This window comes from Mesoplodon mirus (assembly GCF_964341445.2).
Source record: "Mesoplodon mirus genome assembly, chromosome: 5".
In the NCBI taxonomy this organism is placed as follows: Eukaryota; Metazoa; Chordata; class Mammalia; order Artiodactyla; family Ziphiidae; genus Mesoplodon; species Mesoplodon mirus.
This window is the reverse complement of record NC_138980.1, coordinates 46128029-46262169: the sequence shown is the minus strand read 5'-3', so window position 1 is coordinate 46262169 and position 134141 is coordinate 46128029. Positions and strand designations below refer to the sequence as shown.

Genomic DNA, 134141 nt, shown 5'->3' with positions numbered 1-134141 from the left:
GCCTAGGAGGCAGCACAAAGGCTGGGATTCCCATGATGAGTCATTCCCCGCCCCTGCTTCCCTCCCACTTCATGAGGCCCACGGCCAGGATATGTCAAGGCCCCTCCAGGCTGCAGACAGAACAGGGGTCTCATGAGAGTACCCAGGGCCTGGGGCCATCTCTAATGGAGGTAGCATTGGCACAGAGAGACAGAACCCTGGGCTCTGGATCTGAAGTGAAGCTGGGATCGAGGCCAGAGGCCAGAGGAAAAGGAACTTGGGGCGGGGCAGGGCTGGGCTTGGGGCCAAGATCAGAGTTAATAATATTCATTTTGGTAACAGTAATGATAATAATAATGAAGACCCTGATAATAATAATAAAAACTTGTGTGCAGGTCTCTGAGATAAGATTTTATATGCCTACATTTTTTTGAATTTAATTTTTTAAATCGAAATATAGTTGATTTACAATGTCGTGCCAATCTCTGCTGTACAGCAAAGTGACTCAGTTATACACATAGAGACATTCTTTTTTTTTTTTTTGGCCACACCTTATGGCATGTGGGATCCTATTTCCCTGACCAGGGATTGAACCTGTGTCCCCTGCAGTGGAAGTGCAGAGTCTTAACCACTGGAACGCCAGGGAAGTCCTGAGACGTTCTTTTTTAAAATATTCTTTTCCATTATGATTTATCACAGGATACTGAATATAGTTCCCAGTGCTATACAGTAGGACCTTGTTTATTCATCCTATATATAACAGTTTATATTTGTTGATCCCAAACTTCCAGTCCTTCCCTCCCCCACCCCCATCCCCTTTGGCAACCACATGTCTGTTCTCTATGTCTGTGAGTCTGTTTCTGTTTTGTAGATGGGTTCATTTGTGCCATATTTTAGATTCCACATATAAGTGATATCATGGTATTTGTCTTTCTCTTTCTGACTTACTTCACTTAGTATGATAATCTCTAGTCATATCCATGTTGCTGCAAATGGATTATTTCATTCCTTTTTATGGCTGAGTAGTATTCCATTGTATATATGTACCACATCTTCTTTATCCATTCATCTGTTGATGGACATTTAGGTTGTTTCCATGTTTTGCATATACCTACATTTTAAAATTCAGCTCTGGGTTTTGTGAAGAGATGTTTTATTATTTTTTAATTTTTTCACATCTTTATTGGAGTATAAATGCTTTACAATGTTGTATTAGTTTCTGCTGTACAACAAAGTGAATCAGCTATATGTATACATATATCCCCATATTCCCTCCCTCTTGAGCCTCCCTCCCACCCTCCCTATCCCATCCCTCTAGGTTGTCACAAAGCACAGAGCTGATCTCCCTGTGCTATGCAGCAGCTTCCCACTAGCTAACTATTTTACGTTTGGTAGTGTATATATGTCAGTGCTACCCTCTCACTTCCTCCCAGCTTCCCCTTCCCGCCCTGTGTCCTCAAGTCCATTCTCTACGTCTACGTCTTTATTCCTGCCCTGCCACTAGGTTCACCAGTACCGCTTTTTTATTTTTATTTTTTTTTGCAGTACGCGGGCCCCTCACTGCTGTGGCCTCTCCCGTTGCGGAGCACAGGCTCTGGACGTGCAGGCTCAGCGGCCATGGCTCACGGGCCCAGCCGCTCCGCGGCACGTGGGATCCTCTCGGACCGGGGCATGAACCAGTGTCCCCTGCATCGGCAGGTGGACTCTCAACCACTGCACCACCAGGGAAGCCCAGTTTCATTCTTTTTTATGGCTGAGTAATATTCCATTGTATATATGTGCCACATTGAAGAGATGTTTTAAAGCAAGACTGGGCAAACCACAGCCTATGGATTGACTATCTGTTTTGTAAACATATTTTTTTGCTTTGTTTTGTTTTCAAGGTGAAATTCACCTAACATAAAGTGAACCATTTAAAAGTATGCAATTCTGTGGCATTTAGTACATTTACAATTTTGTACAACCATCACCTATATCTAATCTAGTTCCAAAATTTTCATCACCCCAAAATAAAACCCTGTACCCATTAAGCAGTTACTTTCTGTCATCTACCAGCCCCTAGCAATTGCCAGTCTGCTTTCTGTCTCTGTGGATTTACCTATTCTGGACATTTCATATAAATGGAATCAAACAATATGTGACTTTTTGTGTCTGGCTTTTTTTTTCATTGAGCATAATGTTTTCAAGTTTCATTCACATTGTAGCATGAATCAATGCATTTTATTATGAATCATTCCTTTATATGGCTGAATAATATTCCATTCTATGGATGTAGCACAATTTGTTTATGTAAAATGAAAGTTTATTGGAACACATCCTCTTCCATTTGTTTACATATTGTCTATGATTATTTTCATGCTCTAACAGCAGAGTTGAGTCATTGTGATGGAGACCATTTGTCCTGCAAAGTTGAAAATACTTACTATGTGCATCCCCCACCTCCAGCTTTACTGAGATATAATTGACATATAACATTGTATAAGTTTAAGGTGTGCAACGTGATGATTTGATATATGAATGTATTGCAAAATGATTACCACAATAAGGGTAGTTAACACATCCATCACCTTACTTCACATATTTATTTTTTGTGTGTCTGTGGTGAGAACTTTAAGATGTACTCTCTTAGCAACTTTGAAGTATACAAAATTGTTGACTATAGTCACCATGCTGTATGTTAGGTTCTCAGAACTTATTTATCTTATAACTAAAAGTCTGTACCCTTTGACCAACATCTCCCCATTTCCCCCATCCCCAGCCCTTGGCAACCACCATTCTACTCTGTTTCTATATGTTTATTTTTTTTTTCTTTTTTAAATTCCACATGTAAGCGAGACCATACAGTATTTGTCTTTCTCTGTCTGACTTATTTTACATAGCATAATGCCATCAACTTCCATTCAGGTTGTTGCGAATGGCAGGACTTCCTTATTTTTTAATGGCTGAATTGTATATTTATTTATATTTATATATATCTATCTATCCATCTACATCACCTTTTCTTTATCCATTGAGAGGCACTGAGATTGTTTCCCTGTCTTGGCTATTGTAAATAATGCATCAATGAACATGGGGGTGCAGATACCTTTCTGGGTAGTGGTTTCATTTCGTTTGGATTCATGTGGCCTTTAAATAAAGTTTGCTGACCCCTGCTGAGCCATCCCACCCAGATTCCTATTCTCACACTGTTTCTTACTAGCTAGAGAAAGAGCCTTAGTCTTGAGTCCTCATTTTGTCCATCTCTGAAATGGGAGAATAGTACCAAACTCATAGGGTTTTTGTGAGAGTTAAACAAGGAGATACATGCAAAGTGCTTAGGACCAGGCCAGCGTGTGGAAAGCATTCAATAAGTAGAGTCATTTCTGCTCATCCACCTGACTGCCCCAGCCTCCCCAGCAGAGGGTCAGCCTGCAGGATAATCTATTACGGCCAGACTCCATGTCCTGGATGAGTCCAGACTCACAGTCATTTATTATTTCTGCCTCTGGGGTACTTGTCCAAGTCAAGTCTTCCCTACTGGCCCCAGGCCCCCACAATATACACATATCATCTCAGAATAACATAACAACAGTACCTTAAACAATGTGATTGTTGAAAATCCATTTAAGACTTTTTTTCTGTTTTTTTTTTTTTTTGTCTTTTGGGTATATCCCATTGGGAATGTGCCATCAAATTATCGTCCCCATAATGTCTCTTGAAATAGTTTCATTTTGTAGTTTTGTCCCTAACCTGAAGCTTTTGATTTTTAGGAAATTTCTTTTTGAGGACAGAAAGTTTTTATTTTTTTAAAACCATAACAACAATAAAAACAACACCTCATGATAAGATTGTGCATTATAATTATGTGACTAGAAACAATGTGGGATTAGAAAACATCCCAAATAACAGTATTTATATTATTATAATAACTGTTATTATTATTGAAAAATTCACCTCACTATTCCACCACCCCCATTAAAAAATATCTCTGAATATTGTACTATAACAAATGCAACTTAGACTAACTGGGTCATTCAAATAAGGTAATGCCACTTTACCTTTTTTTATTGTGGTAAAATATACATAACATAGATTTTACAATTTTAACCACTTTTAAGTGTACAGTTCAGTGGCATTAAGTACATTCACATTGTTGTACAACCATCACCACCACATCCATCTCCAGAAATTTTTCATCTTCCCCAACTGAAATTCTGTCCCCATTAAACACTAACTCCCCATTCCAGTTTCCCCCAGCCCTTGGAACTCACCATTCTATTTTCTTTCCCTATGAATTTGACTGCTCTAGGCACCGCATATAAGTGGAATCATATAATATTTGTCTTTTGTGACAGGCTTATTTCACTTAGCAAAGTGTCTTTAAGGTTCATCACTGTTGTAGCATGTGTCACCATTTCCTTCCATTTTAAGGCTGAATAATAGTCCATTGTATGGATACACTACACTTGGTTTATCCATTCATCTGTTGATGGACATTTGGGTTGTTTCCACTTATGACTATTGTGAATAGTTTTGCTATGAACATGTGTGTACAAATATCTATTTAAGTTCCTGCTTTCACTTCTTTTGAGTATACACCTAGAAGTGGAATTGCTGGGTCATATGATAATTGTATGTTTACTTTTTTGAGGAACCCCCATACTGTTTTCCATAGTGGCTGCACCATTTTACATTCTACCAACAGTGTAGAGGGTTCTAAGTTCTCCACATCCTCACCAACATTTGTTATTTTCTTTTTGTATATTAGCTATCTTAATAGGTGTGAAGTGAGGAAATTATTTACTAAATCTAATATTATTTTAGAATTGTGTAAATACTTAAATGGTTCCAAAGTCAAATCTACAGAATAAGATATATAGAGAGACATCTAGCTTCTATTCCAGTACCCTCCATCATGTTCTTTCCCTTCCTCTCAGCTAACAATTTACAATTTTTTCATGGTTTACTCTCTCTCTCCCTCTCTCTCTCTCTCCATATATATATATACATATACATGTATATATATATGTATATATATAGATAGATAGATAGATTCCATTTTGCTGTTTTTCCATTTAACACTGTTTCCTGGAGATCTTTCCATACTGGTATACGGAGCTCTTCCTCATTCTTTTTTACAGCTACATAGTACTCCATCATGTGGCTGTGCCACAATTTGTTTATTCAACCATTCCCTACTGTTGGACATATGGACATTTCCAGTCTTTTGACAGTTTAAATGGTGCTGCTATGAATAACCTTGTTCATTCATCTTTTCTTATTTTTGCAAGAAAACCATTGGGATATATTCCTCTAAGTGGATAAATACCTATATAATTTTGCCAGATATTTACTAATTTCCCCTCTCCAAGGCTCACATCACTTTGCATTTTCTCTAGTAAAGTATGTGAGTGTGTAAAATACAAACTTTTTCATTCAACCCAGTGGACTCCTATACATACTTCAAAGCCCATCCCCAGTATCCAGGAAGCCTTCCCTTCTCCTCAGGCTTTCTCTTCTTGCCTTTCCCAGCTCCAGAGTCCTTTCTCTGGTTCAGCTCTGACACCACGAGTCTGCGAGTGTCTATGTCAAACTCCATACTCTCCAGACTAGGAGCTCCTTGAGTGCTGGCCCCAGGGATGAGTCTTCTTGGGGCATTCAGCCCAGGACTGGGAACAGAGAGGTGACAATAACAGAAGGTTTTCTGCCTGAACAAAGGACAACCCCTTATCTCTGGGTCTCCCTGGCTTGGTTCTCCTGGGCCAGAGGAAAAGAACCAGGTCAAGCTAGCCAATATCCTGGGTTCTTCTGTTTGCCTTCTTGCTGAGTTACCTGTGCTTCTAGGGTGATGATTTCACTGTGGGTATCTGTCACCTGAATGGCTCCCAGGCAGAGGAGTGGAAACTGCTTGAGGTCAGAGAGACCCCAGGTCCAATTCAGACTTCCCCACTCCCTGGGTGGAGCACCTCCTCTCTCTGTGCCTTGATTTTTTTATCTCTAAAATGGCAATAATAATGTATCTATCTTATGCTTGTAGCAAATGTATGGGTGATATGAAATCACATCAACCTGCTTCCCACCATTTATATCTAATTTATTTATTATTGAGGTGAAATTCATGTACCATAATATTAATCATTTCAAAGTGAACAATTCAATGGCATTTAGTACATTCACAATCTTGTACAACTATCTTCTCTATCTAGTTCCAAAACGTTTTCATCACCCCAGATGGAAACCTCATACTGATTAAGTAATCTCTCCCTGTTTCCTATTCCTCGCTCCTCCCCAGCCTCTGGCAACCACCAATATGCTTCCTGTCTCTAAGAATTACCTACTCTGGACATTTCATATAAATGGAATCATACATTATGTGACCTTTTGTGTCTGACTTCTTTCACTCAGCGTAATGCTTTTTGAGTTTCATCCACGTTGTAGCGTGTGTCAGGGCTTCATTCCTTTTTATGGCTGAATAATATTCTAATCTATAGGTATTTGATATTTTGTTTATCCAGTCATCATTTGATGGGCGTTTGGATTGTTTCCACTTTTGGCTACTGTGAATAGTGCTGTTATGAACATGCCTGTACATGCACTTGTTTGAGTACAGTTTTCAATTCTTTTGGGTCTATATCTAGGAGTGGAATTGCTGGGTCATGGAGTAACTCTACGTTTAACTTTTTGAGAAATCACCAAACCCCACCATTTATTTTTACACATTTGATATCTCTAATGCCTCCCAAAGCCAGTGAAGAGAGAATTCTAAGTCCCCATTTTGTAGCCAAGGAAACTGAGGCTGGGAGAGGTGGTGTCACACCATGCTGAGGCTAATAACCATAGAATAGTTCCCATCTGCTTAGTGGCCACTGGGTGCCAGACACTTCCTAAGGAGGGTCTTTGGATTGGACCCCCATAGCCTCACCATCCCTGGAATCTGACAGATCTAGTTTAACTCCTAACTTGGGCAAGTTATACTCTGAACCTCCATCTCTCTTTATAATGTGAGTCCCAACCTTAATGTGAAAAATGAGTGTGGTAATGTAGGCAGACAACGAAGCATGTACGAAGCCTTTGATTTACAGATGAGTCAAGCAAAAAAGTGGTCGACTCAGGCTCAAAGGGGTGAAGTAACTTGCCAAAAGACACATAGCAATTGGTGGCTAGATCCAGCCTGCAAGCATTTTTGAGGTTTCCTGAAGTTTAATCCCTTTGGAAGCTAGTGAGGTGAGGTCCATAAGGCAGGTCCTCTTGTGGGGAGGGGTTGGCTGCTGTGTTGCTTTGTTCTTTGGGGAGCTGACCTGTGACAACACAGAATCTTGCTGAATCAGCCTAGGGTGGCCTGTGGTCATGAACAACAACAGATTCCCTGGCAGAGGTCAACTTTGCCGCAAACTGTTCACTCCCTTCCTGCTCTACAGTTTATATCAGCACAGCTGAAGGCAGGGTGACTTCTGGTGCTCCAAACAGGCATGGACCAAGCACCTCCTTGCCTCTAGGCATTGGCTCCTGCTGGTCCCTCTGCCTTGAGTCACCCACCCTCCTTCCCTCTCATTTCTGCCTTGCATACACTAGAATCTTCACAATCGACTTCTTCCCCCCCCACCCCCGATCGCCTCCCCTAGTGCATTTCCTGCTCCAGCCCACTGGCCTCTTGCTCCGTGAGGATACCACCCTCATTCAGCCCCAGGGCATTTGCACTTGCTGTTCACTTTGCTTGGAATAGTCTTCTTCATATCTTCCTATAATTCAGGGATCACTCAAACATAACTTCCTCTTAGAGGCCTAGCCACCTTACCTAAACTAGGTTCCCAGTCTTTCTCTGAGAGAACATCCTATTTACTAAGATCCTTACCAGACATTATCTTATTCATTTGTTTAATTACTGCTGCCTTCCCCACTTGGATGGAAACTCCAGGAGGGCAGGGACCTGTCCTGCTCAGTGTTGCATCCTCAGGGCTGAGACCAGTGCCTGGCACACAGCATTCAGGTGTTCAATAAACGTCTGTCAACTGAGTGACCACTTGTCTCTTCATTATAAATATGAATTTTCTTTCCTCCTAAATTGGATGATGAGTGTGAAGGCTTTTTTCACACTGGGCATCCAAGTCCCAGAACTCTCAGATGGGTCACAGGAATTAAAATCCTGACTCTGTTTTCACCACCAGGCAGTGTCACCTTGGGCAAGTCACTGGCCCTCTGTGGGGCTCCAATTTGTAAAACAAAGTCCTTAATCCCCCTTTTTTCAAAATCTGGTGAAAGCTGTGGCTCTCAGTCTCCACTGAAAAAATGAATTCATGATTTGGTACTTGATATTAAGGAATTTAATGATTTCCCCCAAAGTCCAATTGTGGGTTTCCTCTCCAGATAATCAGTATTAAAATTGATTTGTTCATGGACTCAGTTGGTCAGCAGCTATTCAAATGGCAGCAATAGTCTGTGCCCAGCCTCATGCTGGGAGATTCTGGGGTCCCAAAAGACCTAGTCCCAGGCTAGCTGGGAGGGCCCACAGTGGGAGCTTGAGTACAGCATGGGAAAGGAGCACAGAAAGGCTCCTGGAGGAGCGGCTGCTGCAGCTGGGTTTTGAAGGATGAATAGGAGTTGGTCTGGCAGGAAAGGGTATTCTAGCAGAGGCAACAGCTTTAGGGGATTTGAGGGAGAGAGGAGAAATACTAACACACATGTATACAACATATAAGGGAGAATCCACTTTTCAGGTTGGAGTCTCAGGACCATACCAACAGGGAAGGAGATGACTGCCCTCGTTTTATAGTAGAGAAGAATGAGACACAGAGGTGCTAAGAAGAGCACTCCAGTCCACAGAGCTGGCAATTGGCAGAGCCAGGTCTACTGAGGGCTTCTCCTAAAGGGGCATTCTTATTGATTGAGGGACAAGAAGGTTGTTTCTGATAGACTGAGGTGGGGAGGGGGGAGGGCTGAGCCAGATCAGCTGAGGGACAGGAAGGTGGAAGTAATTGGTTAGGTGGACAGACAGGAAGAGTCTAATTGGCTGAGAAGTAGGATATGGGAGTAGGATATGGGAGTCTGACTGGCTGAGGATTAGGCGAGTAGTTTAATTAGCCAAGGAGCAGGAGGGTGGAGTCTGGTTGTCTGAGAAGCAGGAGAGTGTCTGATTGGCTGAAGAGAGGGAGGGCAGAGTCTGACTGGCTGAGGGCTAGGAGTGAGGGGGGAAGGGGGCGGAGTCTAATTGGATGAGAAACAGGAGATTGGAGTTTGTTCAGCTGAGGGATAGGAGAGCATTTAATTGGCTAAGGTGTGGGAGGAGAGAGTCTGATTGGCTTAAGGGAGGTAGAAGGAAGTATCCGCGGATTTTAGCAGTATCATTTACCCTCTATTTCACAAATCCTGTGTCCCTGGGCCCTGATGCAGGGAGGTGGAAATTAATTCTCCCGGAACTATGGGGAAATGGAGACAGGTGTTTGCAGAGGAACGATGGGGTCTGGGTCACACTAGACAAAGGCCAGAAAGGACACCTTGTTCTTTACTGCTCATTTCGCCTTCTCCACAGTAACTAGGTCACTAAGATTCTGCTCAGGTGGGAGACGAGTCACCCCTGAGAGGGAACAGAATTCTAGGCAGAAGGAACAGCAGTGCAAAAGCTTTGAGGTGGGAGAGATGGCCTTGGTTGGTTTGGCAAAAATGGTCTCAAGTGGCTGGCTACTGTGAATAATGCTGGTATAAGCATGTGTGTTCATGTATCTGTTTGAGTCCCTGTTTTCAGTTTACTTGGGCATATACTTAGGAGTGGAACTTAGAGAGTTCATATGGTAATTCTATTCCTCAAAAAAGGAACCACCACTGCGATTGACATATATACACTAATATGTAAAAAATGGATAACTAATGAGAATCTGCTGTATAAAAAAAAAAAAAAAAAAAAGGAACCACCACACTGTATTTCCATGGTGGCTCTACCATTTTACATCCCCATCAAGAGTATATGAAGGGGGCTTCCCTGGTGGCGCAGTGGCTGAGAGTATGCCTGCCGATGCAGGGGACATGTGTTCATGCCCCAGTCCGGGAAGATCCCACATGCCACGGAGCGGCTGGGCCCGTGAGCCATGGCCACTGAGCCTGCGCGTCTGGAGCCTGTGCTCTGCGGCGGGAGAAGCCACAGCAGTGAGAGGCCCGCGTACCGAAAAAAAAAAAAAAAAGAGTATATGAAGGGATTTCTCTTCTTTTCATCTCTGCCCCTTAAAGTCTGCTGTGAGGACCAGACGGCTTCACAGGCAAATTCTATCAAACATTTAGAGAAGAGCTAACACCCATCCTTCTCAAATTCTTCCAAAATATAGCAGAGGGAGGAACACTCCCAAACTCATTCTACGAGGCCACTATCACCCTGATACCAAAACCAAACAAAGATGTCACAAAAAAAGAAAACTACAGGCCAATATCACTGATGAACATAGATGTAAAATCCTCCACAAAATACTAGCAAACAGAATCCAACAGCACATTAAAAGGATCATACACCATGATCAAGTGGGTTTATTCCAGGAATACAAGGATTCTTCAATATACACAAATCAATCAACGTGATACACCATATTAACAAATTGAAGGAGAAAAACCATGTGATCATCTCAATAGATGCAGAGAAAGCTTTTGACAAAATTCAACACCCATTTATGATAAAGCCCCTGCAGAAAGTAGGCATAGAAGGAACTTTCCTCAACATAATAAAAGCCATATATGACAAACCCACAGCCAACATCGTCCTCAATGGTGAAAAACTGAAACCATTTCCACTAAGATCAGGAACAAGACAAGGTTGTCCACTCTCATCACTATTATTCAACATAGTTTTGGAAGTTTTAGCCACAGCAATCAGAGAAGAAAAAGAAATAAAAGGAATCCAAATTGGAAAAGAAGAAGTAAAGCTGTCACTGTTTGCAGATGACATGATACTATAATCCTAAAGATGCTACCAGAAAACTACTAGAGCTAATCAATGAATTTGGTAAAGTAGCAGGATACAAAATTAATGACAGAAATCTCTTGAATTCCTATACAGTAATGATGAAAAATCTGAAAGAGAAATTAAGGAAACACTCCCATTTACCAATGCAACAAAAAGAATAAAATACCTAGGAATAAACCTACCTAAGGAGACAAAAGACCTGTATGCAGAAAACTATGACACTGATGAAAGAAATTAAAGATGATACAAATAGATGGAGAGATACACCATGTTCTTGGATTGGAAGAACCAACATTGTGAAAATGACTATACTACCCAAAGCAATCTACAGATTCAATGCAATCCCTATCAAACTACCAATAGCATTTTTCACAGAACTAGAACAAAATATTTCACAATTTGTATGGAAACACAGAAGACCCTGAATAGCCAAAGCAATCTTGAGAAAGAAAAACGGAGCTGGAGGAATCAGGCTCCCAGACTTCCGACTATACTACAAAGCTACAGTAATCAAGACAGTATGGTACTGGCACAAAAACAGAAATATAGATCAATGGAACAGGTTAGAAAGCCGAGACATAAACCCACGCACATATGGTCACCTTATCTTTGATAAAGGAGGCAAAAATATACAATGGAGAAAAGACAGCCTCTTCAATAAGTGGTACCGGGAAAACTGGACAGCTACACGTAAAAGAATGAGATTAGAACACTCCCTAACACCATGCACAAAAGTAGACTCAGAATGGATTAAAGACCTAAATGTAAGGCCAGACACTATCAAACTCTTAGAGGAAAACATAGGCAGAACACTCTATGACATAAATCACAGCAAGATCCTTTTAGACCCACCTCCTAGAGAAATTGAAATAAAAACTAAAATAAACAAATGGGACCTAATGAAGCTTAAAAGCTTTTGCACAGCAAAGGAAACCATAAACAAGACCAAAAGACAACCCTCAGAATGGGAGAAAATATTTGCAAATGAAGCAACTGACAAAGGATTAATCTCCACAATATACAAGCAGCTCATGCAGTTCAATATCCAAAACACAAACAACCCAATCCAAAAATGTGCAGAAGACCTAAACAGACATTTCTCCAAAGAAGATATACAGATGGCCAAGAAACACATGAAAAGCTGCTCAACATCACTAATATTAGAGAAATGCAGATCAAAACTACAATGAGGTATCACCTCACACCAGTTAGAATGGCCATCATCAGAAAATCTACAAACAACAAATGCTAGAGAGGGTGTGGAGAAAAGGGAACCCTCTTGCACTGTTGGTTGGAAAGTAAATTGATACAACCACTATGGAGAACAGTATGGAGGTTCCTTAAAAAACTAAAAACAGAATTAATATATGACCCAGCAATCCCAGTACTGGGCATATACCCAGAGAAAACCATGATACAGCTACTATGGAGAACAGTATGGAGGTTCCTTAAAAAACTAAAAATAGGACTACCATACGACCCAGTACTCCCACTATATACCCTGAGAAAACCATAATTCAGAAAGAGTCATATACCACAATGTTCATTGCAGCTCTATTTACAATAAGCAGGACATGGAAACAACCTAAGTGTCAATCGACAGATGAGTGGATAAAGAAGATGTGGCACATATATACAATGGAATATTACTCAGCCACAAAAAGAAATGAAATTGAGTTATTTATAGTGAGGTGGATGGACATAGAGTCTGTCATACAGAGTGAAGTATGTCAGAAGGAGAAAAACAAATACCGTATGCTAACGCGTATATATGGAATCCCCCCCCCGCAAAAAAAAAAGGTTCTGAAGAACGTAGGGATAGGACAGGAATAAAGATGCAGATGTAGAGAATGGACTTGAGGACATGGGGAGGGGAAGGGTAAGCTGGGATGAAGTGAGAGAGTGGCATGGGCATATATACACTACCAAATGTAAAATAGCTAGCTAGTGGGAAGCAGCCACATAGCACAGGGAGATCAGCTCAGTGCTTTGTGACCACCTAGAGGGGTGGGATAGGGAGGGTGGGAGGGAGACGCAAGTGGGAGGAGATATAGGGATATATGTATATGTATAGCTGATTCACTTTGTTATGCAGCAGAAACTAACACGCCATTGTAAAGCAATTATATTCCAATAAAGATGTTAAAAAAAAAAGTCTTATGTGAGCTTCTGGAGCCCCAGGAAAAGCCCTTCCCAGCATCCATGCCATGCTCCACCTTTACCCACTTCCAGATGTCTTTTTGGTACCATCTCCCTGGTCTGGTCACTGCCTCCATTTTCTCCCCTCCCACTCTGACCTTAGTCTATTGAGCCAGGCTAAAGACTCTGGTGAATTGGTAAACACACAGTTCTGTCTCTTGCTAGGGCCTGAGCTCCGTGACCTCTGGCACAGCTGATGGAACTTATTACCATGCTTCCTCAACCTCCCAGATGTGACCCATCTCCACCTCCAGACCCATGCCACTGCCTGTCCTCTTTCAAAATGCAGCTGTGATCAACACTTCTGCTTTCCCATCCTCTTCTCAGTCCAACTCCTGGAATAACATCACTGACTCACTCTGCTGGTATCCACTGTCTTCCCAGTACAGGTGACTCACAGATGCACCTCTCCTGATGGGCCTAGCTGCCTCCTGGGTGTCTCCCTGAATGGCCCACAGGTCTTTTAGACTCAAGGTAACCCAGAGTTTCTCATCTGTCGCACTGCTGACATTTGTGGCTGGATCATTCTCTGTGGTGGAGGCTGTCCTGTGCATTGTAGGATGTTGAGCAACATCCCTGGCCTCCACCCAAAAGACCCCTGTAGCATCTCTCACTCCACAGGGTGACAATCAAAAGTATCTTGAGACATTGACAAATGTCCTCTGAGGGGACAATCTGCCCCAGCTGAGAACTGCTGGGATAGCCCAAATCAAACCACAAACTTGAAGTGCTGTCGTTTGTCCAGCCCATGCTCTGTGTCAAGCATGGGGCTGAGCACACTGCAAACAGCATCTCATCTTGTGGTCATCTCCTCCATTTTATCTGTCAGGAATGGAGGCCTACAGGGGTCACATGATTTGCCCAAGGTCGCGTGGCCAGGAAGTGATTCCCCATCCCCAGGCCCCTCAACTTGCTCCTCCTTCCTTTTCTCCATCTCTCTAAAGGCAGAGAAGCTGGGCTGACACCCTCTCCTCTCCTCCTCGGTTCTCTAGAAACCCACATCCAGCTAGTCACCCATGTGGACATCCTCCACATCCTTAAAAAAATAAATAAGCTCCAATGTGCTTTAAAACAACCAACCTGGAATTCCCTGGCGGTCCAGTGGTGAGGACTCCGCGCTCTCACTGCTGAGGGCCCGGGTTCAATCCCTGGTCAGGGAATTAAATCCCACAAGCCAAAAAACAAACCAACCAACAGGGGGCTTCTTCCCCGCTCAAGCTCTGTCCATGGCTCCCCATTGCTCCCCAGGTCAACCTTCAGCCACTGGAACTGGCCTTCAAGGTCCTGCACCCCTCCAGCCTCTTTGTCTCTCACACCCCGAGGCCAGAGAAAGCCACCCGCCCAGCCACACCCTCTGGTTTCTCTGTGCTCAAGCCCTACTCCCTTTCCTGCACCTGTTGAAATCCAACCTCTCCCTGCCGTCCCAGCTCAGATGTCACATCCCTCATGTTGCCTTTCTTGGCCTCCCTTCTGCCTCCTCCAAAGCAGCAAAGTTTCAATTATTTGTATCTCCTCTTCTCCACCTTGAAACACTGTCCCCTCCCACCCTCCACCACCTAGTGAGAACTTCATGAAAATGAAGGATGAAGAAATCATCCAAGTTTACCACCTGTTGGGGCAAAGCTGGGCATCTTACACTTGTTCTAGAATTCCCTCCTTCAAGTTTTGAGCCCTCTGTTTCTTGTTTTCTGGAATTTGTGTTTTTCCAAAACTCAAATTCAGAGATCTTCAGCCTCCTCCTCTGTCTTTATCTTAATCCAGACTGATCGTTTTTGATTCTGAAATTTCAGCCATTCACAATTACCTGTCACAATTTTTTGCCCTATGTACTTATTACCTTTCTATTACTTAATGAATAGTTTTCTCTCGGGGCTCTTCCTTTTAAGTCTTATTATTTTAAGCAAAATTTATTATGCTATTATTATATCCATGAGACTGTAGATTTGATGTTCAGGCCAAATATATATTTTTCTTCTACACATACAAACAAATCTCTCATTTAATATAACTACATAAACTAGAAATGAATAGAAAATGTTCCTACATGTGCCATATAAAATTACTGGGCTTGAGTTCGGGTTTCTTGAGCAGGAGCCACCGGTTTTCCTTGCTTGGCCCTGCAAAAAACCTTTCTCTGCTCTAAAATAAAATGAAATAAAATAAAATGAAATAAAATAAAATAAAATAACCAGGCTTAATAGCTAAGGTTACTTGTATCAGCCTCTGGGAACCAGCCAGAGCATTTTCTGTAAGGTTCAGACTTGTAAAAATTCATTCATTCATTCAAAATTTATTCTTTTCTGGCTTTATTTAGGTATAATTGACAAATAAAAATTGTGTATATTCAAGATGTACAGCATGATTCAACATTTATTCTTGTTATTCAGGTTTTAGCCAGGGACTTGATACCCAACCTCATATAGTAGAATGCCTTCTACCTCATGTCAAAACCCTTTGTTAGGGCTTCCCTGGTGGCGCAGTGGTTGAGAGTCTGCCTTCCGATGCAGGGGACACAGGTTCATGCCTGGGTCCCGGAAGATCCCACATGCTGCGGAGCAGCTGGGCCCGTGAGCCATGGCTGCTGAGCCTGCGCGTCCGGAGCCCGTGCTCCGCAACGGGAGAGGCCACAGCAGTGAGAGGCCTGCGTACCGCAAAAAACCCCCACAAAACCCAAAAACCCTTTGTTATATCCCTTCATTGATGGAAATATCTGTATTTATTTCCCCACTTGAATCTCAGTTCCATGAGGACAGGGATTTGGTCTGTTTTATTCTCTGCCATATTCCCAGCACTTAAAACAATGGTTGGAGCACAGTGGGTGCTCCTTTGTTGCACAGACTAATTCTGAGCCAATCACTGCCCAGCTCAGCACCCCCTCCTGGGAGGGGGCACTCTCAGGGAGACTGGCTGTGTTGGGTCTTCGTTGCTGCGCACGGGGCCTCTCTAGTTGCAGCGAGCAGGAGCTACTCTTTGTTGTGGTTCGTGGGCTTCTCACTGCGGTGGCTTCTCCTGTTGTGGAGAACAGGCTCTAGGTGTGCAGGCTTCAGTAGCTGTGGTGCGCGGGCTCAGTAGCTGTGGCTTGTGGGCTTAGTTGCTCTGCAGCATGTGAGATCTTCCTGGACCAGGGATCGACCCCATGTCCCCTGCATTGGCAGGCGGATTCTTAACCACTGTGCCACCAGGGAAGTCCCTCTTCAACTTCTTTATGGTTTACTGCAGTTTTAACTCTGGAACTCATTGAGAGGGGAGTATTATCTTCTCAGAGCTTCAGGCTTCTCTAATTAACCTGGCCCTTGCCTGAACCTGGACAGTCATATCTCTCCTCAAGCCTGCATCCTGTGCCTCAGTTTTCCTAGATGGACCTGCACTAAAAACTTGGGTCTCTGCTCTCCAGTGTTTTTCCTCCGCTTTGACGGATATTTTTGGGCATCTGGTATGTGCAAGGTCGTTTGCTTGGTCCTGGGGAGACGGTGGGGAGCTGGGCGCCAGCTGTGAGCCCTCCCACCTGTCTGCCCACTTGCCCAGATCAGCCACCCACTCACCAACCAGGGAGTGGTATCTGTCTCACGTTAGGGGGCAGGGCTGACTCTGGGCACATCTGGAGCAGATGGGCTGGCCAAGGAGAACCTCCTAGTTGGAGGGGTCAAGGTGGCTGGCAGGGGGTGGGTGGGGTGGGAGGAGCAGAAAAAGTGTCTGTGGTGCTTTTTTTTTTTTTTGCGGTACACTGGCCTCTCACTGTTGTGGCCTCTCCCGTTGCGGAGCACAGGCTCCGGATGCGCAGGCTCAGTGGCCATGGCTCACGGGCCCAGCCACTCTGCGGCATGTGGGATCTTCCCAGACCGGGGCACAAACCTGTGTTTCCTGCATTGGCAGGTGGACTCTCAACCACTGCACCACCAGGGAAGCCCTGCTTTTTTTTTTTTTTTTTTTTTTTAATTAATTAATTTATTTATTTAGGCTGCACTGGGTCTTAGCTGTAGTACACAGGATCTTAGTTGCTGCATGAGGGATCTTTAGTTGCGGCATGTGGACTTCTTAGTTGTGACATGCATGCGGGGAGCTAGTTCCCCGACCAGGGATCGAACCTAGGCGCCCTGCACTCTGAGCACAGAATCTTACCCACTGGACCACCAGGGAAGTCCCTGTGGTGCTTGTTGAAGCTGGTGGTCTTCCTGGAGGGAGAGGCTGGCTGCAGAGCTCCAGGCTGGTGCGTTGGACCCAAGATCCAGAGGGAGCAGAGGGCTGGCTCCCAAGGGCTGGTGGAGTCTGCAGATTTCTGGGGTCCCAGAGGAGGCTCTGGTGGCCCGTGGGGCACCAGGGATGCTGGCTTAGGGACCCCTGTCCCAGCTTGGGAGCAGGCCCTGAACTGGAGGCCCTGAGGGGTGCTGGTGTGGGAAGAAGGTACTAGAGAGTGGTCCAGAGGGGGATTTGGGCGCTAAAGGGAGTCAGGGTGGCAGGAACCCTGATGGTTGGGGCCTCTGGGTATCTTAAGTCTTTGTCTCTTTGCCTGTGTCTTTCTCTGTCTCTGTGTCTTTCTCTCCATCTCTCCACTTGTCACTCTCCAACTCATCCTCTGTTGTCTTTCCCTTTCTGTCCCTCTCCATGCCTCCATGTCTCTTGTATTTCGTTTTCTCCATCTCTGGAGGCCGCACCTCAGTCCCCGCCCAGAGGCTGTTGAGATGTGGGGCGTGACAGGGGCGGGCCTCTCCTTGTGGCCGGCTGGTCTGGGTTAAAGGGCTGGGCCGCCTGACGGCAAGTCAGAGCCGAGGTTTCGGTTCAGGCGGATCTGGTTCGAGGGAGGGAGGCCGAGACCGCAGGGTGAGCGCGCGTGGGGGCGGACTGTAACCTGAGGGCGGCCTCATCCCTGCGCAGTAACCCGAGGTGCACCAGCTCCGGGGCTGGTAGCGCGGGTACGAGGGTTCTGCGCGCGGCGGCGGGCGGGTGCACTGCCGGCCCCGGGAATCGCCAGGAACCAGGACGGGACTGCCTGTGAGGGACGCGCGCGCGTGCGTGTGTGTGTGTGTGTGTGTGTGTGTGTGTGTGTGTGTGTGTGTGTGTGTGTGTGTGTGTGTGTGTGTGTGTGTGTGTGTGTGTGTGTGTGTGTGTGTGTGTGCGCGCGCGCGCCTCGGAGTCCTGGGTGTATCCTTCTCTCTGGGTGTCCATGGTGGGAAGGGCCTCAAGAAGACACCCTTCCGAATCAGGGCATCTTAGACGGATCCAAGCCCAGACCTGTGACGCCTCCTTAAGGCTGGTTGGGGTCACTGGGATTTCACCACTCCACATTGTCTTAAAGGGGAGGCAGTGCGTCCCACTGATGAACCTTAGGCTTGTGGTGCCACCGCCTTCACAGTCTCACACACATCACAGGCGCAGAGCCTCCAACTGACCCTCTATGAAAAGAGGATGCCTGCCTGGGTCCCCACAGTTGGCTGTGAGGGTCACGTGAGGTCCTGCAGTTGGTCCCAGCTGATGTTTGTTGGATGTTTGTTTGAAATAATGCTCCCTGGTGTCCCAGGGGCCTGGCCCTTCCCCCTTGGACCAGAGCGGGGCTAGCCAGCAGGGACCATGCAAAGCAACTGAGGCCCACCAGCTGATAAGTCTCAGGCTGGAGGTGGGAGGGAGACAGTGGGGGAGCTGGGATTTGAACAAACCAGCCCCGGCTGACCCCAAAATCCTGGGCACTTTCCGATGGCCCTGGCCTCTCTGTATAGCCCAGCTTGGGTTTCTGAGCAGTAACATTAGCTCTGGGCTAGTGTGCAGCTGTGACCTTGGTTGGTATCCGCAGAGGGTTTTGGATGACTCTGGAGACATTCAAGTGTCATCCAGATGGTATGGGACCCCATCTCTCCTCCCTGGAAAGACTTGGCCCTGATTCTCAAAATCCTGGGTGGCTGAGTTACAATAATGAATGTGATGGTAGTACCAACAGCCGTGAGAGGTACCTTTGATCGAGGACTTACTGTCCTTGATGAAGCACTGAGCTGAGCACATTAAAAAACGCTTAGTTGTCACCTCAGCCCCATGAAGTTGGTAATATGGTTCCTGTCTTATGGATGAGGAAGTTTAGGCTCCGAGAGGTGCAGACACTCACCTGAGGTCACACAGCTAAGATGCAGAGCTCCAAGGAGTCCTTTCTGAGGTGCACATCCAAGCATGGCCACATTTGATGGAGATGATGGGCAGAGACAATTGCAGCCCTGGAATGATCTAGATTACTGGTAGTTTTTAAGCTTCTTTTTCTGCCAGGATCTCCTTTGGGCCAAAGAAGCTGCAGGCAAATGCCTAAAATATGCCCAAAGCTGTGGTGAGTCTCATCCCTCCACATCCTGTTCTGCCAAACTGGCCCTGCCGTCATATTTGCCACTGAAACTCTCAGAACCCCAGAAATTTGGGTGGGCCCCCTCCCGGCTCATAACGTCTGGGGCCTGACACTTTGGAAAAATATGAGTTTTAGGTGGGACAGCCCTTTGGCATAGAGGCGTTCGAAAAGGTACCATGAGCCAGCTTAGGGGGCAGGCTGTCTTGACTACAGGCTGCTGGAGGGAATGGAGAGCAGGGCTGGGATGTAGGGCAGTGGGGCCAGTGTTGGGTGCTTGGCTGTCAGGCCACCATGTGGGGAGTGGAGGTAGTATGTACAGCGCCTGTGGCTCAAGAAGAGGCAGATATATGGTTTCTGGTGGGCCAGGGTCCACGTTACTGCGTTCGTTCTCAGGAGTCCACACACCTTGTATGATGAGTCCCCGTTTGGTGTCTGGGCTAACTTGACAAACCAGTACTCCATGGGCGTGGGCCAGCCTCAGAGCCAGTCACTGGCACCTCCATCTTCAGATAATGCAGTAGGGTGGGCGGGGCCACCTCTGCCAGGGCAGGGCTGCTGGGGGCCTTGCCTGGCTTCTGGGATGAGATTGGGGGCTGGTGCTGAGAGGAACAGGCATGCCAGCCTCCCACAGCATCCTGAGAGTGTCAGCTTTGAATTTGTCTCACTTTTATAAAATATTGTAATAGAAATAGGAATAATGGCTGAAAATTTGCATGTTATGTGCCAAGCCTCATCTCACTGAAGTGTCCCAGACAACCTTAGGAAGTAGGTCCCTTTATTATTAACCCATTTCACAGACTGGAAATGGGGATGCTGAGGATGGGGACTGGACTCACTCCAGGCTACTTACTTGGGGAGGGGCAGAGCTGTGATTTGAATCCAAAAATGCATTTTTAAAGAATAATGCAATCCCCAAACACTTCTTCATTTTATTTTTATTTTTAAAGTTGAAGTGTAATATACATACAGGAAAGTGCACATTCTAGAACTGGGGTTTTTGCAAACTGAACCTGTCACCAGCACCCAGATCAAGAAAGAGAATAACTGCCTGCATCCCCAAACATGCCCCCCCATTGAAGCATCTTAATTCATTTTTCATTAATTTCAACTAATTAATTTTTTATTGAAGTATAGTCGATTTACAATGTTGTGTTAATTTCTCCTGTACAGCAAAGTGATTGTTATACATATATATTCCTTCTTTTTTTATATTCTTTTCCATTATCACAGGATATTGAATATAGTTCCCTGTGCTATCAGCTAATTAAATCTTAACAGACTTTACTTTTTTTTTTTTTTTTTTGCGGTACATGGGCCTCTCACTGTTGTGGCCTCTCCCGTTGCGGAGCACAGGCTCCGGATGCGCAGGCTCAGCGGCCATGGCTCACGGGCCCAGCCGCTCCGCGGCATGTGGGATCTTCCCAGACCGGGGCACGAACCCGTGTCCCCTGCATGGGCAGGCGGACTCTCAACCATTGCGCCACCAGGGAAGCCCCAGAGTTTACTTTTTAGAGCAGTTTTAGGTTTACAGAAAAGTTACCCAGAAAGTATAGGGTTCCAACACACCCCCTCAACTCCGCTGTTATTAACCTCTCTCATTAGTGTGGTTCATTTGTTACACTTGATGAACCAATATAGAACATTATTTTTTTTTTTTAACATGCTAGGTTTTTCCCCCATCTTTCATTTATTTATTTATTTATTTATTGGCTGCGTTGGGTCTTTGTTGCTGCGCATGGGCTTTTCTCTAGTTGTGGCGAGCGGGGACTGCTCTTCGTTGTGTTGCGCAGGCTTCTCACTGCGTTGGCTTCTCTTGTTGCGGAGCGCGGGCTCTAGGGCGCGCTAGGCTTCAGTAGTTCTGGCTTACGGGCTTAGTTGCTCCGTGGCATGTGGGATCTTCCTGGACCAGGGATCAAACCTGTGTCCCCTGCATTGTCAGGCAGATTCTTAACCACTGCGTCACCAGAGAAGTCCCTAGAACATTGTTATTAACTAAAGTCCATAGTTTACATTAGAGTTCATTCTTTGGCTTGTACAATTCACTAATTAATTTTAATAGTTAAAACACTTTTGAATGGTCAATATGTGCTCAGGGTGTAGAAAATCAAAAAGTCCCCAAAGATGGAGACAGAAAGGTAAGCCTCCCTTCCAATCCTGCCCCCAGTTTTTGCAGGCTCCTTTCAGAGGCAGCCACCATGATAAATACCTCACGGGTCCTCAAAACCTTTTTTTCTGCATTTAAAAAAATTGAGGCAAAATTCATCTAATATAAAATAACTATTTTAAAGTGAACAATTCTGTGGCATTTAGTACATTCACAATGTTGTGCAATCACCACATGTATATGTTTTCAAAACATTTCCATCACCCTGAAAGGAGACCTCCTCACTCCCCACTCCCGTTCCCCCCAGCCCCTGGCAACCACGGATCTGCTTTCTGTCTCCTACCTATTCTGGATATTTTATATAAACCGGATTATACAATACATGGCCTTTTGTGTCTGGCTTCTTTCACTCAGCTTGATGTTTTTGAGGTTCATCCATGTTGTAGCCTGTGTCAGTGCTTCATTCCTTTTAATGGCTGAATAATATTCCATTGTATAGATACACCATATGATATTTATCCATCAGTTGATGGATATTTGGGCTGCTTTCACCCTTTGGTGACTGTGAATAGTGCTGCTATTAATATTTGTACACAAGTATCTGAGTCCCTGTTTTCCATTCTTTTGGGTATACACCTAGGAGTGGAATTCTGGGTCATGGGATGATTCTATATTTAACTTTTTGTGGGACCAAATTGTTTCCCACTGCGGCCGCACCACCTCAACACTTTTTGTAGCACTTTCTTTGGGGGTTTGGACAGAACTGCTCTGTCTGAGGGGAGGAGGAACCCAGCTATGGAAAGTAGAGGACTTCCTCAATGCACCCATTTGTTGAGCTCCTCCCGTGAACATCAGATGGACCTCTTTCTATTATTCCCTTTTTGTGGATGAGAAGACTGTGGCTTCCAGGGTGAGAGCCAGTTGGGGACCCACAGCATGTGTTTTTTCTGCTCGGAGTAGAGCTGGTGTCTGTCCCAGGAAAGACTGCAGCCTGCACCTGTCATGAGGGATGGTGAGGTGGGCACAGGGTTTCTCTGGCCCTCCCATGCACCCACCCACCTGGAGCAGGGACCCCTTTTTCAGGGCTCACACTTTATCTTGTTCCAATTCCTTCCCATTTCAATCCTTCAGGAAGTCATCTCTTTGGTCAGGATATCAGCTGCGATTTTCCTGGGTGGAGGTGGGGGCTTTTGCTGTGACTCCAAGTCCCCCAACTTCCTCTGAGGGTTACTGGAAAGATGAAAGGCATGCATGACTGTGAAAGTCACTGCATACAGCAGGTGCTCAATAATTCTTTTGAGAGCAAAGGAAGGGAGGTGGATGATTTCCGTGCAAAATGGACTGTCAGGGCAGAGCTGGGCTTGCAGGACGAGGGGAAGCTGGTGTGGGCAGAGCTGGGGGAGGGGCATGCAGGGTGGAGGGAACAGCATGTGCAAAGGCTCTGAGGTAGGAATGAGCTTAGCCTGTGGCTGGAGTGGCCAGAGTTGAGTGAGTGAGGGGGAGAGCAGTGGGAGACAGAGTTGGAGGTGTCAGCAGGGGCAGGCCACACAGGGCAATGGGGTCCGTGGAAAGGAGTCTGAATTGCTTTCAGAGTGTAATGAGGGGGCCATAGGAGGATTTTAGGAAGAGCCCTCTGACTTCTGTGTGGAGAATGGACTGCTGGGGGCCAAGGATGGAACTCAGGGGACCGATGGGAGGAGGCTATCACAGTGTTGACTTGACATAGATTGGGATGATGGATGGAGAGAAATGAATGGATGTGAAAGATGTTTAGGCTGGATGACTGGCAGCAGCTGGCAACAGATCGAATGGAGGAAGAAGGAGGGAGGTAGGGGGTGAGGTGAATCTGATATCCCTGGGCGAATATCCAGGAGGTGGCTGGACCTATCAAGGGGGCCACCAAGACATGGGAGGCAACTCAGAGACGAGTCACGGAGGCCATGGGAGGGGGTGAGATCCTCAGGAGGTGTGCACAGAGGGAGAGGAGACCACCCAGGACCAAGCTCTAAGGAACACCAACATTTACAAATTGGGTGAAGAAAGGGGGGTCCAAAACAGACTGAGAAAGGGGATCTTTGTGGCTGAGGTGGAGGATGGGTAGGGTTCACCTCCCAAAGGGCTTTGGATACCAGGCTGTGGGGAGTGGGGAGCCATGGAGGGAGTTAGAGCAGAGGAATGACAGGCCTTTAGAAAGGTATCTGTAGTGGATGGGGTGGAAGCCAGACTACAGCCAGCTTGCCCAGGGGTTAGATGTCACCCATGTGACCTGTTGGCTGAATATGTTGACTCCAGCCCACCCCAAGAAGTCTTGGGCCTGCCAGGATGGTGATCTCCACCCCATCCTTCCACTCCAGACCACACACAGGAAAGGTCATACCATGGTGGACTCAGAGATCATCTCTTACAGCTACCCCCAGTTCCATATGGGGAACTGGGGGTGACAGTAAAAGCAGTCAGTGGAGGAGTTAGGATTAGAACCCAGCTGCTTATGGTGTGTGTGTGTATGTGTGTGTGTGTGTGCATATTTAGTAAGAAAGCCCCCTTCATATAGATTCCTCACTTCACTCAGGCCTCTGCCCAGATATCCCTCTCCAGAGAGGCCTCCCTGGGCCACTTCATCTAAAAGAATTGCTCCCCATCCTCTTACTCTGAGGATTAGTGTCCTGTGGCTGCTGTAACAGATTTCCATGAACTGGATGGCTTAAAACAACACAATTTTTTAGCTCTTGGATTTGGAGGCCAGAAGTCTGCAATCCAGGTGTTGGCAGGGCCACCCTCCTTCCGAAGGCTCTAGGGAAGGATCCTTCCTTGTCTCTTCCAGCTTCTGGGGGCTCCAGGTGTTCTTTGGCTTGTGGCTGCTTCACCCCAATCCCTGCTTCTGTCTTCACATGGCTTTCTCTTCTGTTTGCCGAATCTCCCTCTGCCTCTCTCTCTCTCTCTTTCTTTGGCTGCGCTACGTGGCTTACGGAATCTTAGTTCCCTGACCAGGGATTGAACACGGGTCCTCGGCTCCCTCTGCCTCTCTCTTAGAGGGACACTTGTGATTCCAGTTAGGACCCACCTGGACAATCCAGAATCATCTCCCCATCTCTAGATCCTTACCTTAATCCCACCTGCAAAGATTTTTCCATATAAGGTCACAGGTTCTAGGGATTAGAATGGGATATCAGTGGGGGGCGGCCAATATTCAGCCCCTCCCCTATCCCCACTTTACCTTCTTCAGAACGTGTAGCCTTTCTGAGGTGTCCTAGCATGTCTGTTGGTGGTCACCACCCCTAAGGGCCAGGGCCATGTCTGTCCTGCCATCATTACATCCCCATGCCTAGAACAGAGTCACACACATAGCAGGGGCTCAGAAATGATTTGCCAACTGAACGCTGAAGAGAAGCATGTAGAACCCTTAGTGGAAGTCCTGGCCTGTGGAAGCCGGAGGAAGGTCACAATTCTCCGTAGTAACCGCTAGCTGGCTTCCCCGATATTGCTGGAGAAAATCATTATCCATCGTTAGATTGGTAAAGAAATAAATACCCATGGCTACTTTCTGTGGAGTGTGTCACCTAGAGCTGCCCATGGGAGAGGCAGCCCAATTGCACATCAGTGGTCTTAGTTCAGAGCATATGCCTGGGACTCGTGACTTGGAGCTCTCTGTGTTTCATTTTGGAATGTTGCTTACTCCCCACCCCTCCCCCTCTCCCATCCAGCCCTCCAGAGGGCATATTGCCGACACCAGGCTTTCTGTATTTTAAAAAAGATCTTAACTGTGGTAAAATACACATAACATTTACCATTTTAACCATTTAAGTGTATAGTTCAGTGGTCTTAAGGGCATTCACATTGTTGTGTAACCATCACTACCATCCATCTCCAGAACTTTTCCATCTTCCCCAGCTAAAACTCTGTATCTGTTAACATTAACTCACCATTTCCCCCTTCCCCAGACCCTGGCAACCACCATCCTCCTTTCTGTGTCTATGAATTTGACCAGTCCAGGGACCTCATATAAGTGGAATCATACAGTATTTGTCCTTTTGTGTCTGGCTTATTTCATTTAGCATAATGTCATCAAGGTTCATCGGTGTTGTAGCATGTGTTACAATTTCCTTCCTTTTTAAGGCTGCAAAATATTCCGCTGTATGAATGGACCACATTTTGTTTATCCATTGATGGATGCTTGGGTTGCTTTCACTTTTTGGCTATTGCGAATAGGTCCACCATGAACGTGAGTGTACAAATATCTGTTTGAGTCCCTGCTTTCACTTCTTTTGGGGATCTACCCGGAAGTGGGATTGCTAGAACATACGGTAATTCTATGTTTAATTTTTTAAGGAACCACCATACTGTTCTCCGCAGCATGGCTGCACCATTTTACATTCACTCCTGCAATGCATAGGTTTCCAATTTCTCCACATCCTTGCCAACACTTGTTATTTTCTTACTTTCTTTCTTTGATAGTAGCCATCCTAATGAGTCGTCATGTCATCTGCCTTGTAAGTCAGACCATTCCAATGGGGTCCTCCACATTTGGTAATGACCCATCCACCTGCTTTCCCAGGACACAGCAACCAATAGAACCTTCCCCTCTGCCTGGATGATGTGGTTGGACTTTGGCTGGTGGAAGAGCCAGTGGGTTGGAGGCCCTGGGAGGGGGCACCCCTGGCAGAGGTGGGTGGATGTTGAGGACACAGGTGAGAACCTGCAGTGCAGGGTTTCCTTAGCTCTGTTGTCCAAGGAGGTGGGAGCACAGAGGGAACCCTTGGTTCATAGGACTGAGTGGAAAAGATTGATGAGAGCAGGACCTGAGCATTTTCAGCAGTCTCCTTGGTGTTGTCTGAGATCCATGGGCCCTCAAATTGATTGAGGTTGGCCTTGGTGGGGGTTCAGGGGACCCCTGCCAGCTCCCAACTCCCGTGAGTTGGAGGCACTGAGCTTGAATTGTCTTGAAAATAGAGAGAATGACGGGACCTGCCTTCAAGGATTGCTTTAAGATTCCATGAAATGAGGCACCACCCATGCACCCTGGTGGTGCATGGCAGGCCACTGTGTTATTAGTATTATTGGTACACACCCACTCTGTTTTGGTTCCTTCAGGAGCTGACGCTAGGGCAAGGATTTGAGTGCAAGTAGTTTATGTGGGAAGTGATCACAGAAAAGACCAATAAGGGAGAAGGCAGTGAACCTAAAAGAATTGAAAACAGGGACTCAAACAAATACATATACATGCATGGTCATAGCAGCGCATTTCATAGTAGCCAAAAGGTGGAAACAGCCCAAATGTCCAATAGATGAATGGATAAACAAAATGTGATAAATTCTTACAGTGGACTGTTACTCAGCAGTATAAGAAATGAAGCACTGATACATGCTACAAAGCGGATGAAACTTGAAAACATCATTCTGAGTGAAGGAAGCCACAAAAGACATGAAAAGTCACTGTGTATGATTCCCTTTATATGAAATGTCCAGAATAGGCAAATCCGTAGAGACAGAAAAAAGATTAGCGGTTTCCAGGGGTGGGGGGAGCGGGGAGTGGACTGCTAAATGGAGACGGGTTCTCCTTTTGGGGTGATGGAAATGTTTCGGAACTAGATAGAAGTGGTGATTGCACAGCATTGTGAATGTATTAATGCCACTGAATTGCTCACTTTAAAATGCTTCATTTTATATCATGTGAGTTTTACCTCAATTAAAAAAAGAAGAAGGCAGGCTTCCCTGGTGGCACAGTGGTTGAGAGTCCGCCTGCCGATGCAGGGGACACGGGTTCGTACCCCGGTCCGGGAGGATCCCACATGCCGCGGAGCAACTGGGCCCGTGAGCCATGGCCGCTGAGCCTGCGCGTCCGGAGCCTGTGCTCCGCAACGGGAGAGGCCACAACAGGGAGAGGCCCGCGTACTGCAAAAAAAAAAAAAAAAAAAAAAGAAAAATTAAAAATAAAGGAGAAGGAGAAGAAGAAGAAGAAGAAGAAGAGGGAAGTAAGACAGGGGAAAGGAGGCAGCTAACAGAGAAGGTTTCTCTTGTGGGCAGCTGAGTTTAATCCTGCTGGGGAACCCTAGCAGTGCATGCAGAACCCACACCTCAGGGTCATTGCACTGGAAAGAAGGAGCTGGATTATTTATCCAGCAACGCTCATCAGTCATCGATTGAGAGCTACTTTTGGCAAGGAGGAGGGGAGGGAGTTTGTTTCAATTTTCTAATACTCTGGCCACCTGCGCATGGGCAGAGAAGTTGGGAGGGATGCCCTGAGAAGTCAAGGCTGAGGGCATATGGGTGGGGCCAGCTGGCTGGAGGTCACTGCTCTGGGAAGAAGCATCCTTGGTGTCTGGGACTTACATGTATTGACTGCCTACTAAGTGCCAGGCACATCATGCTTGGCTCCACAGGTCATCGTGTGTATGGCACACATGTGGCCAGAGGGTGGTTCCCACCTGCACTGACCCTCACCCTATGTGTCCCCCCAGGATGCTGCCCATCACAGAGCACCTGCTGCACCTCCTGGGATTGGAGAAGACGGCGTTCCGTTTGTATGCCCTGTCCGGGCTCCTTCTCTCCCTGCTCTTCTTCCTCTTCCGTCTGCTGCTGCGGTTCCTGAGGCTCTGCTGGCACTTCTATATCACCTGCTGCCGACTGCGCTGCTTCCCCCAGCCGCCCCGGCGCAGCTGGCTGCTGGGCCACCTGGGCATGGTGTGTGTGGCTGGGCAGGTGGGCTGGGTAGGGCAGGGCAGGTACAGATGTTCAGTAAGGATGATGGACCTGCTGGCTTCCCTCATCCCCCCAAGAATCTAGTTGGAGCCATGAACAGACCCATTTTACAGGATCTGAGTGAGACTGAGGTTCAGAGAGGGCAAGCAGGGACCCAGGATCACACAGCATGGATGAGGCAGAGCCGACTCTAAAGTTCTCTCTACAATTCCAGGCTATTGCTGTAGCAACAGGTACCAGTGCTTGTGAAATCCCAGAGTGGGAGGCGGGGCACCCCACCTACCCCACAATGTGGTTTCACACACTCTCTCTTTCTCTTTAATGCTGTGGTCCCAGGTGAGGATTCCAACCCTTTTCTTTCATTTCATTTCTTATTTCACATATATATTCCAAGTATTATTTCAGGCACTTTATAAATATTAACTCATTTGGTCCTCTTGACAATCTTAGAAGGTAGGTCCTGTGACTATCTCCATTTTTCTCCGGAGAATACAATGGCACAGAGAGGTTAAGTAGCTGGCCTTAGGTCACAGAGCTCGTAAGTGGCAGCGTCTGGGTTTAAACCCAGGCTGTCTGGTCCAGCGTCCCTGATCTTAGCTGTCTACCCTTGCCCCTCTAGCTTCTGGATGAGAAAGGCTGGACTTTTCTAAAAGGGCTTCAGAGGTCAGAAGAGAGAAAGTCAGACTCCTGAGGGTGCTGAGGCTTTTGGGGCCAGAGTCCAGCCCCTATTTCCCTGCTGGACTCGGCTGATCCCCCTTCCAGGCCTAAATGAAACTGAGGGACAGTTGTGGAGACCTTCCTGGTTCAGGCCTCATGCTGAACTTGGAGGAAGGCTTTGGAGAGGCACTTTGGGGCAGTGGTCACCAGTGTGGGCTTGCCAGTCTCTACCATGTGCTGCCTGTGTGACCCTGACAAGATATTTCACCTCCCTGGGCCTCAGCTGACTCATCTGCAACGTGGAACTATAATCATTCCTAATAATCTCGTGGGATTGTTTCAACGATTCCTGAAGTCGTGTCTGTGGCATGCTGGGCACTGAGCCTGCTACACCGTGGTGGATGTATGTGCTCAATTCCTGGGTCCTGCGGAGACTGGAAGTAACAAGTGATTCTAGACACATTTTAGACACTGCTTGGAGTGAGTGTCTGAGAAGAAGGAAGCAGGAGACATATTTCCACTCAATAGTGCAAGAAACATGCATTTTATTGTCCTCCTGGAGCCAGCACTCACCAAGTTTTGGCTGTCTGTGCCTGAATCTCCTCCCTCCTTCCCATTCTCCAACCACTGCTCAGGCCTCCTCCTCTCCTGCTGTTCCATGGTCCAGCCTCCTCACTGGGCTCCTGCCTTTAGTCTTACCCCTCCAGTCCATCCCTCTTCCTGGTCCCAGAAGGATTCTTGAATCCAGCTATGTCCCTCCCCTGTTTACACACCCTCCATGGCTCCCCATTGCTGTCCTGAGAAAGTCCCAGCTTCTCAGCTGGAGTTCAAGTCCCTTTAGACTCCAACCCCCACCCTCCTCACCTATTCTACCATCTCCCTCTGGTCCCATAGAATGACTTTCTGCTCCTGGGACAAGGCTCTGACTTTCCACCTCCATGGCCTTTGCCAAAACTCTGCCCTCTGCCCAGAATATCCTTCTCTGTTAGATGAACTTCTACTCATTTTTCATGCCCCATATCCAATGCCCTTACTCCAGGAAGCCCTCTGGCATGGATGGTGGTCCTGGAAATAGTGGCCAGGCTCTGGTGCCATGGGCGGTTGGCCAGCGCCAGTTCTGAAGTCCAGCCTTGACCCCGTGGGCCCATCCTGCCTCCCAGGCCATGAGACCTGGATGATGCCATGATCTCCCTTGGGTGTGGAGAGGCTCAGGGCTGAACCTGATCAAGAAGGAGACACAGAAACCAGAGAGGAGTCATTTGTTCATTCATTCATTCATTCTACAATTGCTGGACCCTACCACTGGCCAGGCACTGGGTTAGGCTCCTTTATATCTGAGCTCTCCCAAGTCTCATAGCCTATGAAGTAGGGATGGACCTGCCCTATATTGTGGATTCGATCTTTGGGGCTCAGAGAGGTTAGGTGACTTGCCCAAGATCACACAGCTGCTGAGGGTGGATCTGAGCTCAGATCCATCTGACATTGAGCCTGAAGTGCTCTGCCTCATAGAACATGTTGGTTAAGAGCAGGCGTTTTGGAGCTTGGGGGCCTGTGTTCAAATCCTGGCTTTACCACTATGGCAGGTGATGCCAGTGTCTGCGCACATCCTCTCGGCCCATTTCTGGCTGCAGTGGGCTGACTTCTAGTTGCTAGCACCTGTGTTCTAGGGCTTTCTCTAGCAGCTGAAGCCCACTCTGCACGGGCGGACTGTGAACTTCAACCTCAGCCCATGATTATGGGACTAGGGGAGTTGGTATCAAAACACCCCAGCCCCCTCACCCTCAGGTGGGTTAACTCTGAGATGGATGTCCCCCAGAGGTCCCCGGTGGGACTGAGCCCCAGTTGTCCATGGGAGTAATTCCCTTGACAACTCTTTGCTGACTGCCTTCCCTCTCTATCTCACTTCCCCTCTCCCCACCCATGTTTCTGGGGATCACCACCCAAATAAACTGCTTGCCCTAGAACCCTTGTCTCAGGTCCTACTTCTAGGGGAGCCCAAACCAGGACAGTCCCTTTACTCACCTGTAACTTAAGACAAGTCATTTTACCCTTCTGAGTAAAGTAAAATGGGGAAAATAGTAGCAACTACATCATAGGGTTCTTGTGTGGGTTGAATGCATGAATATCTGAAAAATGCCCACAGCAGCACCCAACTGCAAGCATGTGTATGTGTTAAAGAGAACAATACTAGTAATATTTTATTACGAACATAGAGGAACTAGATTAATGCTAACCGTTATCATTACTGTGTTTACTCTTACTGCTTTTATTTCTTGAACACCAGCCGTGTGTCAGGCCCTGTGCTGGGGCTCTTCCACTTTGCTATTCCATGAATCCTCTCAACTACCCTCAGAAGGGGAGTTGACTTTCCCCCCAGTTTTCAGATGAGGGAATGGAGGCTCAGTGTGGTGCAGCCAACTGGCCGCAATCATACAGCTCTTCCCAGCTAGTTTTGAGGGCAGGGAAAGTGGTGGGAGGGAAGGGCTGGGGGAAGCCAGGACTGGACACCTTCTCACTACCCTTCTCTACCACCCCCTGCAGTATCTCCCGAATGAGACAGGCCTCCAAGATGAGAAGAAGGTGCTGGACAGCATGCACCATGTGATCCTGGTGTGGATAGGACCTGTCCTGCCACTGTTGGTTCTGGTGCACCCTGACTACATCAAGCCCCTGGTGGGTGCCTCAGGTAGGTGGGCTGGGCCTCTGAGTGATGAGTAGACCCTCAACTCCCAGAGCCTACCTACCTGGGTTTCTAGGCAGGTGGGCTATCCAGAAGAAGGGCCATTTGAAGGATGAATAGGAGTTTACCAAAGCCACCATGGCAATACAGATAATGGGAGCAGCGTGGGAAAAGGCGTGACAATAAAATTCCCAGGAACTTTTAGAGGATGTTCACCTCTCAAAGTCAGAGCAGACATGTTCGGATAGGCAGTTGTTTGCCCAAGCTTTTGTTAAATGCTTGTTGCTCAATTTTAAGCCATGGCACTCCTATCATTTGGGTTCTGACACTCCCACTGTGGCTATCGCAGCCTGCAGGCTGGCCCTGAGTGGCAGAGAGGGAGAGGTAGAAGGATTGCTTCTCCCTTCTGCCATCCACACCTATTTCAAGGTGCAGGATTCCCAAGTGTGCTTGGCAAGCTCTTGCTCAGGCTTCAACATGCAGCTCTAATGACCTTCTCCTCCAGGAAGCCTCCTTTGATCCCCCATCCCCTGCATCGGCAGGCGGACTCTCAACCACTGCGCCACCAGGGAAGCCCTCTTCTACCTTTTTAATATCTTTTTTCTTTCTTTCTTTCCCCCTCCCTCCCCTCTCTACCAGCTCAGAGCATCTGTTTTCTGAGTGTCACCCTGCATGGTTATGAGACCCCAAGTAGACCAGGGAGTGGAGCCCCCATCATAAGCTTGACAATTTAGTAGATGCTCGGGCCTCTTCTTCTCCTCTCCCCTGCCCTCTCTCAGGACAGGCAGGATATCCAGTGCCTCCCCCACTGGAGAAGCTGGATGGTAGACTCCAGCTTGGGGAGGGTGGGGCTGTGTGAGTCAGGAGAGGCAACTTGGAGTCAGGCCTCCTGACCCCAAGGTGTCCGGGCCCCTCCATGCCTGCCTGCCTGAGATTGGACAGACCTGGTCCTAAGTCGTAAATTCCATCCCCTATTGGGGCCTCCTTGGGACCACATCTTGGGGGTTTGCTCCTCTAGGCTTAAACCCACATAGCTGATGGGCCCTGAGAAAGGCATGGCTCTTCTTAGAACCTCTGTTTCTTCATCTTTTAAGGGGCATTTGGGATATACAGAGAAAGTAGGTGAGAATGCTTTATAGAAGACAAGGCAGGATATACAGGCATTTAATTGTAGCTTGTTTTCATATCTTCACTGTAAACATTGAGCTGAAATCACATACCATATAATTACTTATTTTAAAGTGTAAGGTATTTAGTGTGGTCACAGCGCTGTGCAACTGTCGCCTCTCTCTAGTTGCAAAACCCTTTCATCACCCCATAAAGCACTCCATAGCCATTACGGTATCACTTCCCATTCCCCCTTCTCTTCATCCAGTGGTAAATACTTTCTGTCCCTATGGATTTTCCTTTTCTGGATATATCATAGGAGAGGAATTATACAAAATGTGGTCCTTTGCACCTGACTTTCACTCAGAATAGTTTTTGAGGTTCATCCACATTGTAGCAATGATCAGGACTTAATTCTTTTTTTTTTTTTTTTGCGGTATGCGGGCCTCTCACTGTTGTGGCCTCTCCCGTTGCGGAGCACAGGATCCGAACACGCAGGCTCAGCGGCCATGGCTCATGGGCCTAGCCGCTCCGCTGCATGTGGGATCTTCCCGGACCGGGGCACGAACCCGTGTCCCCTGCATCGACAGGCAGACTCTCAACCACTGCGCCACCAGGGAAGCCCTAGGACTTCATTCTTTTTTAAGGCTGAGTAATATTTCATTGTATGGATGTATGGATATACCATATTTGCTTATCCATTCATCTGCTGACGTACACTTGGGTTGTTTCTACCTTTTGGCTGTTATGAATAATGGTGCTATGAACATGTGTGTACAAGTTTTGGACATATATTTTCATTTCTCTTGGGTAGGTACCTAGTTGTAGAATTGTGGGGTCATGTAGGAACTCTATGTCTAACTTTTCAAGGAACCGCCAAACTGTTTTCCATGGTGTCTGCACATTCATTTTTCCCCATTAGGGTCCTGCTGTGAGCTGGGGACCCAGATATTCATCTCACAAGTTCTTGACACAACTGAGCAATAATTATAGTCACAGTAGTAAAAATAGCCAACAGTTGGTTAGTTATTCACTTATGTGCATGAATATTTAATGAACACCTACTGTGTGCCAGGAGCACATTAGTTCATTGAGTTTTTGTAGGGTTGCCATGAGGTAGGCAAGATTGTTCGATTTTCTTGCCCAAGTTTACACAACCAGTTAGGGCTGGGATTTGAACCCAGACCTGGCCAGCCCAGAGGCCAAGCTCTCAACCACAGTAATATGCAGCTTCCTGCTGGGCACTTGTGGGGGCTTTTCTTATATGACCTTCTTCAGGGTAGATGTTACCATCTCCTTGTTACTGGAGGGGAAAGTGATGGGAGAGGCAGCCTGGATACAGGCTCTCCTGGCATTAGGTGCTGAGGGTTGGATTAGAGGAGGGACCTGAGGATGACAGAGCAAGGTTTCGGCTGGAGAGAAGGTTTGGAGAAGGTTTCCTGGAGGAGGCATCAGTGAAACTGGGCTTTGAAGGATGCATAGGAGTTTGCCTGATGAGAGGTCCCAGGTAGAGGGTCCTAAGTGCAAAAGTGCAGATGTGTGAAAGTGCCAGGGGAATTCAGGTGACTTGGGGTGTCTGGAGTGAAGACGACATGTGGGGAGAAGTAGGAAATGAGACAGGAGCTGGACTCAGGGCACCTATGTACAAAGTGAAGGAGCTTGTGTTTTATCTTGGGGGTGTTAGGGAGCCATGGGAGGTGTTTGAGCAGGATAGCCATTGGACAAGTTTGTGTGTCAGAAAGACCCCTGAAGGGCCTAGCATGGAGTCCAGAGCCCAGAGAGGAGAGGAGTGACTAGACTCCCACCTCCTCCTCCAAAGTTGCCTCTTCCTGGAAGTCTGCCTTGACTTCTAGCAACCCTTTCTCTGTGCCCCCCTCTGCTCCTGGCACACATTCTACCTTCTTGCTAATTACATGGCATGCCTTTGCTTCCCTTTCCCACTACACCCAGAGCTCCTCCAGGCAGGGTGTGGAGCTGAGCCATCTCTGGGGCCACAGCATTGCCCAGCATGGGTTGGGCACAGAAATGTGGCAGCAGAGGTGTGTAGAATGGGAGAACGAGTGGACAGATGATTGTGCATACAATTGGCCAATGCCTGGGGAGTATAGGTAGCTGAATCATATCTCAGGTAAAAGTGACATCACTTGAGTTTCAGCTACTTCCTTCCTGGGCCCTGCCCATTCTGTCCCATATCTATTCAGCACATAGAAAGGGAATGCCTTCACTCATCCATCCACCCACCCACCCACCCATCATCCATCTATCCATCCATCCATCCACCCATCCACCCATCCATCCAACCATCCAACCATCCATCCATCTACCCATTGATAGTTCTCATTCATTCATCCTTTGATTGGTTAATTCATTCATACAATAAAAATTTATTTAGCACCAATAAGTTAGTGATCAACAAGGTCCCTCCCTTCAAAGCGCTTGTAACTGGATGGATACAATCCAGAGTGATTGGTGGGAGAGGGAATGGCATCCAGGCAGAGACTGGAAGAATGAGGAAAGAGTGTTTGAGGCAGAGAAGGTGCCTGGTGGAAAGACTCAGAACAGAGAGGGAACACAGCTTTTCAAGGACCTGAGAAAAGTTCTATGATGTAAGCAAGTTGGGTGTGTGCGGGGAGGGGTGGTTGTGGTGGAGGAGAGAGGTGTTCTGAGAATGGCCTGGACTGGGATATGTCATTCAAGGCTTTGTACATGGGTTGAGCAGCTGTGCTTGAGGCTGATGGGGGTGTGGGCAGAAAAAGACATGGTCAGATCTAGAGTCAAGTAAGATCCCCCTGGGTCTAGGGTACGGGACAGACTGGAAAGGGCGAGGCTGGAGGCTGGGAGCACAGGAGATGTAATTCAGATGGCCTGAGTTGGCAGAAAAGAGGGGGTAGATTAGGAGAAGAATCAGGTGAAGAAAGCCATACTGGAGAGAAAGCCCAGCCTGGGCAAAGGTTTGGAAGTGAGGGACAACGTGTGGGGTTATTTGGTGTATGCTGAAGGATGAGATGGGAGAGGCATACAGCAGCAAGATAGGGCAGGGCCTACAGTGCTAGCCTGAGCTTGAACTTTTTTACAAAGGTTTTAGGGAGCCATGGGAGGTGTTTGAGCAGGGAAGGCTCATGTTCAGATCAGCATGTTATAAGGCTCTCTTTGGGGCAGGTGTGGAGGATTGGACTGGAGGGGTGACATGGGAGGTGACAGCCCAAAGTGGAGGCCCAAGGAGGTCATAAGTAGAGGTCAAGGGTCAGAACTCTGTTTTGAGACATCATCACCTCTTCTCTCTCCACAGCTGCCATTGCCCCCAAGGATGACCTTTTCTATGGCTTTCTGAAACCTTGGCTGGGTGAGCTCGGGACTGGGTAGCCTGGAGCTGGGGCTTCAGGAAAGAGGGGGCAGGGTGTGGGGTTTGTTGGTGAGGTCCTTAACCTTGGTCTTCTGGGTCCAGGAGATGGGTTGTTGCTCAGCAAAGGTGACAAGTGGAGCCGGCACCGCCGCCTGCTGACACCTGCCTTCCACTTTGACATACTGAAGCCCTACATGAAGATCTTCAACCAGTGCACTGATATCATGCATGTGAGTCCCAGGGTTTCTTGGGAAGAGGGTATCCTGGAAGTGAGGCTGGTCCAGGCTCGAGCTCATGGGCAAACCATGTGATGCCAGGAAGCCTCACTTCCTTTATCTATAAAGTGGTCTTGTAGTGAACTTGCAGCTGGGTCACTGTCAGCCCGGGTGAAGGTCTGTGGTCTCCATACCCATTTGCCACGTGTCTTTCTCTTCCAGGCTAAATGGCAGCGCTTGGCAGAGGGCTCAGAAGTCTCCCTTGACATGTTTGAGCATGTCAGCCTCATGACCCTGGACAGTCTTCAGAAATGTGTCTTCAGCTACAACAGCAACTGCCAGGAGTGAGTGTGGCCTCCCTGGGGAACATAGAGTCAGCTGCTCCAGGGGCGAGGTGATGAGAGGAAAAAGGAAACTCTTAGCTCTTAGGCACTCCTGTGCAGCTGTCACTGACAGGCTGTGTGGTTCCGGGAAACTGACATCACCTCTCTGAGCCTGTTTCCTCATCCCCAAAATGGACATCTCCATCCCATCCCCACAGTCATCGTATGAGAATTATAGGGGATAATGTGAGTCAATAGCTTGGCATACAGTAGGTGCTCGGTAGACGCTAGTTTCACTCATTCCTCCACAAAAGGTATGTGGTCTTTGGAAAGACCCTTCCCACATTTTCTGAGCCTCAGTTTCTTTGTAAAATAGGGATGACAATCCCTGACCTTCTGAGAGATGTTTTCCTTTTTCTTTTTTTTTTTTTGCGGTACGCGGGCCTCTCACTGCTGTGGCCTCTCCCGTTGCGCAGCACAGGCTCCGGACGCGCAGGCTCAGCGGCCATGGCTCATGGACCCACCCGCTCCGCGGCATGTGGGATCTTCCCAGACCGGGGCACGAACCCGTGTCCCCTGCATCGGCAGGCGGACTCTCAACCACTGCGCCACCAGGGAAGCCCCTGAGAGATGTTTAAAGCATAAAATGATATAGCACTACCCTGGCACATGATGGATGTCGAGTGAATATTTGTTGAATGAATGAAATAACCATAGCTGGTTCATTCATTCATTCATCAAATATTTGTTGTGTACCTGCTATGTGCCTGGCACCATGCTAGCCACTGGGGATATGGTGGTAAGCACTAAGCCCAATTCCTTGGAGCTTACAGTCTAAGTGGGGATATAAGGAATAAGGGACATAATGACTGTCAAGTTTGTAGCACATAGTAGGTCCTCAAAAACAAGCTGCTGACTTTGTTACTCTGGGCCTTGTAGTGGTATTGTTTCAGTTGGGTAAGGTGGAGATGGCCTTGGTAATTAATTCATTAACTGATCCAAGAAATATTTATCGAGTGCCTACTGTGTACCAGCGCTAGAGTAGAATACAGTGGTCAACAAAACAGATAAGGTCTTGCTCTCCTGGAACTTACATTTTAGTGGGAAGACAGGCAGTAACCATGAACAAATAAACAAGAAAATGGCAGTTGGTGATTAGTGCATGAAAACAACAAGCATGCTTCAGAACTAAGGACAGCTCTTTGCAATCCTGCCCCCTGCAATTTAGTTTTTCTTTTTTTTAAAATAAGAACTTTATTGAGATTAATTGATATACCATACAATTCACCCATTTAAAGTATACAACCAATGGTTTCTAGTATATTCACAGAGTTGTGCAACCATCACCATAATCAATTTTAGAATATTTTCACCAAAAAGAAACCCTGTACATTTCAGCACTCATCTCCCACTTCCCACTTCCCTTCCAGATCTAGGCAATAACTAATCTTCCTTCTGTCTCTATAGATTTGTCTTTTATGGAAATTTCATATAGATGGAATTACACAGACTTCTGTTTCTGGTTTCTTTCGGTCAACATATTGTTTTCAGATTCAACCATGCTGTAGTTGAATTATCAATAATTCGTTTAAAAAATTGCTGAATAGGGCTTCCCTGGTGGCGCAGTGGTTGGGAGTCCGCCTGCCAATTCCGGGGACACGGGTTCGTGCCCCGGTCCAGGAAGATCCCACATGCTGTGGAGTGGCTGGGTCCGTGAGCCATGGCCGCTGAGCCTGCACGTCCGGAGCCTGTGCTCTGCAACGGGAGAGGCCACAGCAGTGAGAGGCCCGCGTACCGCAAAAAAAAAAAAAAAAAAAAAAAAATTGCTGAATAATATTCCATTTACCACATAATACCACGTTTTGCTTATCCAGTCATCTGTTTATAGACATTAAGTTTGCTTCCATTTTTTGGCTATTATGAGCAATGCTGCTATAAACATTTGTGTAGAAGAGGTTTTGTGTGAACATTTAAAATTCTCTTGAGTGTATACCTAAGAGTAAAATTACTGGGCTATATGATAATTCTATGTTTAACCTTTTTTGGAACTGCCAGACTTTTTCCATAAGTTGGTTGCACCATTTTACATTCTTACCAGCAGTATGTGAGGGCTCCAGCTTCTCCACACCCTCATCAACACTTGTTATTATCTGTCTTTTTGATTATAGCCATCCAGTTGGGGTAAAGTGGTATTTCATTGTAGGTTTTTTTTGCATTTCCCTAATGACCAATGTTGTTAAGCATCTTTTCATATGCCTGTTGCCCAGTTGTATGTCTTCTTTGGAGAAATGTCTATTATATTCTTTCCCTATTTTAAAATTGTGTTATTTGTCTTTTTTATTATTGAGTTTTAAGAGTGCTTTATATATTTTAGATACAAGCTTCTCACCAGGTATATGATTGGCAAATATTTTCTCCCACTCTGTGGATTGTAGCCATTTAATTTTAGTGATGCTACATCTATTTAGAAGTCCTCATCCCTCTTTGGGCCTGTTTTAAAATGTACCTAGAATGTAGTTTTATTCAGGTATGGTGAGGCCAACAGATCAAGAAACAATTGCCATTGAAAAGATAGTTTGTTACTTACTGCTCCCAAGATGAGGGGGCATGCCACACCACACAGGGCCACATGGGGAAGCACCAGAAGAAAGCATGGCAAAAACATTTTTAGGGGTGTTCTACGGGAAGCAATGGGAAAGGCAGGGTATGCAGGATTAAGATTGGCTAGTTTGAATAATTTCAGCAGGCTCTGGGGCACAGGGGTGCCCCCAAGTTATCCAGTGCTTGGCCCTGGGGTGATTAAGGCAGGGGGATAGTGGCTCAACCCAATAATGTTTGGAGTATGGACTCTGGATTGGCTGGTTTGCAAAAGAAAGGCATGCTCCTGGGTGAGTCATTTGCTATCTCTAAGAAATGGCTAGTCCTGGGAGGGGTGGTATCTCTCCAGTCACTGAAGCCCCAGATGGCAGAGCATCAAGAATACAAGGAAATAAGAAAATAGAGTTAATTCAGGGCCTCTCTTTGTAACCTGCCCTTTGGGAGAGGAAGCTTGTCTTAGGGTGCAGGGCTTTGCTCATGGCCTTTCTTCTCCCTGGCAGGAAGATGAGTGATTACATCTCGGCCATCATTGAGCTGAGCGCACTGGTGGTCCGGCGTCAGTATCGCCTGCATCACCACATTGACTTCATCTATTACCGTACAGCAGACGGACGGCGTTTCCGGCAGGCCTGTGACACCGTGCATCACTTCACCACGGAGGTCATCCAGGAGCGGCGGCGGGCACTACACCAGCTGGGGGCTGAGGCCTGGCTTAAGGCCAAGCAGGGCAAGACCTTGGACTTCATAGATGTGCTGCTCCTGGCCAGGGTGAGGCTGGACCCTGGAGGGTGGAGCTCTGCCCAGGACAGCCTCCTCATGAGTTGCAGCAATTGTGTAAAATGATAAACATCCAAACTAACATGGATCTAGAATGCAGGCAGATGCAAAACACGTAAGACTGTATTCGTTCGTTAGGGTTGCCATAAAAAAGCGCCACACATTGGGTGGCTTAAATGACAGAAATAAATTTTCTCAGTGTTGGTTTCTTCTGAGGCCTCTCTCCTTGGCTTGTAGCTGGCTGTCTTCACCTGTGTTTTCCAATTGTCTTCCCTCTGTGCATGTCTGTGTCTTCATCTCCTCTCCTTATAAGGACACCAGTCATATTGGATTAGAGCCCACCCTAATGACCTCATTGTAACTTAATCACCTCTGCAAAAGGCTTATCTCCAAATTAGGTCACATTCTGAGGTACTGGGGGTTAGGATTTCAACTTAAGGGTTCTGGGGTGGGGCTGCGGAGGGACAGAATTCAGTTCACAACACAAAGATGCAATACAAGACCTTGAAGAAATGTGACACTTGCCAGAGATAGGTGGTCACCTATTTGTGGTGCTTCTGTGGAGTTTCTGAGCAGCACCTGGGTTCTGGATTCAGACAGTCCTGGATTCCGGTTTGATAATAGTTCTGCTGCTTCATGGATGTTTGACCTTAGTCATCTAAGTCTTCCCTCTGAGCCTCAGTTTCCTCATTTACAGCATGATGATCATAAGACCTGATCACAAGGTTGTTGTCAGGCATCTGGCAGTATGCTTGGCTCTAGGAGCTGCTGAAGAAATACAAAGTCCCTTCTTCCTCTCATCTTTGGCTCTCTTTCCATCTTTCTTAGACAAGTTGCATACATCTATCTGCCTGGGATCCTTTCCCCTGCCGCTTGGCTTAAGATAAAGAAGGGGGTGTCTTCACTTTGGAAGAACTCCTAGGATGTGGCGGGTGGGATGAAGTGAGCTGAGCAGAGTCTGCTGCCCATTCCAGGATGAAGATGGGAAGGAACTGTCAGATGAGGACATCCGAGCTGAGGCAGACACCTTCATGTTTGAAGGTGAGGACATGGGGTGTGGCTGGGGAAGGATGGGAAGGGGCCCCATTGTCTGAATACAGCATCTCTGCTATCTTTCGGCAGCATCCATTTAAGCTCCTTATCTGCCTGCAGGTCACGACACAACATCCAGCGGGCTCTCATGGGTGCTGTTCAACTTGGCCAAGCATCCAGAGTACCAGGAGAAGTGCCGGGAAGAGATCCAGGAAGTCATGAAAGGTCGGGAGCTGGAGGAACTGGAGTGGTTAGTCTGGGGTCATGGGGGTAGTGGGGGCAGGTTGAGTTCAAAGCCTTGAGTATTAATCTCTCTGCTCTACCACTTACTGACTGTCTAACCTCAGACAAGTCACTTAAGCTTCTTGAATTTCAATTTCTTCAACTGCAAAATGGGGATGACAGGTAACGCGTATGCCTACCTCATAATGCAGGAGTTCTTAGTTAAGAGTGTCTTAGTCAGCAATGGTTGCAATAACGCTGCCTAACAAACAGCCCCCCTAAGTTCAGTGGTTTGCAGCAAGCATTTATTTATTGCTCTTGTGTGCACATATTTCTTGCTCTTGTCTGCATATTACTCTTGTTACTCTGGGCTGCACTGAGTTGAGTGGAGATGCTTCCAAGCTTAGGTTTGGGTTCAGGTTTTTTCCACATCTCCTCATTTTTCATGGACCAGCAGCCACGCTGGGCATGTTCTCCTCAAGACAGACTCCAGAAGCACAAAGAACCACACAACTTAAAACCTCTGCTTGCATTGTAACATTCCATTAGCTAAAGCAAGTCATCTGGCCAATCCCACCATGAAAGGGGTGGGACATATGCTCCAGCCATCCGAGCAGAAGATACTCAGAATCACATGGCAAAGGGCATAGTGTAAAATTCCAATGTGGGGGGGAGTGTAAGAATCAGGAATAATAATCCGATTTACTTCAGATGTGTGCTGTGTGGAGCTGATTCTGGGCGATGCAAAGAAAACACAGCATTGAACAGCGAGAAAGTTCCTTTTGGTTCATTGTCAGCCATTTGGATTGTGACCTCAGGGAGACACTTTCAGTTGGTGCCATTGTGTCTTTAACACCTTGCTAATCCTTGCTAATCTGCCTTTTTAACAAAGGGAGAAGATACCTCAGGTTCTGAGAATTGGGCAGGAGGTGGTATCTAGCCAGAATTTATTAACTGTCTTCTGTTTTCCCAGTGGTGTTTATATTTATGGATACCTTTATACCAGGCATGCCATTTGCCCTTTATGGTAGCAACAGAGAGTTTCTATGAAAGATAACCTGTTAGTGTAAAGAAAACAATCTAGATCATAAACCAAGGGTTATAATTAATCCAATTTTGTGCCCTGAAGTCCAAAGGAAAAAAACTAATGTACTGTAAGAAGAGGATGTATGGGTTTATAAATACTGAAATTGATCTATACAGGCTGGTAAATCGCTGCCACCCCAGGTCCCCCTGGCTGTCCTGGCACCTCCCCAGGGATGCCCCCTTACCTCCACATAATTAATCAGTTAAAGGGTTAATGCTGGGCTCACAGACATCCGGCTAGTGCTGCTCTGATTGGTCAGGGGTCAGATATTTTACTTGCTGAGGATTAGAGGTGTGTACAGGGCACAACTGCAAATGCCTGAAGTTGGGGCAAGTCTGAGATCCTAGACTGGTTTCCTGCAGCTGCTCCTAATTGCCTGTGCACATGTGTGTGTATATGTGTCTGGGGAAGGGGGTGGCACCATGGCCTGGACCCTAGTTACCCACTGTTCCACATTCCCCAGGGATGACCTAACCCAGCTGCCCTTCACCACTCTGTGCATCAAGGAGAGCCTCCGCCAGTTCCCACCTGTGACCCTGGTCTCCCGCCGCTGCACGGAGGACATTAAGCTCCCAGATGGGCGCATCATCCCCAAAGGTGCCCTCTATGTGCTCCCTGCTGCCTGCCTGCTCTATTGCCCATGGGGGCCTGGCCATGCATGCCCCAGGTCCACCGTCCCTGTAGGCAGTGTATAGCCTGTTGCTTCTGGGGTGATGGGGGAGACTCAGTTGTGTGTGTGTGCTGGGGAGATAGAGGTTGGTGTGTCCAAGCAGAAAGGAAGGAGCGGGTGTGGCAGGGTGGGTCCTGTGAGGGTGCACGTAGGGAAGGTTGATTTCATTCCGTTGCCAGGTATTCCCTGGAGACCAGGTCCTGTCCTGGGTGATGCTGGGCATCTAGAGAAGCCTCATTCCCGGGCCCAAGCTTTGAGTACCACCCAGACTGGGGAAGATACATCAGGGCACAGACATTCCCAGACACATGGGGTGAGGGATGGGCTAAAGGGAGGGACAGAGGCTGGAGCAGCCCCAAATAAGGAGCGATGGCTGTATCTGGGGTTGAATGCAGGGAGGGCTGCCTGGAAGAGGGGACGTGAGAGGTGAGCCTTGGGGGTTGGAAATGAGAGCATGCTTATGGAGCAGAGCCTCAGAGTGCAGACAGTGAAAGGCCTTGAATGCCAGGTTGAGGCACTTGAACTTGATCCTCAGGGCAGTAGGGAGCCATGGGAGGTATTTGAGCTGAGGAGGAGCAATGTCAGATATACGAGTGAGAAAGATCCCTGTGTGGCCAGGATGGCAGCTAGAAAGATGGGGATGGGAACCTCTTATGGAGTGGATGGGGCAGCAGAATTTTTTAGGGAAGGATGGGCAGGAAAGGGTGGCAGATGGCTTGTGGGAATAGCATGGCTCCAGGGAGAGCCAGGGAGGCGTAGGTCTCCAGAGGAGGTCCTGGTTTCCCTCGGTTCCACTGACACAATGACCCCACCCCTCCCCACAGGAATCATCTGCCTAGTCAGCATCTATGGGACCCACCATAACCCTACAGTGTGGCCTGACTCCAAGGTGAGCTCCTGCCCCAACCCTCTCTTCTCTCAGCTTCTTTCTTCTCAGAAGGGACAGTCCTTGGTCAGCAAGGCCTCCCCTCCCCTCCTCCCCAGGGAGCCAGATGGCAGGGCTGGGTGTAGGGCTTGAGTACTCCTCCCATTTATTCACCCATTCACTCTTAATTCATTACATCAGGAAATCTTTATTGAGCATCTACCGTGTGTCAGACCCAGTGCTGGGCACTGAGGACAGAGGAGGATACTGTCTTTGCTCTCACGGAGCTCACAGTGAAGTGCAGAGGAATAAAATAAGCTAATAAACAAGATCATTTTGGATATTAATAAATGCTCAAAGGAAACAAAACTGGAGTGGGTCGGGGGGTGGGGGAGAGCACTTTAGCTCACACGGTGAGGAAAGGCCTTACAAAAGAAGCGATGTTTGAGCTGAAACTGAAAACATTCACACTGAAAAGTGAGGAGCAGGGAAAAGTGTGTTCCACATGAAGGAAACAGCAGGTGCAAAGGCCCTGTGGTGGGAATGGGAAGGAGACAGGTGTGGCTGGATTGTAATGAGGTTCTCTCTGTCCTGCTGGTCTGGTGCCCAGAGGCTGAGGGCGGGAACCAGATTGGGATGGCTGAACCAGCCCTCAGGCTCACCCCCAGTCTACTCTTGCCTAGGTGTACAACCCCTATCGCTTTGACCTGGACAACTCACAGCAGCGCTCCCCGCTAGCTTACATGCCCTTCTCTGCAGGACCCAGGTAACTTCTATTTTCCCCAGTCCAGGTGAAGCGTAGGAGACACATCGAGGCCAGTGGAAGATCAGGGATGCACCCATCAGGAGTAGAAACCACGTCCACTCGGGTGTCCCCGCCAATCTGGTACCCTTTTCGTGCCCTCAATACACCAGGAAGCCCCCCAATCAGACTCTGCTATATCATCCATGGGTTCCAACTATCTACTCTATGCCAGGCCCTGAGTTCTGGGCTCACATGCTCCTAACGGCTCTATGATGCCTTTGTCTGGAAGTTGAGGTTCAGAGGGGGAGGTCATTTACCACATCCCAGGGACCCCGCACACACAGCGGCTGGGCCTGAGTTCCCTGTTCCCCGTCCTTCAGGAACTGCATCGGACAGAGCTTCGCCATGGCTGAGATGCGCGTGGCCGTGGCGCTGACGCTGCTGCGCTTCCGCCTGAGCGTGGACCGAACGCGCAAGGTGCGGCGGAAGCCCGAGCTCATTCTGCGCACGGAGGATGGCATCTGGCTCAAGGTGGAGCCGCTGCCTCCGCGGGCCTGCGAGTCGGCGCGCCCCTGAGGATCCCCGGGGGCCCAAGCCCCGCCCAGAGAGGCCCAGGTTCCGCCCCCGAGGGCCCAGGCCCCGCCCTCAAGATCCTGAGGGCATAGGCCACGCCCGTCGAAGTCCAGGCTCATTAAGCAGCCTGGTGGCGCAGGTCACACCCACTTAAGGCAAGGCTCCGCCCCTGGAGGGTCTGATCCCGCCCCCTGAGGTCCAGGTCCCGACCCCTGAATGCCAGTTTCTGCCCTCTTGTTTGAAGGACCAGGATTGGCCACTCCCCTCGGGCTCAGGCCCCGCCCCAGCGTCCTTCGGATTCAGGTCTTCAGGCTCCGCCCATTGAGCCTTCCAAGGACCTAAGACCTGACACCAAAGGCCTCCAGGATACAAGCCCAGTCTACTTCAGATCCCGGATGGCTTTTAAACTGAGGATTTGAGAACTGGACCTTGAGATCAGAACCTTGAACCGAACATCACCTTCTTGAGGCCCCCAGCCCATGTGGATGAACTCCTCAGGAATTAGGTTGCATCCTAGGGCCCATGCTGTTTGTTGTTGATTTGTAAACCCAGACTCTCCCTTTCAAGCTCCTTCCTTCCTCCCTTGCTCAAAGGCCCTTTGCTGAGTGTCCTGATTTTTGCAGAATAAAAGCAAGGGATGCAGACATCCCCCATCATCCATCCCCTAGCCAGGTCAGATCCTTACACCTGGATTCCAGCAAGGAAATGAGGGGTCCTGGACAGTTGGGAAGCTGTGGGCTAGGAGGCTGGGAAGCCATTTGTCTTTGGACATAAACTCAGACTTTTGGGGACAGTTTGTGCATTCATTTATTTCAACATACTGCATAGTAAGTGTCTGCTGGCACTGGGCCAGGAGCACAACACCAGGCAAATTCCTGCCCTCAGGAGGATGGGGGGCCATATGTTGGACAAATAATTCCATGGGTAAAATTATTTGCGACCTGTGACAAGAGAGGCCTTGGTGCTGTGCAAGCATAATGAGGGTGGAGGGTGGCTCAAGGAAAGCTACTCTGATGCTGAAGTTGGAGTAAAAGTTGAGTGGTGACAAGGGAGAAAAGAGCATTCCAGGCAGCAGGAACAGCATCTGCAAATGTCCTGAGGTGGGAGAGAGTGTGGTATGCTTGTGGAACTCACAAGGGGCCAGGGTGGCTGGATCTGGGGAGTGGGGTCAGAGTGGAGGAATGGTGGGCAGGGCCCAACAGCACAAGAACTGTGGACCGCATCACAGTTCAGGCTTTATGCAGAGGGTAATAGGGAGCTATAGGGTGTGTGTGAGCAGGGGCAGGAGAGGTTATGGTCAGATCTGGGCTGTCAGGGAGGTGGCTTGGAAAGGGTGTACAGGGGGCTGGAAACTCAGGGAAGTGAGAGTCTGAGTTTGGGGGGCAGGAGGGGTGACTGTCTAGCTGTGAGGGCTGAGGGGAGGGAGGAGGTAAGGGTGATTGCCAAGTCTTTGGCTGGAGGAGTAGTGCCTGATATGGTGCTATAGAAAGTGGGCCAATGACAATGACTACAATAATCATATTAATTCATCAAATATTTTTTGAGCATCTGCTCTGAGCCCAGCAGTGTTTGAATCCTTGCGTCATTGACATTCTAGAGGGGGGAAACAGATGACAAATGATAAATAAGCAAATAAATAAGTTCACACAGCCTTGGAGGTCATTGAAAGGATTTTGAGTTTTATTGTGACAGAAATGGGGAGCCATGGAGGGTTCTGAGCAAAGGAGGGACAAGATTTGTCTTACAGTCTTGGGTTGCTACATTGAATAGAGACTGTGGCAAGGATGCGATGAGGGAGATCAGATTGGTGGGGGGGTGATGTGAGATGATGGTGGCTCTACCCAAGCTGGGAGCTGTAGAGGTGCAAAGGGGTGGTTGGATTATGATGAGAAATGATTGTTTCATGAAGGTAGTGCTGGCAGGTCTGCAGATGGGTGGAAAGTGGGGTATGGGAGGGTGGGAGGACCCCATGTTTGGGTCTGAGCACCTGGAAAGATGGAAGCACTATCAGTTGAGATGGAGAATCCCAAATGGAGTAAGTGGTCGTTTTTTTTTTTTTTTTTTTTTTTTTGGTGGGTGAGGGGAGTGAGGTGGGGGTGAGATCAGCCTGTTAGTTTGAGCCAGGAGGAGTTGGAGATGTCAGGCTGGCAGTTGGATAGATGGGTCCTGAACTTGGGAGAGAGTTCAGGGCTCGTGATGTACATCTGGGGAGGCTCAGTGTTTACATGTTGTTTTAAAAGCCTCAAGACTGAGTGAGATCATCTGGTGTGTGTGTGTGTGTGTGTGTGTGTGTGTGTTTGTGTGTGTACAGAGGAGGGGTTTAAGGACCAAGCCCCAGGGGTCTCCAGAGTTAATAATGAGATATAATTCGATTGAATGCTTCCTGTGTGCCCTTCCCAGATATTCTCATTTAATTCTCAAGGGAACTCTTATCATGAAATGGGTACTGTCACTATCTCATTTAACGGAGGGGGAAACTGAGTTCCCCGGAGTGAAATGACTCACCTAAGGTCCTACAGCGATATCCTTGGGACCTCAGAGGGGGCCCTGAGTTCTTTTCTACCCCATCTCTCGGGCTCCTGGTCCTGGCTGGGTCCCTAGCCCCTGTTTGCCCAGAAGAGGGTGTCCGCAGGGATGGGGTAGGGTTGGGGGGGGCGTGGAGGAGATAAGGCAAACCTAGGATGCCGATCCTGGGGCGCCCCCAGGTGGCGCGTGGTGGGATCGTCGGCCGGAATCCCCTGTCCGAAGCTGCTCGCGGACTGAGTGGGAAACATGTGGTCCCTGGCCTTACAGGAGTCACCCGGCTCTTGCCGATGTGCCTCTTCCACATCTTCGTCCGGACTCAGGATCTCCAAGCGCGCATCATTCCCTAAACATTGTACCGGCCTCTCCCCACCCCCCTTTCCCTTGCAACTCCGTCAGACACCAGCAAAAATAACTTTGCCTTAGGAGGCGATACATGTGGGTTCAAACCCCGGCTCTGCACCTTATTAGCCGTGGGCTCGGCACGTGACTGCTTCTCTCTGCACCCCCGTCCTCCCCTGTCATGTGGATTTTACAGGATCATCATGCTTGTAATGCAGATTGACTTTCCGCTAAACGCTGTGATGGTAAACGAAAGAGACAGGGAGGAGGGGAGGAGGGTCCGGGAACAACAGGCTCTGAGGCGTCTGGTCTGCACTAGTTCGGCGTGGGTGTGTGAGCGTGTGCGCACGCTCAATCTTGTGTGACTTGGTATGTTGGGGTGCATTTGGGTGAATATGGGAGCATGCGTGTTTGTGCAAGTATGTGAGTGTGTGTATGTGTGTAAGAGTCAAAATGTGTGTGATTGTGTGAGTATATGTGTGCTGTGTGTGAGATTGTGTGTGCATGCATCGGTGTGTGCATGTGTGTGTGGCTGTGTGTGGATGGGTGTGTTGGGAAGAGAGGAGAGGAGAATCTCACTCACCAAAGGACTGTCACTGTCCACATCAGGCTGTGTTCATCGCAGGAGCTGCTGTCCAAACCTCCCTCCCTCCTGCTTGCAGCAGGCAGGACATTCTGGAGAAATAATGCCCTTGGAAGCAGCCCTGATGGAGGACTGGTGGGTGCATGTTCTCTGCTGTCTCCCAGAGGGACTGAGCCCCAGGTGCCCACAGTGGGAACTTCCTTGATAAAACACCCTTTACCTGCTGCCTTCCCTCTTCTGTCTCATTTCCCCACTATCTTACTGGCATTTCCTGGAATCACCTCCCAAGGAAACAATTTACAGTTAATTTCTTTTCTCAGGGACACCTCCAAATAAAGTATTATCACTCGAATCTTTGCATCAGAGTTTACTTCCAGGGAACCCAAACTAAGACACATACATGGGTTCACTTCTCTAATTCCTATAGGCCTAGTCTTATGCCCTTTTTACCAAGAAGGAAATGAGGCTCAGAGAGGGCTAGTTGCTTGCCCAAGATCACACAGCTGGAGAGTGGGCAAAGGTGGGCTTTGACTGGGCTTTCTGACCCCAAACTCAGTGCTTTCTCCCCTCCTGGGAGCCTTCTCCTTGCTAAGGGCTGTGGGAATGAACGGGGTGGGGCTTGTAAACAGCCAGTAAGGTCCCTGATGTGTGCACCAGAGGGACCCAAAGCTCATGCCTGGTGCCCATGTCCTCATTCTGTCATAAAATAAGAGAAATAATGGCAAACACAAGGTTTGGTGCTGACCGTGTGTCAGGGAATGTTGTTGTAAGCACTTTATTATTTATCTCCTCTCTCTCTCCCTCTCCAAATATTACCTGGGAAAAATTTCCACTCAGCTTCTGCTCCCCAACCCCCAGCCCAGCAGTTTGGTGTGATTTCTTTTTAGTTTTACAAAATTGTGTATATGAGCATTTTCAATGTATGTACAAACATTATGCACACATAACTATTTTTTGAGGACTACAAATATATTGGGAAATATATCTGTTTGTGAACTTTTATTGTATAATGAACTCCCAGAAAGTTTAGTAGCTTAAAATGACAAACTTTAGTTTGCTTACAAACTTATAATTTGGATAGGGCTCCACTGGAGCAGCTGAAGATCCACTTCCAAGATGGCAATTTGGTAATGGCTATTGGCTGGGGTCCCCAGTTCCTCTCAGCGTAGGGCCTCTCCAGTGGGGTGGCTTGGGTTTCCTCTTAACATGGCAGCTGGGTCCAAGAGGGTGTATTCCAAGAGGACTTGAAGGAAGCTGCAAGGCTTCTTATGATCTAGACTCCCAAGTCCCCAAAGTCACTGAAGACAGCTCAGGTTCAAGGAGAGGGGAATTAGACTTTACCTCTGTATCAGTCTGGCTTCTTCAGAGAAACAGAATGAACAGCATCTATCTATCATCTATCTATCTATCTATCGATCGATCTATCTATCTATCTATCTATCTAATCTATTTACATCTATCATCTATCTATCCTCTGTTTATACATATATATTTATCTTAAGATTTCTATATGATATAAATCTTATCTGTAAATTTATGTCTTAAGATTTATATATTTATCTTAAGATATATAATACAGATATTTATTTTAAGGATTGGCTCATGCAATTCTGGGAGGGCTGTCAAGTCTGAAAACTGTAGGATGGCTTGAAACTCAGGCAGGAGTTCATGCTGCAGTCTTGAGGCAGAATTTCTTCTCTGGGAGACCTCAATTTTTGCTCATAAGGCCTTCAAACTGATTGCATAAGGCCAATTTATGTTTAAGTAAAGGAGTATAATTTATTCCTTTACTTAAAATCAACTGACTGTAGATGTTAACTATATCTACAAAACACCTTCTCAGCAACACCTAGGTTAAGTGTTTAACTAAATAACTGGGTACTATAGTCTAGCCTAGTTGACACACAAAAAAATAATCATCAGGGGCTTCCCTGGTGGCGCAGTGGTTGGGAGTCTGCCTGCCGATGCAGGGGATGCGGGTTCGTGCCCCTGTCTGGGAGGATCCCACGTGCCGCGGAGCGGCTGGGCCCGTGAGCCATGGCCGCTGAGCCTGCGCGTCCGGAGCCTGTGCTCTGCAACGGGAGGGGCCACAACAGTGGGAGGCCCGTGTACCATAAAATTAAAAAAAATAATAATAATAATAATCATCACAATCTCTTAAGGAGAGGGACAGCAGTTTGCTGCTACCTTTAATCTACCACTTGGGGAGGAGAGGGGGACAAATGGTCTTTTTTTTTTTTTTTTTTGCGGTACGCTGGCCTCTCACTGTTGTGGCCTCTCCCGTTGCGGAGCACAGGCTCCGGACACGCAGGCCCAGCGGCCATGGCTCACGGGCCCAGCTGCTCCGCGGCACATGGGATCTTCCCGGACCGGGGCACGAACCCGTGTCCCCTGCATCGGCAGGCGGACTCTCAACCACTGCACCACCAGGGAAGCCCTAAATGGTCTTTTTTATAAAAGTATACTTCCCAAGGGTCCGTCCTCCAAGCCTCCCTTCTGTGGCTTGGGGTGGTCCTTGGTGGTCAGGCTAGTTTTTGTGAACAATCATCACCCAATAAACAGAGGGGGGCAGAGGAGCATGATGAGGAGGAGGAGGATGAGGAGGAGGAGGAAGGGGAGGACGGAGACTATTAATGACTACATTGCCTAATAATACACCCTAGTGGTTTTTCCTAGCTGTGTGTGTCCTCTGTACTTTTCCTAAGTTTTCCTCCAGGCTTTCTGGCTCCCAAACCAGTTTGTTTGATCTTCTGCCACCTGGGCCAGGAATCTGGCAACTCTGCCAGCTGTTCCTGCCTTCAATGTGGCCTCAGGGACCTGTTTGTTCTTGATCTCAAACCTGCTTTGGGACTGAGAGTTGGGTCAGATTTCATCAGCCACTATGGGTCTCCAGTATGGCTGGTTCCTGCTGCTCCCACCAGCCCTGATTACCTCAGCACATTTGAGGACAGAAGTAAGAATGAACATGTTTAAGAACGAACATGCATGCCCCACCCTGTGCTGGGTCTTTACAGTCCTGACATGGCTTCAGGGGGAGGTCCTTATTGATGACCCACGTTTCCATGTCATTCAGGTTTCTGCTCAAAGGTAACCTCCTCAGGGAGGGCCTCCCAGATTGTCCCGTCTGGAGCAGCCCCCTTGGTCACTTTCTAGCATGTCTCACTCTGTTAATTTCCTTCATTATTACCACCATCTGACTTGGTCTTATTTCCTTTTGGATTCCCTCATCAGACATGAGCACAACAATCTAGAGACCTTGTCTATCTTGTTTATCCCATGTCCTGAGTTCTAGCAGTGTGCCTGGTACAGAGTAGGTGGTCAAGTACAGTTTTGTTGTTGAGGAGTGAACTACCTGGGAGGTATAAATCCACCTCTCCATTTACAGAGGAGGACATGAGGCTTAGAGAGGGCAATTGACCTGCCCAAGATCACATAGCTAGTGAGTGGCAGCACTTGGATTTGAACTCAGTTCTGCTGAATCCAGAACTTGTTCCTTCCCAACAGCCGAGGAAGGAAAGGTGAAACTCCAGCCATCAGGCAGCCTGCATGCTTGTTCCAGAAAGGCTCCAGGCTGATTCCTGGGAGGTGGTCTTTATGGTGACACCAAATGAGAACTGCTCAACTGTTTTGTGTGCCAGCTATGTGCCCCTCACTGTGCCAGATCCTTATTTCTTTTTCTTTTTTTTTTTTTTTTGGCGGTATGTGGGCCTCTCACTGTTGTGGCTTCTCCCGTTGCGGAGCACAGGCTCCGGACGCGCAGGCTCAATGGCCATGGCTCACGGGCCCAGCCGCTCCGCGGCATGTGGGATCTTCCCGGACCTGGGCACAAACCCATGTCCCCTGCATCGGCAGGTGGACTCTCAACCACTGCGCCACCAGGGAAGCCCCCTTATTTCTTTTTAAAATTGTGTTTTAGTGATAGAAGTTATAGCAGCTCAGTGTGGGTGAAAAATGTATTAGAGACTCCAATTTTACTTCCTCCAATTCCACTGTGTTGTGTGGATTCTACTGGATTTTTTTCAATGCATATACAAACATGTGCACACATACACGTTTACAAGTTTTGTTTATAATTGAACCTTTACTCACATACCATTTTGAAATGTACTTTCCCCTACTGTCTCTGCCTGTGTCTGGTAAGACGCTTGCAACTCTCTGTGAGGTTATTTATTTATTTATTCTTTTGGCCACGCTGCATGTCATGCAGGATCTTAGTTCCCCAACCAGGGATTGAACCTGTGCCCCCTGCAGTGGGAGTATGGACTCTAAATCACTGGACTGCCAGGGAAGCCCCAATGTGAGGTTGTTTTTTTTTTTTTTGTGGTACGCGGGCCTCTCACTGCTCTGGTCTCTCCCATTGTGGAGCCCAGGCTCCGGACGCGCAGGCTCAGCGGCCATGGCTCACGGGCCCAGCTGCTCTGCAGCATGTGGGATCCTCCCGGACCGGGGCATGAACCCGTGTCTCCTGCATCGGCAGGCGGACTCTCAACCACTGCGCCACCAGGGAAGCCCCAATGTGAGGTTTTATCAGCCCATTTTATGGACGTGAAGAGTGAGGTTCAGGGGGTGGTGGGCTGTGCCCAAGTCTGGTGACTCACAGTGACTGCCCCCGCCAGTCTGGCACAGCTTTGCCCACTGCCTGGCTATGGATGGGGGTAGAACGACTCCTGGCGAAGGGGCAGGGGGTGAGTGGCTCCCCTCCTTCCAACACTGGCTGGGGAACATTCCATAAGCCAGGCTTGTGTGATTTGGCATCTGAGATGTTCCTTGTTTGATGAGAAACCATTGGGGACAGTCCAGCCTCCTCAGGCACAGAACAGAGTGTCCCCACTTGAGGCTTCCCTCTCCCCATGCTGTCTCCCTTTACCCTTCTACCATCTGATCCAGAAAACTGGGAGACCCGGGTGATGGATCCTGCCCTCCGGTGGCCCCAGAGGCATGCTGGGTTTTGAGTTCTTGGCCATGATGAAGGAATCTTCAACACCTGCTTCTGGATTGAATGTTGGACCAAATTTTGTCACCTTAGCTGTTTCTCCCAAGGACTCAGCAACTGCAGACACAGTGTGGGTGTTGAAAGAACAAGGACAGGCTTGCTTGTGCCTACTTCTGGGCACTTCACCCTGTGACCATGGGGCCCTTTCAACCACACAGTCCACTCCCCCTCTTCAGTTGGGTCCCTCTCGAAGGTCACCTCCTCCTGGAAGCCCTCATGTCTCTATCACTGTCTGGTACATTCTTGATCATTTATCTGATCATCGCCCTTCTCCCCCTTAGAGGAGCCCCTTGACAGAAGAGACGATGTCTGCTGTGCTTACTGCTGCATCCTAGCATCTAGAATTGTGCCTGGAACATAGTAGATGCTCAATAAACACATAGCCACACAGACCTGGCAAGTATAGATTTTTCTCCTCATTTTACAAATGAAAGAACTGAGGGAACAGACAGGGTAAGTTTTCCTAAGATACCTTGCAGAGCCTGACTCAGGTCTCTTAAAGCAGTGACTTTCAAACTTTAACAAGCACAAGAATCTCTGGGATCTGGTTAAAACATAAATTCTGATTCGGTAGGTATAATCCTGCAGCAGTGATCTGTCACTTTGTAATGAACAGCCCCCAAAACTTAGTGACTTAAAACAGTGACTATTTTCTCTTATGATTCTGCATGTCGACTGAGCTCAGATGGATGGTTCTTTTGTACCATGTGATGTCACCCAGGACCGTGGTCATCTGGAGGCTCAGCTGTGCTGGACCATCTAGATGGCTCCCTCACGTGGTGGCAATTGACACTAACTGTTGGCTGAGAGCTCAGCTGGGGCTGTTGATCAGAGCTTTTCCATGGGGCTTGGGCTTCCTTACCGCATGGCGACTGGGTTCCAAGGGGAAGTGTTTGAAGAGCAAATGTAAATTTAAGCTACCAGTCCTCCTCGAGGCCCATAACTAGCATGGCACCACCTGACCACACAATGTTAGTTAAGCAGTAACAGGCCAGTCGAGATTCAAGGAGAAGAGAAATAAACTCGTTCTCTTATTGGGGACAACAGCAGAAAATTGCAGCCATCACCTTTGTGGGTTAGAGCCCGAAGTTCTGCATGTCGTAGATGCTGCTGGTAAAGCCAATGGTGCTGGTCTGAGGACCACATTTTGAGTGGCCAGTTCTTAGCGTTCATGGCTATAAAGGTCCCTTTCTTCCCTAAACAGTTAATGAGCACCCATTGTATGCCAGGATTCACTTTCACTAGTGCTGTCTTGTTGAATTACTTCTCTGTGTGGCTGGAGGGAGTTATTGCACCTCTCTGGACCTCTGTTTCCTCTTCTTTCCCTCTGCTTCTCCCGACCCCTATCTGGCTAGCCCTGCTGCCTGTCACCTACCTAGCCCTGCCCCTGGCTCTTCTCTGGATGGGCCTGTCCACAGGTGGATCCAACTCAGCAGAGGAGGGAAAGAATCTAGGGCAGCGCACCCAAACTTGCTGAGGGCTCCAGGATCAGCCACCTGAAGCCAGATTGGGTAGGCCTGGAAGGAATGTGGGGTGGTGGTGGTGGTGGTGGTGGGGAAATTTGGACATTTTCCCCAACATTGTATTTGTTGCAGGAAGGCTGTCTGTCCAAATCCTCTCATTCAGCAGCTCCATCCTTCAAACTCACCCTCATCTTGGAGCCTGACCATGAGGAGACCTCATGGGGGCTGAGACCACTTTACAGGGAAATTTGGGAACACGATCTGGATGTGATGTGTTCTCTTTAACGCTGACATCCCATTTCCCAAATGGGAAGGCTGAGCCCGGAGAGGGTCGGCACAGCCCACAGTCACAGTGAGGATGCCCACTCAGGATCTCCCAGCTCTGCCCTCCCCTGTATGGACACTGTTCTCTCTCTTGGCCCCTTGCAGCCTTACCCCTCATGCCTCCAGGTGCTGTCTTCCAATTGGACGCTTTATCCCCTGAATATGATGCAGGTAATCCCCAGCCAGGCTGGTTTCTCTGTTCCTGCTTCAGCAGTCATGTCTCGACCTAGGCCCTGGGCTGCTTGGAGGAAGGACTTGAACACTTTCCAGGCTGTGTGCCCTGGAGGGCAGAGGCTTAACGCCTCTGAACTTCCTAATTCTGTGCTGAGAGATGGTCCATGACATCTTCCCGGCCCACGCATGGAGAGGAGCCCTGGATATGTTTGGGGACAAGACTGGGCAAGGCCCTGCTCACCTGGCACCTGAACATTCATGATTTTACTTGTTGCACCCTGGCCTTGGAAAGGCAGGGCTGGCTGTAAACTTGGGGGCCCAGGGTCACCTTTGCCCATCCCCCAACAAGCCCATGTGGGAGGTGCTGTGTCCTGAGTGCAGTGTCTGCGCCATGTGACCCTGAGCTGGTTCCTCTCTGGCCTGTAGCCTCAGGTTTTAAGTCTTGGGCAGACGCCAGGCGAGGAGGAGGCAGCCAGGTGTGCAGGGATTGGCTGACTCAGCCAAGCCCAGTCTCCCCCAGTTCAGAGGTCGGACCAGGGAAAAAGGCCTCCCAGGAGGAGGGCAGAAGAAGTTGTGATAGAGAAGCTGCTCTGACAGAAGGTGCCAGGCTAGTGTTGGCGGGGCTGAGGATTCTGGCCTGGGGCAGGAAGTGTATGCTGCCCTAGCCAGGGTGGCTCCCAGGAGAGAGGTGGCCCCAGGGATGATGGTTTCCTCATAACTGGAGCCCCTGACAACCTTCCATTGATTCACCACTGATTCAGTTTGGGCATTTCTTCATTTGTCTCTTCCTTTCTTTCTTTCCTCCTTTTGTTCTTTCTTTCTTTCTCTTCTCTCCCTCTCCCCCTCTCCCTCCCCTCCCCCCCCCATTTCTCTGGGTTTCCCTCCCCTCTCTGAGCCCTTCTTGCACCATACCCAGCACTCCCCATCCCTGCCCCTCACTCCCTTGTTCCCGTCCCTCTATTTGTCTCTGCCTCACAGCTCACCATCATCTCTCCCCGTTCCTTCATCCTCAGGAGCTCACCCTCCACCACGTCTGCCCCATAGGATGCTGCAGCTGAGCCTGTCCTGGCTGGGACTTGGGTCCTTGGCAGCCTCCCCATGGCTACTCCTGAAGCTGGTCGGGACCTCCAGGCTCCTGGCCTGCATCCTGGCCTTGACCTACACCTGCTACAGCAATTCTCGCCACCTCCAATGTTTCCCGTGCCCCCCAAACGGAATTGATTTTGGGGTCACCTGGGCCTGGTGAGTGTGGATAGCAGGACGGTCTGGGGGATCAGGGTGGATGGATTTCCTGAGGGTTCAGGAATGGGGCTCAGGGACCTGGGGGTCTGGGATTCGGCTGGGGTCTAGGGTGGTAGAGGAGTGAGGGAGACCTCTTGCCTCACTCCTGCACTGGGTCCAATCCTGTCCTCTCTGTTCACTCTATGCCCAATGCTTTTCTTGTTCTTACCTTTCCTCACCCCAAGCCTGTTTTGGGTCATGTTCCCACCTGTCTTCCCCACATTGGTGCACATCTGAGGGGATCTCTGGGTGGGCTGCAGAGAGCTGGGTTCCCTGGTGGCCTCACAGTCCCCACTGCTCATCTTGAGGCCTCCTCAGGGCCACTGTCTGAGGTCTGTTCCCTGGCTGGCCCATCTCTGTTGGCCTCAGGCCAGTGTCTGCTCCTCTGTGGGCTTCTGCTTCCCCACAAGAATTAACTATGACCTCCACCCCGTCTTCCCCTCAGGGGGGCACAGCTGGGTTGGAGGAGATGTGTGGGCAGTCTCTCCTCCTCCCCTTCCTCAGGCACCTTCCTTTTCCTATCTTGCCTTCCATGCCCAAGACTTATCAGTGAGCCCCACTGCCAAATTTGGATAAAGGTGAACCACTCTCCATTTCAGAAGGAATCACTCTGCCCTAATGGCCAAAATTCCTGGGTGGAGGCTTCTGGCCCACTTTCTTAACCGCATCCCCAGAGGCCCTTCCTCTGTGCTGCATCAGCCTCCTTTTTGCCTCAATCCACAATCACACTTAAGATTTTGTCATCACACATAAAGGCGCCACCTCCAAAGCCATTGATCTGAGGGCTACGTTCTCTGACCACAACCCCTCTTCCTTCCATCTTCATTTTTCCCCTCCTCTCCTGTCCTAGACCCTGCCAGGATGTCCAGTCCCCTCTACTCCCCAGTTTAATGGCTTCCTTTGCATCCTACTTCCTTGGATACATGTAGCTTAGTTTCTCATCCTTTGCACATGGGCTGAAGTCTCTTGCCAATTGGGCTTTCCTTCATGGCTCTTTGGAAAAGCTTTGCCTTGTGTGAGCTCAACCCTTCACGTCCTCTGATCTCTTCTCCATGATGATACTAGAGAAGGTCACAAAACAGGTCAGAGGGTGACATGTACATCCCCACCTGCCTATTTCCAATGGACTTCATTCTGCACAAAACCTCTGGTCTGCTTGAGCCGCTGTCTCCTTGTGCACAGAGATGTTTTTACTCATTGCCTCCATTTCTCTGCTTGCTCTACCTGCTCCAGTCTGGTCCCCACCTCCATCATGCTCCTGCATGACGGCTGTGACTTCTAGGTCTCCAAATCCCATGGGCTCCGTTGGGGCCCATCTCATCCACCTCCCAGCAGCTCTCTGAGCTTGTGGACCACCCTTTCCTCCTGGAACCTCCTTTTCCTCTTGGCTGCTCCTTTGCTCCACCTTTCCATGTGGGGAAAGCCCCAGCATCCTAACCCCTTCTCCTTATTCTCTGTATCCTGAAGCCATCTCCTTACCCAGGGCTCCAACTCCTAAGTGGACCATCAGTTCCCTCCATAAGTGAATTCCAAGTTCACTTCTCTCCTGAGCCCAAGGTTATGCATCCAGCTCCTTCCTCCTCTCCTCATGTGCAGGGTCTTATAAACACTTCATCCCTTGATCACAATCTGAACTCATGTCTCCCTCCCCAGTCCTGCCCCTGCCCTCAGTCTAGTCCATCCTTCCAGTTGCCCACATCCCATACTTTGTGGCCCCTGAGCCTGCCTGTTTCTCTCACCCATGCATCTGGTCCTAATGTGCTGCCCCCAGAATCTCTCCTCAATGTCACCTCTCTGCATCTTCTGCCACCATGGCCCCATCCACCATCATCTTTCTCCAGGAAGCCTCTCCCAGCCTACTCTCTGGGCTCTTCATTGCCACTGTTGTACCCTCTCATCCACTCTCTCTTTAGCCCTGGAGAGATTTTTCTGAAATTCAGTTTAGGTCATGCCACTTTTTGGCTGAAAACTGTTCACTAACCCCCTATTGCTCTGAAGATAAAGACTAAATGTTTTCTGGCTCATCCCAGCTGTCCTCCTCAGCCTTGTGCATGTCATGGTCACTGTGAGCTTCTGCTTTATCTCCTCAATGAACCAAGCCCTTCCCTCTGCAGGGCTTTTGCTTGTGTTTCTCTTTTGCCTGGAAGCTCTTTCCTTCCTGCGGTTACCCGGTGGATTCCTCCTTATCCATTTTCGGCTCAAGTATAATTACCTTCTCTAAGCCTCCCTTGACCCTCACCGCCCCCAGACCCTGACCTATGACTTAGCCCTGCTCATGCTTAAATAGTTAATTGTTCAATTATTTGTTTATTATCCATCTCTCCCACTAGATGGTAGTTCTGGGGACAGACACGATATCTACAGTGGCCCAGCCCAGGGGCTGACATACACAAGGCCCTTAACAAATGTTTGATAATGTTGTGGTGGAGGCCTGGGCGAATTGCCATCCCTTCCCTTTGTTATCCAAGGCCAAAGTCACGAGTGTCCAGCTCCTCTCCTCTCCTCCCCCAGACCAGGTCATCACAGAACGGTATGTCCCAAGCTCATTGTAAAGTTTGCCTGAGATTATAGGTCTTGGGATGTTCTCAGAGAGCCCTGGAGGCAGCGGGAATGTTACAAAGTTACCGCAGCTCTGATTCTCCCTCCAAGGGCTTGACTGTAGAGGCTGGTCTCAATCGCTCTTCTCTCCTACAGTCTCTCTTCCTGTGTGACCTTGGCTGAGTCCCTCTCCCTCTTTGGACTGATCTCATCAAGTGCCTCAGGGTCCTCAGGGAGGAGGGAGCAGGGTACAAAGGTGAAAAAGGGGCTTCTCTGGTGGCGCAGTGGTTGAGAGTCCGCCTGCCGATGGAGGGGACACGGGTTTGTGCCCCGGTCCGGGAAGATCCCACATGCCACGGAGCGGCTGGGCCTGTGAGCCATGGCTGCTGAGCCTGCACGTCCGGAGCCTGTGCTCCGCAACGGGAGAGGCCACAGCAGTGAGAGGCCCGCGTACTGCAAAAAAAAAAAAAAAAAAAAAAAAGGTGAAAAAGACTTACGTTCACCTACCTGGAACACCTGGGGGCTTGGATGGGGTGTCCTGAAGGACGGGAAAGGATACCTCACCAGAAACCAACCCTCCCTTTTTCCCCTTTTGGGGGATATGCCCTCAGTTTCATTTGTAATTGACATGACTTATGGGAGTGTCCACAGGTTCAGGAGAGATAGATAGATAGCTAGGATGTAGTATTATGAGAAATGGATAGATAGACAGGATGTACTAGATAGATAGATAGATGATAGATAGATAGATAGGTAGATAGATAGATAGATAGATAGACAGGATTCACTATGCACAGAGCCTCGCCAACAGAAGGGACTCATAGATGAGAGGGACTGTCTTGATTGATGGGCAGAGTTCACGTGTGTCCCTTGAGGTCTGCCAGGGCTGGAAGGTCCCAGGACTGTAGACCCTTTACCATGTAGAGAACCGAAGGCTATGCGAATGGGCCAGAACATGAAAGGATGTGGGACCAAAACCCAGGAACAAGTCCTGAGGCTACCTGGCTACCCACAAACCTTTTCCATGGGGATTTCCTCCCATGGCTGCCCCTGGGGCTGGGACCACTCCCAAGATGAGAAAACTCTATTTTCTCAAGCTAAAGTCATCCTCCCTATGGGCAGAGAGCGTGTCTTCTCCCTGTGCCCTGGGATACACCACTGGGACTTGAAGAGGCTCCAGGACCCTCCCTCAGAGTGAAGGAGCAAGAGCAAGCGGCGATTCCCTCCATCTGTGCAGAATCCCACACACGGTCCACTGCAGAGGGTCTTTCTGGAGAGTGATGGCCCTTGCCTTGCTTGCAGGTCCCCCCAATGGAGCAGGGCTCGAGGGACTTAACTCAGCTGGTGGCCACCTGCCCCCAGGGACTTATGATCTGACTGGGCCCCATCATCTTCCTTATCGTTCTCTGCCACGCTGACATTGCCTGGTCTGTCACCAGCACCACAGATGCCTGCCTGGAACACATGGTAGTGGGTGCTGTGGCAGCATCCGAGGGCTGTGAGACCCTCCCTGCCAAGTTTCTGGGCATCCCCTGCACGTCCCAACACCTCCCCCTGCTCTTGGGCACCCTTGGTCATCTTTTTCTTTCTTTCATTTGTTTGCCAACCCCATTCTGGTGTTCTGGACATTGCTTGGGGATTCTTGGGGAGACTCAGCCCCGGGCTTTGCCGTGGAGGAACCTCCAACCTTGGACATACAGGATTAGAGATACCACTAATCCTGTGTGGTCAGGGTGGGTCTGAGGGAGAGACAGGGGCTGGGGCAGCCCAGAGGGGAAGCAAGGCATCTGCTGTTTGGGCACGCTGGAAAGTTTCTTGGAGGAAGAGTTGTTGGAAGTGGGTCTGGAATAATTAATAGGCATTTTTTAAGTGAAGAAGAGAAAGTGTATTCTCTGGATAGGACTAGTGCACTCAAATGCCTGGAGGTGAAAGAGTGAGCACTTGGCTTTTGAGTGATGGGGAGGAGTTCAGTGCAGCTAGAGTGATGCAGGTGAGAGGCAGAGAAAAGGTGGAGAGGACAGTAGGGAGAACAGGACTTCAAGACCAGGTAGGGGCAGGGTATTGATTCTGAGAGCGATGGGGAGCCATGGAAGGTGTAGAGATGATGAGAAATAGAGATGGGGAGTTGGAGAGATGGACATAGAAATAGGGCAGAGAAAGAGGGAGATACAGAGAAAGAGGGAGAGAGAGAGACAGAGAGACAGAGAGAAGGACACAGAGAGAGACATAAATGGAGCAAAAGAAACATACATATACACAGATACAAACACATCTATCTATCTATACATTTTCCATCTATTCATCCATCCATCATCTATCTGTCCACCTATCATCTATCTACAACTATCTATCCATCCATCATCATTTATCCATCCATCATCTAGTCATCCATCCAGCCATCCAGCCATCTTTCTATCCATCCATCTATCCACCCATCATCTAATCATCTCTCTACCATCCATCCATTCATCTATTATCTATCTATCATCTATCTATCTATCTATTATCCATCCATCCATTATCTCTCCCCATCTCTTTCCCCCACCCTCTTTCTCTCTCTCCCCCAGCCCTCCTCTCTCTCTTTCTGTCAAAACACAGGGATGAAGAGAGTAAGGGAACAGAGAGAGGCTCATAGAGAGACATGAAAAAAAAAAGAGAAGCCAACAGAGAGAAGCTGACTTAGTGAGATGGAGAGAAGTATAGATCAATAATCCGGGTAGAAGGGGAGAAGGGGGTGGGTGGGTGTGGTGGGTAGGGGGATGTAGTGAGAAGTTGTAGCTTCTGAGGCCCCTTGCCAGGCTTGGCCTTATTCCCATCCATTCCCAGGTGAAGAGCAATGAGGAGGGCATGCGGCTGGTGGAAGATCTGGGCCACTACTTCCGCGATGTCCACCCTTGGTGGATGGGGCCTTTCTATCCCATCCTGTGGCTTGTCCACCCTAACTTCACTGCCCCCCTGCTCCAGGCCACAGATATCTCTCCCAGGAGCCCCCACCCCAGCTTCTCCCCTTCCCCTGCTCCTAGCCCTTCCCACTCCTGGACAGACCAGGTTGAGCAGGGGAATGGGCAGTATTGACAGAGACCTGCTGGGTAACTCTAGGCAGGTCCCTGGCTCTCTCTGGTTGCCAAAGACTTTTTCAGTTTTGAATGGTGGAAACTCAACACTGTTGATCTACCATGTTGGATGTTCCAGGAGATGTCAGAGAGTGCTGAGGCAAGTGTGGTGGCCTTGGTCCCTGTAAAGGCATTTTGTAGAGTGCTGGGCTGTGCTTGGGTGTTTAGCACATGTTAGACATGTAGGAGCCATGTCAAGGCATGCTGGGACATGTTGTGTCATGTTGGGGTGTGTCTAAGCACATAGGGTTGTGTCTTTGGGGTCTGCCTTTGCTCTACTCTGTGCTACAGCCTTGTCTGGTCCCCCCCACCTCCCCCTTCCTCCCTGTTCCTCTGCTTATTGTCCCATTCCAAGCTATACTGGGCTTGGAGGAGAAATGTAGACCCCTCCCTGGGAGCCTCCAGCCCCCACCAAAAGTCCTTCCCTCCCCCTCTCCATGTTCTATCTCTCATGTCAGCCACCATCATACCCAAGGATATGTTTTTCTATATCTTCCTGAATCCCTGGCTGGGTGAGTAACTGTGAGTGAAGGGGGTGAGGACAACCTTGGGGAACCAGGGGAAGGTGCTGCCCTTGCCCACTCCTCATGGCTGCCTCTGCTAGGGGATGGGCTCCTGCTGAGTGCTGGTGAAAAGTGGAGCCACCATCGACGCCTGCTGACACCTGCCTTCCACTTCGAGATTTTGAAGCCGTATATGAAAATTTTCACCAAGAGTGCAGACATCATGCATGTGAGTTTCTTGAACTCTGGGTCCCAGCTGGAGCCTTAGGAAAGGGGGAGTGGGCTTACACACATATGGTCTGGAATCCTGGCTCTGCTGGATGGCTTTGGGGGTCACTGATTTTCCTCTCCAAGCCTCAGTTTCCTCATCTGTAAAATCAGGAAAATAATCCCTTCTTAAAGAGTGATCAAGAAGATGTAGTGCAATCATGTTCCTGGCACATAGTAGGTGCTCAGAAGGCTTTAGTTCCTAGTCTGCTTCATGGAAGTTCTGTAAATTTAGGACAGAAATGATGAAGATTGCATAGTAGTTCTTTCTGCATTAGGTATCACCTTAAAACTCATGGACTCAAAAAAACTAGTGTTTATTATGTTCATGAGATGATGGGTCAGTTGAGTCATTCTTCTCATCCTAACTGGAATTATTCATGTGTTCGTGGTCATGGATAGGTTCCGTAGACAGCTCTGCTGATCCAGGTTCAGCTTTGGCACATGTTTGGGGCTCGGCTAGCTGTCAGCTGGTTTAGGATTGCCTTGGTGGGACAATGGACTCCTGTATTTGTCTCTCATCTTCCAGTAGGCTAGCCTGGGCTTGACTGCATGGTGGAGGCTGGGCTCCAAGAGAATGAGCAGAAACATGCAGTACCTCTTGAAGCCTGGTGTCAGAACTAGCACACGATAGTTTCCACCTCCTGTTGACCAAAGCAAGTCCCAGCTCAGCTCAGATTCAAGAGAAACAGGTTCCACCTCCTAATGGAAGAGCTGAAAAATCTCACAGCAAAGAGTGAGGGTAAAGGGAGGGATAAAGAAATGGGGACATTTTTGCAATTGTCTACCACTATGATAATGATGAAGATGATGATGGTAGTTAACAATTATTTAACACTTACTGTATATCAGAAATAGTGGACCAAGTCCATGGCATGTGTTGTCTAATTTATTTTCACAATCCTATGAGGTAGAGATGATTGTCATTGCCATATTAAGGATGATGAAATGGAAGGTCAGAGAGGTTAGGGAACTTGCCCAAGATTGCTCATTAGTAAGTGAGTTGTGCGTGGTGGAGCAGGAATTCTAACTTGGTTTGTCCAACACCAAAGCAGGTCATCTTCACTGCTACTAAAATTTGACAGTGGAAAAGCCAAATGGAAAGCAATGAGCACACAGAACATAAGAGGCAGAGTTGGACCTTGAAACCAGGTCTCCTGACTACCAGCTGTGGGGTCTTCATGTCTTGATAGTAACAGCTTCCACTCCCACTCAAGCCTTGTCTTCCCTGGAGATAGGTGCTTGGGGCAGAGGACCAAGAGGCCAGGTCTGGGGGAGTCCATCCAGGTGGTTGAGATTGGGGAGGGGCTCAGGAGCGGGAAGTCTCAGCCCCAGCTCTGCCCTCTTCTCTGTCCAGGCCAAGTGGCAGTGCCTGGCTTCAGAGGGCAGCACTCGTCTGGACATGTTTGAACACATCAGCCTCAGGACCCTGGACAGTCTGCAGAAATGTGTCTTCAGCTTTGACAGCAATTGCCAGGAGTAAGTCTCAGCCCAGGGCCTGGGAACATGAGCCATAGACCCAAGGGAGTAGATGGGAGAGGGAGGACTGACCAGGGCTATCAGAAGGGCCTTCCTGGAGGAGGTGGGTCAGAACTGGACATTGAAGGACAGGGAAAGGGAAAGAAAAGGAGCTATCCTTTCAGGTAGGTAGAACTGTTTGATAAAGGCCAGGAGGCTAGGATGAGCAGAACATGTGTAAAGGTGTGGAGACGCCTTGGGTATGAGGTTGGAGGAGTGGGCAGAGTTATATCTTAAGGACATTCTGAAGTCAGAAGAAGAGGATATGGACTTTATCCTGATGTTTCCAGGAAGCCACAGAAGGTCTTTGACCTGATGAGAGTTGTGGTCAAAGCTGAGCTTGAACATCTGACTTGAGAGAAGACTGATTGTTGTGTAGACACAGGATGTGAGAAGACCACAGAGGCGAGGAATCTTGACCTTGGTGGAGAAAATGTGGCAGATTTGGGGGAAACTGAGAAAGAATGGCAGGTCTAGATGTTGTGTGGGAGAGTGGAGAGATGAGCATGATTCCCAAGCTCTGCTCTGAGATCTAGGACATGAGGCAGTTCACAGAGATGGGAGGCAGAGAGAGAAACATGATTGAAGGGCGCTCTTTTCTGGATGGGATGTGGTCCTGGGTTACTGACTGGAAGTGCTCCTACAGTATGAGATCATGAAGGGAGGCAACAGCTTAAAATATGTGAAGCCTAGAAACCAGGAGCTTCCTCCTATCAGGGTTCCCAAGACTTCCTATCAGGAAACAGTCTCTAAGAACAGGTGGCCCACAGATATACAATACTGCTTCTTAAGGCTCTCTCTGGCCTGACCCTGTAGGAAGCCCAGCAAATATATCGTTGCTGTCTTGGAGCTCAGTGCCCTTGTGATGAAACGGACCGAGTAGATCTTCCTGCACATGGACCTCCTGTACTACCTCACCCGCGACGGACAGCACTTCCATAGGGCCTGCGACCTGGTGAACGACTTCACAGAGGCTGTCATCAGGGAGCGGCATTCACCCTCATTTTCAGGGTTCCCAAGACTTCCTCAAGGCCAAGGCTAAGGCCGAGACTTTGGACTTCATTGATGTGCTCCTGCTGGCCAAGGTAGGCTTCTCTGGTATCTAAATTCAGAGATAGACTGGACCTTGTTTTCAAATGTCAGGTCTAAGAACTTGGACTTGATCCAGAGAGTGCGAGGGAGTCATAGAGGGTGCTTGAGGGAGGGAGGGACAGGTCAGAGAGAAGTTTTAGATGTGACTGTGTAGAAGGCTGTCTGGAAGGAGTAAACAGGAGGCAGGAGATTAGGGAGGAGTCCTGTGGGGTGGGTTCTGGAGATGAAGAGGGAAGAATCCTGCTTGGATGATGGAGCTTCAGGGACTATCTCAGGTTAGGCTCAGGTGTCCCCAGAACTGGTGTGATTTGGAGGATCTTGCTTTCTCTCCAGGGTGAAGATGGGAAAGAACTGTCAGATGAGGACATCTGACCTGAGGCTGACACCTTCATGTTTGAAGGTGAGGGTCCCAGTGTGGGACTACAGAATAGGCAGAGGTCTCTTCATCCCAGGGACTTGGCAGGTGGGCCCTGGATCACCCCATCTTGCCCATCCTTCCCATCGTCTTTGTGGGGGGGGCGGAGGGGGGGCTTAACATGGTGCTGTCCACCCTCTGGTGCTGAAGTATCCCGGAGACCCAAGCCTGTCTGGCTGCCCCTCAGGCCATGGCACCACAGCCAGTGGCCTCTCCTGGGTCCTGTACAGCCTTGCAAAGTACCCAGAATACCAGTAGCGCTGCCAGCAGGAGGTGCTAGAGCTCCTGAGGGACCGTGAGCCTAAAGAGATTGAATGGTGAGTGCAGGTCCTCTTGGTCTGTTCCTGAACCCTTTGCATTGTCTCTGCTCCCCATCTGGGATAGTGGAAAGATCTTTTTGTTGATTCTGTCATTATTGCTTAGTGGGAATAGGAGCAGACCCCAGAGGCAGGGTCTGATACCCAGTCTGAATAGCAGGTGAAAGTTTGTAGTCTTCTGGGACAGAAAGATCTGAGTGTTCACATTAATGCCCCACTAACTTGCTATGTGACTTTAATAAAACCAATTCCCTTATCTGAATACCATTTTTCTCCTCTATAAATTGGGGGTGGGGTGGGGAATCTCTCCCCTACAATGCTACTTGGAGTATTGTGACAATATGTGTAGAACAGATGTCACCCAATACATGTTCAGTATATGAAATTCTTTTCCCCTCTCTTGCTTTTCTGCCTTTGGTCTTCCCCCAAAGACCTTCATTTCCCTTAATTTTTGCTCTTTTCTCTAATTCCCACTTAATAGTCTATTCCACAGATTCACAAGAGATCTTTGGGGGTAAAAAAGTCATCCATCTTTTTGTTCAGTAAATATGTCTACACTGCCTGCCCTTTCCCAACTCAGTGTCTAGTCCCATTGGAGTCCTACATGGGCAAGGCTGGGGCACAGAGGAAAGGAGATGAGGCTTGCTAGTAAGGAGATGAGGCTTGCTGGGTGTGTGTAGTGGACAGTGCCTAAGCCAGGGGATAGCTTGTGCAAAGGCCAGGATGGAAGCATGCAGAAGTGAACCTGGAATGTTTGGGAGGAAGTAAAGGTGGCTGGATCCTTGTGAAATATACAGTGTGAGGAACAGAGGGGCCCCCAATAAGGCTGGAGCTAGTAATGGAAGCCCTTCTTGGAATGCTTTGGATACCATGTTAAGAGTTTTCAAAGGTGTCAGTTCAAGTACTTTGGCGAGCCAATATTGGATAAAAGATAAAAATGGGCAGGGATGCTGCCATTAGGGGAGTGTCACATTGGGCAGAAACAGTCAGGCAGCAGTGGCCCACCGTGCTCAGTCATTGGCTGTGTGCTGCCCAGGAAAGTGTGGACTTGGCTTGAATGCTACAGCAGAGGCCAGAGACCCTATAGCTGGAGGCTATCAGCTAATAGCTCTCCTTGCAGCTGTACAGCAAGTTCTTTCTTGAAGGGAGATGCATGACTAAAGTAGGAGGGCAATGGGGAGCCATGGGAGATGTTTGAGCAGGGGATGGTCAGGCCAGATATGAGTATTAGAAATAACTCTTTGCAGCTACAGGGGCAAACTGGAGGGGATGAGCTGCAGTCTGGGGGTCCAGGGGTAGATTCTGGGCCAAGGACTGAAGGATGAAGAGGAAGTACTGGGCTGGACAAACGTTTTGGAAGTTGTGTCCTCAACTGCAAGGCTTTGCTCAGCACAGCAGTTCTGTGAGGTGGAAAAATGTTTTTGTGCTTCTCCCAATTTCAAAAAAAATTACGCACTTGGTTAAAATCCAAATAGCACGGAGGGCTTTACAATGGATATAAACCTCCCATCAACTCCCCCCACCAGCTTTACTGAGATATAATTGACGTATAGCATTATGTAAGTTTAAGGTGTACATGATGATTTGATATATGTATATATTGCAAAATGATTACAATAAGGGTAGTTAACACATCCATCACCTCACATAAGCCTCTGTCATATGCCAGCGTCCCAATCCCATCCCTTCCTTCAATGGTTTCCTGTGTCCTTCCAGACGTTGTTCAGTCTATCACTACATTTATCTGTTCACAGTCTCTCTCACCTTACTCATTCATTCTGTCTTGTCTCTCTACAACCGAGAGTATATACAGAGCATTCAGGCATGAACATTGACAATATAACTTCAAGATACTTTCTTTTTTTTTTTAAGTTTTGGAAAGTTAAATTTGAATTGCAAAGTCAATAATGAGAATAGGTTTTTTTTTTTGTACAAAATGAAACATCCTGCATAAGATTAAGTTATTACAGTTTAATATAAATACACATACACACACATTTGGTCACTTGTTCTTTTCACTCAATAATGTGCCTTAGACTCCTTCTCTCTGAGTGCTGCATAGCATTGCTTAAGCCAGGCTGCTTCTGCTGGGGACATTTATGTAAACATTTTCAATTAGAACAGATATTGCCAAATTGCCTTTTGGTGTCTCTGTACTGATTTACCCTGCATGGTGTGCTAGGACTAGTTGATCCCTATATTCACCTTTTCCATTGTTGTATAGTATTCCACCATATGAATGTACCATGATTTATTTAAACATTCCCTCATCAATGGACATGTGTATAGTTTTCTAGCCTTTTGCTATAATAAACATGACGTAGAGAACATCCATTTTGCTTATATGTGTGGACATGTCTCTAGGACAAATTCCTAGAAGTGGTGTTGCTGAATCAAAGACCATTTGAGTTTTGCAATTTAATAGCTCTCGGCAAATTCACTCCTACAGATTTTGAGAGTGCCAATTTCCTTGCATCCTCACTGATAGTGTGCATCATAAAACTTAAAAATTTGCTTTCTGTTAGGTGAAATATAATACTTTGTTATTTTGGTGAACATCACTTTAAATATGGGTAAAGTTGAGCGCTGTTATCACATTTGACCAACCCTGCATATTTCTTTTTCTGTGGAGGGTCAGTTTGCGTAGTTTGCCTTCTTCACTTTGAGTTTTTTCCTTACTGACTCATAAGAACTTTTTTTTCCTTTTTATTTATTTATTTATTTATTTATTTTCGGGGGCGCCTCATGTGGGATCTTAGTTCCCTGACCAGAGATTGAATCCGTGCCCCCTGAATTGGAAGGGCAGAGTCTTAACCACTGGACCACCAGGGAAGTCCCTATAAGAACTTTTTTAAAAAACTGAAGTATAGTTGATTTACAACGTTGTGCCAATCTCTGCTGTACAGCAAAGTGACTCAGTTTTACACATATATACATTCTTTAAAAAATATTTTCCATTATGCTTTATCCTAAGAGATTAGATATAGTTCCCTGTGCTATACAGTAGGACTTTGTTGTTTATTCAAGAACTTTTTAAATATAAAGAAAATTAGTCTTTTTCAGTTATGCAAGAATTTTTCCCCAGATCATCTTTTGACTTATTTGCTTTTCATTCATTTATTTGTAGTCAGATTTATTAATTTTTTTTTACAGCTTCTGTGTGTGTATGTGTGTGTTTTAAATCATGCTAGGAAAAAGCCTTTCATACTCTAAGATTACAACATAAAACTCTTGGGAATTGCCTGGCAGTCCAGTGGTTAGGACTCCAAACTTTGGTGGTCCAGTGGTTAGGATTCTGTGCTTTCACTGCTGAGGGCCCGGGTGAGGGCCCAGGTTCAGTCCAAGGTAGCGGAACTGAGACCCTGCAAGCCACGAGGAGCAGCCAAAAAAAAAAAAAAAAAGGTAAAACTCTTGTTTGTTTTCCTCTTCTGGATTTATTTATTTAAAAATATATTATACATTTTTAAAATTTATTTAATGTTGTTATTATTTTTATATTTAATCCTTTCTTCCATATAAAATCTATATTGGTATAAGTACTAAGGAAGGAATTTATATTTTTCCCCAGATGGCTAATTATCCCCAAAGAATTCTTTTTTAAACATCTTTATTGGAGTATAATTGCTTTACAATGTTGTGTTAGTTTCTTTTGTATAACAAACTGAATAAGCTATATGTATACATATATCCCCATATCTCCTCCCTCTTGCGTCTCCCTCCCACCCTCCCTATCCCACCCCTCTAGGTGGTCACAAAGCACCGAGCTGATCTCCCTGTGCTATGTGGCTGCTTCCCACTAGTTATCTATTTTACATTTGGTAGTGTATATATGTCCATGCCACTCTCTCACTTCATCCCAGTTTACCCTTCCCCCTCCCCATATCCTCAAGTCCATTTTCTACGTCTGTGTCTTTATTCCTGTCCTGCCCCCACTAGGTTCTTCAGAATCCTTTTTTTTTTTTTTTTAAGATTCCATATATATGTGTTAGCATACTATTTGGTTTTCTCTTTCTGACTTACTTCACTCTGTATGAGAGACTCTAGGTCCATCCACCTCACAACAAATAACTCAATTTCATTTCTTTTTATAGCTGAGTAATATTCCATTGTATATATGTGCCACCTCTTCTTTATCCATTCGTCTGTCGATGGACACTTAGGTTGCTTCTATGTCCTGGCTATTGTAAATAGAGCTTCAATGAACATTGTGGTACATGCCTAGTAGTGGGATTGCTGGGTTGTATGGTAGTTCTATTTTTAGTGTTTTAAGGAAACTCCATACTGTTCTCCATAGTGGCTGCATCAATTTACATTCCTACCAACAGTGCAAGAGGGTTCCCTTTTCTCCACACCCTCTCCAGCATTTATTGTTTGCAGATTTTTTGATGATGGCCATTCTGACCGGTGTGAGATGATATCTCATTGTAGTTTTGATTTGCATTTCTCTAATGATTAGTGATGTTGAGCATTCTTTCATGTGTTTGTTGGCAATCTGTATATCTTTTTTGGAGAAATGTCTATTTAGGTCTTCTGACCATGTTTGGAATTGTTTGTTTGTTTTTTTGATATTGAGCTGCATGACCTGTTTGCATATTTTGGAGATTAATCCTTTGTCAGTTGTTTCCTTTGCAAGGATCTTCTCCCATTCTGAGGGCTGTCTTTTCATCTTGTTTATGGTTTCCTTTGTTGTGCAAAAGCTTTTAAGTTTCATTAGGTACCATTTGTTTATTTTAGTTTTTATTTCCATTTCTTTAGGAGGTGGGTCAAAAAGAATTTTGCTGTGATTTATGTCATGGAGTGTTCTGCCTATGTTTTTGTCTAAGAGTTTTATAGTGTTTGGCCTTACATTTAGGTCTTTAATCCATTTTGAGTTTATTTTTGTGTATGGTGTTAGGGAGTGTTCTAATTTCATTCTTTTACATGTAGCAGTCCAGTCTTCTCAGCACCAGTTATTGAAGAGACTGTCTTTTCTCCATTGTATCTTCTTGCCTCCTTTATCAAAAATAAGGTGACCATATGTGCGTGGGTTTATCTCTGGGCTTTCTATCCTGTTCCATTGATCTATATTTCTGTTTTAGTGCCAGTACCATACTATCTTGATTACTGTAACTTTGTAGTATAGTCTGAAGTAAGGGAGACTGATTCCTCCAACTCCGTTTTTCTTCCTCAAGATTGCTTTCACTATTCGGGGTCTTTTGTGTTTCCATATGAATTGTGAAATTGATTGTTCTACTTCTGTGAAAATGCCCTTGGTAGTTTGATAGGGATTGCATTGAATTTTTAGATTGCTCTGGGTAGTATAGTCATTTTCACAATGTTGATTCTTCCAATCCAAGAACATGGTATATCTCTCCATCTGTTTGTAACATCTTTAATTTCTTTCATCAGTGTCTTATAGTTTTCTCCTTACAGGTATTTTGTCTGCTTAGGTAGGTTTATTCCTAGGTATTTTATTCTTTTTGTTGCAGTGGTAAATGGGAGTGTTTCCTTAATTTCTCTGTCAGATTTTTAAACATCAGTGTATAGGAATGCAAGAGATTTCTGTGCATTAATTTTGTATCCTGCTACTTTACCAAATTCATTGATTAGCTCTAGTAGTTTTCTGGTAGCATCTTTAGGATTCTCTATGTATAGTATCACGTCATCTGCCAACAGTGACAGTTTTACCTCTTCTTTTCCAATTTGGATTCCTTTTGCTTCTTCTTACTCTCTGATTGCTGTGGCTAAAACGTCCAAAACTATGTTGAACAACAGTGGTGAGAGTGGACAACCTTGTCTTGTTCCTGATCTTAGTGGAAATGATTTCAGGTTTTCACCATTGAGAACGATGTTGGCTGTGGGTTTGTCATATATGGCCTTTATTATGTTGAGGTACGTTCCCTCTGTGCCTACTTTCTGGAGAGTTTTTTTAATCATAAATGGGTGTTGAATTTTGTTGAAAGCTTTTTCTGCATCTATTGAGATGATCATATGGTTTTTTTCCCTTCAACTTGTTAATATGGTTTATCACAGTGATTGATTTGCATATAGTGAAGAATCCTTGCATTCCTGGGATAAACCCCACTCGATCGTGGTGTATGATCCTCTTAATGTGCTGTTGGATTCTGTTTGCTAGTATTTTGTGGAAGATTTTTGCCTCTATGTTCATCAGTGATATTGGCCTGTAGTTTTCTTTTTTTGTGACATCTTTGTCTGGTTTTGGTATCAGGGTGATGGTGACTTCGTAGAATGAGTTTGGGAGTGTTCCTCCCTCTGCTATATTTTGGAAGAGTTTGAGAAGGATAGGTGTTAGCTCTTCTCTAAATGTTTGATAGAATTCGCCTGTGAAGCCATCTGGTCCTGGGCTTTTGTTTGTTGGAAGTTTTAAAATCACAGTTTCAATTTCAGTGCTTGTGATTAGTCTGTATATATTTTCTCTTTCTTCCTGGTTCAGTCTTGGAAGATTGTGCTTTTCTAAGAATTTGTCCATTTCTTCCAGGTTGTCCATTTGATTGGCGTATAGTTGCTTGTTGTAATCTCTCGTGATCCTTTGTATTTCTGCATGTCAGTTGTTACTTCTCCTTTTTCATTTCTAATTCTATTGATTTGAGTCTTCTCCCTTTTTTTCTTGATGAGTCTGGCTAGTGGTTTATCAACTTTGTTTATCTTCTCAAAGAACCAGCTTTTAGTTTTATTGATCTTTGCTATCAATCCTTCACTTCTTTTCCATTTATTTCTGATCTGATCTTTATGATTTCTTTCCTTCTGCTAACTTTGGTATTTTTTGTTTCTTTGTTTGTTTTTCTGTTCTTCTTTCTCTAATTGCTTTAGGTCTAAGGTTAGGTTGTCTATTTGAGATGTTTCTCTTTCTTGAGGTAGGATTTCATTGCTATAAACTTCCCTCTTAGAACTGTTTTTGCTGCATCCCATAGGTTTTGGGTCATCGTGTTTTCATTGTCATTTATTTCTAGGTATTTTTTGATTTCCTCTTTGATTTTTTCAGTGATCTCTTGGTTATTTAGTAGCATATTGTTTAGCCTCCATGGGTTTGTATTTCTTACAGATTTTTTCCTGTAATTGATATCTAGTGTTATAGCATTCTGGTCGGAAAAGATACTTGATATTTCAATTTTCTTAAATTTACCATGGCTTGATTTGTGACCCAAGATATGATCTATCCTGGAGAATGTTCCATGAGCACTTGAGAAGAAAGTGTATTCTGTTGTTTTTGGATGCAATGTCCTATACATATCAATTAAGTGTATCTGGTTTAAAGTGTCTTTTAAAGCTTGTGTTTCCTTATTTATTTTCATTTTGGATGATCTGTCCATTGGTAAAATTGGGGTGTTAAAGTCTCCTACTATTAATGTGTTACTGTCAATTTCCCTTTTTATGGCTGTTAGCATTTGCTTTATGTATTGAGGTGCTCCTACGTTGGGTGCATAAATATTTACAATTCTTATATTTTCTTAGATTAATCCCTTGATCATTATGTAGTGTCCTTCTTTGTGCCTTGTAATATTCTTTATTTTAAAGTCTATTTTTTCTGATATGAGTATTGCTACTCCAGCTTTATTTTGATTTCCATTTACATGGAATATCTTTTTCCATCCCCTCACTTTCAGTCTGTATGTGTCCCTAGGTCTGAAGTGGGTCTCTTGTAGACAGCATATATACAGGTCTTGTTTTTGTATCCATTCAGCCAGTCTATGTTTTTTTGTTGGAGCATTAAATCCATTTACATTTAAGGTAATTATTGATATGTATGTTCCTATTACCATTTTCTTGATTGTTTTTTTTTTTTTTTGTGGTACGCAGGCCTCTCGCTGTTGTGGCCACTCCCGTTGTGGAGCACAGGCTCCAGACGCGCAGGCTCAGCGGCCATGGCTCACGGGCCTAGCCACTCCATGGCATGTGGGATCTTCCCGAACCAGGGCATGAACCCGTGTCCCCTGCAGCGGCAGGCGGACTCTCAACCACTGTGCCACCAGGGAAGCCCTCTTTTTTATTTTTTTAATTTTTTTTTTTTATTAGTTTCTGAGGGGAAGCCCTCTTGATTGCTTTGGACTGTTTTTGTAGGTCTTTTCCTGCTCTCGTGTTTCCTGCCTAGAGAAGTTCCTTTATCCTTTGCTGTAAAGCTGGTTTTGTGGTACTGTATTCTCTTAACTTTTGTTTTTCTGTAAAGGTTTTAATTTCTCCATTGAATCTGAATAAGATCCTTGCTTGGTGGAGTAATCTTGATTGTAGGTTTTTCCCTTTCATCACTGTAAATATGTCCTGACACTTCCTTCTGGCTTGCAGAGTTTCTGCTGAAAGATCAGCTGTTAACTTTATGGGGATTCCCTTGTATGTTATTTGTTGCTTTTCCCTTGCTGCTTTTAATTTATTTCTTCGTATTTAATTTCTGATAGTTTGATTAATATGTGTCTTGGCATGTTTCTCCTTAGATTTATCCTGTATGGGACTCTCTGTGCTTCCTGGACTTGACTATTTCCTTTCTCATATTAGGGAAGTTTTCAACCATAATCTGTTCAAATATATTCTTAGACCCTTTCTTTTTCTCTTCATCTTCTGGGACCCCTATAATTCAAATGTTGGTGCATATAATGTTGTCTCATAGGTCTCTGAGACTGTCCTCAATTCCTTTAATCCATTTTTCTTTATTCTCCTCTGTGGTAGTTATTTCCACTATTGTATCTTCCAGGTCATTTATCCATTCTTCTGCCTCAGTTATTCGGCTATTGATTCCTTCTAGAGATTTTTTTTTTTTTTTTTTTTTTTTTGCGTTATGCGGGCCTCTCACTGTTGTGGCCTCTCCCGTTGCGGAGCAGAGGCTCCGGACGCGCAGGCTCAGCGGCCATGGCTCACGGGCCTAGCCGCTCCGTGGCATGTGGGATCTTCCCGGACCGGGGCACGAACCCGTGTCCCCTGAATCGGCAGGTGGACTCTCAACCACTGCACCACCAGGGAAGCCCTCTAGAGAATTTTTAATTTCATTTATTGTGTTGTTCATCATTGTTTGTTTGCTCTTTAGTTCTTCTAGGTCCTTGTTAAACGTTTCGTATATTTTCTCCATTCTATTTCCAAGATTTTGGATCATCTTTAGAATCATTACTTTGAATTATTTTTCAGGTAGACTGCCTATTTCCTCTTCATTTGTTTGGTGTGATGGGTTTTTACCTTGCTCCTTCATCTGCTGCATATTTCTCTGTCTTCTCATTTTGCTTAACTTACTGTGTTTGGGGTCTCCTTTTTGCAGGCTGCAGGTTCGTAGTTCCCATTGTTTTTGGTGTTTGCCCCCAGTGGGTGAGGTTGGTGCAGTGGCTTGTGTAGGCTTCCTGGTGGAGGGGACTAGTGCCTGTGTTCTGGTGGGTGGGGCTGGATCTTGTCTTTCTGGTGGGAAGGGCTGGATCTTGTCTTTCTGGTGGGTGGGGCTGTGTCCGGTGGTGTGTTTTGGGGTGTCTGTGAACTTATGATTTTAGGCAGCCTCTCTGCTAATGGGTGCTGTTGTGTTCTGCCTTGCTAACTGTTTGGCATGTGGCGTCTAGCACTGGAGCTTGCTGGCCGTTGGGTGGATCTGGGTCTTAACACTGAGACGGAGATCTCTGGTAGAGCTCTTGCCGATTGATATTACGTGGGGCTGGGAGGTCTCTGGTGGTCCAAAGTCCCGAACTCGGCTCTCCCACCTCAGAGGCTCAGGCCTGACACCAGGCCGGAGCACCAAGACCCAGTCAACCACACAGCTCAGAAGAAAAGGCAGGAAAAAAAGAAAGAAAGAAAAATAATTTTTAAAATAATATAAAATAAAATAATTAAAAAATAAAAAATATATTAAAATAAAAAATTAATAAAAACAAAGAAGAGAGCACTGAACCAATAAACAAATCCACCAGTGATAACAAGCACTAAAAACTATACTAAGATATACATAAAAATCAGAAAAAGTCAGTCGCAGACAGCAAACCCTGAGGCTACAGTTGCTTCCAGAGTCCACCACCTCAATTTTGGGTTGATTCATTGTCTATTTAGGTATTCCACAGATGCAGGGTACCTCAAGTTGATTGTGGGGATTTAATCTGCTGCTCCTGAGGGTGCATGGAGAAATTTCCCTTTCTCTTCTTTGTTTGTACAGCTCCTAGGATTCAGCTATGGTTTTGGCCCCACCTCTGCGTGTATGTGGCCCTCAGGCTTCTGTTCCCGCCCAGACAGGGTGGGGTTAAAGTAGCGGCTGATTAAGGGGCTCTGGCTTACTCATGCCAGAGTGGGGTGGGGCAGGGGAGGGAGTGGTACAGTCGTTTTAATTGGAATGCGGGATGAGCCTGCTGTGGCAGAGGCTGGCATGACGTTGCAATAGCCTGAGGTGTGCCGTGTGTTCTCCCGGGGAACTTGTCCCTGAATCACGGGACTCTGGCAGTGGCAGGCTGCAGAGGCTCCCGGGGTGGGGGGCGGGGGGCGGGGCACGTGTGAATGTGACCTGTGCTTGCACACAGGATTCTTGGTGGCTGCAGGAGCAGTGTTAGTATTTCATATCCGTCTTTGGTGTCTGAGCTGATAGCCGCAGCTCGCGCCGTTCTGTGGAACTCGTTTAGGCGGTGCTCTGCCTTCTGTGGGCAGTCAGGGCAGGAATTCCCTCTCCTCATGCACTCTGAAACAATGGTCTCTTGCCTCCTAGGCAGGTCCAGACTTTTTCTTGGATTCCCTCCAGGCTAGCTGTGGCGCACTAACCCCCTTCAGGCTGTGTTCACACAGCCAACCCCAGTCCTCTCCCTGGGATCTGACCTCTGAAGCCCGAGCCTCAGCTCCCAGCCCCCACCCGCCCTGGCGGGTGAGCAGACAAACCTCTCGGGCTGGTGAGTGCTGGTCGGCACTGATCCTCTGTGAGGGAATCTCTCCGCTTTGCCCTCCGCACCCCTGTTGCTGTGCTCTCCTCCGTGGCTCTGAAGCTCCCCCACTCCGCCACCCGCAGTCTCCGCCCGCGAAGGGCCTTCCTAGTGTGTGGAAACCTTTCCTCCTTCACGGCTCCCTCCCAGAGGTGCAGGTCCTGTCCCTATACTTTGTCTCTGTTTTTTCTTTTTTCTTTTACCCTACCCAGGTACATGGGGGAGTTTCTTGCCTTTTGGGAGGTCTGAGGTCTTCTGCCAGCGTTCACTAGGTGTTCTGTAGGAGTTGTTCCACATGTAGATGTATTTCTGATGCATTTGTGGGGAGGAAGGTGATCTCCACGTGTTACTCTTCCGCCATCTTGAAGCTCCTCCTATTAAAGATTTGATTGAAGCTGTTCACTTGTGTGAGACGAGTGGTTATTTTACCAGCGAATCCAATGAACCTTAAAAGTGAAAGCAGACTTTTGGCAAAACAGCTACAGGCAACATTCTTTTACAAAGGTGCAGAGCCAGCATGACTAAGCACAGGCAACAGAGTACAAAGGTTAGAGACAAAGGAATAGATCCAATGTGGAGTCAGGTTTGTTCTTCCCTGTTACAGTAGCAGTCTGGCCATCTACCTGCAGCCCAAGTCAGAGAAGGAGATGATGTTTGGTCAACGGAAGGCACCTGCAGGCAATCGGAGGGGATTAGAGGACAGACATCCATCCTCTGCCAAAGGCCACTGCTGCTTTCAGCTTCACCTAATCCCTCTGGGTTCCAGGAACAGCTACTACCTGGCCTGGGGGTGGTGTCAGCTCTCAGCTGATGCTAGGCCCCAGGGGGCTATACTAGCCTTGATGCTTTCCCTTTTGCCCATTGTCAACTGAAATAAAAAATGCACAACGTCAGAGCAGTGAGATTCAGTTTTATTCAGGGACATTACTGAGGACTGTCACACAGGAGAGAGCCTCTCAGGTAGTTCTGAGGAACTGCTCCAAAGAGGTGAGGAAGGAGGTCAGCATATATGTGATTTTGGCTAAGGGGTATGTGCAATCCAATATACATCATGGTAGTCGTCATGAGGAACAGATTTTTTAGTTAATAATTTTAGTACTTTTCTAAGTATGGGAGGATGCAAGAATTCAGGCTCATAAAATTTTTCCTAAATATCTAAACTATCTAAAGGCCTGTTTTCCCAATGTGCAGAGTGCCTCATCCTGGTCTCTGTCCTGAATTAGCAACTGTAGTGGCTAATGATTTAATTCTTGTAGAACCAGATGGCAAGCAACATTCCTTATTTACACAGCCAATACTTTGTAAATGGCTCCTACTTAAAGCCACTCTCATGTAGCCCATCTGAGGTCTCTGCCAGGACCCGACTATTGCATTCCGCAAAGGGATGGGACACCTCAGCAATCCAGTTATGTGAGTGTCGATGTTTGTGTAGGCACAGAAAAAAAAATGAAAAATTATACCCAACACCTGGAATGGGAGGGCAGAGTAGGAGGAAGAATGGTTCTGTTAAATGTCTACATTTACTCAACTGTTTCCTTTTCTTAGATGGAGCCTGCAAAGCATTTTTCATTATAATTACTAATCTACGTAATTACAAATTATTTATATATTTTTAGATTTATTTCTTTATTATTAATTAATTAAATTTATTTTTGGCGGCATTGGGTCTTAGTTGCTGCATGCGGGATCTTTGCTGAGGCACATGGGCTCTTCTTTGTGGTGCTCGGGCTTCTCTCTAGTTGTAGCATGGGGGTTTTCTCTTCTTTAGTTGTGGTGCGCAGGCTCCAGGGCCCATGGGCTCTGTAGCTGTGGCATGTGGGTTCCAGAACACGTGGGCTCTGTAGTTTGAGGCACGCAGGCTCTCTAGTTGAGGCGCATGAGCTCAGTAGCTGCGATGTGAGGGCTTAGTTGCCCCGCGGCATGTGGGATCTTAGTTAACTGCCCAGGGATTGAACCCGAGTCCCCTGAATTGTAAGGCAGATTATTTACCGCTGGACCACTAGGGAAGTCCCACAGATTATATTTTTAAAGGGAAAAATTTTTAGTGTTGTGCATAGTACCATGCTACTGCATGCTTAGTGCCATGCCTGAGAGGCGGCAGGATGCAATATATGCAACCTGTAGAAGCCAGAAGGCATCATGGTTAAGAACAAGGACTCCAGGTGCCAGGGTTCAAATCAGCACCAGCTCAGTGAATTTGGGCATGTCTCTTTACTTTTCTGTGCCTCAATTTTCTAACCTGAAAATTGAGGGTAATGACAAGGTGGTTGTGAAAATCAAATGAATTAAAATGAGTAAAGTGCTTACAATATTCCCTAGCTCACAGTCAGCACCAAGCATGAGTAATTGCCTTATTTCTCTTATTTTATGACAGAACGAGGACACAGTCAACAGCAATGTTCCTTAGCCCCTACTGGCACACACATCAGCTGTCTTGCAGGCTATGAACATACCTGTTCTTTCCCTCTGCCCTTAGCAGGGAAGAGGCTCCTTAGAAAGGAGCAAGCACTGGCTTGGGATCAGATGGCTCCCGGTCAAGGCTAAGCTTTGCCACTCTCCAGGTGTGTGACCTTGGGCCAGTAAATTGCCCTCTCTCAGACTCACATTCCTTCTCAGTAAAAAAGGAATAATAACAGACCCTTGGGGATTGGAGGAGTGAGCCTATGTGTGTCTTGGTTTGCATCCTCTGGAAGTAGATCCTCATGCAAGGATTCAAGTGCAAATACTTTATCTGGAGGTGACCCTGAGGCAAGAATTCAACTGCAAGTTGTTTCCTTGGGAAATAATCCCAGGAAATGCCAGTAGGGCACTGTGGAAGTGAGACTGGGAAGGGAAGTCAGCAGGTAAAGGGTACTTAAGCAAGAAAGCTCACACTGTGGCACCTGGGGCTCAGTCCCTCTCGGGGACAGCAGAGAACATACACCCACCAATCCTTAGTCAGGGCTGCTTCCAAAGGCATTATTTCTCCAGAATGTCCTGCCTGCACTGCATGGCTGAGGTCTGGGGACAGAGGCAGGAACCTTCCACAGCAGTTGTTTTCAGGAACACAGCCTGGTGCAGACCGTTACAGTGGTTCAGTGACTTCAAGACACATACATTTACACCCTTACACACATACACACACGTTCACCCACACATGCATACAACTGCATACACAATCACATACACACTGTGTACACACAGACACAAAAACACAGTTACATACACCACATGTGCTTGCAGCTACATACACGTGCACATGCACGAGTGCAAAGCACAATATATGCATGCATGTAACCATGCACACAATTACATGCATATACTCATATACACACACCATGACACATTTGTGTTCACAGTCATACATACACTTACACACAATCCCACACACAGTCACATAGTCACACACACACATTGAATTAATGGAGACCGAATGTCTTAGAGCTTGTTGTCTCTGAATCTTCTAGCAGAAGGAGGCTCCAACACACTCAGAAGAGGAATAGACACCCCACAACAGCCAGTGACTGGACCAGGCCTGGGTGTGTTTTGAAAATTAAGCAGGGGACCCATGGGGTCCATGCCTCCCCTCCTCCCTGTCTCTCATTCATTCACCATCACAGCCCTTAGTGGAAAGTCAAAGCCCATTTGTAGTGGGAGAAAAGACATTTGACACCTCAAGTATAGATAGCTCTTTGAAGGGGTTAGCTTCATGGTGGGGGAAAGAAACTGTGGGTTAACAGGTGGGAAAGTGGGATCAAGCACAAGGATTTTTTTTTTCAAAGATTGAGGAAATAGCAGTGTTATTTGTATTCCATTGGGAATGACCCAATAGACTTCAGGATACATGGTTAATACACAAAGATTCATTGTATTTATATATTCCAGGGGCTGGCAAACTATGGTCTATGGACCAAGTCTGGCCTGTGCCCTGTTTCTCTAAGATATACAAGCAGTGAATTGTTTTATATTTTAAAAGAATTATAAAAGAAGGAGAGGAAGAGGAGGAGGGCTGTAAGGCCTGAAATATTTACAATATGGGTCCTTACAGAAAATGTATGCCAACCCTTCTGTACACTAGTAATAAACAATTGGAAAATGTTTTCAAATACCATTTTTTCAAGTATCATGTACCAGAAAAAGTGAAATACTCAGGTATAAATCTGACAAAATATGTGCATGATTTCTAGGATGAAAACTTCAAGACACTGATAAAAGAAATCCAAGAAGATCCAAATTAATGGAGACATATACAATATTCGTGGAGAAGACTCAATATTGTTAAGATGCTAAGTCTACTCAAATGGTCTACAAATTCTATGAGATCACAATCTCAGGAGGACTTTTGTAGAAATAGATAAGCTGATTACAAAATTTACATGAAAATGCAAAGGATTTATCAGAGCCAAAATTTTTCGGAAAAGGAAAAATTTAGTTGAAGGATTTACAAGACCCCTTTCAACACATAGTATAAAACAACAGTAATAACGACAGTGTGATACTGGTCAAAGGCATATTAATCAATTGGACAGTATAGAGAGTCCAGAAATTTTTTTTAAAAAAACTTGCAGGGCAAGTCAATGTACAAAGGATAGTCTTCTCAGTAAGTAGTACTGGAAAAATTTGACATCCACATGCAAAAAAAAAAAAAAAAAAAAGTTATCCCGTACCTCACACTTTATACAAAATTTAATTTAATATGAACCATAGAACTAAATAATGTAAAAATGTAAAACTTTTAGAAGAAAACATAGAAGAGAATCTTTGTGGCCTTAAGTTAAACAGCGTTCTTGTATATAACACCAACAGCATAATCATGAAACGAAAAAATGGATAAACTGCACTTTAGAAACCTTTTAAAGTTTTGTTCTGTGAAAGAAATTTAAGATAAAGACCAACCACACACTAGGAAAAGAGACCTGCATATCACATATCTGACAAAGGATTTGTATGTAAAATGCAACAGTGGAAGGTAACAATCCAAGGAAAATTAATGGGCAAAAGATTTGAACAGGTGCTTTACCACAGAAGATATATGGATGGCCAATAGGCACATGAAAAAATGCTCAACATCATTAGCCAATAGGAAGTGCAAATTAAAATCACAGTGATATATCATTGCACACCTATAAGAATGGCTGGGGAAAAACTGACACTGCCAGGTGCCAGTGAGTATGGGCAGCAACCAGAACTCTCACACGTTAATGAGAGGAATTTTAAATGACACGGACACCTATGGAAAAGAGTATGGAGGTTCCTCAAAAAATTAAAGATAAAACTGCCATATGATCCAGCAAAACTGAAATCAGGATCTCACAGAGGTATCTGCACTCCCATTTCATTGCAGTATTATTCACAATAGCCAAGATATGTAAACAAACTAACTGTCTATCAGTGGATGAATGGATGAAGAGGATGTGATACACACACACACACACACACTGGAATATTATTCAGCCAGGAGAAAGAAGGAAAACCTGCTCATTTGTGACAACGTGGTTGGACCTGGAGAGCATTATGCTAAGTAAAATAAGTTAGAGAAAGACAAATACAGGCAGCCTTCCATAACTGCGGGTTCTGCATCTGCATAGTCAACAAATCCCAGATCAAAAAGATTCGGGGGAGGGGGAAGTCCAAAAAATTCCAAAAAGCAATACTTGAATTTGCTGTGTACCAGAAACTATTTACATAGCATTTACATTGTATTTGGCATTATAAGTAATCTAGAGATGATTTAAAGTATACAGGAGGATATGTGTAGGTTGTATGCAAATGCTACAGTATTTTGTATGAGGGACTTGAGCATCCCCAATTATTGGTATCCACGGGGAGTCCTGGAACCAATCCCCCCCATCCCTCGCAGATACTGAGGGATAACTGTACTGTATGATATTACTCATATGTGGAATCTAAAAAAGACAAACTCAAAGAAACAGAGTAGGGTGATCGTTAGCAGGGGTTGGATAAATGGGGAGATACTGGTCAAAGCATACAAACTTCCAGTTATAAGATGAACGAGTTTGGGGATCTAATGTACAGTATGGTGACTACAGCTAATGGTACTGTGTCAGAAACTTGAATGTTCCTGAAAGAGTAGATCTTAAATGTTCTGACCACAAAAAAGAAATGGTAAGTATGTGACGGGGTAGAGGTGGTAGCTAATACTATGTATCATCACTTTCTAAGTTATAAATGTATTAAATCAACGTGTTGTATACCTTAAACAGAAATGTTATGTGTCAATTATATCTCAATAAAGCTGGGAATTTTAATGAAATTAAAAATTTTAAATGGCACACTTTGGAAATAGTTTGGTTGTTTCTTCTAATGTTAAACATACACATGTAATATGACCCAGCCATCCCATTCCAAGAGCAGTGAACGGTTGTACACAAATATTCATAGTAGCTTCATTCATGACAGCGCAAAATTGAAAACAATCCACATGTCCTCCAACTGGTGAAGAAAATATGGCTCACCATATTATGGACTATTACTTAAGAAAGTATTGATGCATGCAACATGAGTGAATCGTAAATGCATTGTTAGGTGAAAGAAGCCAGACTATAGGGATGGAGACTAGATCAGTGTTTGGCAGGAGTTGGGGTGAAAAGTTTTTGACTATCAAGGGTGACTATGGTAGTGGTGGTTACACAACTCTAGACATTTCAAATCTCAGAACTGTACACCAAATAGAGCAAACTTTACTTTTAGTAAATTTTGTAAATTTACATACAGTTTTAAAATGAGGCTGAGGGTAACTAAGCACATATATTATTTGCATAAATATACTGTGAAATGATATACAAAAAGTAAAGTATTTACCTAAAGATGAAAAAACTGGGAAAACAAAGGACATATGGAGGACAAGTATTTTCACTGAGCATCTTATTTTGTACATGAGTGAATGAATCCCCTGTCAAAAATACTACATTTAAAAAGTTAGGCACCACTCATCCAAGAGTGTCTTCTAGTAATCCTGCAGTGGTTCTCCAGGTGATCTGATGCACCTGGGGCTGAGACACCTTGAAAATTGCTTCCTTGGAAGCTAAGGCATGAATTCTGAAGCCAAGCTGACCAAACTTACCCCCACTCTACCACTCATCAACTGAATGACCTTGAGCAAGTGAGTTAAGCTCTCCAATTCATAAGATTGGTGTGAGGATGAAATCAGTGTTTACCTGGGGGAGCTGAAGTGTCATAACCTTCTCCCCTCCAGTGGTCTACTTCTGTTAATAGGACCAAAATCAGTGTCTGTGGAGTCATCAAGCCTTACGTGTTGTATGAAAAGTGTTTAACCACACCCACACCTTACATGAATGCATGTGTATCTATTGCTATAAAAATGAAATTTCTACACCAAAAGTTACGTGATTAAGAGTAACTCAATATGTAATTGGTTGTGATATCTCAAGCTTATTAAGGTGCATAAAGAGAATTCTTGCAAAGTGAGACAAACTAAATTATTTCCTGACATAATGCTATTTACAAAAATAAAGAGTGGCTTGAATACTTAACACAAAGATTTTAAAGACCCCCAGGATGATTTTATGTTGTTGAAGGATGTTCACAATACATTATTATATGAAAACCCCAGATTAACAAGAAAAATGTAAGATAAAATAACATTTTTTTATGTTGAGATAAAGCTCACTTAACATAAAATTCATTCATTCCTAAAATTCATAACATTAAAGTGTCGATTCCATGCATCTAGTACATTCACAACGGTGTGCAACCACCACCTCTCCTCTATCTAGTTCCAAAATATTTTCATCACCTGCAAAGCAGACCTGTACCCATTAGCAGTTATTATTTCCTCCTCCACCCTCCAGCACCTGAATCAATCTCTATGGATGTACCTATTCTGCACATTTCATATAAATGGAATCATATAATATATGACCTTTTGTGTCCGGCTTCTTTCACTTACCATAATGTTTTCAAAGTTCATTCACGTTGTAGCATGTATCAGTGCTTCACTCCTTTTTATGACCCAATAATATTTTTTGTTATGGATATACCTCATTTTTTTTATTCATCCAGCTGTTAACGGATATTTGAACTGTTTCCCAAATATCCAACTTCTGGCAATTGTGGATGGTGCCAGTATGAAGGGCCATGTACAACTTTTTGTTTAAACCCTGCTTTCAATTCTTTTGGGTACATACCTAGGAGCAGGATGGCAGGGTCATATGGTAATTCTAGGTTTAATTTATTGAGGAAACACTAGGCTGTTTTCCACAGTGGCTGCACCATTTTCCATCCCCACCAGCAGTGTATGAGTGTTCCAATTACCCCACATCCTCACCAACCCTTGTTATTTTCCATTGTTTTATATTCTTGCTGTCCTAGTGGGTGTGAAGTGATATCACACTGTGTCATTGATTTGCATTTCCCTAATGACGAATGATGTTGTGTATCTTTCCATGTGCTTGTTAGTCAGTATAATAGTAATTTTAAAAAGGAGATTATATGTAAATGTAATACATTTAGATGTAAATTCAAAATTTTACTTGTATAAGAATTACATATAAAATTAAAAATTGGCAGTATACGTGAGAGAATATGAACAGTGATTGCTTTGACATGTTTGGATTACGGATATGATTTTTATTTCTTACTTTTTATTATTTGTGTTTTCTTCTATGGCAAGGTATCATTTGGGGGAAAAGAAAAACATTTTAAATAAGAACTCTGAAGGCAAAGGAAAACATATGTGATTTTCAGCTTAGAATATACTAAATATTTCCTCATTTCATGTTACAGTGTTTCTTTCTTATTTTGCAAGCAGTAAGTCTTCTGGCCCCTGAAAGGCTCTGAGACTAGACTCTATCCCAGGACCTCCTACAGCCTGATTGGGGCAAGTCCTGAGGCAGCTGCTGTCCCAGGTGCTGAAGGAAGTGGCCCCACTCCTGCCCCCTCGACCTCCTCTCACTATTGTGGACCCTCTTGACTTCCTAGATGAAAATGAAGTCCTGGGTCATGCCTCTCTGAGGGAAAAAATTTTTTTTCGGTTCCTAGCTTCGGACCAGCTTCACATCAAAGCCCACTGTAACTATGTAACAGATGTAACTATGTAGATTTTGAATTTACTGAATCTTCTAATGACAGTTACCTTCAATGGCAGGTTTCCACACGTCCCAAAACTTAAATATAACTTTTATAACTTTAAAACATTTTAAATTTGAGAAAGTGATGCAAAAAGAAGGGAAGAAATGAACCCTTATTGAGTACTGATGCTTACCAGATACTGAGTCAGTCATTTTGCTCATGCTTGCTTATAAATCTCCACAACCCGCAATAAAGTGGCTACTATTATGTAATAAAGGCACTGAGGCTTAGAGAGAGACATGATTTTCCCCAAGCCAAGCAACTAGTAAATGGCAGACTGGGATGGTGACTACTACAGGAGGAAGTGGTGGATCCAGCGTCATCTGAACCTGACTGCATCTGGCTCTCTGCTGCACCTTCCCTAAAGAGTATCCTTGACCTTGTGATCCAAGATGGAGCTCCAGCTACCACATCAATATCCACCCCCCGCCCCCCTTCCCCCGCCCCCCAGGTTCATAGCCTCCCAGACCCGCCTGGATCCCCCCCAGACCCCAAGCGCCCCTCTCAATGAGACTGGGGCAGTCATGGCAGCACAGTTTTATTCCTAGGAATCTGCAAAGTGAGGTGTCTACGGTCAGGGTGGATCGCAGGCCAGACGGTGGTGGGTCACTGCTGACTTGCACTCAGCGGCTCCACACGCAACCAAAGTCCGCCCTCCGCGCGCAGGATCAGCTCCGGCTTCCTGCGTGGCTCCTCCTTGTCCGGCAGCACACGGAAGCGCAGCAGCGTGAGCGCCAGGACCACCTTCATCTCTGTCATGGCGAATGACTGCCCAATGCAGTTCCTGTGGGCGAGAGCGGGAGCTCTGACTGCACCCGGAACCCTCATCCGGGCCCCACTGCACCGGGTATCTGGCCCACAACCCCCATCCCCACCAACAGGGATGGAGAAGGAGGCTAACCGTGCCTGGAACCCCCACGTGGGTTTACATGTCCCCAGAGCTTAGCCCACACTCCAGTCCTGAACTCAGATCAGCAGACAGGGGAACAGGGCTCTCAACACACCTTGGACCCCTCCTCAGGCCCACCACCATTCCCCAGACCCTTACCCATAACGTCCAGTGGAGCGGAGGGAAACTCTGACCATATTAAATTTTCCCTCTTCCTGGCCCCCAAAATCAAGGCTGGAATTTCAGTCCCAGGCCCCTGGGCCTGCCACTCCATTCCCACCTCAGATGCCCCATCCTCACCTGGGCCCCGCGGAGAAGGGAATAAAAGCCAGAGGTGACCTCCCCTTGATGTTTTCTGGGTCAAAGCGGAAGGGGTCATATACCTGGGGGCAAGGCAAGACAGGGCTACTTGGCAGGTGTTTGTATAATGGGGGGAGGTGATGTCTGATTTACTAAGCCAGAACCTTGTGCCCTCCTCTAGGGCCCCCGAGGGGAGTGGGCTAGGATGAGGGAGGTGGGGGGTAGGGGAGGCAGCACCTCAGGGTCCGGCCACACCGATGGGTTGTGATGGGTCCCGAAAATACTGATGAGGCAGATAACACCTGTGGGAGAGGAGGGGCTAGTCAGGACTAGGTCCAAGCCACTTGACTGGGCCCCTCTTTCTGACCAGGAACCTCCTCCCCTAGTCATTGTGGGCACCTTTGGGGATGACCCGTCCATCTGGGAGCACAGTGTCCTGGGTACAGCGGCGGGAGATGACTGTGACTGGGGGGTGCAACCGCAGACTCTCCTTGATGCACATGGTCAGGAAGGGCAACTGGGCCAGATCGTCCCTAGGGAATCCCCATGACAATTATCCAGGGAGCAAAAACAGAGACATCGCCTCCGCCCACAACCCTCCTGCTGTCCCATGAGATCCTCTCTCCCTATAACAAAATTGCAGATGGATCAAATATCTCCAAACACATTAAGTTGTATACATTAGATAGGTACAGTTTTTTCTTTGTCCATCATACCTCAATAAAATGGTACTTAGAAATAAATAAAGAAAAGCAATATCACAGAACCAGACAAAATTTAGTGAGATATTTTTAGAAGTTTTTCTAAGCAAAACATCGAAGAGCCAACCATAAAAAAGTTTACAAATTCTTATAAAATATTCTTTACGGCAAGATAGCAAAATCAAAAGGCAAATGAGTAAGAAACAAAAGATCAGATTCGCTGTTGACTCTTATTTATTACAGCACTAGAGATACTAGCTAATGCAATTAGACAGAGGAAAAAGGAGAGTAATGCCATTTGAGATGTGGGGTAAATATATCATTTTCGGCAGATAATGATTTTATACTTAGAAAACAAGAGAATTCACTGGAAAATTTTTATAAGCATCGAAGATAAGATTCAGTAAGGGGACTGAATTCTTTTTCTTTAATCCCCTTCATTTTGTGTGGTGTTTTAAATTCTTAATAGTTGATACAGTTAACTAATTCAAAATTGGAAAACTACAAAACACCACCCCCATGGCCTAACAGCACTCATTTCCCCTCTTCACAGTTTGCCTAGTGATTATTTTATATGTATCCTTCCAGAGGTACTTTTTTGCATTAAAAAAATATATAGTAGCATACTATGTACTATACACATTGCTCTGTATCTTTTTCATGTAACAGCATATCAATCTTTTCTTGTACATCTCTTGGGCCCAGTGTCCAAAATAAGGCCTTTCCTACTCTGGAGCTATAAAATAATTTCCCATGGTTTCCTCTAGAGCCTTTAAAACTCCTTTATTTTTTATTTTACATATTTGATTCATGTAGATGTTATTTTCTTATGACATAAGAGCAGGTTGAATTAACCTTTTTCCATGTAGCTCTCCAGTTGTTCCAAGTTTTTATTAAATGATCTTTATTTTTCCTATTGATATGGGACTCCATATTTAGCATTTACTATGTTCACTGCACAAGAAATTTATATCCATAAATTATTAGTTTTTGTATTAGAAAGAATAGATGATGATGATGATGTTATAAAATATCTGGATTAAAATTAACAAGAAATGTGAATGTATTCCAAATGAACTTATAAATATTTCTCAATACAGATAGACTAGATGATTCACCATAGCAACAAGAGTATCTAAGGGTTAATTTAGCAAAAGCTGCATAAGATCTCTATACTAAAATTTTAAACTCTATTAAAAGCCTAAAGATTATTTGAATATACAAAAATGGATATTCATTCCACACTCTGGGATAGTGTGTGTTAATATTATGATGTAATCTCTTTTCCACAAGCCAATCATATGTTCAATTAAACCTCCTTCCTCACTCATTTCTCTTTCTCTGTCTCTCTCTTTCTCTGTCTCTTTCTCCCCTTCCCCACATCACTTCATTTTTGCCCGGCTGTCTTTTTGACCTAACTGCATCTCAAATGCATCCAGATATCTACTGATCATCTTTCAGGGTCTCAGCTGAGGCACTTTTTTCCACCCTCTACTTTGCCTCTCTTACTCTAAACCCCAGCACTGCCCATGTGCACTGGGAGTGTCCTGACCTGGAGCTATTCCTCACCAGGCTGGGAGCTCCTGGAAGGCAAAGACTGGGTCTGGGTCCTTCTTGAGTCTCCAGGACACAGAATGGGGCTGGAAAGAATTGGAAATGGCATAGAATTGGGGATAGGAAGGCAGTTTGGCAGTGTTTCCTAAATGGGAACTGGATGGATGAAGATGCAGCTGTTCCTGGACAGGAGTTGAATGACTTTAGTCCTCAGGTATTCCCTGTGAATCCTGGACTAAATAATACGAAGAATTAGGGGGCAGGAGATCAGCAAACACTCAGGGATGAAGATGTTTAAAAACATGTGATTCAGGGAGAAAAGTAAGGGAGTGGAGAGGAAGTTCACTTACTGAATATGTGCTAAGTGGCATCATCAGACCTCACACATTGTCACTAATTCTCTCAGAAATCCAAGTCTTTCTGTCCCCAGAGCCTGCAAACTTTCCCCTGTTATACATACTGGGTACTAGACCCTGCCTCTGGGATCTTCTCCTATTCCCACTAAGCAATAATGACAGAATCAACAAAAAGATTTGCCCTCTTCCCCAGCCAGGGTGCAAGGCCAATGTGAGGGGCTCAGAAAAAGACCAGGAGGACTTGCACTCACCATTCAATCTCCTTAGGCTCACGGTCCCTCAGGAGTGCTTGCACCTCCTGCCGGCAGCGCTCCTGGTATTCTGGGTGCTTTGCAAGGTTGTACAGGACCCAGGAGAGGCCACTGGCTGTGGTATCATGGCCTGAGGGGCATCAGAAAAACTTGGGTCTCTGGGCTACTTCAGCACCAGAAGGCGGACAGCACCCTCACAGTAAGGCCCATGGGGAGGATGGGGAGTGATGGGGTGATCTAGGGTCCACTCGCCAAGTTCCTTGGTGGGAGAGAGACCCCTTCCCCTCTGTAGTCTCCACTGGGACCCTCACCCTCAAACATGAAGGTGTCAGCTTCAGCTCGGATATCTTCATCTGATAATCCCTTCCCATCTTCATCCTGGAGAGAAAGCAAGATCCCCAGGATCACTGAGGGCCCCTGAGCCTAAACTGAGACAATCTCAACCTCCATCATCCATCCAGAAACCCAAGCCCACCCTGAACTCCTAGACCTCGTTTGCTTGCTATCACACGAGAGCCCACCCCACAGGCCTCCTCTTGACCTCTTTGCCTCCTGTGTTGTCCCTGGTGAAAGGAATCAATGATCTATAAATATTGTCATGTCTCTACATGATGCAACCTGGGTTACCGGATGATTGAGTGGCAACTTGACTTGGAAGCTATAGCTTGAGCATTGCCCCAAAGCCATTTGCCCATATGTTAGGATAGGAAATCCAGGGATTCCTTATCTCTCCTGGGAATAAGGAATGGGTTATAAACCTGTAGAATCTATAGACTTTGCCTTCTCTCCCACGAGGATTTGTTTAAGTTCAAGGACAATCTCTTCTCTTCCCTTCTCTTCTCTTCTCTTCTCTTCTCTTCTCTTCCCTCCCCTCCCCTCCCCTCCCCTTCCTCCTCTCCCCTCCCCTCCCATCCCCTCCCCTCCTGTTCCCTTTCCTTTTTTCTCTCTCTCTCTCTCTCCCCCTCTCCTTCCCCACCGTAGGGAGGAAGGGGCAGATGTCCTGTATAAGCTCTAAAGTTCAAAATCTGGAGGTACTTATCCTGCAATGCAAGCATGGCTGCATGTATAGGTAAAACATTATGGAGCCCTCAGAGAAATTTAGGAATGGGGAACCATAGCTACAATTCTACTCTGGCTACTGTTACTGCTGTGAGAAATAAATGGGCTGCTCTGATCCAGAGTTTTGTATATATACATACATGTATATATACAGTCTGCCTCTGTGGTAGACTAACTTATTAGCTTGTAAGTAGAGTAAAATCTCAGGACTTCACAGTTTCAGACTCAGCAATCCCCTGCAGGGGGGATTCCACACACTCATCTCTAAAACTTACCCCTGACTAATTCCTCCCTCAAGCACCTCACATGGCTCCCCAGTACTCTTTGTATCCCGTCCAAGCTCTTTGATCGAATCGAGGTCCATTCTAATACTTCTACTCAGATACCAGAGGAACCTACCTTGGTCAGCAGGAGCACGTCAATAAAGTCCAAGGTCTTGGCCTTAGCCTTGGCCTTGAGGAAGTCATCAATGCCCTGACTGGGGAGGGTACGCCGCCGCTCCTGGATAACAGCATCTGTGAAGTCGTGAACCAGGCGGCAGGCCCTGCGGAAGCACCGCCCGTCGGGGGTGAGGTAGTACAGGAGGTCTATGTGCAGGCAGATCTGCTGGTGTCTCTTTGCCACTAGGGCACTGAGCTCCAAGATGGCAGCAATATATTCACTGGGCTTCCTGCAGGATGAGAGCATGAAGGGAGCCAACAATATAAAACATCTGAAGGCCAGAAGCCGGGAGCTACCTCCCTCTAGGAAACTGAAGCTCCAAGAACAGATGGCCCACAGATACAGTGTGGGGAGAAGTCAGGACATGAGTCTCTCCAGACTCTTCTCTCCTACATCCCATCTCTGTGAGCTGCCTCCATGCCCCAGGCACCCAGAGCACAGCTTAGATATCATGCTTCTCCCCTCTGTCTCTCACCCAGTATCTGCCCCTTCTCCTTCCCCAAACTGTCCACACGGCTCAGAACTTATCCTCTGCTAGCTGGTCAATGGCCCAGCCCTTCCCTATTCTCCTTACATCCAATGTCAACAACATTCAGTTGGTCTTCTATTGAGTCAGATGTCCAAGCTCAACTTTAACCAAGACCCTCATCTGCTCAAACACATTCCTTGGCTCCCAGGAAACTTCAGATAAAGTTCATATCCTCTATGTCTGACTTCAGAATGTCCTTAAGACATAACCCTGCCCACTCCTCCAAACTTATTTCCAAGGTGTCTCCTCACAGTTGCACATACTTTGCTCATCCTACCTTCCTGGCCTTTATCAAACAGTTCCTCCTACCTGAAAGTTTAGCTCCTTTTCTTTCCCTTTCCCTGTCCTTCAATGTCCAGCTCTGACCCACCTCCTCCAGGAAGGCCCTTCTGGTAGCCCTGGTCAGTCCTCCCTCTCCCATCTACTCCCTTGGGTCTATGGCTCACATTCCTGGGCCCTGGGCTGAGACTCACTCCTGGCAATTACTGTCGAAACTGAAGACGCATTTCTGCAGGCTGTCCAGGGTCATGAGGCTGATGTGTTCAAACATGTCCAGATGGGTGTGGCCCTCTGTGACCAGGTGCTGCCACTTGGCCTGGACAAAGAAGGGGAAAGAGCTGGGTCTGGGAACTGACTCCTCCGACCCCTCCCTAACCCCTAAACACCAAGATGCACTCCCCCAGTTTCTGACTCCTGGGCCCAGGCACACAACCCCAGGGAGGACCAGACCTGGGTAGGTGTGAAAGCTGTTATTATTAGGGCATGAAGTCACCATGGCTGAGAGTCACAAGATCTGGGTTTTTAAATCCTGGCTCTGCCCACTATACTCTTTGTATCCTTGGTCAACTTATTGCATAAAGTAAATGCTCAACAAATGTTAGCTTCCTTCATCTTCATTGTTATAAATTGATTAGGAAAACGTCCCCTATGTTGAGAGAGGTAGTCCTCCATGGGTCCTGAGTACCCCTGCACATTTTTGCTGGGTATGCCAAAAAATTGCAAGACTCTGATGTTCTTTACCTGGGCCATTTCTCAGAGTTGTGTTTGTAAAAAACAACCTTGAGCGGTGAGGTAATGTTGAAACCTTGTAACCCAGATTGAGACTTGAACCCACGGTCTTTTAACTGAAATCACACACTTGGTCTCAGGACTTAATGAAGCTCAGGTTCTTGATGTCTCATTGCAGAAAGAATTCAGTGAGAGACAAAGTGATCGGTAAGAAGAGGATTTATTTAGGGAGAAACACATTCCACAGAGTGTGGGCCATCTCAGAAGGCAAGAGGCCTTGGGAGAAACACTTTACAGACAGAGTGTGAGCCATCTCAGAAGGTGAGAGCGGCCCCAGGGTATTGCGTTGTCAGTTTTTATAGGGGTGGGTAATTTCATAGGCAATGAGTGGGAGGAGTATTCCAGCTATTTTGGGGAAGGGGTGGGGATTTCCAGAAACTGGGTTACTGCTCACTTTTTGACCTTTATGGTCAGGCTTCGAACTGTCATCGCAATTGTGGGTGTGTCATTTAGCGAGCTGATGTGTTACAATAAGCGTATATTGAGGCTCAAGGTCTAGTGGAAGTCGACTCGTCCGCCATCTTGGATCTATTTGGTTCTAATCAGTTTATGTCATGTCCTCTGGCTATGTCATTCGTTTAAAGGTTGTGCCCTGCTCCCTTCCCTCCTGTTTCAATGTCTCCTCCTGGACAAATACCAGGCTTGCTTCTAATTGCTATAAAAGTCATAGAGTCCCTAAACCTAGTGCTCCTTCCCTTGTAATACAACATACTATATGAGCAGGCATCTATTGAAGCCCACCTGTGTCATCCTCAAGGTATTTGGTGACTTGGAAGAAGAATGCAAACCAACAAGAAGCACAGGCTGTTTTCTGTGCCAAAAGTAATAAACTGTCCTTTGTCTCTAACCCAGGAGTCTCATGACTTCTGGCAGAATCCACAAAAGAGTAACAAGCTCCCTTGTCAGCTTGCAGGTATGGAAAAATCTGAGGCACGTCACAAAATCTTTACGTCCACTACTCCATTCCCATGTATAAATCCAAACATTTTGCAATGTATTTTTTCAGTAACTTCTATTAGGAGGTGGAGCCTATTTCACCATCCTTCTATTCTGAGCTGGCCTTGGACTTGTTTTGGCCAATAGACTATGGTGAAAATAATGAGGTGATCATCCCAAACCTAGACCCCACGGGCACTACAGCTTCCTCTCAGTCTTTTCAAACCCTGCCTCTGCCATTTGAACCAGACTGAGATGTCTTCTGAAAGGAGAGGATCACATGAAAGGAAGTCTAGTTGCCTTAGCTGAGGTCATCCTAGATCAACTTGCAGCCAACCAAGCTCCAAACATGTGAGAGGACCCAGATCAGCAATGCTTCATATCTGTATGGTCAGGCCGCCCAAGATAGTTGTCCTCTTGTTCTCTGTACATCCCTTGCTTGACCAGTCCTTGTTTCACCTACACCCTATTCACATGGCTGACCTTCCCTCTTAATCATAGAGCCTAATCAGTAACTGCCTAAATACTCGACTCCAGCCCCAGATAGTGATTGTTCTAATATTTAGATCAAAACATCTCCACCATCATAGCTTATCAAAGGGGTAGTGAGGGGTATGCTCCTCTGCTGGTTTCCTTGGTAACTTATGAGCCAACCTGATGTCAATTCCCCTACAACTGGTAACCTCCCACCCATCCACCCCCATAGGAAGACTGCCGCCATGTCCTTCCCGCTGTCAGCCACACATGGTGGGGTGTCACTCCAGGACCTTGCTTCAGACATGTAAGATGCCCCCGTCCATTAAACCACTGATGTCTCTGTTAGAGGCTGCAGGCCTGTGGGGTTCAGCCCAACACTATCTGACCCACAGCTGATTATAGATACGTGAGTGACCCCACCTACATTCAGAGGAACCAGCCAACTGACTCACAGACTTGCTGTCAATACTAAACCCTTATCGTTTTGAAGTGATTTGTTACTCAGGAATAACTACTACATGATACTCATCATTATCATCAAACATGCCTCAAGATTCCATGGCTTCTGTGAAGGTAAAATAGAAACTATTACCTTCTCAGCACCTACTATGTGCCAGGGACATGGCTCCATTATGTTATCTCGACCACCCTGCAAAGCAGGGATCACATCATACTCATTTTATAGCCAAGGAAATTGAGGCTCAGAAGGAAAGAACAATGGCCCAAGCCACCTAGAAGAGCCAGAATTACAGACAAGATGTATCTGAGTCCCTGTTGTCCCCAAGGCTCCAGCTGGGACCCTGAGTTCAAGATACTCACATGCATGATGTCTGCACTTTGGGTGAAAATCTTCATATAGGGCTTCAGGATGTTGAAGTGGAAGGCAGGTGTCAGCATGCGACGGCGGCTGCTCCACTTGTCACCGGCACTCAGCAGGAGCCCATCCCCTAGCCAAGGTAGCCACAGGGAGTGGGCAAGGGCAGCACCTTCCCCTGGGCCCCCAAGGTTGTCCCCAACCCTCTTCACTAACAGTTACTCACCCAGCCAGGGCCTCATAAAGTCGTAGAAGTGCACGTCCTTGGGTGCGACGGTGGCTGACATGAATGAGGACCATCAGGGGCCAGGAGGAAGGGGAGGGGAGGGATTTTGGTGGGGGGTGGAGGCTCCCAGCCAGGAACCTGCATTCCCCCTCCAAGCCCAGCATAGCAGGAATGGGGCCAAGAGCACAGGAAACTGGGAGGAGGGGGGAAGGGAGGGTGGAACAGACCAGGCTGCAGCACAGAATACAGTCAAGACAGAGACCATAGACACAACTCTGTATGCTTAGCCACACCCCAACATGACACAACATACCCCAACATGACTTGACATGGCACCTTATAAACACCGAAGCATAGCCCAGCACTTTACAAAACGCCTTTACAGGACCTAGGACATTACATCTGCCCCAGCACTCTGACCTCTCCTGAGACATCTGACAGGGCCCTAACATGCACGACACAACCTGACATGACAAAACATGCTCTGCCATGGACCTGAAGACAATCTGACATGACCTCAGTGTGCCCCAGACAGGATCTAATACACATATCACAGACCTGAAACAGGCAAGACCAAGACATACTCTAAGACCTGCATCAGACACGACTCACATAAGGTCTCAGGCATTTCTCAGAGTGACCCTGAGTCCCAGACCTCAGACAAACCTCAAGTGTGGCCCAGACGTGACCAGCAGGAGAACCAGACAATCTCTAATGGCATCTCATATAAGAATCAGAGACTCCAAGATGCTTCAGATGTCCTTGGCCATAGCTGAGCCCCAGACATGACTGAGACCATCTCCATTTGAGCTCAGGTATAAACATATACAAGGTGTCACCAGGTATAACATACACCAGCTGTAACCAGAATCCAGGTAGAAACATACGTGACCAGACGTGGCTATATAGCAGACATTGCACAGACATGACCGCAGGTCAGGCAGGTGGGAGTCCAGGTGAGAGAGAGGCAGTGGCATCTGTGCCACAGCCCCTTCTGTCTGCACGCTGGTCACATGCCCACCTGGAGGCAACACAGAGACCATGGCAGTGGGCAAGCTGTGGCCAGGGAGGTGTCTACCTGGAGCAAAGAGCACAGGTGTGATGCAGATGGGGTGGAAGATGTGGGTGACCACATGCCAGGGTCCAACCCACCAATGGCACACATCCCATAGGTGCTGGCCTGGCCCTGTGTGTACAGGAGACCTTCCTCCAAGCTCTGAATCTGGACAGGCACAAAAATGACCCAATTCACACTCTACCAGGCTGCCAGAGGGAAGGACTTGCAAAGAAGGGATCCAGACCTGAACCTATGAATCACCTCCAGCAGCCGCTTGTCTGTCCTCAGCCTCCTCCTGGGCTCCCTCTTCCCCACACCCTCCATACATGACAATTGGGGTCCCTTAGGTGCAAGGATAGAAAGGGTTTGGACCCCAAATACCATGTTCACCTGACTTCTCTTCCATCCTCATATTCCAGGTATGGAAACTGAGGCTCTGAATGAAGTCACTTGCCAACAGTCTCCCAGACACTAAGCCTGAGACTCCAGCCCAGGTCTGTCTGAATCCAGGGCCTGAGTTCTTAACCATCCAGCTGCTCTGAGCCCCAAAACAATAGCTCAGAGGACCCTATGCTTCTCAGACAGGGCACTCAGAGTCTCAGGGACACAGAGATTGGTCCCATGACCCAGGCAAGGGAAATTAAAGGAATCCTGTATCTTTTCCTGGAAATGTTCTGAATGAGGTCACTTTTCCATGGGGGTTGAGCTTCTGGCATTCATCTTTACCATGATGAGAGTGAAGCCATCACAGATGAACACAGAACTGAAAGATGAAGACAGATTTCTGATGACATTGTTTAAGACCTGGATCCAGCTGGGCCTGAAGACACCCTCCTTGGACTTTACTATCAATTGATTCGCTTTCTTTCCTTAGAACATAGAGGGTTGCATTTCCACCACTAACTGCTGAAAGAGACTTCAGCAGCCAGAGAGAGACAGGGACCTTCCCAGAGTCACTGAGCATTCTGGTGTTTCAACCGAGGTCTCTGTCAGTTGCTGCCTGTTCATTCCTCTGCTTGCCAGGTCTGTCTGGGGATGGGAGGAACAGGGGACAAGAGAAGGGAGACAGGGTGTGGTGGAGTCTCCTCAGGGAGATTCCTGGGGACTGGAGAAGGAGGGCACTGAACTAGAAGTGGTCGAGCTGCAGGATAGAGTCAAAGAAACTGACCCACCAGAGAGGTGGATGTCATGGAAATAGCAGTCCAGATCTTCCACCAGCCATGAGTCTTCATTGCTCTGGGCCTGGGTATGGGTGGGACTGAGGGCAGGCCTGGCAGGGGGCCCGGGATGCTATGGACTTCCACTGCTCCGCTTTACCCTCTGCTTTAAAAAATGTCTGCTCATCGATCCAGACACAGTTCCAGCAACTCCTCCTCCAGGAAGCCTTCCGGGATGCCCTAGCAGAAAACCTTGCTTCTCCTCTGGGTTGCCACAGCCCATCTCCCTCTGGCCAATTCCTGACCACACCAGGTCAGGGATCTCTCTGTCCAGACCTGTGTCCTCAAGATTGGGGGTGTCCTTCACCCAGGACACCAGGGTGGGGTGCAGACGGCAGTGAGAGGAGGAAGGAGGCAGTGAGACGGGGGCTGGTGAATACTTGAAGGAAAGAGGAAGATGGCTGAGAGAGAAGAGGGGAGGAAGGGCCGGGGTCCTGTAGGGGCCACATTGAAGCTTGGCAGGGAGGCGCTGGAAGCCCTCAGATGTGTCATGGCACCACCACCACAAGCTCTGCATGGGTACCTGAGGCATTGGCGACATTCCGGATCAAGTCAGGATGGCAGAAAATGACCAGGGGGGTGATAGGGCCCATCCAGATCATGTATCCCCGGGGGTAGTTGGCCACCAGCTGAGTTAAGCCCCTCAAGCCCTGCTCCGTGGGGGGGTACTGCAAGCAAGGTAAGGGCCATCAATCCCAGAAGGAACCGCTGCAGTGGACCATGTGTGGGATTCTGCACAGATGGAGGGAATCTCTGCTTCCTCCTGTTCCTTCTCTCTGAGGGCAGGAGGGTCCTGGGGGCCTCTTCATGTCCCCCGAGTGTATCTCAGGGCACAGGGAGAAGACACGCTCTCTGCCCACAGGGAGGGTGACCTTGGTTTGAGAAGACAAATTTTTCTTGTCCTGGGAGTGGTCCCAGCCCCAGGGGCGACCACAGGAGGACATCCCCAGTGGTGAGGTTTGTGGGTAGCAGGGTGGCCTCAGGACTTGTGGACTGGGTTTTGGTCCCACATCCTTTCATATTCTGGCTGGTCCACATGGCCTCTGGTTCCTTGCATGGTAAAGGGTCTGCAGACCTGGGACCTTCCAGCCCTGGCCAACCCCAAGGGATGGTCGTGAATTCTGCCCGTCAATCAATATAGCAATTCTGCCCTCTGAACCCCCTCTGCTGGCCATGCTCTGTGCAGAGTGCATCCTGTGTGTCTATTTCTCTGCAAGCTATGGGCATGCCTTTCAATTGTGCCATTTACAAATGAAAAAACTGAGGCCATATGCCCCCAAAGGGGAAGAAGTGTGGGTTGCCTCCTGGTGAAGCATCCTCTCCCCAGGATGCCCCATTCAAACCTGACAAATACCCCCAGGTGCTCTAGACAAGTGTACATAAATCATTTGCACCTTTGTGACTTGCTCCTGTCTCCCCAAGGACCTTGAAGTGAGGATTCAAAGCACTAGATGAGACTGGTCCGGAGAGGGAGAGTGACTCAGCCAAGGTCACACAGCAAGAGGGGCTGGAGGAAGGAAAAGTGACCAAGACCGGCCCCTCACAAACAAGCCCTTGGAGGGGAAGGCAGAACTGCAGCAACTTTGTAACATTCCTCCCACTTCCAGGATGTCCTGAAACCATTCCAAGACCTAGAATCTCAGCACTGTGAATCTCATCTTCACGGTGAACTTTGGAATGCCCCCGTTCTGAACTTTGCCTTAATGAACAGTTATTGCAGCAAGTCTCGCCCCAAGTTGTAGTTCTCATCCCAGGCAGGAAAGGAAAGCTGTCTGGGAGATAGGAGGAGGATACCCATCCCTTTGACCTTGACTGAGGCGGGTGATGGCAAGTTCCTCACCTTGGTCATCAAACATTTATTTTGCATGCCTACTGTATGCCAGCCCTGGACCTGGCACTGTAGTGTCTGATCTCCAGAACTATCATCAAATTGGAAAGATGGTTCATAAGTAATTGGACAATTAACTGTTGAATTAATCATGAGCGGGGCCAAGTCAAAGGTCAAAGTCTGGGGCACAAGGTAGGCAGGCGTGGAGGATGGGAAAGTGTAAGAAGGCTTCTGAAAGAGGAAGTGAGTGGCCAACTTTATCCAGATTGGTCAAGGCGCCCATTGGGACATCTTGGTGGGAGCGGGAGGAAGGGAGTAAGATGAGAGGAAGGGGTCCTGGAGAGGGGAGGGGGGGGTAGCTGTGCACCTGTAGGTGGGAATGGGGAGGTGATAGCTATTTCCTGTGGGGAAGATGTAGCCCAGAATAAGACACAAGGAAATGGGCCACATGCAGAGCAGACCCTGGACAGCGCACCTCATGTGTGGAAGACAGGCAGGAAATGGACCCCAAAGCAGGCTAGGGATAGAAGGACAGGCTGTGGGGAAGGTCTCGATGGCAGAGCAGACGAATGAAGGAGTGAGGAAAAAGGGGGCTTCTCATCCTCCCTGGCTTCTCTGCTGTCCTAGATCATAGCCCAAACCCTGAGCCCCATTCCTGACCTGAAGGAAGTCCACCCACCCTGATGCTCCAGACTCATCCTGCTACCCGCACTCACCAGGCCCAGGTGACCCAAGAACCAGTTGCGTTTTGGGGGCTGCTGGAAACATTGGAGGCGGTGAGAGTTGTTGTAGAAGGTGTAGGTCCAGGCCAGGACGCGGGCCAGTAGCCAGGAGGCCCCGGTCAGCAGCAGGAGTAGCCACGGGGAGGCTGCCACCGGCCCGAGTCCCAGCCAGGACAGGCTCAGCTGCAGCATTCTATGGGGCAGACACGGTGGAGGGTGAGCTCCTGAGGATGAAGGAACAGGGGGGCGATGATGGTGAGCTGTGAGGCAGAGACAAATAGAGGGACGGGAACAAGGGAGTGAGGGGCAGGGATGGGGAGTGCTGGGGATGGCGCAAGAAGGGCTCAGAGAGGGGAGGGAGACCCAGAGAAATCCAGAGGAAGAGAGAGAGACAGACAGACAGAGGAGTTAGTAACCAACTAGTATCCACTCATCTCCCAGGCCAGCTCATTCCCTTGAGCAGTGGCCTTCCGTGCCCCGGGCCAGGACCCCCAGCCCTTAGACCCCCAGCCTGGCACCTTCTGTCAGGAGTGGCTTGTTCCACACAACTTCCTCTCCCCTCCTCCTGGGAAGGCTTTTTCTGGCCCCTGACCTAGAGGAAGCTTCCAGGGGCTGGGCTAAGCCAGCCAATCCCTGCAGCCTGCTTACCTCCTCCCCACCTGGCAGCTGCCCAAATAGAGGGTGGAGGGAAGGGGTTATAGTGTTGTTGAGAGAAGCCTGTGAACAAGCTCAGGATCGCACGGTGTGGACACTGGCTACTCAGGACTCAGCACCTCTTACATGGGCAGGTTGGTGTGTGGGCAAAGGTGACTCTGGACCCCAAGTTCACAGCCAGCCCTGCCCTTCCAAGGCCAGGGTGCAGCAGGTAAAAGCATGAACATTCAGGTGCCAGGTGAGCAGGGCAAACATCTCTGGGGCTCCTCTCCATGTGTGGGCCAGGAGGGTGTCTGCACCATTTCTTGTCATAGAATCAGGAAGCTCAGAGATGTGAAGCCTCTGGCCTCTAGGGCACGCAGCCTGGCAGGAGTTCAAGTCCTGCCTCCAGGCAGCCCAAGGCCTGAGTGGAGACATGACTGCTGGGAGCAAGAACAGAGAACCCAGCCTGGCTGGGGGTTACCTGCATCAGATTTAGGGGACAAAGTGTTCTCAGCTAGAAGAGGGCACCTGGAGGCATGAGGTGTAAGGCTGCAAGGGGCTGAGAGAGAACAGGGTCCAGACAGGGGAGGGCAGAGCTGGGAGATCCCGAGTGGGCATCCTCACTGTGACTGTGGGCTGTGCCGACCTTCTCTGGGCTGTCTTCCCATCTGGGAAATGGGTTGATAGATGAGAGCCTGAGAGGGGGACCAAGGAGAGTTCTGCAGGAAGATGGTAAGGATCAAGAGCTCCTAGAAAGATAGAATGAAGGAAAAGTGTTGGCAACCAGTACTTGTGTTACTCTGTGCCAGTATGCCACATAAAGTATCCCTATTCTGTGCAGAGAACTATATGCAAAGAGTGCCTACTCTGGGCTGGACACCTCAAGAAGCACCCCTCAGTGTGTCAGATACTCTACATAAAGTGTGCCTACTATTTGTCAGGTGCTCTACATAAAGCATACCTACTATGTGCCAGGTACTCTATGTAAAGTACACTGACTGTGTGCTGCGTGCTCCATGTAAATATGCTTACTGTGTGTCAGGTGCTTACATAATGTGTATCTACTATACATCCCAGGGTTCGACGTGAGGTCTCTAAAACAAGCATGCAGGCTGCCTGCTGGCTGGCGTTTCATCTTTCCTTCCTGGGCTGTTGGAAAGGATCAAGTTCTGGATCGGCAGAACTGAGTTCAAATCCAAGCTCTGCTACCTGATGGTTATGTGATGGGCTAGTCACTCGCCCTCTCTAAGCCTCATGTCCTCTTCTATAAATGGAGAGATGGATTTCTATCTCTCGGGTAGCTCACTCCTCAACAAAAAACTGTACTTGAACACCTACTCTGTACCAGGCAGAGTGCTTGGACCCAGGACATTGGAGGAACAAGACAGACAAGGTCTCTGGATTATGGTGCTCATGTGTGATGGGGGAAGCCATCAGGAAATAAGACAGGGTCAGATAGTGGCAGTAATGAAGGAAATTAACAGCCTGAGACAGAATAGAAAGTGACCAAGGGGACTGTTTTGGACAGGGCAATCAGGGAAGGCCTCCCTGAGGAGGTGGCCTTGTGACTGAGTCCAAGCTTGTACTGCTCCACACAAAAATGTTTAATGAATTGAGAGATGAGCACTTGGGGTAAGGAATGGTGACCTTATTTGGAGAGTCAGCAGACAAAGAATTTGGTGGACTAGTGTTCCAAAGAACCATCTTACCTGAGTTAGAATTCAAGCTTCTTTTATACTAAAAGTGGGGTGAGGGTCTGTGTGACTGGTTGCTGTAAGCTTCTTGGTGCTGGAATCCTTTGTTCTTGCAGCTCTCCAGGAGGTCCAGTCACATGGCTCCTGTAATCCTCCAAAAAGACAAATGTTATTTTTTGTGCCACAACTTTTTATCTCTATATGAATGAAAAGTGTTATACCTTTAAAGGTCAAGCCTGGGAAGCAGAGCCTTGAGAAAGGGCTATCATGTATAGCTCAGGCTACAGGCAACATTCTTTTATGAAGGTGCAGGGCGAGCATGACCAAGCACAGACAACAGAGAATAGAGGTTATATAGAGATAATGGAGTAGATCCAATATGGAGTTAGGTTTGTTCTTCTCTGTTACAACCTTTGAGCAGAAACCTGAATGACGTGGAGAATTGGGTAGCGAGTGAATAAAGCTCACCACCACCCCAAGCCTGGCTAGCACTGGAAATACCCAGCACAAAGTGGGGCAAACAAATGGACTTAAAAATGTGTGATTCTTGCTTCCTTCCTCAAAGGCGATGAATTAAACAGAGAAAATGGGGCAAGTCTGGCCAGACCTCAGGCAGGAAGTCTGGCCAGACCTCAGGCAGGAAGCAGTTGCTGCATTTCACTTACCATAATAAAGATCAGGAAATCTCACAAGCCCCTGAAGGCTCATTGAGCCAAGCCAGATCTGTAAGCTGGGGCTGCCAACGTTTTGACAGAGGTACCAGGAAAACAGATGAGCTGGTTTTGGAAAAAATAAGGCACTAGGAAAACTTCAGGAAAGTCTGGACGACCTGTGATAGTTGCCCTAAATGGGACCTATTGGATGATGCTAGTTCTGAAAAGTAGCCTGACCACCCCCTCCACTGAGAAGTGAGGGAACTGTGGCGGGGCTCAAAAGAGAACATCCCTCTGGAGGGCAAAGGAGGGTTCTCATCCAAAAACCAATAGAAGGAGGCCCCAAGAACATCACTTCAAAGGAGAGGGAAAAGCCTGAAGGGGGAGAGACAGAATTTTGCTCCCCATTCAGGGGTCTGCTTAGTCAGTGGGCAAAGGGACTGGCCAGGTGCAGAGGAGGTTCATGAATCCCCATCTGCGGGGACATTGTGGAGCTGACACTGACCCAGATTGAGAAAAGGGGCTACAACAATGTGGCCGAATCCAAACTTGTACTGCTTGCCACACAATAAGACAATAAATCGAGAGATGAGGTGCTGGGACAAGGAAAAGACTTGATTCTGAAACCCAGCAGACCAAGGAGATGGTGGACTAGTGTCCCAAAGAACATCATACTAGAGTTAGAGTTCACGCTTCTTTTACACTGAAAGGGAGGGGGGTGTGGCTGGTTGTTGCAGACTTCTTCGTGCTAGCCAGATCCCCGGAATGGAAGGGATAATCCTTCGTTCTAGCTGCTGTCCCTGGATAGTCCTTTGTTCTAGAAGCTGTCCCTGTAGGCCTGGTCACAATGTTTCTGTAAACCTCCAACAAGGCATGTTATTTTATGTCCTGCAGCTCTTTACCTCTGTAGGAATGAAAAGTGTTACAGACTTAAAGGTCAACCCTGGGAGGCAGAACCTTGAGAAAGGGGTATCGTGTATATTTCAGGCTATAGGCAACATTCTTTTACAAAGGTGCAGAGCCAGCATGACTAAGCACAGGCAACAGAGCACAAAGGTTAGAATAGATCCACTGTGGAGTGAGGTTTGTTCTTCCCTGTTACAGTAGCAGTCTGGCCATCTACCTGTAGCCCAAGTCAGAGAAGGAGATGATGTTTGGTCAGTGGAAGGCACCTGCAGGCAATCGGAGGGGATTAGAGGACAGACATCCATCCTCTACCAAAGGCCACTGCTGCTTTCAGCTTCACCTAATCCCTCTGGGTTCCAGGAACAGCTACTACCTGGCCTGGGGGTGGTGTCAGCTCTCAGCTGATGCTAGCCCCCAGGGAGTTACACTAGCCTTGATGGTTTCCCATGGCTCAGTTGTCTGTGATTTTACATAAGGGGTATGTGCAATCCAATATACATCATGGTAGATGGTTACTGCTAGTTGTCATGAGGAACAGATTTCTCAGTTAATAATTTTAGTACTTTTCTAAGCATGGGAAGATGCAAGAATTCTGGCTCATAAAATTTTTCCTAAATATATCTATCTAAAAGCCTGTTTTCCCAATGTACAGAGTACCTCATCCTGGTGCCTGTCCTGAATTAGCAACTACAATGGCTAATGCCTTAATCCTTGTAGAACTAGATGGCAAGCAACATTTCTTGTTTACAAAGCCTGTACATTGTAAATGGCCCCTACTTAAAGCCACTCTCATGTAGCCCATCTGAGGCCTCTGCCAGAACCCGACTATTATATTCCGCAAAGGGATGGGACACCTCAGCAATCCAGTTATGTGAGTGTCGATGTTTGTGTAGGCACAGAAAAAGTTGAAAGATTTTTCTGGAATGGGAGGGCAGAGTAGGAGGAAGAATGGTTCTGTCAAATGTTTACATGGAACCAATTGTTTCCTTTTCTTAGATGAAGGCTGCAAAGCATTTTTCATTATAATTGCTAATCTATGTAATTACAAATTATATTTTCAAAAGGAAAAATGCTTAGTGTCATACATAGTACCATGCTGAGTGCATGCTTAGTGCCATGCCTGATGGACAGCAGGACTCAATACATACGAATTGTGAGAAGCCAGAGGGCATTGTGGTTAAGAACAAGGACTCCAGGTGTGCCAGGGTTCAAATCAGGACCAGCTGAGTAAATTTGGGCATGTCTCTTTACCTTTCTGTACCTCAGTTTTCTTGCCTGAAAATTGAGGGTAATGACAAGGTGGTTGTGAAAATCAAATGAATTGAAATGAGTAAAGTGGTAACAACACTCCATGGCTCAGAGTCAGCACCAACATGAATAACTGCCATTACTTTATGACAGTATGAGGACATGGGCACCAGCCATGAGCACTAGCCCGCACTAGCATACACATCAGCAATCTTGCAGGCTATGAACATCCCCTATTCATTCCCTCTGACCTTATCAGGGAAGAGGCTCCCTAGAAAGTAGCAATCACCGGCTTGGGATCAGAGGGCTCCTTGTCAACGTTAGGCTTTGCCACTCTCCAGCTGTGTGAACTTGTGCAAGTAATTTGCCCTCTCTGAGACTCACATTCCTCCTCTGTAAAAGGGAATAATAACAGACCCTTGGGGGTTGGAGGAGCGAGCCTATGTGTGTCTTAGTTTGCATCCTCTGGAAGTAGATCCTCATGCAAGGATTCAAGTGCAAATACTTTATCTGGAGGTGACCCTGAGGCAAGAATTCAACTGCAAGTTGTTTCCTTGGGAAATAATCTCAGGAAATGCCAGTAGGGCACTGTGGAAGTGAGACTGGGAAGGGAAGTCAGCAGGTAAAGGGTACTTAAGCAAGAAAGCTCACACTGTGGCACCTGGGGCTCAGTCCCTCTCTCTCGGGGACAGCAGAGAACATACACCCACAAGTCAGGGCTGCTTCCAAAGGCATTATTTCTCCAGAATGTCCTGCCTGCACTGCATGGCTGAGGTCTGGGGACAGAGGCGGGAACCTTCCACAGCAGTTGTTTTCAGGAACACAGCCTGGTGCAGACCATTACAGTGGTTCAGTGACTTCAAGACACGTATATTTACACCCTTAAACACATACACACACAGATACACATGCACACAATTGTATACACAATCACATATACACACACACAGTGTGCACACAGCCACACACAAGCACAGTTACACGCACCCACATGTGCTTGCAGTCACATACACACTCTTACATACACATGCACACACACGTGCACAGACACATACATGCATGTACCTGCACACACAGTTACATGCATACACTGACATACACACATGCTCACACATGTGTCACACAGTCACACATACACTTACACACAATCCCACACACAGTCACATAGCCACACACACACATTGAACCAATGGAGACCGAATGTCTTAGAGCTTGTTGTCTCTGAATCTTCAAGCAGAAGGAGCCTCCAACACACTCAGTGACTAGAACAGGCCTGGGTGTGTCTTGAGAATTAAGCAAGGGACCCATGGGGTCCATGCCACCCCTCCTCCCTCTCTCTCATTCATGTACCAGAAAAAGTGAAATATTCAGGTATCAATCTAATAAAATGTGTGCATGGTTTCTAGGATGAACACTTCAAGACACTGATGAAAGAAATCCAAGAAGACCCAAATTAATGGAGAGATATACAATGTTCATGGGGTAGAAGGCTCAATATTGTTAAGATGTTAAGTGGCCTCAAATTGATCTACAAATTCAAAGAAATCACAGTCCCTGGAGGAGTTTTTGTAGAAATAAGCTGATTAAAAAATCTACATGAAAATGCAAAGGACTTAGAGTAGCCAAAATTGTTCTGAAAAGGAAAAATATAGTTGAAGGATTTACAAGACCCCTTTCAACACATACTATAAAATAACAGTAATCATGACAGTGCAATACTGATCAAAGACTAGACACATAAATCAGTGGAACAGAATAGAGTCCAGAAATTAAAAAAAAAAATCATGCAGGGCAAGTCAATGTACAAAGGATAGTCTTTTCAATAAGTGGTACTGGAAAAATTGGGCATCCACATGCAAAAAAAAAAGTCAACCCATACCGCACACCTTATACAAAATATAACTTAATATGAATCATAGAACTAGATGATGTAAAAATGTAAGACTTTTAGAAGAAAAAATGGAAGAGAATCTTTGTGGCCTTAAGTTAAACAGCGTTCTTGTATATAACACCAACAGCATAATCATGAAATGAAAAAATGGATAAACTGCACTTTAGAAACCTTTTAAAGTTTTGTTCTGTGAAAGAAATTTAAGATAAAGACCAACCACACACTAGGAAAAAAGACCTGCAAATCGCATATCTGACAAAGGATTTGTATGTAAAATGCAACAGTGGAAGGTAACAATCCAAGGAAAACTAATGGGCAAAAGATTTGAACAGGTGCTTTACCACAGAAGATATATGGATGGCCAATAGGCACATGAAAAATTGTTCAACATCATTAGTCATTAGGAAGTGCAAACTAAAATTACAGGGACATATCATTGCACACCCATAAGAATGGCTGGGGAAAAACTGACACTTTCAGGTGCCAGTGAGTATGGGCAGCAACCAGAACTCTCACACATTAATGAGAGGAATTTTAAATGACACGGACACCTATGGAAAACAGTATGGAGGTTCCTCAAAAAATTAAAAATAGGGCCTCCCTGGTGGCGCAGTGGTTGAGAGTCCGCCTGCCGATGCAGGGGATACGGGTTCGTGCCCCGGTCTGGGAGGATCCCATATGCCGCGGAGCGGCTGGGCCCGTGAGCCATGGCCGCTGAGCCTGCGCGTCCGGAGCCTGTGCTCCGCAACGGGAGAGGCCACAGCAGTGAGAGGCACGCGTACCGCAAAAAAAAAAAAAAAAAAAAAAAATTAAAAATTAAACTACCAAATGATCCAGCATAATTGATATCTGGATCTCATAGAGATATCTGCACTCCCATGTTCACTGCAGCATTATTCACAATATCCCAGATATTGAAACGACCTTACTGTCCATAAGTGGATGAATGGGTGAAGAGGATGTGAGATATATATATATATATATATATATATACACACATACATACAAACATACAATGGAATATTATTCAGCCAGTAGAAAGGAGGAAAACCTGCTTGTTTGTGACAACATGGTTGGACCTTGAGCATTATGCTAAGTGAAATAAGTTAGAGAAAGACAAATACAGGCAGCCTTCCATATCTGTGGGTTCTGCATCTGCAGATTCAACAAGTCCCAGATGAAAAAGATTTGGGGGAGGGCTTCCCTGAGGGCGCAGTGGTTGAGAGTCCGCCTGCCGATGCAGGGGACATGGGTTCGTGCCCTGGTCCGGGAAGATCCCACATGCTGCGGAGTGGCTGGGCCTGTGAGCCATGGCCGCTGAGCCTGCAGGTCCGGAGCCTGTGCTCCGCAACGGGAGAGGCCACAGCAGTGAGAGGCCCGCGTACCGCAAAAAAAAAAAAAAAAAAAAAAAAAAGATTTGGGGGAGGGGGAAGTCCAAAAAGTTCCAAAAAGCAAAATTTGAATTTGCTGTGTACCAGAAACTATTTACATAGCATTTACGTTGTATTTGGCATTATAAGTAATCTAGAGATGATTTAAAGTATACAGGAGGATATGTGTAGGTTGTATGCAAATGCTACAGTATTTTGTATGAGGCACTTGAGCATCCCCAATTATTGGTATCCACGGGGAGTCCTGGAACCAATCCCCCAACCCCTGCAGATATTGAGGGATAAATGTACTGAATGATATTACTTATATGTGGAATCTAAAAAAGACAAACTCAAAGAAACAGAGTAGGGTGATGGTTACCGGGGGTTGGATAAATGGGGAGATACTGGTCAAAGGATACAAACTTCCAGTTATAAGATGAACGAGTTTGGGGATCTAATGTACAGTATGGTGACTACAGCTAATGGTACTGTGCCAGAAACTTGAATGTTCCTGAAAGAGTAGATCTTAAATGTTCTGACCACAAAAAAGAAATGGTAAGTATGTGATGGGGTAGAGGTGGTAGCTAATACTATGTATCATCACTTTCTAAGTTATAAGTGTATTAAATCAACGTGTTGTATACCTTAAACAGAAATGTTATGTGTCAATTATATCTCAATAAAGCTGGGAATTTTAATGAAATTAAAATTTTTAAATGGCACACTTTGGAAATAGTTTGGTTGTTTCTTCTAATGTTAAACATACACATGTAATATGACCCAGCCATCCCATTCCAAGAGCAGTGAACAGTTGCACACAAATATTCATAGTAGCTTTATTCATAACAGCACAAAATTGAAAACAATCCACAGTTCCTCCAACTGGTGAAGAAAATGTGGCTCACCATACTATGGAATATTACTTAGCAATAAAAAACCAAAGTATTGGGCTTCCCTGGTGGCACAGTGGTTGAGAGTCCGCCTGCCGATGCAGGGGACGCGGGTTCGTGCCCCGGTCTGGGAGGATCCCACGTGCCGCGGAGCGGCTGGGCCCGTGAGCCATGGCCGCTGAGCCTGCGCGTCCGGAGCCTGTGCTCCGCAACGGGAGAGGCCGCGGCAGTGAGAGGCCTGCATACCGCAAAAAACACAAAAAAACAAAAAAACAAAGAACAAAGTATTGATGCATGCAACATGAATGAATCATAAATGTGTTGTAAGGCAAAAGAAGCCAGGCTATAGGGATGGACAATAGATCAGTATTTGGCAGGAGTTGGGGTGAAAAGTTTTTGACTATCAAGGGTGACTATGGTAGTGTGTTTACACAACTCTAAACATTTCAAATCTCAGAACTGTACACCAAATAGAGCAAACTTTACTTTTTAGTAAATTTTGTAAATTGTAGGTCCAGGCCAGGACGTGGGCCAGTAGCCAGGAAGCCCTGACCAGCAGCAGGAGTAGCCACGGGGAGGCTGCCACCGGCCCGAGTCCCAGCCAGGACAGGCTCAGCTGCAGCATTCTATGGGGCAGACACGGTGGAGGGTGAGCTCCTGAGGATGAAGGAACAGGGGGGCGATGATGGTGAGCTGTGAGGCAGAGACAAATAGAGGGACGGGAACAAGGGAGTGAGGGGCAGGGATGGGGAGTGCTGGGGATGGCGCAAGAAGGGCTCAGAGAGGGGAGGGAGACCCAGAGAAATCCAGAGGAAGAGAGAGAGACAGACAGACAGAGGAGTTAGTAACCAACTAGTATCCACTCATCTCCCAGGCCAGCTCATTCCCTTGAGCAGTGGCCTTCCGTGCCCCGGGCCAGGACCCCCAGCCCTTAGACCCCCAGCCTGGCACCTTCTGTCAGGAGTGGCTTGTTCCACACAACTTCCTCTCCCCTCCTCCTGGGAAGGCTTTTTCTGGCCCCTGACCTAGAGGAAGCTTCCAGGGGCTGGGCTAAGCCAGCCAATCCCTGCAGCCTGCTTACCTCCTCCCCACCTGGCAGCTGCCCAAATAGAGGGTGGAGGGAAGGGGTTATAGTGTTGTTGAGAGAAGCCTGTGAACAAGCTCAGGATCGCACGGTGTGGACACTGGCTACTCAGGACTCAGCACCTCTTACATGGGCAGGTTGGTGTGTGGGCAAAGGTGACTCTGGACCCCAAGTTCACAGCCAGCCCTGCCCTTCCAAGGCCAGGGTGCAGCAGGTAAAAGCATGAACATTCAGGTGCCAGGTGAGCAGGGCAAACATCTCTGGGGCTCCTCTCCATGTGTGGGCCAGGAGGGTGTCTGCACCATTTCTTGTCATAGAATCAGGAAGCTCAGAGACGTGAAGCCTCTGGCCTCCAGGGCACGCAGCCTGGCAGGAGTTCAAGTCCTGCCTCCAGGCAGCCCAAGGCCTGAGTGGAGACATGACTGCTGGGAGCAAGAACAGAGAACCCAGCCTGGCTGGGGGTTACCTGCATCAGATTTAGGGGACAAAGTGTCCTCAGCTAGAAGAGGGCACCTGGAGGCATGAGGTGTAAGGCTGCAAGGGGCTGAGAGAGAACAGGGTCCAGACAGGGGAGGGCAGAGCTGGGAGATCCTGAGTGGGCAGTCTCACTGTGACTGTGGGCCGTGCCGACCCTCTCTGGGCTCAGTCTTCCCATCTGGTAAATGGGATGTTGGATGAGCAACTGAGGAGGAACCGGGGAGGGTTCCACTGGAAGATGGGAAGGATCTGGAGCCCCAAAAATATGGAATGAAGGAAAAGTGCTGGCAACTAGTACTCGTGCTACTGCGTGCCAGTACTCCACATATAGTAAGCCTACTCTGTGCAGACAACTGTATGTAAAGAGTGCCTACTCTGGGCTGGGTACCTCAAAAAGCATGCCTAAAGTGTGTAACAAACTCTACATAAAGCATGCCTACTATGTGTCAGGTGCTCTATGTAAAGTGCATCTACTGTGTGTGAAGTACTCTGCATAAATCCTATCTACTTTATGCTAGGTCTTGTGCATAAAGCATGCCTACTGTGTGCTGGGTAATCTATGTAAAGCACACCTCTTGTGTGTTGGGTGCTCTATGTAAATATGTCTACTGTGTGCCAGGTGCCCTACATAAAGCATACCTGCTGTGTGTCAAGTGCTCTATATAAAATAAACCTACTCTGTTCCAAGTACTTTACATACAGCATGCCTACTATGTGCTAGATACTCTACATAAAGTGTACCTACTATAAGCTGCTTACTCTAAACAAATCCTGTCTATTGTATCCCAGGTGTTCTACATAAAGCATGCCTACTGAGTGCCAGAGATACTACACAAAGAACGCCTACTATGTGCTGGGCAGTCTACAAAAATCATGCCTGCTCTCTGCCAGTACTATACATAAAGTTCTCTGTGTGTGTGTCAGGTGCACTACATAAAGTAACCCCACTGTGTGTCAGATGTTCTGCCAGCAAGATAATATATCACCCTCCCCTCACTGGGCCAAAACCCTGGGATCAGGCAGAGAGATGCAAGTGATGGCAGGAGGGAAGATACCTATTTAACAGAAGAGCAAACAGAAGCTCAAAAAGGGCAAACCTCTAACCTAAGTTGCAGAGGTGGAAGGTACCCAGGTCTGTCATACCACCAAGCCTAAGCCTTTTCCCTCTGCCATGCCGCTCCACCCCCAACCACAAGGGACAATGCCCTATTAATCCAGTGACAGTTATAATGGTGGAATCTCAGGCAACATGGTGACCCAGTGGGGAGATTCCTTGAGGTCCTTGTATCATCACATGGATCATCTCCCCGCATCCAGAATGCACCACCCAATGGACCTAGAGCTCCCCTCCCGGCCCTCTCTGGATCCTGTCCAGACCTGCCCTGTGGGGTGGTCTCAGGTGACAGAGGACTTGAAGGATGGGGCTCCTGGCAGAGCTACTGAGCAGGAGAGTGGGAAAGGACAGTCTTCTTGACACTGGTAGGATGCTGGGGAGACCCCGAAACTTCTTCCACCTCGACACTGGCTGGGGGAATCAGATGGAGGATCCTAAAAACCTTAGTGGGGTGAGGCGCACCATCCCCACCGAAAATCTACCACCTCTGCAGGGGTAGAATTAGCCTCCTGGCAGGTCCGTCCACATCATGGTCAGGCAGGCATGGCCAGAATATAATAAACCAGGCAGGGTGCTGGGACACAGAGGAGAAAGATCCCCAGTGCCCAGATGGGTTCAGCTCACTGAAGACCTACTGTGTGCCAGGAATAGGCAGGCAGCCTGGATCAGGAATGGCAGCCACCACACCAGCATTTCCCACATAAGCCACTGAAGCTGTTTTAAGCCCCTTAGGTATATTAATTTTTTTTTCATTTTACAGATGAGGAAACTGAGACTGAAAATCCTGTGAGTGACTCACTCAAAGCCACAGAGCTGTTGGAATTAGTCTGTGCCCCAGGCTTTACACTGAGTACCCTGAACCACTAAGCTCTGTTCCTTCTGTATCTATAAATGGGCATTTCATTAGCACCACCTCCCAAGATGGTGGGAATCATTAAAAGAGGCAATGCATGTAGAACACACAGGACAGAGGAAGGGCTCAGTAAACACAGTCATTATTGCTGTTGTCATCGTTTTTGTTGTAAACATTCAACAGCCCTGCAAGATCAAACTCATTGCCTGTTTTTACAGAAGAGGAGCAGGAGATTCAGAGAGCTGAAGCAACTTGCCCCACCCCCCCAGAGCAAATTAAGTAAATACAACAGTACAGGTGACAGCAAAGCCTGGCACATAGAACATGCTCATTAAATATCCGGGGAAGAAATATTTTTGAACTGGGGTTGGTTGAACCTGCAGATGCAGATTGGACGTGGAATTCTGCCTGTATTTGTCTTTCTCTAACTTGTTTCACTTAGCATAATGCTCACAAGGTCCATCCATGTTGTCACAAACAAGCAGGTTTTCCTTCTTTCTCCTGGCTGAATAGTATTCCATTGTGTATGTACACCACATCTTCTTCATCCATTGATGGAGAGTTAGGTTGTTTCCATATCTTGGCTATTGTGAATAATGCTGCAATGAAGATGAGAGTGCAGATATCTCTATGAGATCCTGATTTCAATTTTGCTGGATCATATGGCAGTATTATTTTTAATTTTTGAGGAACCTCCATACTGTTTTCCGTAGGTGTCCGTGTCATTTAAAATTCCTATCGTTAATGTGTGGGAGTTCTGGTTGCTGCCCATAGTCACTGGCACCTGGTGGTGTCAGTGTTCTCCAGCCATTCTTATGGGTGGGCAGTGATATATCACTGTGATTTTAGTTTGCATTTCCTAATGACTAATGATGTTGAGCATTTTTTCATGGGCCTATTTGCCATATGTATATCTACTGTGGTAAAACACCTGTTCAAATCTTTTGCCCATTAATTTCCCTTGGATTTTTACCTTCCACTGTTGCATTTTACATACAAATCCTTTGTCAGATATGCGATTTGCAAGTCTTTTTTCCTAGTGTATGGCTGGTCTTTATCTTATATTTCTTTCACAGAGCAAAATTTTAAAAGGTTTATAAAGTGCAATTTATCAATTTTTTCTTTTTATGATTATGCTTATGGTGTTATACATAAGAACTCTTTGTCTAAACTAAGGTTACAAAGATTCTCTTACATTTTTTCATCTAAAAACTTTACAATTTTACATTATTTAGTTCTGTTAAATTTTGTATAAGGTGTGAGGTATGTGTTGACTTTTTAATTTTGCATGTGGGTGTCTAATTTTTCCAGTACCATTTATTGAGAAGGCTATCCTTTGTGCATTGATTTGCCCTGCATGATTTTTAAAAAAAATTTTTGGACTCTATTCTGTTTGAATGATTTATATGTCCAGTCTTTGACCAATATTGCACTGTCATGATTACTGTTGTTTTATAGTATGTCTTGAAAGGGGTCCTGTAAATCCTTCAACTACATTTTTCCTTTTCAGAAAATTTTGGCTATTCTAAAGTCCTTTGCATTTTCATGTAAATTTTGTGATCAGCTTCTCTATTTCTACAAAAAGTCCTCCTGGGATTGTGACTTCTTGAATTTGTAGATCAATTTGAGGACACTTAACATCTTAACAATATTGAGTTTTTCACTCCACGAACATTGTATATCTCTCCACTAATTTGGGTCTTGTTGGATTTCTTTCATCAGTGTCTTGAAATTTTCATCCTAGAAATCAGGCACATGTTTTGTTAGATTTATACCTGAGTATTCCACTTTTTGTGGTGAATGACACTTGAAAAATGGTATTTGAAAACATTTCCCAATTGTTTATTGCTAAGGTACAGCAGGGTTGGCATATTTTTTCTGTGAAGACCCGTATAATAAATACTTTATTGGCTGCAAGCCATATTCAGGAACTCCTTCTCCTCTTCCTCCCCCTATTTTACAATCTTTTAAAAATATAGAACAATTCTTTGCTTGCATATCTTACAAAGACAGGCCATAGGCCAGATTTTGTCCATAGACCATAGTTTGCTGACCTCTGGAATATAAAAATAGAATTAATTTTTGTATGTTGACCATGTATCCTGAAGTCTATTGGATCATTTCCATGATAATAAAAATAATGTTTTTATTACCTCAATCTTAAAAAAAAAACCTTCCCTTGACCCCATTTTCCCATCAATTAATACATGATTTTTTCCCCCCACCATGGAGCTAACCCCTTCAAGAGTTATCCGTACTTGGGTGTCAAATGTCTCCTCTTTCACTAGAAAAGGGCTTTGACTTTCCACTAAGGGCCATGATAGTGAATGAATGAGAGATAGGGAGGAGGGCAGGCATGGAGCCTGTGGGGCCCCAGATGCTGCTGCACCTGTGTGTTTAATTCTCTATACACACCCCAGGCCTGGTAAAGTCACTGGCTGCTGTGGGGTGTTTGTTCCTCTCCTGAATGTGTTGGAGGCTCCTTCTGCTGGAAGATTCAGAAACAACAGGCTCTAAGAAATTCGGTCTCCATTAGTTCAATGTGTGTGTGTGGCTATGTGACTGTGTGTGATTGTGTGTACGTGTATGTGTGACTCTGTGCACATACATGTGAGCATGTGTATATGTGAGTGTATGCATGTAATTGTATGTGCAGGTACATGCATGTATGTGTGCAGTGCACACATGTGTGTTTGCCTGAACATGTGTGTAAGAGTGTGTATCTAACTGCAAACACATGTGGGTGCATGTAATTGTGCTTGTGTGTGACCACGTGCACACAGTGTATATGCAATTGTGTGCATGTGTGCGTGTATGTATATTGTTAAGGGTGGGAGTGTATGTGTTTTGAAGTCACTGAACCGCTGTGACTGTCTGCACAACACGACTGTTGTGTTCCTTGCAACAACTACTGTGGGAGGCCTCTGGCCCTGTCCCCAGACCTCAGCCGTGCAGTGCAGGCAGGACATTCTCTAGAAGTAATGCCCTTGTAAGCAACTCTGACTAAGGACTGGTGGGTGTGTGTTCTCTGCTGTCCCCCAGAGGGACTGAGCCCCAGGTGCCACAGTGTGAGCTTTCTGGCTAAAGTACCCTTTACCTGCTGCCTTCCCTTCCCAGTCTCACTTCCACAGTGCCCTACTGGCATTTCCTGGGATTACTTCCCCAAGAAACAACTTGCAGTTGAATTCTTGCCTCAGGGTCACCTCCAAATAAAGTATTTGCACTTGAATCCTTGCACTGGGGTCTACTTCCAGAGAATGCAAACTAAGACACACACATAGACTTGCTCCTGCAATCCCCAAAGGCCTGTTATTATTCCCTTTTTGCTGAGAAGAAATGTGAGGCACAGAGAGGGCAAGTCACTTGCCCAAGGTCACAGAGCTGGAGAGTGGCAAAGCCCAGGTTTGACCATGAGCCATCTTACCCCAAGCCCAGTGCTTACTCCTCTCCTGGGAGCCTCTTCCTTGCTAAGGGAGGAGGGAAAGAACAGGGGATGTTCCTAGCCTGCAAGATAGCTGATGTCTGTGTCAGGGGGACTTAGGGCTCATGGTTGGTGCCCTGTCCTCATTCTGTCACAAAATAAGAGAAAATGCCAATTATTCATGCTTGGTGCTGACCCTGAGCCAGGGAGTGCCATTAGCACTTTTCTCATTTCAATTCATTTGATTTTCACAACAACCTTCTCAAAACCCTCAATTTTCAGACAAGAAAATGGAGGCACATAAAGGTAAAGACACCTGCTAAAATATCTCAGCTGGTCCTGATTTGAACCCTGGTACTTGGAGTCCTTGTTCTTAACCACGATGCCTTCTGGCTTCTCACAGGTCGTATATTTTGAGTCCTGCTGCATGCCAGGCATGGCACTAAGCATGCAGCAAGCATGCTCTATGCATAACACTAAGCATTTTTTCTTTTAAAAATATAATTTGTGGGACCTCCTTGGTGGTCCAGTGGTAAATAATCCACCTTACAATGCAGGGGATGCGGGTTCAATCCCTGGTCAGGGAACTAAGATCCCACATGCTGCAGGGCAACTAAGCCTGTACGCCACAACTACTGAGCTCACGTGCCTCAACTAGAGAGCCTGTGTGCCTCAAATTACAGAGCCCACAAGCTCTGGAACCCGCGTGCCACAACTACAGAAAAGCCTGAGTGCTGCAACGAAGAGCCCATGAGCCTTAACGAAGATCCCGCATGCCTCAGCTAAGACCCGATGCAGCCAAAAATAAATAAAATGAATAAATAATAAATCTTAAATATATAATTTGTAATTACATAGATTAGTAATTATAATGAAAAATGCTTTGCAGGCTTCATCTAAGAAAAGGAAATAGTTGAGTAAATGTAGACATTTAGCAGAATCATTCTTCCCCCTACTCTGCCCTCCCATTCCAGGTGTTGGGTATAATTTTTCAATTTTTTTTCTGTGCCTACACAAACATCGACACTCACATAACTGGATTGCTGAGGTGTCCCATCCCTTTGCGGAATGTAATAGTCGGGTCCTGGCAGAGACCTCAGATGGGCTACATGAGAGTGGCTTTAAGTAGGAGCCATTTACAAAGTATTGGCTCTGTAAATAAGGAATGTTGCTTGCCATCTGGTTCTACAAGAATTAAATCATTAGCCACTACAGTTGCTAATTCAGGACAGAGACCAGGATGAGGCACTCTGCACATTGGGAAAACAGGCCTTTAGATAGTTTAGATATTTAGGAAAAATTTTATGAGCCTAAATTCTTGCATCCTCCCATACTTAGAAAAGTACTAAAATTATTAACTAAAAAATCTGTTCCTCATGACGACTACCATGATGTATATTGGATTGCACATACCCCTTAGCCAAAATCACATATATGCTGACCTCCTTCCTCACCTCTTTGGAGCAGTTCCTCAGAACTACCTGAGAGGCTGTCTCCTGGGCGACAGTCCTCAGTAATGTCCCTGAATAAAACTGAATCTCACTGCTCTGACATTGTGCATTTTTTATTTCAGTTGACAATGGGCCAAGGGAAACCATCAAGGCTGGTATAGCCCCCTGGGGCCTAGCATCAGCTGAGAGCTGACACCACCCCCAGGCCAGGTAGTAGCTGTTCCTGGAACCCAGAGGGATTAGGTGAAGCTGAAAGCAGCAGTGGCCTTTGGCAGAGGATGGATGTCTGTCCTCTAATCCCCTCCGATTGCCTGCAGGTGCCTTCCGTTGACCAAACATCATCTCCTTCTCTGACTCGGGCTGCAGGTAGGTGTCCAGACTCCTATTAAAACAGGGAAGAACAAACCTGACTCCACATTGGATCTATTCCTTTGTCTCTAACCTTTGTACTCTGTTGCCTGTGCTTAGTCATGCTGGCTCTGCACCTTTGTAAAAGAATGTTGCCTATAGCCTGAAATATACATGCTAGCCATTCTCAATCCTCTGCCTCCCAGGCTTGACTTTTAAAGGTATAAAACTTTTTATCCATATAGAGAGAAAAAGTTGTGGCACAAAGAATATTTGTTTTATTAGAGATTTACAGGAACACTGTGACTGGACCTCTGTAGACAGCTGCAAGAGCAAAGGATTCCGGCATCAAGAAGCCTGCAACAACCTGTCACACCCCCAACCCCCCTTTTAATATGAAAGAAGCCTGAATTCTAACTTGGTTAGAATGGTTCTTTGGGACACTAGTCCACCAATTCCTTCGTCTTCTGGCTTTCGGAATAAAGTCACCGTTCCTTGCTCCAAAACTCTTCTCTTGATTTATTAGCCTGTCATGCATCAAGCAGTAGGAGCTTGGACTCGGTAGTAAGGCCACCTCCTCAGGGAGGCCCTCCCTGATTGCCCTGTCCAGAACAGCCCCCTGGGTCACTTTCTAGCATGTCTCATGCTGTTCATTTCCTTCATTTCTGCCACCATCTGACTTGCTTATTTCCAATTGGCTTCCCCCATGAGACATGAGCACACAATCCAGAGACCTTGTCCGTCTTGTTCATCTCGTGTTTGGGCCCCAGCAGTGTGCCTGGTACAGATTGGGTGGTCAAGCACAGTTTGTTGTTGAGTAATGAACTACCTGGGAGGTATAAATCCACCTCTCCATTTACAGAGGGGGACATGAGGCTTAGAGAGGGCAATTGACTTGCCCAAGGTGACACAGCCAGGAAATGGCAGAGCTGGGATTTGAACTTCGTTCTGCTGAATCCAGAACTTGTTCCTTCCTAACAGCTGAGGAAAGGAACTGTAAAACTCCAGCCAGCAGGCAGCCTGCATGCTTGTTCTAGAGACCCCACGTGGATTCCTGGGAGGCATGTCTTTATGACGACACAAAATAACTGCTCATCTGTTTTGTGTGTCAGCTATGTGTTCCTGAACTGTGCCAAATCCTTATTTCTTAAATTGTGTTTTAGTTATAGAGACTCTGATTCTACTTCCTCCAATTCCATGATGATATGTGGATTCTTCTGGATTTTTTTCAATGCATATACAAACATGTGCACACATACAAACATTTGTAAGTTTTGTTTATAAATGCAAACTTTATGCATATACTATTTTGAAACATACTTTTCCCTACTGTCTCTGCCTGTGTCTAATAGGACACTCGCAACTCTCTGTGAGGTTTTATCAGGCCTAGTTGACAGACGTGAAGAGTGAGGTTTAAAGGGTTGATGGGCTGTGCCCAAGCTAGTGACTCACAGTGACCACCATCACTGGCCTGGCACAGGCTTGCCCACTGCCTGACTCTGGATTGGGGTGGCAGGACCCCTGGAGAAGGGGCAGGGGGTGAGTGGCTCCCCTCCTTCCAACACTGGCTGGGGGACATTCTATAAGGCAGGCTTGTGTGATTTGTCATCTGAGATGTTCCTTGTTTGATGAAAAACCTTTGGGGATGCTCTAGAACATCCCCAATGATGAACAGAAGGTCCCCACCTATGGTTTCCTGCCTCCAGTGCTGGTTCCCTATCCCCTTCTACTGAAACCACACACCTTGTCTCAGGACTTACTGAAACATAGGTTCTTTTGTCTCGGTGCAGAAAGAATTCAGTGAGAGGCAAAGTAGCATGTAAGGACTGAGTTTATTAGAATAGGACGATTGTGAGAGATACAAGCGGGAAGGCAGGAGGGCTCTGTCCCGACAACTAAGTAGGCTTTATTTTTATAAATGAAAGAAAAGTGGGGAGGGGGAGAAGACCACCTTCTTCCTCATTTTTTGAGTAGACATCAAGCTTTCATCATTAACTCCTCCTACATATCGGGTGGGGGAGTTTTTGACCCTATATGGCCCAACTGGGACTGTCATAGAGCTATGTAAATGGGCAGAAGGGTGGCAACATATACAAATTTATGGTGACTCATCTCAGGTTTCAGTATGTCACCTTTCCCCCAGTTTCTTTCACCTTTCCCCCATATTCCTATGTAAGCTACGTGCAAGAAAGCAGTTTTTCAGGGTCCATTGTCTTGCAGACCTCACAAGGCCGAATGCAGTCTTGTAACCATTGTTCTGCATATGGGGCCAGAATTTGCTGGCCACTTTGGCCTTTCCAGGGAGCAATTGCATGATCTCACATGTTAGTCCGAGTGTCAAAGGAACAAAAACCACTTGTCTTTCTGTGTAGCCTGGGTGTTCCACCCAGTGTCTGCTCTTAGAGACTCTCCCTCCTCATTCAGGTCTCTGCCCACCCTGACCCCTGGACTAAGGTAGGATGTTCTCCAGGCGCATAACTCACTGCTGTCTGACAAGTCATTGATTATTTATCAGTCACCACCCATCTCCTCACAAGACGTAAGCCCCTTGACAGCAGGAAGAGGTCTGCAGTGCTCACTACTGCATTCCTAGTGTCTAAAAGAGTGTCCAGTACATAATAAATGATCAGTAATCATGGTTGTATGAACAGCTCTGGAAGGTATAGATTTTTCTCTTTATTTTATAACCGAAAAAACCCTCTGAGAATTAGAGGGGTGAAGGCATTGTGCTCCCTGCCTCCTTTGCAGAATCCAGACTCAGGAGTCTTAAAACAACACTCCGTAAAACTTGAAGAAGTGCACACAGTTCCCCTGCAGATCTGTTTAGATGCAATTCTGAGTCAGTATTTTGGGTGAGGATGTGAGATTCTGCATTTACTGCAAACTGTCAGGTGATACAGATGGTAGGATGGTGGAGGTTTGAGGACCACAATTTTAGCGCCAGAACCTCAAAACCCCCTGCTGCTAACCTTTCTCTCTTCCCCAGATATTTAATGAGCATGTACTATGTGCCAGGCTTTGCTGTCACCTGCACTGTCATATTTACGTAATTTGTTGGGAGGCTGGAGCAAGGTGCTTCACCTCTCTGAATCTCCGGCTGTTCTTCTGTAAAAATGGGCTCATGAAATTGATCTTGCAGGGCTGTTGGATGATTACATCAACAACGACAACAGCAACAATAATAACAATGACCTGCATTTACTGAGCCCTTCCTCTGTCCTGTGTGTTCTACATGCACTGCCTCTTTTAATGATTCCCACCATCTTGGGAGGTGGTGCTAATGAAATGCCCATTTACAGATATGAAAGGAGAGCTTCATGGTTCAGGGTACCCAATGTGAAGTCTGGGGCACAGCCTGTTTCCATCACCTGTGTGACTTTGGGTGATTCACTCGTGTAGTTTTCAGTCTCAGTTTCTCATCTGTAAATGAAAAACAAAAAGTTCATATACTTTAAAGACTTAAAACAGCTTAGTGACTTATGTTGGCAAATGCGGGTGTGGTGGTTGCTGTTCCTGCTCTAGGCTGCCTGCCTGCCTGTTCCTGGCACACAGTAGGTCTGAAGTGAGCTGAACCCATCTGGGCACTGGGGCCCTTTCTCCTCTGTGACCCAGGACTCTGCCTGATTTATTATATTCTGGCCTTGCCTGCCTGACCCTGATGTGAAGGGACCTGCCAGGAGGCAAAGTCTACCCCTGCGAAGGGGGACGAGATTCTGGGGGGAGGGTGCACCCCACCCCACTGAGGACTTTAGGATCCTCCACCTGAATCCCCCAGCCAGTGTCGAGGTGGAAGGAGTTTCAGGGTCGCCCCAGCATCCTACCAGTGTCAGGAAGACTGTCCTTCCCCCATTCTCCTGCTCAGTAGCTCTGCCAGGAGCCGCATCCTTCAAGTCCTCTGTCATCTGAGACCACCCCACAGGGCAGGTCTGGACAGGATCCAGAGAGGGCCGGGAGGGGAGCTCTCGATCCATTGGGTGGTGCATCCTGGATGTGGGAAGACGATCTATGTGATGATACAAGGACCTCAAGGAATCTCCCCACTGGGTCACCATATTGCCTGAGATTCCACCATTATAAATGTCCCTGGATCAATAGGGCATTTTCCCTTATGGTTGGGAGTGGAGCAGCTTGGCAGAGGGAAAAGACTTATATGACAGACCTGGGTACCTTCCAGCTCTGCAACTTAGATTAGAGGCTTGTTCTCTTTGAGCCTCAGTTTGCTCTTCTGTTAAATAGGTATCTTCCCTCTTGCTATCACTTGCGTCTCTCTGCCTGATCCCAGGGTTCTGGCCCAGAGCACTGAGGGGAGGGTGATATATTATCTTGCTGGCAGAACATCTGGCACACAGTGTATTACTTTATGTAGAGCACCTGGCCCACAGAGTATTTTATGTACAATATCTGACACACAGTAGAAATGCTTCGTGTAGCACCCAGGTCATAGTAGATGCTCTTTGTGTAGTACATTGGGTACTCAGTAGGCATAATTTATGTTGAACACCTGGGATACAGGAGACAGGATTTGTGTATAGTTCCCAATGTATAGTGGTTACACTTTATGTAGAGGACCTGGCATATAGTAGGCATGCTTTATGTAAAGTTACTTCTCACAGAGTAGGATTACTTTACGTAGAGTACCTGACACACAGTAGGTGTGTTTTATGTAGGGCACCGGCACAGAGTAGGCATACTTTACATAGAGAAACCAGCACACAGTAGGTGCATTTTACAGAGTACCCAGCACATAGTAGGTACGCTTTACATAGAGTTCCTGGCACTTAGTAAGTGTGCTTTATGTAGAACATCTGGCATAAAGTAGACAAGATTTATGCAGAGTACTTGGCACACAGTAGATGCACTTTCTGTAGCATACCTGGAACATAGTAGGCACAATTTATGTAGAGTTTCTGACACACTGGGGGCATGTTTTTCTGAGGTACCCAGCACACAGTAGGCCTTCTTTACATACAGTTGTCTGCACAGACTAGGTTTACTTTATGTGGAGTACTGGCGTACAATAGCAAGGATACTAGTTGCCAGCCCTTTTCCTTCACTCCATCTTTTTTGGGGCTCCTGATTCTTCCCATCTTTCCATGCAATCCTCTGCTGTCCACCTCTCAGGATTTCATCTGAGGCCCCATTTCCCAGATAGGAAGACTGATCCCAGAGAGGGTCGGGACAGCCCACAATCACAGTAAGGTTGCCCACTCAGGGTCTCCCAGCTCTGCTCTTCCCTGTGTGGGCCCTGTTCTCTCAGCCCCTCACAGCCTTACCCCTCGTGTCTCCAGGTGCCCTCTTCCGACTGGGCCCTTTATCCCCTGAAGCTGATGCAGGTAACCCCCAGCCAGGCTGGATTCTCTGTTTCTGCTCCCAGCAGTCATGTCTCAATCCAGGCTTTCGGTTGCTTGGAGGCAGGGCTTGAACTCCTGCCAGGCTGTGTGCCCCCGAGGCCAGAGACCAGAAGCTTCATGGTTCTGAGCTTTTCTTTTTTTTTTTTTTTGGGGGGTACGCGGGCCTCTCACTGTCGTGGCCTCTCCCGTTGCGGAGCACAGGCTCCGGACGCGCAGGCTAAGCGGCCATGGCTCACGGGCCCAGCCGCTCCGCGGCACGTGGGATCCTTCTGGACCTGGGCACGAACCCGTGTCCCCTGCATCGGCAGGCGGACTCTCAACCACTGCGCCACCAGGGAAGCCCCTGAGCTTTTCCTGATTCTATGCCAAGAAGTGGTGTATGACGTCCTCCTGGCCCACATGTGGAAATGAGCACCGGAGATGTTTGCCCTGCTCACCTGGCACCTGAATGTTCATGCTTTTACCTGCTGTACCCTGGCCTTGGAAGGGCAGGGCTGGCTGTGAACACGTCCGGAGTCACCTTTGCCCACCCCCTAACTTGTTAACAAGGGGGGTGCTGAGCCCTGAGGACCCAGTTTTCACACTGTGACTCTGAGCTGGTTTAGAGTCCTCTCTCAATAACAGTCTAGCTTGCTTCCTCTCACCATCTATTTGGACAGCTGCCAGGTGGGGAGGAGGTAAAGAGGCTGTGGGAATTGGCTAACTCAGCTAAGCCCAGCCTCCCCTAGTTCAGAGGTCCAGCCAGGGAAAAAGGTGTCCCAGGAGGAGGGCAGAGGAAGTTGTATGGGATAAGCGGCTCTTGATAGAAGGTGCCAAGCTGGGGGTCAAGGAGCTGGGGGTCATACCCTCGGGTGGGGAAGGCCACTGCCCAAGGCAGTGGTTCCAGGGAATGAACTGGCCTGGGAAATGAATGGATACCAGTGGTAAGTAAACACACACACACACACACACACACACACACACACACACACACACACAGTGTGGCATCCTGGAAGAGTATAAATTGGGTCCTTTTTGTTCCTGTCCAGATTCAGAGCCTGGAGGAAGGTCTCCTGTACATACAGGGCCAGGCCAGCACCTATGGGATGTGTGCCGTTGGTGGGTTGGACCCTGGCATGTGGTCACCTACACCTTCCACCCCATCTGCATCAAGCCTGTGCTTTTTGCTCCAGGTAGACACCTCCCTGGCCACAGCTTGCCCACTGCCATGGTCTCTGTGTTGCCTCCAGGTGGGCAGGTGACCAGGGTGCAGAGAGGGCTATGACAGAGATGCCACTGCCTCTCTCTCACCTGGACTCCCACCTGCCTGACCTGCGGTCATGTCTGTGCAATGTCTGCTGCATGGCCATGTCTGGTCACGTTTATATTTCTACCTGGATTCTGGTTACAGCTGGTGTATGTTATAACACGTGACACTGGGTATATGTTTACACCTGAGCTCAGAGATGGTCTCAGTCATGCCTGGGGCTCAGCTGTGGCCAAGGATATTTGAGGCATGTCAGGGTCTGTCTGGTTCTTCTCCGAGATGTCATCAGAGATTGTCTGGTTCTCCTGCTGGTCACGTCTGGGCCACACCTGAGGTTTGAGTCACTCTGAGAAATGCTTGAGACCTTATGTGAGTCATGTCTGATGCAGGTCTTGGGGTGTATCTGGGTCACACCTGGTTCACATCTGTGAAATCAGTGTATTTGGACCCTGTCTGGAGCCTGCCTGGGGCACACTGATGTCACGTCAGATTGTCTTCAGGTCCATGGCAGAGCTGTTGTGTCATGTCAGGTTGTGCCATGCATGTCGGGACCTTGTCAGGACATGTTAACACATGGGGCCCTGTCAGATGTTCAGGAGAGGTGAGAGTGCTGGGGCAGATATGATGTCCTAAGTCTCCGTACAGATGTTTTGTAAAGTGCTGGGCTATGCCTGTGTGTTCAGAACATGCTGGACCACGTAGGAGCCATGTCCAGGCATGTTGGGGGATGTTGTATCATGTTGGGGTGTGTCTAAGCATATAGAGTTGTATCTATGGGCTCTACCTGTACTGTATTCTGTGCCGCAGCCTGGCCTGTTCCCCCCCTCCCCCCTCCTCCCAGTTTCCTGTGCTCTTGGCCCCATTCCTGTTATGCTGGGCTTGGAGGGGAAATGCAGATTCCTGGCTGGGAACCTCCACCCCCCACCAAAAGGCCCTCTGTTCCCACTCTCCCTGGCCTCTGATGGCCCTCATTCATGTCATCTGCCATCACACCCAAGGACGTGGTCTTCTATAACTTTCTGAAGCCCTGGCTGGGTGAGTAACTGAGTGATCGGGATTGGGGATAACCTTGGGAGCCCAGAGGAAGTTGCTGTCCTTGCCCACTCCCCGTGGCTGCTCCGGCTAGGGGATGGGCTCCTGCTGAGTGCTGGTGATAAGTGGAACAGGCACCGTCGCATGCTGACACCCGCCTTCCACTTCAACATCCTGAAGCCCTATATGAAGATTTTCACCAAGAGTGCAGACATCATGCATGTGAGTATCTTGAACTCAGGGTCCCAGCTGGAGTCTTGTGGACAACGGGGACTCAGAGATTTCTTGTCTGGAATTCTCACAGTGCTAGGTGTCTTTGGGGCCATTGTTCTTCCTTTCTGAGCCTCAGTTTCCTCGGCTGTAAAATGAGGATAATATGATCCCTGCTTGGCAGAGTGATCAAGATAACATAATGGAGCCATGTTCCTGGCACATAGTAGGTGCTCAGAGTGTGTTATTTTCTGTTTCCCTCCGAAAAGCCTTGGAATCTTGAGACACGGTTTATGATGATGATGAATATTGTGTAGTAGTCATCTGGAGTAACATATCACTTCAAAAAAATGAGGGTTTAATATTGAGAAGTCTGTGAATCAGTTGGCTAGTTCTTCTGGATGTGGATGGGGCCACTCATGTATCTGTGATCAGCTGTGGGTCAGATAGGAAGATGTGCTGGGCTGGAATCAGTCCTCTCACATGTTTGCGGCTTGGCTGACTGCAGGTTGCTCTAGGATGGCCTCAGCTGGGAGAACTGGACATTCTTTCATGCAATTCTCTCCCTCCAAAAGACATCTCAGGCTTGTTTACATGGCAGGAGCAGGGTTCCAACAGACTGACAGGAAGCTACAATGCCCTTTGGGGTCTAGGTTTGGGGTGATCACCTTATCATTTTCACCAAGGTATTGGCCAAAGCAGGTCCAAGGCCAGCTCAGAATCAAAGGATGGTGAAATAGGCTCCACCTCCTAATAGAAACTGCTGAAAAATCACATTGCAAAGGGTTTGGATATAAACATATGGAAGTGAAGTACTGGAGGTCAGGATTTTGTGAAGGTTGGGATTTTTTTCATACTGGGGAGTTGCAAGTGAGCTTGTTACTGTTTCATCGATTTGACCAGAAGACGTGAGACTCCTGGGTCAGAAACCAAGGACAGTTTATTACCCTCAGCACAACAAAGAGCATGTGCTTCTTGTTGGTTTGCATTCTTCCTCCAAGTCACCAAATCCCATGCGGATGACACAGGTGGGCTTCTACAGATGCCAGTCATATAGTATGCTGTATTATAGCAGGGAGGAGTATAGGTTTAGGGACTCTGTGACTTTTATAGTTATTAGAAGCGAGCTTGATATTTGTCCAGGGGGAAACATAACCTCACTCCTCAAGGTTGTTTTCTACAAATACAACTCTGAGAAATGGCCCAGGTAAAGAACATAGGAGTCTTGCAATTTTGGGGGGCATACCCAGCATTAAAGGGCAGGGGTGCTCAGGTCTCATGGAAGACAACCTCTCTCAATATAGGGGATATTTTCCTAATTTATAAAAATGATGATGATGAAAGCTAACATTTGTTGTGCACTTACTTTATTCATTAACTTTACCAAGGATACACAGAGTGTAGAAGGAAGAGCCAAGATCAAAAACCCAAACTCTCCTAACTCCGAGCCATGGGGACTTCATGTCCTAACAGTAACAACTTTTACTCCGACCCAAGCCTGGTCTTCCCCTGGGATGGCTGCCTGGGGCCAAGAGGCAGGGTCTGGGGGAGCCCATCAGGTGGTTGGGATTGGGTAGGGGCTCAGAAGAGGCAATTCCCAGTCCTAACCCTGTCCCCTTCTCTGTCCAGGCCAAGTGGCAGCACCTGGTCACAGAGGGCCACACCCATCTGGACATGTTTGAACACATCAGCCTCATGACCCTGGACAGTCTGCAGAAATGCGTCTTCAGTTTCGACAGCAATTGCCAGGAGTGAGTCTTGGCCCAGGGCCTGGGTACATGAGCCATACACCCAAGGGAGTAGATGGGGAAGGGAGGACTGACCAGGGCTACCAGAAGGGCCTTCCTGGAGGAGGTGGGTCAAAGCTCGATATTGAAGGACAGGGAAAGGGAAAGAGGAGTGATCATTTCAGGTAGGTAGAACTGTTTGATAAAGGCCAGGAGCCTAGAACGATCAAAGTGTGTGCAACCATGAGAAGACACCTTGGAAGTAAGTTTGGAGGAGTGGGCAGGGTTATATCTTAAGGACATTCTGAAGCCAGACAAAGAAGATATGAACTTTATTCCGAGGTTTCCAGGGAGCCATGGAAGGTGTTTGATCAGATGAGGGTCGTGGTCAAAGCTAAGCTTGGACATCTGACTCAAGAGAAGAATGACCATAATGTAGACAGTGGATGGTGTTGACATTGGATGTAAGAAGAATAGAGAAGGGACTGGGCCATTGACCAGCTAGCAGAGGATAAGTTCTGAGCTGTGTGGACAGTTTTGGGAAGGAGAAGGGGCAGATACTGGGTGAGAGACAGAGGGGAGAAGCATGATATCTAAGCTGTGCTCTGGGTGCCTGGGGCATGTGGAGGCAGCTCACAGAGATGGGATGTAGGAGAGAAGAGTCTGGAGAGACTCATGTCCTGACTTCTCCCCACACTGTATCTGTGGGCCATCTGTTCTTGGAGCTTCAGTTTCCTAGAGGGAGGTAGCTCCCGGCTTCTGGCCTTCAGGTGTTTTATATTGTTGGCTCCCTTCATGCTCTCATCCTGCAGGAAGCCCAGTGAATATATTGCTGCCATCTTGGAGCTCAGTGCCCTAGTGGCAAAGAGACACCAGCAGATCTGCCTGCACATAGACCTCCTGTACTACCTCACCCCCGACGGGCGGTGCTTCCGCAGGGCCTGCCGCCTGGTTCACGACTTCACAGATGCTGTTATCCAGGAGCGGCGGCGTACCCTCCCCAGTCAGGGCATTGATGACTTCCTCAAGGCCAAGGCTAAGACCAAGACCTTGGACTTCATTGATGTGCTCCTGCTGACCAAGGTGGGCTCCTCTGAGATCCGAGTAGAAGTATTAGAATGGACCTCGATTTGATCAAAGAACTTGGATGGGATGCAGAGGGTACCGGGGAGCCATGTGAGATGCTTGAGGGAGGGATGGGTCGGGGATAAGCTTTAGAGATGAGTGTGTGGAATCCCCCTGCAGGGGACTGCTGAGTCTGAAACTTGAAGGCCTGAGATTTTACTCTACTTACAAGCTAATAAGTTAGTCTACGTGTGTGTGTGTGTGTGTGTGTGTGTGTGTTGTTGTTGTTGTATACATACAGAACCCTGGATCAGAGCAGAGCATTTATTTCTCACAGCAGTAACAGTAGCCAGAGTAGAATTTAGCTCTTTCCCCCCATTCCCAAATTCTTTTGAGGGCTCCATGCTGCTTTTACCTGTCCATGCAGCCATGGTTGCGTCACAGGAGAATTACCTCCAGATATTGAAATTTGGAACTTATACAGGTCAGCTGATGTATCTGCCCATTCTTCTGTATGGATAATAGGGATAGGGATAGAGATATGGAGAGAGTAGAGAAAGGAAGAGAAGAGAAGAGAGGAGAGAAGAGGAGAGTAGAGGGGACTGCAGGGGAGGAGAAGAGAAAAGAAAGAGAAGAGAAGAGAGAGATTGTTCTGGAGCTTAAACAAATCCTCTTTGGTGAGAAGGCAAAGTCTATAGGTTCTATAGGTTTATAACCCATTCCTTATCTCCAGGGGACATAAAGAATCTCTGTATTTACCATCCTAGCATGTGAGCAAATGGCTTTGGGGCGATGCTCAATCTCTAGCTTCCAAGGCAAGTTGCCATTCAATAATCCCATAACCCAGGTTGCCAGCAACTTTTTTCTCAGAAATTCCTTATCATGAAGAAACATGAAAATATTTATGGATCATTGATTGCTTTCACCGGGGAAAACACAGGAGATGAGGAGATTAAGGAGGAGACCTACGGGCTGGGGCCTCTGGTGACAGAGGGAAGTCTAGGATTTCAGGGTGGGCTTGGGGTTCTGGGTGGATGATGGAGGTTCAGAGATTTTCTCAGCCTAGGCTCAGGGGCCCTCAGAGCTAGTGTGATTCTGCGGATCTTGCTTTCTCTCCAGGATGAAGATGGGAAGGGATTGTCAGACGACGATATCCGAGCTGAAGCTGATACCTTCATGTTTGAGGGTGAGGGTCCCAGTGTGGGACTACAGAGGGGACATGTGCCTCTTCATCCCAGGGACTTGGTGTGTGGACCCTGGACCACGCCATCCCTCCCCATCCTCCCCATGGGCCTTACTGTGAAGGTGCTGTCCACCCTCTGGTGCTGAAGTAGCCCAGATATCCAAGCCTTTCTAGATGCTCTTCAGGCCATGACACCACAGCCAGTGGCCTCTCCTGGATCCTGTAGAACCTTGTAAAGCGCCAAGAATACCAGGAATGCTGCCGGCAGGAGGTGGGAGAGCTCCTCAGGAACCGTGAGCCTAAGGAGATTGAATGGTGAGTGCAAGTCCTCCTGGTGTTTTTATGAGCCTCTCTCATTGGCCCTGCTCCCTGGCTGGGGAAGAGAGAAAATACTTTTGTGGATTCTGTCATTACTGCTTAGTGGGAATAGTAGCAGAGCTCTGAGGCAGGATCTAGCACTCAGCATGGGTAGCAGGACAAAGTTGCAGGCTTTTGGGACAGAAGCTTGGATTTCGAGATAATTAGCAACAATGTGTGAGCGCAGATATTGCCACTTAGCACATATTCAGTAAGTGAACTTCCCCTCCACTCTCTTACTTTTCTCTCTGAAATCACATGTTTTCAAACATCTTCACTCCCTGGGTGAACATTTCTTCCTCCACATTTTCCCTTAGTGACCAGCATATGTCTCCATCACAGCCTTTCACATCGTGCTTTGGCTGCTGGATTATGCCTGTGGGACTGAACGTGATTTACCTCTGTGTCCCCAGGGCCTATAACAGTGCTGGACACACAGTAGTGACTCAGTATATGTCTCTTGTCTTACAAGAGTTCAATGACAAAAACTCTCCTATTGTCCAGAGTCCAAACTCTCAAGCCTGGTGTTGAATGTCCTATAGTAACACACAGATTCTCTGATGGCATAGTAAGTGGCATATATTGTGTTCATATGAACACAATTAATCACCAGAACCACGCTGACAGCTAAAGTCTGTTATTACACCCAGCTTGTAGATGAAGAAATGGAAGTTTAGAAGTTTGAGTAACTTTTCTCTGAGGTGAATGGCATGTTGGTGATGGAGCAGGCACAGTGGGTGGCAGGCTTCACAGGACCTCACACCAGTGGGGGAGAAACTCTGCCCATGCCCAGGTAATCAGGTGAGTCAAGAATCTCAGAGTAAAGTATTTTTATCCACTCTCATGTGCTGGGTACTATGTTCACTTGAGTAGTTTGACCGATAGTGGGTAGAGGAAGCTTAGGATCCTCATAACCCCTAGGACCCCTCCTGGACTGTCATGGTCATTCACCATCTCACTCCTAAAGTGATGAATGATTCAACCTCATCACTCCACATTCCTAGAAGTTTTGACTATCATAGCACTCTTGTGAGTCTGTGTATATGGATCCTAGACCCATTGCCCACTGCCCAGCAGAATAAAAAGCTGCCCTGGGATGAGCTCTGGAAGTCTTGTTGCCTGGCAATGACTTCGGTGCTGCTTCTGTTGCTCATTATCCTTGGTTTGGTCCTTGCCAAGGGTGAGGTGGCCAGACCATTGGGATCAGAAGGAAATAGGCCCATAGTCTTCAGTCTACAGACATGGGTCTTACAGGGCTAGGGTAGAGAAGGAGTAGCAGGGGTGGATGGGTTGCATTCCTGGTCAGCAGGATTTTAGAAGTAAACTATCTTCCCCCTCTCAGCCTAGAGGATTTTTAGGGTGGGAGGAAGAACCAAGAAGTGGTCCAAAGGTCTAGAACATATCACTTTGCTCCCCCCACTCTTGCTGTTCATATGTCAGATGCAGAATGAACTGAAGCAACTGGACATCAAATGTGAGTGCTGATAGGAATGATGGGATAACTCCCTTCCCCCCCACCCCCGCCCCACATATCAACCTTTTCTCCTTCCTGGTTCTTAACCAGCTTTTCTTCATGAGTCTGTTAATCTTACAAGAGCTGGTAGATGCTGGATGTAAATGGGACATCATTTGGGAGAAATGTTCCAACAGATGGAGTATGTGTGGGCAGGTAATGGTAAGCAGTCAGGGGACAGAGTTGGATGATGGGGAGTAAGGTTTTGGAGACGGATATTGGGTTTTTCTCACCACGGTTAACAGTACCAGTCCTCGCAGTATATCAGTGTGTGATGGACATGTTAACCAATGCCACACAAAGTTTGAGGCATGCTACATTGCATTATGTTACCTTCTGATAATGCCCGTCTCTGGAATGGATACATGGAAAGCTAGCGTGCTCCCTGTTGCAAAGTTTCAAGGATGCAGGAGGTGGGTTGTATTCAAACCATTTTGCCTGACTGAAGTGTCGATTCAGTGGCCAGCACAGCTACCAGTCCCAGCAGAGCTGACCTGTTTCCCATCCCCAAGGAGCCTCCTGAGAGTTCTGCCCCAAGGACTTGCTTGAATTTGGTGTCTCCTCATATAATTTTTCTACAAGCAAAGACTTCTGGGTCAAGGCCAAGAATCACTGGGCTGAGGAGTGTGCTCATCTGGTCATCATCAACAACAAAGCAGTGAAGGTAGGAAGTGGGGAAGGAATTTGGGAATCTTTCCAAATCATGGCAATGTCATGTCCCTGTCCTCTGCATAATCCAGTGCATTTATTCTGTCCTTAATAATACACATTCACTGTCTTGACATGTAGAGCTGGTCACCATTCATTCTTTTTTTTTTTCTTTTTAACATCTTTATTGGAATATAATTGCTTTAAAATTGTGTGTTAGTTTCTGCTTTATAACAAAGTGAATCAGTTATACAAATACATATGTCCCCATATCTCTTCCCTCTTGCATCTTCCTCCCTCCCACCCTCGCTATCCCACCCCTATAGGCGGTCACAAAGCACCGAGCTGATCTCCCTGTTCTATACGGCTGCTTCCCACTAGCTATCTATTTTACGTTTGGTAGTGTATATATGTCCATGCCACTCTCTCACTTTGTCACAGCTTACCCTTCCCCCTCCCCGTATCCTCAAGTCCATTCTCTAGTAGGTCTGCATCTTTTTTTTTTTTTTTTTTTTTTTTTTTTTTTTTTTTTTTTTGCTGTACGCGGGCCTCTCACTGCTGTGGCCTCTCCCGTTGCGGAGCACAGGCTCCGGACACACAGGCTCCGCGGCCATGGCTCGCGGGCCCAGCCGCTCCGCGGCATGTGGGATCTTCCGGGATCGGGGCACGAACCCGTGTCCCCTGCATCGGCAGGCGGACTCTCAACCACTGCGCCACCAGGGAAGCCCAGGTCTGCATCTTTATTCCCGTCTTGTCCCTAGGTTCTTCAGATCATTTTTTTCTTTTTGTAGATTCCATATATATGTGTTAGCATACAGTATTTGTTTTTCTCTTTCTG

The 134141-nt window shown here is 47.0% G+C and overlaps 2 protein-coding genes and 2 pseudogenes across 6 annotated transcripts; 3 read left to right on the top strand and 1 right to left on the bottom strand.

The window, feature by feature from the left end:
- Nucleotides 1-17902: 17902 nt before the first annotated feature.
- Nucleotides 17903-45115, top strand: CYP4F22 (cytochrome P450 family 4 subfamily F member 22; the record flags this gene model as incomplete). Its single annotated transcript, XM_082620863.1, has 13 exons — nt 17903-17917; nt 27978-28200; nt 31417-31561; nt 35952-36005; nt 36108-36235; nt 36443-36564; nt 39642-39909; nt 40893-40959; nt 41071-41200; nt 42723-42856; nt 43754-43818; nt 44478-44560; nt 44920-45115. The coding sequence occupies exons 2-13, from the start codon at nt 27979-27981 to the stop codon at nt 45113-45115; spliced, it is 1614 nt and encodes a 537-aa protein (XP_082476989.1). The 5' UTR covers nt 17903-17917; nt 27978.
- Nucleotides 45116-56559: 11444 nt separating this feature from the next.
- LOC309803952 (cytochrome P450 4F3-like) lies at nt 56560-131190 on the top strand (annotated as a pseudogene). The gene is made up of 8 exons: nt 56560-56756; nt 125351-125494; nt 126550-126603; nt 126695-126822; nt 128440-128561; nt 129350-129620; nt 130722-130788; nt 130971-131190. The product of its transcript is annotated as a cytochrome P450 4F3-like (transcript).
- Nucleotides 62925-87055, top strand: LOC309804402 (cytochrome P450 4F2-like; annotated as a pseudogene). The gene is made up of 7 exons: nt 62925-62958; nt 63051-63178; nt 64574-64695; nt 65551-65819; nt 66160-66226; nt 66429-66558; nt 86959-87055. The product of its transcript is annotated as a cytochrome P450 4F2-like (transcript).
- Nucleotides 87040-101471, bottom strand: LOC309803946 (cytochrome P450 4F2-like). Of its 3 annotated transcripts, XM_082620860.1 has the most exons (13): nt 101451-101471; nt 100927-101125; nt 98906-99050; nt 96109-96162; nt 95888-96015; nt 93061-93182; nt 92017-92287; nt 90870-90936; nt 90559-90688; nt 88096-88229; nt 87934-87998; nt 87697-87779; nt 87040-87291 (listed from the first exon to the last, which is right to left on the bottom strand). In XM_082620860.1, exons 2-13 carry the CDS (start codon nt 101122-101124, stop codon nt 87114-87116), a joined length of 1575 nt encoding a protein of 524 aa, XP_082476986.1. In that variant the 5' UTR covers nt 101125; nt 101451-101471; the 3' UTR covers nt 87040-87113. The 3 variants fall into 3 exon arrangements, with proteins under 3 accessions (XP_082476986.1, XP_082476987.1, XP_082476988.1); XM_082620861.1 differs by lacking the exon at nt 98906-99050 and having other exon boundaries at nt 96109-96145; XM_082620862.1 differs by lacking the exons at nt 98906-99050; nt 101451-101471 and having other exon boundaries at nt 100927-101061.
- Nucleotides 131191-134141: the final 2951 nt, after the last annotated feature.

Coding starts and splice junctions, on each gene's coding strand:
- LOC309803946 (XM_082620860.1), bottom strand. CDS start 101,124: ATGCTGCAGCTGAGCCTGTCCTGGCTGGGACTCGGGCCGGTGGCAGCC. Junction 90,937..92,016: donor ACGTGCTCCTGCTGACCAAG/GTAGGTTCCTCT, acceptor CTTTCTCTCCAG/GATGAAGATGGGAAGGGATT. Junction 87,292..87,696: donor CCCTTCTCCGCGGGGCCCAG/GTGAGGATGGGG, acceptor TCTCGCCCACAG/GAACTGCATTGGGCAGTCAT.